General features: G+C 43.0%; 6 protein-coding genes across 12 annotated transcripts; 2 read left to right on the plus strand and 4 right to left on the minus strand.

Annotated features, from left to right (window-relative positions):
• The first annotated feature begins 308 nt into the window (after positions 1 to 308).
• On the plus strand, positions 309 to 58,146 carry LOC106568943 (homer protein homolog 3). Of its 2 annotated transcripts, XM_014139804.2 has the most exons (12): positions 309 to 621; positions 718 to 858; positions 1,219 to 1,267; positions 26,219 to 26,375; positions 27,672 to 27,803; positions 27,971 to 28,078; positions 30,475 to 30,483; positions 46,430 to 46,563; positions 47,292 to 47,448; positions 54,978 to 55,085; positions 55,441 to 55,521; positions 56,584 to 58,146. In XM_014139804.2, exons 3-12 carry the CDS (start codon positions 1,245 to 1,247, stop codon positions 56,767 to 56,769), a joined length of 1,095 nt encoding a protein of 364 aa, XP_013995279.1. In that variant the 5' UTR covers positions 309 to 621; positions 718 to 858; positions 1,219 to 1,244; the 3' UTR covers positions 56,770 to 58,146. The 2 variants fall into 2 exon arrangements, with proteins under 2 accessions (XP_013995279.1, XP_013995280.1); XM_014139805.2 differs by lacking the exon at positions 30,475 to 30,483.
• Positions 58,147 to 58,203: 57 nt separating this feature from the next.
• On the minus strand, positions 58,204 to 60,105 carry LOC100194659 (ubiquitin A-52 residue ribosomal protein fusion product 1like 2). Its single transcript, NM_001139743.1, has 5 exons — positions 60,093 to 60,105; positions 59,400 to 59,511; positions 58,950 to 59,036; positions 58,480 to 58,582; positions 58,204 to 58,355 (listed from the first exon to the last, which is right to left on the minus strand). The coding sequence occupies exons 2-5, from the start codon at positions 59,500 to 59,502 to the stop codon at positions 58,262 to 58,264; spliced, it is 387 nt and encodes a 128-aa protein (NP_001133215.1). The 5' UTR covers positions 59,503 to 59,511; positions 60,093 to 60,105; the 3' UTR covers positions 58,204 to 58,261.
• Positions 60,106 to 61,511: 1,406 nt separating this feature from the next.
• On the minus strand, positions 61,512 to 83,054 carry LOC106568942 (ceramide synthase 2). Of its 2 annotated transcripts, XM_014139801.2 has the most exons (12): positions 82,884 to 82,941; positions 81,733 to 81,887; positions 77,022 to 77,183; positions 76,000 to 76,117; positions 75,535 to 75,653; positions 73,493 to 73,550; positions 72,905 to 72,955; positions 68,293 to 68,385; positions 66,052 to 66,180; positions 63,352 to 63,461; positions 62,892 to 63,048; positions 61,512 to 62,799 (listed from the first exon to the last, which is right to left on the minus strand). In XM_014139801.2, the coding sequence occupies exons 3-12, from the start codon at positions 77,180 to 77,182 to the stop codon at positions 62,581 to 62,583; spliced, it is 1,215 nt and encodes a 404-aa protein (XP_013995276.2). In that variant the 5' UTR covers position 77,183; positions 81,733 to 81,887; positions 82,884 to 82,941; the 3' UTR covers positions 61,512 to 62,580. The 2 variants fall into 2 exon arrangements, with proteins under 2 accessions (XP_013995276.2, XP_013995278.2); XM_014139803.2 differs by lacking the exon at positions 81,733 to 81,887 and having other exon boundaries at positions 82,884 to 83,054.
• Positions 83,055 to 97,557: 14,503 nt separating this feature from the next.
• On the minus strand, positions 97,558 to 107,325 carry LOC106568941 (mitochondrial import inner membrane translocase subunit TIM44). The gene is made up of 13 exons (XM_014139800.2): positions 107,022 to 107,325; positions 103,916 to 104,020; positions 103,607 to 103,780; positions 103,239 to 103,319; positions 102,195 to 102,344; positions 101,759 to 101,892; positions 101,528 to 101,613; positions 101,144 to 101,236; positions 100,797 to 100,921; positions 100,442 to 100,492; positions 99,870 to 99,959; positions 99,570 to 99,680; positions 97,558 to 99,320 (listed from the first exon to the last, which is right to left on the minus strand). Exons 1-13 carry the CDS (start codon positions 107,049 to 107,051, stop codon positions 99,201 to 99,203), a joined length of 1,350 nt encoding a protein of 449 aa, XP_013995275.2. The 5' UTR covers positions 107,052 to 107,325; the 3' UTR covers positions 97,558 to 99,200.
• A 3,991-nt stretch (positions 107,326 to 111,316) lies between these two features.
• Positions 111,317 to 119,441, plus strand: LOC106568940 (ras-related protein Rab-11B). The gene is made up of 5 exons (XM_014139799.2): positions 111,317 to 111,561; positions 114,508 to 114,703; positions 118,327 to 118,520; positions 118,927 to 119,007; positions 119,154 to 119,441. The coding sequence occupies exons 1-5, from the start codon at positions 111,522 to 111,524 to the stop codon at positions 119,294 to 119,296; spliced, it is 654 nt and encodes a 217-aa protein (XP_013995274.2). The 5' UTR covers positions 111,317 to 111,521; the 3' UTR covers positions 119,297 to 119,441.
• Positions 119,442 to 119,866: 425 nt separating this feature from the next.
• Positions 119,867 to 130,891, minus strand: LOC106568939 (E3 ubiquitin-protein ligase MARCHF2). Of its 5 annotated transcripts, none has more exons than XM_014139798.2 (5): positions 130,622 to 130,891; positions 127,772 to 127,951; positions 122,000 to 122,195; positions 121,688 to 121,897; positions 119,867 to 120,584 (listed from the first exon to the last, which is right to left on the minus strand). In XM_014139798.2, exons 2-5 carry the CDS (start codon positions 127,945 to 127,947, stop codon positions 120,429 to 120,431), a joined length of 738 nt encoding a protein of 245 aa, XP_013995273.1. In that variant the 5' UTR covers positions 127,948 to 127,951; positions 130,622 to 130,891; the 3' UTR covers positions 119,867 to 120,428. The 5 variants fall into 5 exon arrangements, with proteins under 5 accessions (XP_013995273.1, XP_013995272.1, XP_013995270.1 ...); XM_014139797.2 differs by lacking the exon at positions 130,622 to 130,891 and adding an exon at positions 130,118 to 130,538 and having other exon boundaries at positions 127,772 to 128,029; XM_014139795.2 differs by lacking the exon at positions 130,622 to 130,891 and adding an exon at positions 130,118 to 130,538 and having other exon boundaries at positions 127,772 to 128,038.
• Between the last annotated feature and the right edge of the window lie 8,868 nt (positions 130,892 to 139,759).

Below are 139,759 nucleotides of genomic sequence, written 5' to 3' on the forward strand. Positions count from 1 at the left end.
CAAGGCCAATGAGTCTCAGGTTGAAAAAATTATGAATTGTATAATTTTTATTTTAGTCAACTTTGAAAATGGGTCACACAGTCCCCAACACCACACAAGGCTTAAGGAATTTGTTTTAATGTGAGATATGTGAAAATGAAATACTATATGACCGAAATTAGTGTTAAGTAGGCCATATTTATTTGCTAATGGTCAACAATTAAGTAGTTTACAGCACGAGTTTTGTCACTGTAAAATGAAATGGAATTTGTCCCACCACCAAACTGGAACCAGCAGGTGGTGGTATATAGACTGGTTGTGAACACAACTGTAGGAAATCGTTACCATGAAGCGCTGCACCGCGCGAGGTTCTTGACGGGATAAGAAATGTAACCAATAAAAAAGTAGCGATACTTTGCAGCCTACCAGTGCATAACACTGCATGCTTGCGACTCACATTGAGCGGTCAAGAGGAGTATAGCCTAGAGCAGAGTTTCGCGGGGCACTGCGCTACAACAAGGTTACTGAAGTACAGACAAAGAGAAGAAAATCTGAGAAATATACACATGATTGACCGCCCTGACTGTGGCAACTGATACACGTTGCTCCAGTTTAGTGATGGCATCGATGTCCAACGTTGTGGTAAGCCTTTTCAAGTGATGGGACAGAGCGCATAGAATTGTATTGACAGCTAATGTTCACCGTAGCCTATTTACAGTCAAGTCTTGCCCTTTGCAGTGAAATTCCGGTAGTAAATTGGGAAGCATCCGTATCCGGACACAGGAGAGGAAGGATTTCAGCGCCACTATTCTAAAACATAAAGGAGCCCATATTAGACCTGGATCAATACATCTCATTAATATTTTACAACGACATGAGGTGGGTGTTTCGAGTAACTATTCAACTCTCAATGACTTATTGCATTGGACGCTGCTAAATTTGCTATGAGAGAAAAGTTTAGGCTATGCTGCAGTCAGGACCATATTTCAATAGTCGGGACAATTCGTTTTAATATTGGTGTACACATACCTCGATCTATCAATTGAAAGGCTATTGATACGTAGACCGCACGGTTCACTTTTTTCCCCCGGTCATTATTATCTAGTCCAGTTGTCTGTTAATGTCAAAATATTTTTTGTTGTTGAAAACATAATCCTGATGTGCACACTTCAAGATCACGTTTCCACCCGAAACATTTTGTAACATGAATCAGTGTGTGTTAATTTCCTTCTTCCATAGAAAGAACACCTCTCCTGCTTAATAAGATGTATCCACACCATCGAGAAAGGTAAGTGTCTGTTATTTTGGATTTATGTTTTATACAGTGGTGATAACCTCTCCTGAACACCAACTCAATAGCCCCTGCTGTCTGTGTCGGTGGTGGTGTAATGACCACAAAGTACAAAGAGATCCATCCCAACAGTTGTCAGTAAAAGTATTGTCGTAATGACCTTGGGAGGCCTATGACTCTTACAGGACCTCTGCTTCAACAGGACAAGAGAGAGTCTTCTCTTGTCTTCTGGAGTAGTAGTCTAACAGTGCACGGATCTTTTGATCATTAAGCAAGTAGGTCAAATGGCTCTGGAATTACATTTCCAAGTTTTGGAGTGATGTTGATTTGCATCTGAGAATATCACACTAGATTCATTGTTTTATTGATGTTATATTGATAATAAGTGGTTTCACACTTGATTTACAAATTGAACCAGTTAGTGTTTGTGCTGTTTATCTCTTTATCTCATATTATGTTAGTGGTACTGCAGAGACCAGCACTACCTTATTTGAGCAGTACATTAATGTAATTGCTCTAAGGCCACTGTTGGGCTATTATTGCTGTACTTATTCAGGGAGAGAAGTACTCGCCCAGCACAGTATGCCCCAGAATCTCCTCTACAAAAGCGTCCATGTAAATTGTTCTGTTTACAGCGTGTAGAAGAATCAACTGTAATGTTATGCCAAGAAAGCGTTAGAACTGATAGTGTGAGTGGTACCGTTCTACAAAAAGAGAACATGAATTAAAGTAGTTGTTAATCATAATAGATATAGAAAAGTGTTGTTGTGGAATTTCCATCACCAGAATCTTGTTTTTCATTATCTGAAATCGGATTCTTGTCCCTCTCTCTATCCTGGTGGAATTCAGCTCACCTATTTAACAGCTGGAGTATATCTAATGAAACCAATCAATATTTTCAAACCGTGTGCAGAGTTCAAATTAGGGCCCCCTATAACAATTAAAATATAAATGTGAGCACCCCCCCAAAATTGTGACTGTATGTGTGTGTGTGTGCGCGCGACTGTGCGCATACTGTGTGTTTGTCTGTCCAGCATATGTACACACAGCATATGTACGCACATGCCACTAAGCCATGTCCATCTGTTTAACATGAAGGATCAATAGTGGATCCTGGAAAGAGATCCGTTATCCATTTAGCTCCAACAGAGAGACAGTCGTCTTGAACACTGAAACATCTGGGTTGCGCTGTGCCTGATACAAGCCCTCAGGTCTCTCGTAGCGCTACACCTCCTTGGCACTGGAGGAATGTGTGTGGAAGCTCCCTGGCGTCCCGGTGGCTCAGGCTCTGCAGGGTGATCTCATCACATTGGGGTGATCCCTGTGGAGCCGGGAGTCAGTAAAGTTGCTCCCTATGATAGTAGAGTCTTGAAGGAAAAACCCAACTGACTAAAAGACCAATCAGATGGATGGTGGGTGTAGCTCAGTCCCCATAGAGGATCATTTCTCATGCCTGGTCAAAGTTGGGCTAACAAACCTTCCCTAATTTCGGCACCAAACGCTCCATGACAATAACAATCTAACCCAGAATGTCAATCAATTGCATCATATGTGTACTAATAATTGGGAAGCTTCGGTGCCAACATGGTAGTCATTGAATTTCCACGTCTCAAAGTGAGATTGCCGTTTCTGTCTGACTCTGTTCCACGGCACTGCTCCCATCCCCTGCCTGGCCAACCCTCTGATCAGTGTCTGTCTGAGCCTGGGGTGACTGCCAGCCTTATAGAAGCTGGTTATTAAGCATGAGATCAGCTGACAAGAGTGGGATTACTGTGTGATGAGACAGAGAATTACAGCGCAGGGTTTTTATCAGGGAGCTTGCCAAACATGGTCCACAAGCCCATCGGGGTGTGTGTGTGTGTGTGTGTGTTAGAGAGGGGGAGAGAGAGTCTGTGTGTCTGCTTTGATGGTGGTAGTTGTTATTAGCAGTAGGGTTAATGTGAAGAAAAGTCTTGACGTGGAAAGTAATAACGCTGGCTAGCAACCAATAGTTGTCATTGTAAGCTAATTGTTTTTGTATACTTGGGATTCTTGAGGTTAGAATGTTAGGCCTACTCTAATTTACACCAGAACTCATGAGATTTAGAGATCCTGGCACATAGAATTAGAGCAAAGATTCAACACCCATTAACTTAAATCTGATCCTGTGTCTGCTTACCTTCATCACGAAGAGGTCAGACTAGAGTTAATTTGAATACAGTTTAGTGTGCACAGTGACCTGGTATTTGCCATGTCTTAAGTCATCCATAAATGATCTAGTTGATATTTGTGCTAGATTTATTTTACTTATAGCAATCATCAGCCAACGAAAAGGACAGGATCGTCACTACCATATGTTGTTGTAATAATGCACGCTAGTACTCATCCGATACACATTAAATCAGACACTTAAATCCATATCATGTTGTACATGTCAGTATGAGATTTAATGGGTACTTTATACCATCAACCCTCTAACTGCAGTGGAGTGTATGTCCTGCATAGTTTGTACAGCTTTGAATTGAATATGATGAGGGTGAAAAAGGCAAACTATCAATCTGTAGCTACGTGTCAAGGTATAATCCTTTTGACCTTATTACGTATGTAATCCAATGGCTTTTTGAATGAAATTTTAAAATTTTAATTTTTATAGCCTATACTCGTCTGCTCACATTTTACATTAGTCGTTAAACAGACACTCTTATCCAGAGCGACTTAGTGCATTCATCTTAAAATGGCTAGGTGTGTAACGTATACGCTGGGAGTCAGAAAGCAGGTGCAGAAGGTGAGTTTAATACTGAACAAATGCAAAAGAACAAACATGGGAAGCATACTGAACATGAGAGAGAACCTGACAACTGAGGGTTAAATAAAGGGGGAGTAATCAGGGTATTGATAAAGTCGAGGTGTGCCTAATGATGGTTGCCAGGTGTGCGTAATGATGGGTTGCCAGGACCGGTGTTTAGTAAACTGGCGACGTCAAGCGCCGGAGCGGGAGTAGACGTGACTGTACCCTCCCCCGACACCCGGCTCCTGCCGCAGGACAACACCAGCCAGGGGGACGGCCCCAAGGGCAAGGAGCGGGCTGGTCCAGACGGCGAGGGTGGAAGTCTCGGATGAAGTTGGGAACTAGAATGCCGTCCACCAGAACCCAACACCGCTCCTCTGGACCGTACCCCTCCCAGTCCACCAGGTACTGTAGCCGACCCCCACAACGTCGGGAGTCCAGGAGGGTTCTGATTGGATAGGCGGGGCTTCCCTCGATGTTCAGGTGTGGCGGAAGGGTGTTGTGGGGGACAGTATCAGCCAGGGTACCAGGAACTACTGGCTTGAGGAGGGAAACATGAAAAGATGGTGAGATCCAGTAGTCAGTGGGGAGCTGTAATCGGTATATTATCTCATTGACCCTCCGGAGGACTTTGAAAGGCCCCACAAACCGGGGTCTCAACTTCCGGTAGGGCAGGCGCAGCAGGAGGTTCCTGGTGGAGAGCCCTGTGGAGGAGTGACGAAGTGAGTTCTAGGCGTACTCCGCCCAGGGAAGGAACCGGGCCCACTCCCCCTGCCGGTCCTAACACGGACTCCTAAAGAACCTCCCCAGCTCCTGGTTGGTCCTCTCCACCTGCCCGTTGGACTGAGGCCGGTACCCCAGATGTGAGGTTGATCGTGACCCCCAGCTTCTCCATGAAGGCTCTCAGCGACCTGGAGATCGTTAGGAAGACCAGAGAGAAGGATAAAACGGGAGAATTTGGAGAATCCGTCCACAACAACCATAACAGTGGCGAAACCATCAGGGGAAGATCAGTAACAAAGTCTATGGACAGATGTGACCAAGGCCGCTGAGGCACTGGAAGGGGAAGTAGTTTCCCTGCTGGAGTGTGCTGGGGAGATTTGGATTGGGTACATATGGCGCATGAGTTGACATAGTGGGTGAAGTCGTGCGCCAAGGTGGCCACCAGTATCAAATTCAAATCAAATCAAATTTATTTTTATATAGCCCTTCGTACATCAGCTGATATTCTCAAAGTGCTGTACAGAAACCCAGCCTAAAACCCCAAACAGCAAGCAAAGCATGTGAAAGAAGCACGGTGGCTAGGAAAAACTCCCTAGGAAAAACTCCCTAGAAAGGCCAAAAACCTAGGAAGAAACCTAGAGAGGAACCAAGCTATGAGGGGTGGCCAGTCCTCTTCTGGCTGTGCAGGGTGGATATTATAACAGAACATGGTCAAAATGTAAAATGTTAAAATGTTCATAAATGACCAGCATGGTCAAATAATAATAATCATAGTAGTTGTCGAGGGTGCAACAAGCACGTCCGGTGAACAGGTCAGGGTTCCATAGCCGCAGGCAGAACAGTTGAAACTGGAGCAGCAGCACGGCCAGGTGGACTGGGGACAGCAAGGAGTCATCATACCAGGTAGTCCTGAGGCATGGTCCTAGGGCTCAGGTCCTCCGAGAGAAAGACAGAAAGAGAGAATTAGAGAGAGCATATTTAAATACACACAGGACACCGGATAAGACAAGAGAAATACTCCAGATGTAACAGACTGACCCTAGCCCCCGACACATAAACTACTGCAGCATAAATACTGGAGGCTGAGACAGGAGGGATCAGAAGACACTGTGGCCCCATCCGATGATACCCCGGACAGGGCCAAACAGGCAGGATATAACCCCACCCACTTTGCCAAAGCACAGCCCCCACACCACTAGAGGGATGTCTCCAACCACCAACTTACCGTCCTAAGACAAGGCCGAGTATAGCCCACAACGATCTCCGCCATGGCACAACCCAAGGGGGGGGCGCCAACCCAGACAGGAAGACCACGTCAGTGACTCAACCCACTCAAGTGACGCACCCCTCCCATGGACGGCCTGGAAGAACACCAGTAGGCCAGTGACTCAGCCTCTGTAAAAGGGTTAGAGGCAGAGAATCCCAGTGGAAAGAGGGGAACCGGCAAGGCAGAGACAGCAAGGGCGGTTCGTTGCTCCAGCCTTTCCGTTCACCTTCACACTCCTGGGCCAGACTATACTTAATCATAGGACCTACTGAAGAGATAAGTCTTCAGTAAAGACTTAAAGGTTGAGACTGAGTCTGCGTCTCTCACATTGGTAGGCAGACCATTCCATAAAAATGGAGCTCTATAGGAGAAAGCCCTACCTCCAGCCGTTTGCTTAGAAATTCTAGGGACAATTAGGAGGCCTGCGTCTTGTGACCGTAGCGTACGTGTAGGTATGTACGGCAGGACCAAATCGGAAAGATAGGTAGGAGCAAGCCCATGTAATGCTTTGTAGGTTAGCAGTAAAACCTTGAAATCAGCCCTTGCCTTAACAGGAAGCCAGTGTAGGGAGGCTAACACTGGAGTAATATGATCAAATTTTTTGGTTCTAGTCAGGATTCTAGCAGCCGTATTTAGCACTAACTGAAGTTTATTTAGTGCTTTATCCGGGTAGCCGGAAAGTAGAGCATTGCAGTAGTCCAGCCTAGAAGTAACAAAAGCATGGATTAATTTTTCTGCGTCATTTTTGGACAGAAAATTTCTGATTTTTGCAATGTTACGTAGATGGAAAAAAGCTGTCCTTGAAACAGTCTTGATATGTTCTTCAAAAGAGAGATCAGGGTCCAGAGTAACGCCGAGGTCCTTCACAGTTTTATTTGAGACGACTGTACAACCATCCAGATTAATTGTCAGATTCAACAGAAGATCTCTTTGTTTCTTGGGACCTAGAACAAGCATCTCTGTTTTGTCCGAGTTTAAAAGTAGAAAGTTTGCAGCCATCCACTTCTTTATGTCTGAAACACAGGCTTCTAGCGAGGGCAATTTTGGGGCTTCACCATGTTTCATTGAAATGTACAGCTGTGTGTCGTCCGCATAGCAGTGAAATTTAACATTATGTTTTCGAATGACATCCCCAAGAGGTAAAATATATAGTGAAAACAATAGTGGTCCTAAAACGGAACCTTGAGGAACACCGAAATTTACAATTGATTTGTCAGAGGACAAACCATTCACAGAGACAAACTGATATCTTTCCGACAGATAAGATCTAAACCAGGCCAGAACTTGTCCATGTAGACCAATTTGGGTTTCCAATCTCTCCAAAAGAATGTGGTGATCGATGGTATCAAAAGCGGCACTAAGATCTAGGAGCACGAGGACAGATGCAGAGCCTCGGTCTGACGTCATTAAAAGGTCATTTACCACCTTCACAAGTGCAGTCTCAGTGCTATGATGGGGTCTAAAACCAGACTGAAGCGTTTCGTATACATTGTTTGTCTTCAGGAAGGCAGTCAGTTGCTGTGCAACAGCTTTTTCTAAAATTTTGGAGAGGAATGGAAGATTCGATATAGGCCGATAGTTTTTTATAATTTCTGGATCAAGATTCGGCTTTTTCAAGAGAGGCTTTATTACTGCCACTTTTAGTGAGCTTGGTACACATCCGGTGGATAGAGAGCCGTTTATTATGTTCAACATAGGAGGGCCAAGCACAGGAAGCAGCTCTTTCAGTAGTTTAGTTGGAATAGGGTCCAGTATGCAGCTTGAGGGTTTGGAGGCCATGATTATTTTCATCATTGCGGCCAAGAGATATAGTACTAAAACACTTTAGTATCTCCCTTGATCCTAGGTCCTGGCAGAGTTGTGCAGACTCAGGACAATGGAGCTTTGGAGGAATACCCAGATTTAAAGAGGAGTCTGTAATTTGCTTTCTAATGATCATGATCTTTTCCTCAAAGAAGTTCATAAATTTATTACTGCTGAAGTGAAAGCCATCCTCCATTTGCGAAGGCTGCTTTTTAGTTAGCTTTGCGACAGTATCAAAAAGAAATTTCGGATTGTTCTTATTTTCCTCAATTAAGTTGGAAAAATAGGATGATCGAGCAGCAGTAAGGGCTCTTCGATACTGCACGGTACTGTCTTTCCAAGCTAGTCGGAAGACTTCCAGTTTGGTGTGGCGCCATTTCCGTTCCAATTTTCTGGAAGCTTGCTTCAGAGCTCGTGTATTTTCTGTATACCAGGGAGCTAGTTTCTTATGACAGATGTTTTTAGTTTTTAGGGGTGCAACTGCATCTAGGGTATTGCGCAAGGTTAAATTGAGTTCCTCGGTTAGGTGGTTAACTGATTTTTGTCCTCTGACGTCCTTGGGTAGGCAGAGGCAGTCTGGAAGGGCATCAAGGAATCTTTGGGTTGTCTGAGAATTTATAGCACGACTTTTAATGCTCCTTGGTTGGGGTCTGAGCAGATTATTTGTTGCAATTGCAAACGTAATAAAATGGTGGTCCGATAGTCCAGGATTATGAGGAAAAACATTTAGATCCACAACATTTATTCCATGGGACAAAACTAGGTCCAGAGTATGACTGTGGCAGTGAGTAGGTCCAGAGACATGTTGGACAAAACCCACTGAGTCGATGATGGCTCCGAAAGCCTTTTGGAGTGGGTCTGTGGACTTTTCCATGTGAATGTTAAAGTCACCAAAAATTAGAATATTATCTGCTATGACTACAAGATCCGATAGGAATTCAGGGAACTCAGTGAGGAACACTGCATATGGCCCAGGAGGCCTATAAACAGTAGCTATAAAAAGTGAGTGAGTAGGCTGCATAGATTTCATGACTAGAAGCTCAAAAGACGAAAACGTCATTGTTGTTTTTTTTTTTGTAAATTGAAATTTGCTATCGTAAATGTTAGCAACACCTCCGCCTTTGCCGGATGCACGGGGGTATGGTCACTAATGTAACCTGGGGGTGAGGCCTCATTTAACACAGTAAATTCATCAGGCTTAAGCCATGTTTCAGTCAGGCCAATCACATCAAGATTATTATCAGTGATTAGTTCATTGACTATAACTGCCTTGGAAGTGAGGGATCTAACATTAAGTAACCCAATTTTGAGATGTGAGGTATCACAATCTCTTTCAATAATGGCAGGAATGGAGGAGGTCTTTATACTAGTGAGATTGCTAAAGCGAACACCGCCATTTTTAATTTTGCCCAACCTAGATCGAGGCACAGACACGGTCTCAATGGGGAAAGCTGAGCTGACTACGCTGACTGTGCTAGTGGCAGACTCCACTAAGCTGGCAGGCTGGTAAAGCCTGCTGCCTGGCCTGCACCCTATTTCATTGTGGAGCTAGAGGAGTTAGAGCCCTGTCTATGTTCGTAGATAAGATGAGAGCACCCCTCCAGCTAGGATGGAGTCCGTCACTCCTCAACAGGCCAGGCTTGGTCCTGTTTGTGGGTGAGTCCCAGAAAGAGGGCCAATTATCTACAAATTCTATCTTTTGGGAGGGGCAGAAAACAGTTTTCAACCAGCGATTGAGTTGTGAGACTCTGCTGTAGAGCTCATCACTCCCCCCTAACTGGGAGGGGGCCAGAGACAATTAATCGATGCCGACACATCTTTCTAGCTGATTTACACGCTGAAGCTATGTTGCGCTTGGTGACCTCTGACTGTTTCATCCTAACATCGTTGGTGCCGACGTGGATAACAATATCTCTATACTCTCTACACTCGCCAGTTTTAGCTTTAGCCAGCACCGTCTTTAGATTAGCCTTAACGTCGGTAGCCCTGCCCCCTGGTAAACAGTGTATGATCGCTGGATGATTAGTTTTAAGTCTAATACTGCGGGTAATGGAGTCGCCAATGACTAGGGTTTTCAATTTGTCAGAGCTAATGGTGGGAGCCGTCGGCGTCTCAGACCCCACAACGGGAGGAGTAGAGACCAGAGAAGTCTCGGCCTCCGACTCCGACTCGCTTAATGGGGAGAACCGGTTGAAAGTTTCTGTCGGCTGAATAAGCGACACCGGTTGAGCATTCCTACAGCGTTTCCCTCCAGAAGCCATGAGAAAGATGTCCGGCTGCGGGGACCGTGCGAGGGGGTTTATACTAACGTTACTATCTGTACTTACTGGTGGCACAGACGCTGTTTCATCCTTTCCTACACTGAAATTACCCTTGCCTAACGATCGCGTCTGAAGCTGGGCTTGCAGCACAGCTATCCTTGCCGTAAGGCGATCGTTCTCCTGTATATTATAAGTACAACGACTGCAATTAGAAGGCATCATGTTAATGTTACTTAGCTTCGGCTGTTTGAAGTCCTGACGAACCATGTCCAGATAAAACCTCCGGGGTGAAAAAGTTGAATGGAAAAAGTAAAAATATACGGTAATGAAAAAGTAAAAAACCGTCAGGTATCAAAGTAAGATCGGCAACAAAAACGCACAGCAGCGTAAACAAGTCCTTCTCAGAGAGGGAATGGATGATGTTGCGGCTGATACCTGGGTGTCCAGTGGTGAGGGATGTATGTGCGTAGGTCAACAGCCGATCTCTCACCCCCGTGGGGACATAGATGCGTTCTGGAGGGCAGGTAGCAGGAGCAGGTATGAAGTTCAGGGAGGTGAGGGATGTATGTGCGTAGGTCAACAGCCGATCTCTCACCCCCGTGGGGACATAGATGCGTTCTGGAGGGCAGGTAGCAGGAGCAGGTATGAAGTTCAGGGAGGAGGCGAGGCCCTGGTCGATGAAGTTCCCAGCGGCACTGGAGTCCACTAGAGCTGTAGAGACAACACTTGAGGGACAGCCAGCCAGTGAAGTAGGCACCATAAAGGGTTTGGCGTAAAATTATGTTATTGGCATACTCAATCCTAATCTGGGAGACGGAAGGTCACGGGGCTGCCCTGGTTAGGGCGCACCGGACACCGCTGAAGCTGGTGCCCCTCCTGGTCGCAATAGGAAAAGAGCCCCAGCTGTCTCCGGTGACACCGCTCTGACACGGAGAGGTGTGTGGCCCCTACCTCCATGGGTTCAGGCTCTGCCTCAGGACAGCAAAAGGAGGGAGGGGAGTGGCGATGTGTACACCAACGCTCCCGAAGAAGGTTATCCAGACGGATGGCCATCAAGATGAGAGCGTCAAGGATATGTTGTCATCCCGACATGCCAACTCCGTCAGGACCTCCTTGCGCAGTCCACTGCTCATTCCATCGGCTGGAGGCTGCCACAGTCTGAAAGGTAAGGGCGTACTCCGCAGGAGTCTGGGCCCTCTGCCGGTGCTGGAAAAGTCACTCACCTCCCTCTCTGCCCTCTGGAGGATGGTCGAAGACCGCCCTGAAGAGAGCTGTCGTGTCTTTGGGGGTTCCATTAAACTGAAGATATGTTTATCAATTAGCTCCCTGTAATTATTATCACGCGATTAAACTGATTAATCGTTTAATTGTAATTAACTAGGAGATCGGGGCACCAAGGAGAATATTCAGATTACAAAGCTATAATTTTCCTAATATAACTTTCCTATACTATAATATTCTATTCTATTATAGTATAGGCCGATTATCTCCTAGTTTAAATGGTGTATTTACCTCTAGTCCAGTCTCATTCCAAACGTCGTAAATTGTTGTATCTGCACGAACCCAGTCTTTACTAAAATCATCCATACATCAATTGTCTTAAAATCATTTATTTACTACACTAAGTAATTAACAGAAAAACATACAAACAGTAATTATCATCACAAAGGATTGGTATATGAATGTGCCCTTGTGGGCTAAACAGGCAGGTCGGCCTGTTGAACAATGGATCATAAACGGTCAGGCTCAGAAGTTACACAGAGTTCATTAATATTAACAATTGACAATTGAAGGCTCACTCATTCGGGAACAATTGCAATCAATATATATTTACGCTCAGTGTGTCGTCGTTCTTTGTTGGAGAGTTCGGTTCTGTTGGGAAGTTTTGTCCGCGTTCTCTCTCTCTCTTTCTCTCGGTTAGAATGGATCTTTCAGAGCGACATTCATTAATGTCGTCATAGAATGGTGGTTTCGTTGGTCTTCGCGTTCGATGATATAATTTACTTAGCTGCAGACTAATAATTAATATCAAAGACTTGTTCTTATTCTGTCGGTATCAATAGTCTAAAAGTTAACCACGTGGTATGGTTCACTTTCAGTAGAGGAATTGGAAGGTAAAACCTATTAGCCAACGGAGTGTAGGCCTGGTCTGTGGAAATGTAAATCAGGGAGTGTTTTATAGCGCCCATCGAACAGGCTTGTCAAATGACGCCTGGTCCTGTATGTGTCCCTGGGGCGTGCCTATGACTGAGTTAGATTTGGTTACAGAAATACAATTCTATCACATTACATCAGTACATAGCATCTCAATGTTTACAAAAGCTTTATCCTTATTAATACATTCCATACACCCATATAATGCAAGTCTTAAACTGAGTCTATTATATAAACAGTTTTATGGTAATATGGCTATATTGTCTCTTCTGAGTATCACAAAATGGTACCAAGCGGATCAGTTCGTAGCTGGATTCTTCACCAATCTTCCATACCTTCTCCAGAACACAAAATGTCGCTTGGCTCTCCAATTCTATGAGTTGGAAGAATTTCCTGTGTCTCTCTATGGGCCATGTGGCCAGAGACTCTCCTGGAATTTTAGAGTTTTTACGACCCTTTATACACAGGGTGGATTGTGTGCAAAAGGGAGGGGTCAATTGTCCTCCCTGTACCAAAAGAGGCCAACGTCATGACATACCCCCCCTGGTGGTTTGGATCTTGTTTATCCTGCAAGTTACAAATCAACATAAAATCATGACCACGTGATGTCCCATTGGTAGATCATCGTTGCAGTCCTCTCTGGTGGTTGAACTTGGTAGGCTCTCTGAAAGCGGAGCCGTCCACCACAAGGATCGGCAGTTGATGTCCGGTTGGTGATCGCCGTTGCGGTCTCCTCAATTGGTGTACCTTGGTAGGTTCCCTGGAAGCTGTAAAGTACCCCAGGAAGGGCCAGGGGATGTCCTGGTTGGTGATCGCCGTTGCGGTCCCCTCCTCTGGTGGTTTACCTTGGTAGTCTCTCTGACAGCGGGCATGCCGCCACAAGGATAGGCTGTGGGTGTCCGGATTTGGGGTCGCCGTTCCGGACCCGTCGTCCAGACTGGAAGATCTGGGCAGTAACTTAGGCAGATGTTAACAACGCACACACACTCATGAAATATATATAATTACATTCATTCCCCAATGAGCGGCGTTGTGGCACTAAGTGATGGTTGTATGGGGACTTTGTTTATGGCTCTATCACTTCCTAAGTGTCAAAGGAACTGAACCGAAAAGGAATGAAAGCATAAACAAAACAAAAATATACAAAATATAGTTCACACAAAAAAAATCATCTAATTGGACTGTATTCTATATACGTCCAATGTTCTGGCAAAATGATTATCATGGCATTGTCTCTAATGCCATATCTAGGGTTTTCCTACTTGGTGTGTTGCTTAGGCGCTATCCTAAGTTGATAACTATATGATAAGTCTACAGCTGTAATGCACTAGTTTTGGGCAGTCTACAGGTATGACCTGCGGACTTCTGGGAAGAAAACTGGTGAGTGCTGTAGAGTCAAAGGCCTAGAAGTAAATGTTCAACTTTACTAAGGCTGGTATATTGCTTGGGCCCTTAAGTGGTCCTAGCATAAATCCTAATTGGATGTTCCGTTGTGCATGTGCGTTTATGCTTACACAAGCGCGCATGTCAAGGGAAGAAAACCAAGTATCCGGGTAGATTACAACTTGTTCAGAATGAGTCTGGTGTAGTCAGGTAATTTTCAGGTCAATGCCTGGAGGTCAGTCAGAATTGGTGTCAAGGGAGTCTGTAGTAGTTTTTCTACAAGTCACTGTCTTCCACTATTGTAGTGGCGATAGGTATGAAGTCTATTTCATAGCTATGTTATCCACGGAGGAGCTAACCTCACGACGGAAGTACTCTTTAAGTATTGGACCAGTCATACGTGGTGTGATCATGGTTCATGACTTCTAATAATTTTACTCCTGAATGGAGGGTCCTATTTATTAGTGACATGTGTGTTAACCATTGGAAGAGTGCACTGGAGATTCCCCTCCACGTGTTGCACTCTGAGTGACTCCTATGTCGCTGTTGTCAATGGTAATTTGATTGGTTAAGTCTCTAACCTTCTTACTGATTGTAGCTGGACTGACTGTTGCTAGTATTGGTACTCAAGGGGTCCAGTTGTCCTACCGATTTATTCTGAAATATTATCTACCGGAACACATGATTGGAGCATATTACTAGTTGTATTGTAGTTGAACCTACACATGGCAAGGAATGATTATTGTTGCCATTTGTTTTGGAGGTGGACAAGTCCATTGGACTTCCTTTACGACCAGTGTGGTACACCTCAGTACTATCTTAGACGTGTTCTAAGATAATCCCCGTCTAGGGGCCTGTCTGCTCCTCACTGTTCTCATAGGGGAGTTTACAACTAGATTGGATTTATGCTCTGGCGGCCTCGTACGGTGTTGTCCGTAGTCTCGACCCCCCCACCGGCCTCGATGAGGCTCATCATGGGTCTGGGCTACTATTCCCCCCCCTTTGTGTCTCGGGACCCCCCCACCAGCGGGTGGTGTTGGTGTCCGAGGCGCAAACGAAAAGGTCGGACCCTATGTACGAGTTGTCCGTGGCCGCGTTATTATGATAATGGCTGTAACCTTTCAACCAAATATCCTGGTGTTTGTGCTTCAACACCCTCAGTGGCTGTTGAGGTCTGTCAGTCACCACCGCGTCCGCGTGTGGCAACCTCTTCAGTACCTGCAAACTGAGACGAGGATATCGGTCTGTGATATCGCAAAGTGTTTCACCAGTGGGAGTCATCGGGTCAGTTGCTGGACTGACGCCATTAGTGTCATTGTAAGGGGTGACAGTCCCCAGCAAAGCAGAAGGTGTATCATCGGAAGTAGAGTGTACTCTGCGCATCAATGTTTTTCTTGCTGAGACGGCCGCAGTGCTTGCGGAAGTGTCCGAAGATCAAGAGAAGTTCATCTCAACTACCGTATTGCACAACTGCAAGGAGGAGGGAAGTTGCTCATTCACAGAGACAGCTGGCTCGAAATCATGAAAAGAATGGTCAATCAGATTGGCTGATGGAATGTGTCGAGATATCGTAATATCTCCTTGGATCGGATTCTGCACCAAGAGGTTTCTAAACGTCTTTTCCCAAAGGGGTGCTTTCGACAGATACCCCTCGTGAATGACTGCATTGCAGCTAGCGTTAGGGGAAGACAGTGTGGTCAGTGGAGAAGGCACTGTGGCCTGTGACCATACCTGGTTGGTTTTCCAATCCATCAATGGGAGTAACCGATCCATCAAGTCTGCTCCAAGTAGCAGGGTTACAGTTTCGAGGCTGGTAACATACACAGGGTGAACGAGCGATACGTCCTGGAAGTGTAGTTTCAGCATGACTCTCAATGTGAGAGGCGAGGTAGTCTGAGTGACCCCTCGCAGTTTAGTGTCGCATCGTTCCACTTTTAACCAACGTTTAGTTGGTTTCAAAGCCCTTTTGAGATCATCAAACAATGTTTGAGAGATGAGTGATATTGTCGCACCCGAATCAATTAGCGCATGACAAGCTAAGCAGTCCTCCAGGACTGTTTCCAGGTATGGCCGTTTAGATTCGTGGTTAGTGGACATATTCCCCACAAAGTGGAGTGGTCGTTCGCAACGACGTGATGTGCCATGTCTGTTCAAGATGGAAGCAGATTGACTTTTCCGATTTTGAGTGGGCTTGGCTTTAACGAAGCGTTTGACCTTTTTCTTCCAAACTTTTGTATCAGAGTCTATAGACAGAGCCCGGGGGCTTGTTTCTTGATCAAGCGGGCCCTGGATAGGGTCTTGAATGAGAGCGGGAAACATTTGAACTTTAACGTCCATGCAATGGGTGTTAATTCCTGCGGACCTGGTGTCCGGTAATTCCCCATCTAGTCCTTGTGACTTATCTTTTACCCTTTTATCAAATTGTTCTCGCTTAAGTTCTTCCCGTAGTGGGACTTCTGGAGAACATTGGTCTACGTTTTGATCGTCCTTCAACCCTTTGTTACCCTTGTGCTCTGACACTTTTTGTGGGTTGGGTGCAGGAACGTAGCGAACGGGTCGATTGTAGCGGTAGTCATGTTGATGGCTACGTACTTTACAGTTATTTCGACCGCGGAGGTTATTGGAATCATGGTTTCGTGGTAGAAACTGTTGTTGTGCGTCATCTCTCGACGCTCCAATACCTGATAATGCACCCTCTAACTGGAGTGACTGCTCCTGGTTAAACTTCAAAACCGAGTGGTCAGGGCTCTTAGCGTTGTGAACTTTTGATGCCTCAAAAGCTGTGCTTGCAAGCTCTCTGAGTTGTAAGATAGGCAAGCCAACGTGGGCTGCAGGGCCCAAGTAGGTAATGAAGGTGGGATACATGTTCGACAGAAACATTTGTTTGAATGGTAACAGCTCTTCCATTCCTGTTTCTGTGAGTAGGCCAAAGTAAGCTGAACGAAGCCTATGATAGAAAGCTTGTGGGTGTTCGTTTCGAGCTTGTTTGACGGTGTTAGCCAGTGAGCTATCGTGTTTGCGAGTCGCAGAACCACTGAATTCTAATTTCAAAGCTGTGGCAAGTTTAGCATAGTCATTTAGCACGTGTTGCTGTTGTAGACGAATGAACCTCGTCACGTGTCTATTCGACGTTCGCTTCAACAGGTAAACCCTGTCAGAACCCGTAGCGTTCGGGTAGCCACCCAACGCGTCCTCTATGTCAGCTAGGAACGTCTCAGTATTGTTTGGCTGACCTGGAACGGGGTCAAAGGTGGGGAAATTCTTGACGAGTTTGTCAAGGTATTCCGCGCCAAGCGGGCGGAGAGGGTTGGCTTCATCCTGTGGAGAGATTGGGGCCGAAAGGCCAAGAGAAGAAGACAAGCCTTGTTGTTGTTGGCCAAGAGGCGCCATATTACTCAGTGCCGAAGGGCCAAGAGGAGAAGACTGAGGGACACATGAGGGAGGCAAGGTCTGAAACCTATTGTCTTCACTCCTGTCAGTACAGGGCTCCGGTTGCTTGGATGGGAAGTCGCGCTGTAGAGCGTGACCATTCTGGATTTCCTCCAGATGGTACCTAAGGGTGGAATTCTGCTGCATTGCAGAGTCCACTTGAGCGCTTAGAGTACTGATTTTGGACACGTGAGTGTCACACCTGCTCCTTTCGGTCTCAAACTTATCTGTCATGGTTTGCAGATAGAGGTCTTGAATACGGAGCGAGAGATTCAGTGATGAGATGTCCTCTGCTTGCTTAGAAATCAATATTTCCAACCTCATCACCTGAGTTCTCTCATCATTCATTTGGTCAGCGACTTCAATAAGTTCTGCTGATTTATCATCCAACTTTGTCATTGTGTTCATTAACTGATCGTCTTTGGTCTGCAGCGCTTTGAGGAGCACCGTGTTATTTTGAGTAACATTCAACAAAACAGCATGCATGTTGTCAAGTTGAGCGCTCCTGTTTGTAGATAACTCTTCAGATTTATCTAGTTTGGCGTGGACATCATCGTATTTAGTTTTGGCTAAATCGAGTTGTTCCTGTAGCATATGATTTTGTTCCTGTAGAAAACGATTTTGTTGAAGAGCTTGTGCTTGTTCATCGTCATACGTTTTTGCAATTACATTTAATTGTTCAGTTTTCGAACGCAGTTCCATAGCTAGCAGAATTTTTCCCTTGTCTGCATTGGTCATTGGTTTCCCGGTTCTCTCCACCTGTCCCTTTATGTCTACCGTTACCTGCTCGTGCTTCAGCTGTGCACTGCGGTATTGGACAGATGGCAATCTCGGATGGCAAGACATCAGAGCTAGACTGGAGAGAACCTTTACGAGGCCTGCGCCCGATGGTTGATTTTGGAAAACATTGTTGTCTGCTTTTCCACTAATGGCATAATTAGGGTTGTTATCGCTGCTAAGGTCAGAGATCAATCCATTTACGGGTGGAGGTTCACTAATTAGCGGGCGAGTGGGGACCACCCCCTCTGATAGCCTGCACATTATTAGAACATTTGAAAGGAAAAATGTTTTTCCTAATTTTCCAAAATTTTGGAATGTGGAAAACTGCAAAGACGATTTTAATCTATTTATAGACGTTAATGAACCATCAGTACTGTACAGTACTGTGGAAGTTGAACGTGAATGAATTTGCCAAAGCAAATTGAATTAATCAATGCCAGTGATTAGTCCTACCTGGGTAGGCTATCTGGGTATTAAACTTGAATTACCTGAGAGGTTGCTTCATCCCGGTTAATATGCAAAGTTTAAGTTGTCTCATTTAATTGGAAGAACCTAGAAAGGTATGTTCGACAATTTAACTAAATAAATTGAATGAGACGATAATCCATACAATCTCCATTGATTGGATATCATAAGTGTAAACCGTAGTACAAATGTTGGGACCCTTCACCACTAGGGTACGCTCCTCCCTGGGGCTGAAGCCACATGGGATTCACCCCCGTCAGTAGTGGGTTTGGTGAATGTGCTTTGCTAAAGCAGATTTTACTGATTAATCTATTTATGATATATCAAACCTGTATAGGCTATCTGGGAATTAACTTTGAATTACCTGAGAGGTTGCTTCATCAAGGTTAATATGCAAAGTTTAAGTTGTCTCATTTAATTGGAAGAACCTAGAAAGATATGTTCGACAATTTAACTAAATAAATTGAATGAGACGATAATCCATACAATCTACATTGATTGGATATCATAAGTGTAAACCGTAGTTCAAATGTTGGGACCCTTCACCACTAGGGTACGCTCCTCCCTGGGGCTGAACGTCAGTAAAGGGGTTTTACTGACTGTGCCTTGCTAAAGCAGATTTTACTGATTAATCTATTTATGATATATCAAACCTGTATAGGCTATCTGGGAATTAACTTTCAATTAACCTGAGAGCATTGCTTCATCTAAGTTAAGTTTGGAAAAAGTTAATCATGTCTCATTGTAGACGCCCAATCAATTTTGGATATTATTTGAAAGATCCACTTGAAAAGGTAAATCTGGCAATTTCACTTGTTAGTTAAATTGAATGAGACGCCATATCCAGTCAATTGTGATTGTCTGGATATGTTACCGTGCTCCACGTTTGAATTTCCCCTAGAGATGTACTGGCAATTCTTCACCACCAGGGTGCAGAATGCTGAAATTAAACGGAAGTACAAAGGTCGGACTTCCGTCGCGCCAGCGGAGAAATTTTAAACGTGTTACGGTGGAGGGTAAAATGTTCCCTCTCTGTTAGCTTACCCGTAATGCTAAGCTATTGCTACTTGGTTCAGGAGTATCCTTCCAAGCACCAAAATAGGAAAGGGTGGGTTTTCTAGTGACGTCTCACCTTAACCCCATTCAGCATATTCTGCTAGCGTTTATGCTGACCGGAGCGACACGGTACTTAAATATCGATGTGCATACGGTCTGCCCACACTTTCTTAGTGTGGTAGGCAAATTATTCGGCTCGGTTTACCAGACAGTTAACTTCTAATCTTACTCTAGAAGTTAATATTGACCGACAGAAATAGTACCGTTTGGCCTAACGGACTAAATCTGGAATTTAATCCTCACTGCTATCGACTTAAGACCGGAGCTACTCTAAATAGCTTCTCTCAATGGAAAATGCACAATCACTTTGTTTACATAGCAGGCTGTTTGTACAATTCTGTTTGCACAATTGATATATAGAATTTCACAGCAAAGTCCAATTCTATCTTAGATTCCTCGCACGGGGGCTCCAATATGTCGTGTCTTTGGGGGTACCATTAAACTGAAGATATGTTTATCAATTAGCTCCCTGTAATTATTATCACGCGATTAAACTGATTAATCGTTTAATTGTAATTAACTAGGAGATCGGGGCACCAAGGAGAATATTCAGATTACAAAGCTATAATTTTCCTAATATAACTTTCCTATACTATAATATTCTATTCTATTATAGTATAGGCCGATTATCTCCTAGTTTAAATGGTGTATTTACCTCTAGTCCAGTCTCATTCCAAACGTCGTAAATTGTTGTATCTGCACGAACCCAGTCTTTACTAAAATCATCCATACATCAATTGTCTTAAAATCATTTATTTACTACACTAAGTAATTAACAGAAAAACATACAAACAGTAATTATCATCACAAAGGATTGGTATATGAATGTGCCCTTGTGGGCTAAACAGGCAGGTCGGCCTGTTGAACAATGGATCATAAACGGTCAGGCTCAGAAGTTACACAGAGTTCATTAATATTAACAATAGACAATTGAAGGCTCACTCATTCGGGAACAATTGCAATCAATATATATTTACGCTCAGTGTGTCGTCGTTCTTTGTTGGAGAGTTCGGTTCTGTTGGGAAGTTTTGTCCGCGTTCTCTCTCTCTCTCTCTCTCTCTCTTTCTCTCGGTTAGAATGGATCTTTCAGAGCGACATTCATTAATGTCGTCATAGAATGGTGGTTTCGTTGGTCTTCGCGTTCGATGATATAATTTACTTAGCTGCAGACTAATAATTAATATCAAAGACTTGTTCTTATTCTGTCGGTATCGATAGTCTAAAAGTTAACCACGTGGTATGGTTCACTTTCAGTAGAGGAATTGGAAGGTAAAACCTATTAGCCAACGGAGTGTAGGCCTGGTCTGTGGAAATGTAAATCAGGGGGTGTTTTATAGCGCCCATCGAACAGGCTTGTCAAATGACGCCTGGTCCTGTATGTGTCCCTGGGGCGTGCCTATGACTGAGTTAGATTTGGTTACAGAAATACAATTCTATCACATTACATCAGTACATAGCATCTCAATGTCTTACAAAAGCTTTATCCTTATTAATACATTCCATACACCCATATAATGCAAGTCTTAAACTGAGTCTATTATATAAACAGTTTTATGGTAATATGGCTATATTGTCTCTTCTGAGTATCACAAAATGGTACCAAGCAGATCAGTTCGTAGCTGGATTCTTCACCAATCTTCCATACCTTCTCCAGAACACAAAATGTCGCTTGGCTCTCCAATTCTATGAGTTGGAAGAATTTCCTGTGTCTCTCTATGGGCCATGTGGCCAGAGACTCTCCTGGAATTTTAGAGTTTTTACGACCCTTTACACACAGGGTGGATTGTGTGCAAAAGGGAGGGGTCAACTGTCCTCCCTGTACCAAAAGAGGCCAACGTCATGACAGAGCCATGAACCTCTCATAGGAACCCAGCTCTTACTCTCTCCCAGACGGCCATAGCCCACTTCAACGCCCGTCTGGTCAGCAGGGAAATTACCATGGCAACCTTGGACCTTTCGGTGGTGGGAGTTCTCGTCTGATAGGCGAAATAGAGGGAGCACTGGAGTAGGAAACCATGGCATTTTGATGGAGTACCGTCATATTTCTCTGGAAGGGACAGTTGGACATCATTGACCTGGGCGGAAAAATGGGTAGGGTGGGGGGCTGGCTCACTGTAACAACCCGTGGTAAGAGGCCCTCTGATAGGGGTATAGAGAACCTCGCTGGCGGTGTCGAGGCGGTAGAGAACGTACCCAGTTTTGCCAGCTGGTCATGGTGTTGATGGAGTAGATGACCTTGTTCGTTAACCATCTGGAAGAGTGTTGAATCTTCTGCGGCTTCCATATTGTGAGGTGTTATTCTGTACAGGTGCAGAAGGTGAGTTTAATACTGAATAGATACAAAGAACAAACATGGGAAGCGTACTGAACGTGAGAGAGAACCAATAACACCTAAGGACTGATGTCAACTGAGGGTTAAATAAAGAGGGAGTTGTCATGGTATTGATAAAGTCCAGGTGTGCCTAATGATGGGAAGCAGGTGTGCGTAATGATGGATTGCCAGAACCGGTGGTTAGTAAACCGGTGACGTCGAGCGCCGGAGTGGGAGAAGACGTGACAAGGTGAGACAACCCCATATCACAGTCATAAGTAAAAATAATTCCTCAAATTCAACGCTAGTAGGAAAAAACAAGTGCAGGTTTTTTTTGTTAGTGAGATACTCTTTGTTTGAAGAGGTAGCGTTTCAGACATTTTTGGAAGATGGGCAGGGATAAGTCGCTCTGGATAAGCTTCTTCCACCATTGGGGTACCAGGACAGAGAAGAGTTTTGACTGGGCTGAGTGGGAGCTGACCCCTGTAGGAGTAGGAGGGCCAAGAGACCTGAGGTGGCAGAACTGAGTGCTCGGGTTGGGGTGTAGGGTTTGAGCATAGCCTGAAGTTATGGACCAGGGTCTTGAAGTAGATGCAAGCTTAGAATGGAAGCCAGTGGAGTGTGCAGAGGAGCGGGGTGACATGGGATAACTTGGGAAGGATGTGGTGTCAGTTCAGCTAAACTGTGGGTATGGCAAAGTGAGGTGTACACCAAGCCGAGTGATTTGGTGTATAGAGAAAAGAGGAGAGGGCCTAGAAACGAGCCCTGGGGGACACCAATAGTGAGAGCATGGGGTGCAGACACAGATCCTCTCCACGTCACCTGGTAGGAGCGACCTGCCAGGTAGGATGCAATCCAGGAGTGTACAGAGCCTGAGACGTCTAGCCTTGAGATGGTGGAGAGGATGTGATGGTTCAGTGTTGATGGCAGCGGGTAGATCTAGGAGGATGAGAATAGAGGAGAGAGAGTCAGCTTTGGCAGAGCGGAGAGCCTCCGTAACACAGAGGAGAGTGGTCTCAGTTTAGTGAGCCGTCTTAAAACTTGTCTGGTTAGGGTCAAGAGGGTCGTGCTGAGAGAGAAAACTAGAGAGTTGGTCATAGACAGCAGGCTCAAGTGTTTTGGAAAGCATAGAAAGAAGGGATACTGGTCTGTAGTCAGAGGGGTCGAGTGTTGGTTTCTTGAGGAGGGAAGCGACTCTGGCCGTCTTGAGTCAATGGTCAGGGAGGAGGGAAGTGAAGAATGGGAGGTCTCCAGAGAAATGTATAGTAATAGAAAGCAGCTTTAGCAGGGCATACAGAGGAAGAGAAGGTAGAGTGGAGGGAGTGGAAGAATGATAGGTCCTCCGAAAATTAGTTTTCCTACATTTTTGCTTAGCTGCCCGCAGCCCTGTTCTGTGAGCTCGCAGTGAGTCACTCCGCCGTGCAGCAGGAGGGGAGGGCCGAGTCGGCCTGGAGGAAAGGGGATAGTGAGAGTCATAGGATTCTGAAGGGGAGGAGAGTACGGTCAGAGAAAGAATTGGGAAACAGGAAAGAAAATGATTTAGATGAGAAGAGAGTGATGGGAGAGAGAGGGCGAAGAATGTGATGGTGCATGCCCATCTAGGAAGGCTGAGTGAGCTAGGTCGGCTAAATAGGTAGGGTTGGAGGATGGGGTGAGGGGGGTTGCAAGGAGATTAGTAGGCGAACAGCCTCTAGTAAATGAGGTGAAGCGCATTGCCTGCCTTGTGAGTGGTAGGGGACTGGGAATGGGTGAGGTCTAAAGAGTAAAGTTGTGGAAAGAAATTGAGGTCAGGAGGTTGAAGTCGCCCAGTACAATGAGTGGTGAGCCATCGTCAGGAAATTAGTTTATCAAGGTGTCAAACACATTGAGGAACTCTCCAAGGGCACCAGAGGGGTATACTACAGTCGTGGCCAAAAGTTTTGAGAGTGACACAAATATTAATTTCCACAAAGTTTGCTGCTTCAGTGTCTTTAGATCATTTTTTTGTCAGATGTTACTATGGAATAGTGTCAAAGGCTTTTATTGACAATTACATGAAGTTGATGCAAAGAGTCAATATTTGCAGGGTTGACCCTTCTTTTTCAAGACCTTTGCAATCTGCCCTAGCATGCAGTCAATTAACTTCTGGGCCACATCCTGACTGATGGCAGCCCATTCTTGCATAATCAATGCTTGGAGTTTGTCAGAATTTGTGGGTTATTGTTTGTCCACCCGCCTCTTGAGGATTGACCACAAGTTCTCAATGGGATTAAGGTCTGGGGAGTTTCCTGGCCATGGACCCAAAATATCGGTGTTTTGTTCCCCGAGCCACTTAGTTATCACTTTTGCCTTAGGTCAAGGTGCTCCATCATGCTGGAAAAGGCATTGTTCGTCACCAAACTGTTCCTGGATGGTTGGGAGAAGTTGCTCTCGGAGGATGTGTTGGTACCATTCTTTATTCATGGCTGTGTTCTTAGGCAAAATTGTGAGTGAGCCCACTCCCTTGGCTGAGAAGCTACCCCACACATGAATGGTCTCAGGATGCTTTACTGGTTGCATGACACAGGACTGATGGTAGCGCTCACCTTGTCTTCTCCGGACATGCTTTTTTCCGGGTTGCCCCAAACAATCGGAAAGGGGATTCATCAGAGAAAATGACTTTGCCCCAGTCCTCAGCAGTCCAATCCCTGTACCTTTTGCAGAATATCAGTCTGTCCCTGATGTTTTTCCTGGAGAGAATTGGCTTCTTTGCTGCCCTTCTTGACACCAGGCCATACTCCAAAAGTCTTCGCCTCACTGTGCATGCAGATGCACTCACACCTGCCTGCCTGCTGCCATTCCTGAGCAAGCTCCGTACTGGTGGTGCCTCGATCCCGCAGCTGAATCAACTTTAGGAGACGGTCCTGGCGCTTGCTGGACTTTCTTGGGCGCCCTGAAGCCTTCTTCACAACAATTGAACCGCATTCCTTGAAGTTCTCAAAACTTTTGGCCACGACTGTACAAAGAAGATTCAATGAGTTAACCAGATAACTTTGATAAACAACTCGAAATAACTATTGATTTTCTGGTTCATTAAGAAATCTAAATGTATGTGTTTTTGGTGTTGAGTCAATTGGACCATGCCCATTTCTAGCTTATCTTTCTCAAAAAATCTAGTTTTAAATATTTTATGGAAGTTCGCAGGCTAATTTATTGATCCTGCTTTGTAGTATACCCCTCCTGTCGGTGATAGATAACAACAGCTTGAGTGGACAAGTGACAGTGGCAGCATGGAATTCAAATGAGGAGATGGACAGGTGAGAGAGGAGGGAAATAAAAAATCTCCACTTAGGAGAAATGAGTATCCCTTTGCCACCACCGCCACGACCAGATGCTCTTGGACTGAGAGAACACATAGTCAGATGACGAAGTAGCAGTGTTCTCTGAGATAATCTATGTTTCCGTCAAGGTCAAAAAGTGTGGGGACTGAAGGACAACAGGCTGAGACACACCGCTCAGCATTGATTGATGATTACCTAGCAGAGATAAAGAAAGATACCCCCTCCAAAAGACACACCCACCAATTATCACAAAGCTACTACTCAAATTGACCTGAAACCCATTCAAGTCAATGTTACAACCCTTCACAGCCACAAGTACTGAGCATGCAGCAGTTCAAACAGCAATGATTTAGTAGGCTACTTGGTAGAGGGACAACACTTAACTAGAATTGCCCAAGCCAGACTATACCAACAACAACAACTTATTGAAAAATAAAATATACTTAGGCTACTCTTGCAGAGATTAGTTGTCTTCCCAGGCTATAGATGAGGCGCAGCCTCTCCACTTTGTCTAATTGCATTGCACAGTAACTGCACTTTAACTCCCCCTCTGTGTACGATCTTTCCACTGCTGTCATTCAGATTTGGTTTGGTTTACATTTTCCGTGACACAGTTGCCAAACCAAACTTGAACACCAGTGGCATTGCTGCTTTGAAATATTTACCTCGTTTCTAGGATACCTAGCATGGTCACACTGGCAGGAGCAGGGGTTGGGAGGAGACTTGTGCAAAGGTTCTGAGCTTTTTAGTCAACGGTCTTGTGCCAACCACAACCACTGGCAAATGAGGATAGGACATAGAGAGCTGCCAGAAGGTGATGCCAACATCTGTAGCATTATGGCAGCCAGTCAAGTTTGGGAGCTATGCTCCATTATGGGAGGAATTGGAGGTTGCTTTTCCTCTGCGAAAGCACAAAGAAAATGCAGACATTTTCTTATTCATCAGAAAATGAACAGTAGGTCTTGATTAGAATATGAGGGTTGTCCGGAAACATGAGTTGTCAATTTGTTTAGTGAACTGTGTTAAACTGAGAAGAAAATAATTATTTAGAAAAATGTGTGAACCTTGGTCAAGTTGTCTTTTCATTAGTCTTCACATACTCTAATTTGCTTGGCCATGTTAAATAATATAAAATTATTGGCCAGGATTTGTCTTCACATGCTTAGCTCCATGTCTCCTCCTTGCCCCAGGGAGCAACCGATCTTCAGCGCCAGGGCCCATGTGTTCCAGATCGACCCAAACACCAAGAGGAACTGGATCCCCGCCAGTAAGCATGCCGTCACCGTCTCCTTCTTCTACGACGGCAACAGGAATGTGTACCGCATCATCAGCGTGGGCGGTACCAAGGTGAGCCAGGCAGCTGTGCTGTCCTGTACAGTTGTCCTGTACCGGCCAACAGTTAGAGTATGTGAACGTGTGGTCTTGTCGAAAGCTCTGATTTAGGGAAACATCCTTTTCGAGAGATGTTTTTAGGACATTGTGGGATGGTTGAAAATATGGTCTCCAGAGGTGCTTTCAGTTCACAATCATTTGCTTCTAGCCAAAAAAGCAATTTACAGTTTGACAAAGAGAGTAGATAAAGATGGGTCTGGTATGTGTAGCAGATCAGCATTAGCCTGTTTAAGATTGTGTTCACTCTTACTTTTGCCTGTACTCTTATTTATCCTTCCATCTCCAAAGACCTTGGTTGATCACGATGCTAAACATAAAATCAGTGGTTGTAGGCTTTTATTAATTTAAAAACAATTTAGCCATTGTTCAGTCAATAAGAACTGGAATGTGAACAGAAACTCAATGTCACCAAAAGCGCTCACAAGATCAAGGCACAGATTCCTCACAAGTTTTGAATTTAGATTCCCCAATGCTGCCCTGTAATTTATCTGATCTCCTCTTAACACCTCTGGTCTGACCCACAATCCCCACTCCCAGCAGACCCTGTGGTCAGCAACCTAATTCCACCTATCTGTTGTCTTGCAACGTGGTCATCTTTTGTACCATGTCATGTGAAACATGTTGCCCCTGACTCTTGTAATCGTTTCTTTAAAAAGCTCCTCTTCTTTAAGCTTCCCTTGCCCTCTGATTCTGGGGTTTTAAGTCAGTCATATTATAGTAATTCTGCAGCTGATGCAGAAGTTTATAAATGGGTCTGCTTAATGTGTTTTCCTCGTGACGTGAAACCAAATGGAGGGGCTGTAGCCACTTCTCCGCACTGCCTGACGCAATGTTTGTTAATCTGTTGAAAGGGTCGGCCAGTCAAATGCCATTTTGTTTGTTACGCCCTGAAAATAATGCAAGCCATGCACTCACAGTCCAATCTAAAAGATGGGCATGTCATGTTATCAGAATAAGCTCAAAAGACATATCCAAAGGAGATAACTGTTTACAGAGAAGATGTGTATAACCATCTGTTTGTACAATGGATTTGAAACGATCCATTTGGATATTATGAAAAGGCAAACGGATGCTTCCGTTATGATCCCAGATGTTTCACTTCTCTTCATTCAAAGTCCGAGAGAACAAGTCCTCACTTTGGCACAAACATGAACAATAATGTGGTGTATATGATAGTGTTTGATGTTCATCAGGTGAGGTGAGGGACTACTACTGCAGTAAGCAATGATGTCCTCCTCCCTCTATCCCCAGGCCATTATTAACTGCACCATTACGCCCAGCATGACGTTCACCAGGACCTCACAGAAGTTTGGCCAATGGGCGGACAGCAGGGCCAACACGGTCTACGGCCTGGGCTTCGCTACAGAGCAGCAGCTGCATCAGGTGAAGATCTTCTAACTTCACTTTACATAAGGATCTGGCGTCCCAGAATAATTCAGTTGTTGAATTATGGACAACTCATTTATCTTGTACGATGATCATTTTAGGTACATTATCCAACGCTTACTGCAATGTCAAACTAAATGCATTTCGCTCTTGTCCGTCCTCAGTTTTCTGAGCGGTTTAAGGAGGTGAAAGAGGCTGCCCGTCTTGCACGCGAAAAGTCCCAGGATAAGATGGAGTTGGCCAACACAGCCCTCAGCATTGCTGCCCCACAGGTGAGCTCAGACAGAATGCTTTTAAGAGAAAAGCCTCTGAGGAGGAACTTTTGAGTGTCTGTGGAACTCCTGCCGTACACATTGAGGTACTGCTATCTCCTGCAGGCTGCGAAAGAGAAAAAGCATGGGAAGGAAGGCGTAAGAAGGATGAGCTGGGTCACTTGTCTCTGAGGAAAGTGAGAGGAAATCTAGGGCGATGGTAAAATTATCCCATGCAGCCCAGTGCTCTGCCTGGCTGGTTATGTCTGCTCACCGCAGAAGCCTCTGAAATGATTTAATTGCATTGATCAATAGGCTATTTTGCTTATGGTGGTCACATGTTAACAAAATGTGTAATATACAGCAGGGCCTGGGACCCCTTTTGTGGTAGCAAATTCATCAGGGGACCCTTTCGTAATCAGAACACAACTTGAGTGAGATATAAAATGACATACAAGGAGTTTTACTATGACTTCAGCAGTGCATGGCCGGACGAACCAAGTCTCGGGAAGGAACATTTTAAAGGCCCGCCTCTTGGCATCGGAGAGAACATTTTTGCAGTTTTCAAGCACATTTCCTGTTATTCTATATCTTTTGTCGTGCGGCAGTTTTTTTAGTTGTTGCAGCTTTAAAGCTAATATCCTGCAATTCTACAAATGTTTCCATGTGTCAGAGAGAACTTTACCGTTTTAAAGCTTAAAGATGTAATCCGCAGTAGGGGGAAACAGCGCCACTAGCTGCTCCACCGGCTGCCTCACCACCGTTATTGTTTTTGTTGCAGAGCTGAGGAGCGTCGTGAAGCATGGTAAAAAAAAACATTGCACTACATATTGTGCTCTCCTATCGCACGTGCAGTGATGTCCAAGGGGAGTAACTTCTTTGTTGTAATATCGAAAAACGGATGTGTCAGTTTTACCATGAAGGATTCCAGCTTTAAATTACAGTGCATTTATCAAACAAATTTACATTTTGGGGGGGAGTACAATAAATATTGAGTTGAGAAATGTATAATTGGTGTGGAATACTGTGATTTAATAATATTACATTGTGTTGTATTTACACACTCTAAACTTATTCCATGGATCCATTGGCCAAAATTCATTTAATTTGTTGTTAGCAATATTCCTTAAAAAAAAAAAAAATATATATATATATATATATATATATATATATACACTTTTGACTGGTAATGTATGTGTGTATATATATATATATATATATATATATATATATATATATATATATATATATATATATATATATATATATTACCAGTCAAAAGTTTGGACACACCTACTCATTCCAGGATTTTTCTTTATTTTTACTATTTTCTACATTGTAGAATAATAGTGAAGACATGAACACCATGAAATAACACATATGGAATCATGTAGTAACCAAAAACAAAAAAAGTGATCAAAATATATTTTTAAACAAATCAAAATATATTTTATATTCTTTAAAGTACCCACCCTTTGCCTTGATGACAGTTTTACACACTTGGCATTCTCTCAACCAGTTTCATGAGGAATGCTTTTTTCAACAGTCTTGTAGGAGTTCCCACATATGCTGACCACTTTTTGGCTGCTTTTCCTACTCTCTGCGGTCCAACTCATCCTAAACCATCTCAGTTGGGTTGAGGTTGGGTGATTGTGGAAGCCAGGTCATCTGATGCAGCACTCCATCACTCTCCTTCTTGGTCAAATGGCCCTTACACAGCCTGGAGGTGTGTTGGGTCATTGTCCTGTTGAAAACAAATGATAATCCCACTAAGTGCAAACCAGATAGGATGGCGTATCGCTGCAGAATGCTGTGGTAGCCATGCTGGTTAAGTGTGCCTTGAATTCTAAATAAATCACAGACTGTGTCACCAGCAAAGCACCATCACACCTCCTCCATGCTTCATGGTGGAAACCACACATGCGGAGGTCATCTGTTCACATACTCTGCGTCTCACAAATACACAGCAGTTTGAGCTGTTCTTGCCATAATATGGACTTGGTCTTTTACCAAATAGGGCTATCTTCTGTATACCACCCCTACCTTGTCACAACACATTGGCTCAAACACATTAAGAAGGAAAGAAATTCCACAAATTAACTTTTAACAAGTCACACCTGTTCATTGAAATGCATTCCAGGTGAATACCTCATGAATCTAGCTGAGAGAATGCTAAGATTGTGCAAATCTGTCATCAAGGCAAAGGGTGGCTACTTTGAAAATGCTGAATAAGTTAAAGGGTATGAATACTTTTTGAAGGCACTGTATTTTTGTATCTTTTGAGATCTGGCTGCGGACCCACTGCAGTACCTTCATGGGAACCTCTGATATACAGTATGAGATGCCCTGATATACAGTATGTTGAATTGATATTGCTGTGTTCTTTATTCTCTTGCTATCGGACGACTTTTCTCCAGTTCTCACAGGTAGGTCTCGTGTGTTTGATTTCCAACCTTCACCATTCACGTCTAAAAAGGGCCAGTTTGGGTACCATTGTGCTATGACAAGACAGTAAATCAAACAGAAAATCTTGTCTTTATCTTCACGAGGTTGAGATACTCAGTTTGATGAACATTATAGGATAATAGTCACTCCTCAAACTGTTCTTGCTGCTGAAATTGATATCCTTTTAACCCAGCTAACAATTGTAGGGAGAGAGAACGTTCCTGTGATCTATTTAGAGAATCTATTTAGCATGTTTTAGAGTTAGGAGAGCATTCCCTTGATGTCAAATATACAATATTAATGTTCTAGACCCATCTCATGAGATGTTGTAAAAACATTCGCGTCCAGTTTTCTGAGGGTTAGGAGAATATTCCATCAACATCACACCAAACACACAGAACATGGTTGTTATGTTCTCAGAATATAATATATTATTGTTCTAGACATGTTTCATGGCAAGGTTGGAAGAAAATTCATGGGTCCAGTTTTCTAAGGGTTAGGAGAACATTCCATCAATGTCACATGAAACAAACACAGAACATGGTTGCCATTTTGCCAAAAATATAAACGCAACATGCAGTGATTTTACTGAGTTACAGTTCATATAAGGAAATCAGTCAATTGAAATAAGTTCATTAGGCCCTAATCTATGGATTTCACATGACTTTGCACAGGCCCACCCACTTTGGGTGCAAGGCTCACCCACTGGGGAGCAAGGCCCAGTCAATCAGAATACATTTTGCCCCACAAAAGGGTTTTATTATAGACAGAAATACTCCAGTTTCATCAGCTGTCCGGGTGGCTAGTCTCAGACAATCCCACAGGTGAAGAAGCTGAATGTGGAGGTCCTGGGCTGGTGTGTTCACATGTGGTCTGCAGTTGACGTGCTGCCAAATTATCTAAAACAATGTTGGAGGCGGCTTATGCTAGAGAAAGGAACATTCAATTCTCTGGCAACTGCTCTGGTGGACATTCATGCAGTCAACATGCCAATTGCACGCTCCCTCAAAACTTGAGACATCTGTGGCATTGTGTTGTGTGACAAAACGTCACATTTTAGTGGCCTTTTATTGTCCCCAGCACAAGGTGCACCTGTTTAATTAGTTTCTTGATATGCCACACCTGTCAGATGGATGGATTACCTTGGCAAAGGAGAAATACTCACAAACAGGGATGACATTTTTTGAGAGAGAATTTAAGCTTTTTGTTTGTATGGAACTTTCTGGGATCTTTAATTTCAGCTCATGAATCATGGGACTAACACTTTACATGTTGAATTTATATTTTTGTTCAGTATAAGTAGGACTGTTTAAATGATTAGAACATTTAATCAAGTTAATCGCAGGATTTGCTCAAATTCTAAATTTGCTCAAATTGAGCTGTAATTTAATAGTTCTTATACAAAAAGCACAAGAATATTTGATGTCTTGATTTTGTCTAAAATAACAGTAAGCAAAATCTGGCAAATTACTAAAGCACACTATCTTTAACCTCTGTAAACTTGTTTTGACAACGCATTGTTGTTTTTAGCTGTATATGTATTTTCAATGTTTTAAAAAAATGTGATGATTTGTGAAAAAAATTAATTGTGCCCTAAAATTACAAAAAGTAATTTTGGTCTTCGTGAATCTGCCTAAGGCATGCTGCAAGGAGGCATGAGGACTGCAGATGTGGCCAGGGCAATAAATTGCAATGTTCATACTGTGACACGCCTAAGACAGGGAGACAGGACGGACAGCTGATTGTCCTCGCAGTGGCAGACCACATGTAACAACACCTGCACAGGATCAGTACATCCGAACATCACACCTGCGGGACAGGTACGGATGGCAACAACAACTGCCCGAGTTACACCAGGAACGCACAATCCCTCCATCGGTGCTCAGACTGTCCGCAATAGGCTGAGAGAGGCTGGACTGAGGGCTTGTAGGCCTGTTGTAAGGCAGGTCATCACCAGACATCACCGGCAACAACGGGTGGGCACAAACCCACCGTCGCTGGACCAGACAGGACTGGGAAAAAGTGCTCTTCACTGACGAGTCGCAGTTTTGTCTCACCAGGGGTGATGGTCGGATTCGTGTTTATCGTCGAAGGAATGAGCGTTACACCGAGGCCTGTACTCTGGAGCGGGATCGATTTGGAGGTGGAGGGTCCGTCATGGTCTTGGGCGGTGTGTCACAGCATCATCGGACTGAGCTGGTTGTCATTGCAGGCAATCTCCACGCTGTGCGTTACAGGGAAGACATCCTCCTCCCTCATGTGGTACCCTTCTAGCAGGCTCATCCTGACATGGCCCTCTAGCATGACAATACCACCAGCCATACTGCTCGTTCTGTGTGTGATTTCGTGTAAGACAGGAATGTCCGTGTTCTGCCATGGCCAGCTAAGAGCCCGGATCTCAATCCCATTGAGTACGTCTGGGACCTGTTGGATCGGAGGGTGAGGGCTAGGGCCATTCCCCCCAGAAATGTCCGGGAACTTGGAAGTGCCTAGGTGGAAGAGTGGGGTAACATCTCACAGCAAGAACTGAGGAGAATAAGGAGGAAGAGATGCACTGCAGTACTTAATGCAGCTGGTGGCCTCACTAGATACTGACTGTTACTTTTGATTTTGACCCCCCCTTTTGTTCAGGGACACAATATTCAATTTCTGTTAGTCACATGTCTATGGAACTTGTTCAGTTTATGTCTCAGTTGTTGAATCTTATGTTCATACAAATATTTACACAAGTTTGCTGAAAATAAACCCATTTGACAGTGAGAGGACGTTTCTTTTTTTTTGCTGAGTTTAAATACATTTCCAGTCAAAAGTTTGGACACACCTACTCATTCAAGGGTTTTCAAAACTATGAAATAACACGTGGAATCATGTAGTAGCCATGTAGTAGCCACCCTTTGCCTTGATGACAGCTTTGCAAACTCTTGGCATTCTCTCAACCAGCTTCATGAGGTAGTCACTTGGAATGCATTTCAATTAACAGGTGTGCCTTGTTAAAAGTTAATTTGTACATTTCTTTCATTCTTAATGTGTTTGAGCCAATCAGTTGTGTTGTGACAAGGTAGGGGTGGTATACAGAAGATAGCCCTATTTGGTAAAAGACCCAAGTCCATATTATGGCAAGAACAGCTAAAATAAGCAAAGAAAAACGACAGTCCATCATTACTTTAAGACATGAAGGTCAGTCAATTCGGAAAATGTTAAGAACTTAAGAAGTTTCTTCAAGTGCAGTCGCAAAAACCATCAAGCACTATGATGAAGCTGGCTCTCATGAGGACCGCCACAGGAAAGGAAGACCCAGAGTTACCTCTGCTGCAGAGGATAAGTTCATTAGAGTTTACAAGCCTCAGAAATTGTAGCCTAAATAAATGCTTCACAGAGTTCAAGTAATAGACACATCTCAACATCAACTGTTCAGAGGAGACTACGTGAATCAGGCCTTCATGGTCGAATTGCTGCAAAGAAACCACAACTAAAGGACACCAATAAGAAGAAGAGATTTGCTTGGGCCAAGAAACACGAGCAAGGGACATTAAACCGGTGGAAATCTGTCCTTTGGTCTGATGAGTCCAAATTTGAGATTTTTGGTTCCAACCGCCGTGTCTTTGTGAGACGTAGAGTAGGTGAACGGATGATCTACGCATGTGTGGTTCCCACCATGAAGCATGGAGGAGGAGATGTGATGATGTGGGGATGATTTGCTGGTGACACTGTCTGTGATTTATTTAGAATTCAAGGCACACTTAACCAGCGTGGCTACCACAGCATTCTGCAGCAATACGCCATCCCATCTGGTTTGGGCTTAGTGGGACTATTATTTGTTTTTGAACAGGACAATGACCCAACACATCCAGGCTGTGTAAGGGCTATTTGACCAAGAAGGAGAGTGGTGGAGTGCTGCATCAGATGACCTGGCCTCCACAATCACCTGACCTCAACCCAATTGAGATGGTTTGGGATGAGTTGGACCGCAGAGTGAAGGAAAAGCAGCAAAAAAGTGCTCAGCATATGTGGGAACTCTTACAAGACTGTTGGAAAAGCATTCTAGGTTAAGCTTGTTGAGAGAATGCCAAGAGTGGGCAAAGCTGCCATCAAGGCAAAGGGTGCTACTTTGAAGAATCTAAAGTCAAAAATATATTTAGATTTGTTTAAAAAAAAATTGGGTTACTCTATTATTGTGTTATTTCATAGTTTTGATGTCTTCACTATTATTCTACAATGCAGAAAATAGTAAAAATAAAGAAAAGCCCTTGAATGAGTAGGTGTGTTCAAACTTTTGACTTGTACTATATATATTAGTGTGTGTGTGTGTGTGTGTGTGTGTGTGTTCTATACACGATTCATTGGAACATTGCAATGACATTCCTGTGTCCAAGAACTTTTAAAAACGATGATCCCCTGGAGGTTTTTGTCTAGTTCCTGGCTATTTCCGGGGACGTCCCTTAAGACATTTTTCGCCTGATGGTCCCAACGATATGTTCTACATTTTTTAAATAAAAATGTTTCATTACACAGCACCCCTTGTTACTGATGCCGAGCCCATCAAGGGCCTGATTAGTGAACCACTGATCCATTGGACGCTATTTGTCTGTTGGCAAGGTTAGGGGAACCCACACTGTTCTTTCAACTTACATATTTGACATTCATTATTACATTGTGAATGTATACAGTCATTATTACAGTCATTATTATGTCCCCACAACCTCTTGGTTCACAGCATTCCTTTGCACCCCAGTATCTCTACTTGCACAGTCATCTTCTGCACACCCTACCATTCCAGTGTTTAATTGCTATATTGTAATTACTTTGCCACCATGGCCTATTTATTGCCTTACCTCTCTTATTCTACCTCTACCTTGCACATTCTGTTTATAGATTTGTCTACTGTATTATTGATTGTATGTTTGTTTATCCCATGTGTAACTCTGTTGTTGTTGTATGTGTCAAACTGCTTTGCTTCATCTTGGCCAGGTCGCAGTTGCAAATGAGAACTTGTTCTCAACTAGCCTACCTGGTTAAATAAAGGTGAAATAAAAATGTAAAAAGTAAAGGATTCCGATCATCCAGCTACGCCACCATGTCTGTAACCAGGCTTCCATCTACCATGTCATGTGGATGAATTAACTGACGCATGAAAAAAGTCATGACCGGGCTGATGGAAACAGAAAATGTCAGTACAATTTCATAATTGTCGATAGACAATTTGTTCGTTCGACATGGTTTAACCATCATGTTCTAAACGTGGAGTCACGCGACATGTTGTGTGGTCCTCCCACTACGATTCAGGAACGCATGCCGTTTATTAGGCTGCAGATGAAATAAGTTATGTTGAACTTCACAGGGTGGTGAAAGTACACAGTTATGAGCTTGATGCTGCTTTCCAATAAATATCGAGGGTCTTATTCTGGTGACATGATCATCGATGCTTGGCTGAAGTTTGACAACTAAAAATAATCTTGCTCTTATCCATAATAGGCTAATCTTAATAGGCTAATCTTAATAGGCTAATCTTAATAGGCTAATCTTATCAGGCTAATCTTATCAGGCTAATCTTAGCTAATCTTGTATCTGCAAGCTGTTGGCTAGAGCGCACGTGTCCAGACCAGAGTGGGCACATTTACCATTAACGCAACAGTTTATCTGACAAAACTATCAGTAGCGGTGAAAATGTGATGGAAACACATTGAACTTTACATTTTTATTCGGTAGGTGAAAACGAAAGTGAAAAAGTACCTTTTTATGTGCATTACATCATCACACACTTCTTTATCTGCAACAAGTCAGTTTGGTGGAAACGCACCACTGGTGGGAAAATGCAAATGTTTTCTTTATGTCGATTTTTGAATATTTGCATGGAAATCTGTTACTAATTGGATAGAAACCTAGCTAATTACTGATTTCACCTGATTTGCTACACTTTGCACTTTGAAGTAAATCTCAGTTCTGTTAAAAGTACACTCAAGAATATATGTATTTTTTATCATAGTGATCAAGGACAATACATAGATTAGTGGTTCACCAATCAGGGCCTTGTTTGTCTTGGCAACAGTAACAAGGGGGGGGGGGGGGTTTATTTGGGAACATCAGGCAAAGTCCTAAAAACTTCTTTAGGGACGTCCCCGGAACAAGCTTGGAACTAGACAAAAACCTCCAGGGGATCATGACAGAACACCTGATCTTTTAAACGTTATTGGACACAATGTTTCCATGAAACATGTCTAGAACATTAATACTGTGTATGTTTAGGTGTGACGTTGATAGAATATTCTCCTAACCCTCAGAAAACAAGGCACATTAATATTCTTGCAACGTTCCATGAAACATGTCTATCACATTTAATATTGAATTTTCTGAGAACATCGTAACCACATTCTGGGTAAGTTCTGTTTGACATTAAAGGTCCAATGCAGCGTTTTTTATCTCTGTCAAATCATTTCTGGGTAACAATTAAGTACTTTACTGCGATTATTTTCAATTAAAATGGTTAAAAAAAAGAAACAAGCAAAGCTTCTTAGCAAAGGGCAATTTCTCAAGCAGGAATTTTGCTTAAAGTGTCTAAGAGTGATCTGAGTGGGGAGGGGAAAACTGAAAACGACCTGTTATTGGCAGAGCGGTTGGGAACCAACCGTGATGTCACAAGGAAGGCCAAAACGCCATCCCACCAAAACAGGCTGAAATTTCAGGCAGTCTTTTGAAACAGCTCTTACACTAAAAGGGCAGTATCATACTTTTCACAATTTCACATTATTTTGAACTTCATAGTGTGAATATATACACTGCTCAAAAAAATAAAGGGAACACTAAAATAACACATCCTAGATCTGAATGAATGAAATAATCTTATTAAATACTTGTTTCTTTACATAGTTGAATGTGCTGACAACAAAATCCCACAAAAATAATCAATTGAAATCCAATTTATCAACCCATGGAGGTCTGGATTTGGAGTCACACTCAAAATTTAAGTGGAAAACCACACTACAGGCTGATCCAACTTTGATGTAATGTCCTTAAAACAAGTCAAAATGAGTCTCAGTATTGTGTGTGGCCTCCACGTGCCTGTATGACCTCCCTACAATGCCTGGGCATGCTCCTGATGAGGTGGCGGATGGTCTCCTGAGGGATCTCCTCCCAGACCTGGACTAAAGCATCCGCCAACTCCTGGACAGTCTGTGGTGCAACGTGGCGTTGGTGGATGGAGCGAGACATGATGTCCCAGATGTGCTCAATTGGATTCCAGTCTGGGGAACGGGCAGGCCAGTCCATAGCATCAATGCCTTCCTCTTGCAGGAACTGCTGACACACTCCTGCCACATGAGGTCTAGCATTGTCTTGCATTAGGAGGAACCCAGGGCCAACCGCACCAGCATATGGTCTCACAAGGGGTCTGAGGATCTCATCTCAGTACCTAATGGCAGTCAGGCTACCTCTGGCAAGCACATGGAGGGCTGTGCGGCCCCCCAAAGAAATGCCACCCCACACCATGACTGACCCACCGCCAAACTGGTCATGCTGGAGGATGTTGCAGGCAGCAGAACGTTCTCCACGTCGTCTCCAGATTCTGTCACATCAGTCACATGTGCTCAGTGTGAACCTGCTTTCATCTGTGAAGAGCACAGGGCACCAGTGGCGAATTTGCCAATCTTGGTGTTCTCTGGTAAATGCCAAACGTCCTGCACGGTGTTGGGCTGTAAGCACAACCCCCACCTGTGGACGTCGGGCCCTCATACCACCCTCATGGAGTCTGTTTCTGACCGTTTGAGCAGACACATGCACATTTGTGGCCTGCTGGAGGTCATTTTGCAGGGCTCTGGCAGTGCTCCTCCTGCTCCTCCTTGCACAAAGGTGGAGGTAGCGGTCCTGCTGCTGGGTTGTTGCCCTCCTACGGCCTCCTCCACGTCTCCTGATGTACTGGCCTGTCTCCTGGTAGCGCCTCCATGCTCTGGACACTACGCTGACAGACACAGCAAACCTTCTTGCCACAGCTCGCATTGATGTGCCATCCTGGAAGAGCTGCACTACCTGAGCCACTTGTGTGGGTTGTAGACTCCGTCTCATGCTACCACTAGAGTGAAAGCACCGCCAGCATTCAAAAGTGACCAAAACATCAGCCAGGAAGCATAGGAACTGAGAAGTGGTCTGTGGTCACCACCTGCAGAACCACTCCTTTATTGGGGGTGTCTTGCTAATTGCCTATAATTTCCACCTGTTGTCTATTCCATTTGCACAACAGCATGTGAAATTTATTGTCAATCAGTGTTGCTTCCTAAGTGGACAGTTTGATTTCACAGAAGTGTGACTGACTTGGAGTTACATTGTGTTGTTTAAGTGTTCCCTTTATTTTTTTGAGCAGTGTATATACAGTACCAGTTAAAAGTTTGGATACACCTACTCATTCAAGGGTTTTTCTTTATTTGTACTATTTTCTACATTGTATAATAATGGTGACCTCGCTAGGCAGACCAAAACGCCATCCCACCAAAACAGGCAAAAATTTCAGGAAGTCTTTTCAAACTGCTGTCACACTAAATGGGCATTATCATTTTCACAATTTCAGTATTATTTCAACCTCATAGTGTGGACATGTATATAAAACACAGGAAAATCACGTTTTGGACTGCACTGGGCCTTTAAGGGAATGGTCTCAGACACAGTCCTTGCCCATCACTGAAACATTCCTATGAAAACGTTAGGTAATAACCTAATGAGACTTAAAGGAGAAGTTTTCTTTTTAACAACCAAATCTAAATTTTTCATGTAAATGGGATATTATAGAAGGGTCTAGACACCTTTTTGTGATTTCACTTGTTTTTGAGAAACTTACCCCAAACCGTAAATCACTTCCTCATCCTCGTTGTGCAGTATGGGGGCCCTGAAAAAACATGAACAAAGGCTCCAAAAACACCGATACATCCTTTTAGAAATGTCAAAGCACTCAGTGTTGTGATCCAGGTCTTTAGATATTGTACACATAAAATTGTGTCATTCCATTTTCTGCAGCGTTATATTCCTTTTTTTTGCGACTCGAACCGTTTCCCCTATCCAGCTGTCCCATTCTCATCTAGCCTGCTGCTATAGGTAACTGTCAAAATAAAGGAAACACCAACATAAAGAGTCTTAATAGGGTTGGGCCACCACGAGTCTACAGAACAGGTTCAATGCGCCTTGGCGTAGATTTTACGCCTGGAACTTCTTGTGTGGAAGCACCCCATGCTTTCAATATACTTTGTATCCCTCATTTACTCAAGTGTTTCCGTTATTTTTGGCAGCTACATGTCAAATGGACAGAGAGGTATCGCTCGAGTCGCAACAAAATGGAATATAACTTGCAGATAGGGTTCGGAACGACCTGCATCACTATATACTGAGAGCTTTGCCGTTTCTAAAAGGACGTATTTTAGTGTTTTTGGATCCTTTGTTGAGGTTCATTTTCAGGGCCCCCATACTACACAACAAGGATGAGGAAGTGATTTGCTGTTTGGGGTAAGTTTCTCAAAAACAAGTGAAATCACAAAAAAGGTGTCTGGTACCTTCTATAACATACCATTTACAAAAATGTAGATTCGGTTGTAAAAAAAGAACTTCTCGTTTAAGGGAACGTTATCTAAAGCTGTGGGAACGTTTGTTGTTAGCTGGTAATATCCTCTGGTGACCTCAGCCTCTCCGACACTCCTGTTGTGACAGAGGGCTACAGAGCCTGGGAAGATCCACAGTGTGGACTCTCAGAGGAAAAAAGGGGGTAGATGTAATTCACTTCCCATGGCAAACCTATAATGTAACAGGAAGTTAAGATAGGAGCAATGTAACTGAAAGGATGACGTATAAACCATGACGGGTAGGGAATATTTTGCTAAATAACGCTAGACTACATTGATATAATAATCATACTTTCCATCAAGGATGGTAAAGTCAGGACATTATATATGTAGCCTCAGCTAGAAAGAAAGTTGAAAAATAAACAAAAACATAGTGACTATAAATACTGTTCCCTGAATGAGAGAAAGGAGGTACAACACAGCTATGGGGAGTTTGTGGGTGCATAACGTTCAGAGGTAAACCCCTTGACATCAGATTGGATCTTTCAGGCGGCAAGCCCACAGATTCAAAATCACCAGCCACAGGTGCCAGAACTGTCCCTGCTCCTGGGACAACAGGTCGCTGCGCACCAGTAGTTGCCACGGGTCCTCGCCTAAAGGCGAATGATCTCTGCGAACCAAGGTCGTTTGGGCCAACGGGAGCCGTAAGGATCAACTACGCACCCTCCTAATCGTGGGCTGAATCAGTTCCACGGGGGAAATGCGTAAAGGAGGTTCCGAGGCCACTGGTGCGCAAGAGCATCCGTTCCCAATGGAGCATTCAGGTCCCTTATTGAGAAAAACAGCCAACAATGTGCGTTTTCTCACGATGCAGAAAGATCTGTCAGCCCTGCCCGGGGAGATGCATCACCCGGAGCGAGGGAAAGTGCGCTGCACTCCACAGCAGTAGGGAGCAAGCCAAGGATAAGAAGGTGCGAGACCGCACCCCTCCCTGTCTGTTGATGTATGCAACCACTGTCCCGCTGTCGGTCCTCACCAGCATATGCCGGCCTGCCAACAATTGGAGAAAGCACTTGAGTACTCTATCTACACTGTCAAAAGCTCCAGGTAAATGATGTGCACCGAGTTTTGCAACACTGTCCACAACCCCAGAATTGAACTGCCCTCGCACAGCGCACCCCGCCCTCGGGGAGATGCGTCTGTCTTTATCACCTTGCGGGATAAAACTGGACCCATGGAGGTCCCCAGCAACAACAGCCGTGGGTCCCTACTCTGAGCCAGCGCCCATAGGCATGATGGGGACACCCGGAGTGACCGGTTTAGGTGGCGCGATGCGTCCAAGCGGGTATCTATCACCTACCACTGGAGAGGTTGCATCAGCAACAGCCCGGGGAGAACCACGGCTATCATAGAAGCCGTCATCCATAATAGGCGCAGGCACTGTGTGTGACCTAGCTGAAATTGGGCCAAGCAAAATCGGAATCCGTCCTCCCTTTGCGTGGACAAGAACGCACGATTCTCAACTGAGTCTAACTTCGAGACCCAGAAATGGAATGCGAGATGGAGATAAACAGCTCTTCTCTTGATTCATTATGAGACTGAACATGGGAAACCAGCATGGATGTGTGTAACAGCACCGGCTACCTCGACTCTGCTACCATCAGCCCCAGGCACCACATAGGTGCCAAACCTGCTTTCACAAATTTGGTGAAAGTGTGAGGCGAGAGGGAACGCATGGAAGTGAGGACCAGAAACTCGCACGCTACAGCCTCGAAATGGAACCTCAAGGAACTTCGTGTGATATGGCCATATGAAAGTATGCGTCATTCAGGTTGATGGAGGTGAACCAATCGCCTGGGCGCACTGACTGTAATAACCAGCTGTTCCTGAGCATTCTGAATTTGTAGACTCTGAGGTGCTTGTTTAGGGCACACAGGTCTAAAATAGGACGTAGGAACCACTCTGACAACAACGTGTGGGATGCACTACTAATTGTAGCCTGTACCCCAATGTCACTGTTTGCATATTCCAGGGCAACACTGCACATGCGAGCTACTGGTCAAGACAGACAGCACGTCTCCCATAAAGTGTGGACTGTGGGAATATGGTTATTTTTTCTTGTCTTTTTTCATTTTCACCATTCTCAACAACTGTGTATCTGACTAGGGGGGGAAGGGACTCTTTTAATTCTGCTCCCATGTGGAGGACACGACACTCTTGACACCGTAGAACTTTGGGTAGAAACAATGTGTTTAAGTGCTGACGTTTGCCTGAAGCCCAGTCCACTCTGGGTTCCGGGGCTTAGCTTACCAGTGACGAACCCTGATTGGCCATTGTCACAGCAAACATCTGGGGAGGGGGGCAAGAGGGGAGGTGGCACGGGCTGGGGTCCCCAATCATCGCACACAGAGACGAGTACAAAGCTCTCCCTCGCCCTCCATTTGGTAAATCCGACCACAACTCTATCCTCCTGATTCCTGCTTACAAGCAAAAATTAAAGCAGGAAGCACCAGTGACTCGGTCTATAAAAAAAATGGTCAGATGAAGCCGATGCTAAACTACAGGACAGTTTTGCTATCACAGACTGGAACATGTTCCGGGATTCTTCTGATGACATTGAGGAATACACCACATCAGTCACTGGCTTTATCAATAAGTGCATTGAGGACGTCGTCCCCACAGTGACTGTACGTACTTACCCCAACCAGAAGCCATGGATTACAGGCAACATTCGCACTGAGCTAAAGGGTAGAGCTGCCGCTTTCAAGGTGCGGGACTCTAACCCGGAAGCTTACAAGAAATCCCGCTATGCCCTGCGACGAACCATCAAACAGGCAAAGCGTCAATACAGGGCTAAGATTGAATCATACTACACCGGCTCCGAGGCTCGTCGGATGTGGCAGGGCTCGCAAACTATTACAGACTACAAAGGGAAGCACAGCCGCGAGCTGCCCAGTGACACGAGCCTACCAGATGAGCTAAATCACTTCTATGCTTGCTTCGAGGCAAGCAACACTGAGGCATGCATGAGAGCATCAGCTGTTCCGGACGACTGTGTGATCACGCTCTCCGTAGCCGACGTGAGTAAGACCTTTAAACAGGTCAACATTCACAAGGCTGCGGGGCCAGATGGATTACCAGGACGTGTGCTCCGGGCATGTGCTGACCAACTGGCAGGTGTCTTCACTGACATTTTCAACATGTCCCTGATTGAGTCTGTAATACCAACATGCTTCAAGCAGACCACCATAGTCCCTGTGCCCAAGAACACAAAGGCAACCTGCTTAAATGACAACAGACCCGTAGCACTCACATCCGTAGCCATGAAGTGCTTTGAAAGGCTGGTAATTGCTCACATCAACACCATTTATCCCAGAAACCCTAGACCCACTCTAATTTGCATACCGCCCAAACAGATCCACAGATGATGCAATCTCTATTGCACTCCACACTGCCCTTTCCCACCTGGACAAAAGGAACACCTATGTGAGAATGCTATTCATTGACTACAGTTCAGCGTTCAACACCATAGTACCCTCAAAGCTCATCACTAAGCTAAGGAACCTGGGACTAAACACCTCCCTCTGCAACTGGATCCTGGACTTCCTGACGGGCCGCCCCCAGGTGGTGAGGGTAAGTAGCAACACATCTGCCACGCTGATCTTCAACACCGGAGCTCTTCAGGGGTGCGTGCTCAGTCCCCTCCTGTAATCCCTGTTCACCCACGACTGCATGGCCAGGCACAACTCCAACACCATCATTAAGTTTGCTGACAACACAACAGTGGTAGGCCAGATCACCGACAACGACGAGACAGCCTATGGGGAGGAGGTCAGAGACCTGGCCGGGTGGTGCCAGAATAACAACCTATCCCTCAACGTAACCAAGACTAAGGAGATAATTGTGGACTACAGGAAAAGGAGCACCGAGCACATCCCCATTCTCATCAACGGGGCTGTAGTGGAGCAGGTTGAGCTTCAAATTCCTTGGTGTCCACATCAACAACAAATTAGAATGGTCCAAACACACCAAGACAGTCATGAAGAGGGCACGATATAGCCTATTCCCCCTCAGGAAACGAAAAAGATTTGGCATGGGTCCTGAGATCCTGAAAAGGTTCTACAGCTGCAACATCGAGAGCATCCTGACCGGTTGCATCATTGCCTGGTACGGCAATTGCTCGGCCTCCGACCGCAAGGCACTTCAGAGGGTAGTGCGTACTGCCCAGTACATCACTGGGGCAAAGCTGCCTGCCATCCAGGACCTCTACACCAGGCGGTGTCAGAGGAAGGCCCTGAAAATTGTCAAAGACCCCAGCCACCCCAGTCATAGACTGTTCTCTCTACTACCGCATGGCAAGCGGTACCGGAGTGCCAAGTCTAGGACAAAAAGGCTTGTCAACAGTTTTTACCCCGTAAGCCATAAGACTCCTGAACAGGTAACCAAATGGTTACCTGGACTATTTGCATTGTGTGCCCTCCCTCCCCCCCGCTACTCCCTGTTTATCTTATATATATATAGTCACTTTAACTATACATTCATGTACATACTACCTCAATTGTCCCAACCAACCAGTGCTCCCGCACATTGGTTAACTGGGCTATCTGCATTGTGTCCCACCACCCGCCAACCCCTCTTTTTACTCTACTGCTACTCTCTGTTTATTATATATGCATAGTTACTTTAACCATATCTACATGTACATACTACCTCAATCAGCCCGACTAACCGGTGTCTGTATGTAGCCTTGCTACTCTTATTTTCAAATGTCTTTTTACTGTTGTTTTATTTCTTTACTTACCTACACACACACACACACACACATACCTTTGTTTCGCACTATTGGTTAGAGCCTGTAAGTATTTCACTGTAAGGTCTACACCTGTTGTATTCGGCGCACGTGACAAATAAACTTTGATTTGATTAGGTGCGTGGGGGCTGCACACATTAAAAATAGACCCAGAAGAAAAAATGATCGTGGAGGTTATCAGGCCCACCAGTCATAGTTACCGGTGACACAGCACCTTATATCCCAGCTTGAAAAGAGATAGAGCGCTGAAAAACAGACCCCATATGTGATTACAGACAGGGCGATTCCAATTTGAATCTAATTCCCAGGAACTAAACGTGTTGAGCAGGAGACCGACAGCTCAGTAATGTTGGATAATAGCATGACTGCCAATCGCCTACCGAGTCCATAACCTGTATCACTAAGCACCTCACTGTCACTAAGAACCGGTGAGCTACAGGGAGGAATTAGCAATGAATCCCAGTAATAAGCCACCCATGGGGGAGGGGTGCCCACTTGTGGACAGAGAGTGCCGTGATACTGTATAGCCCCACCTGAAGCCCACCCTTTTATGGGTACAGGAGCTCCAGCAATGGCCAAACTGTTGTCACTGTACCGTATGCAAGCCTACCTCAGCCATGCGACTACTTCTCAGTCTTGCTAAGCCAGTAGCCAGCTACCTTGCATTATCCCCGTGGGCTAGCACTTGCCAAGCCCACTGCCAGCACAGAGCTAACCAAAGAAAAATGTGTGATATCTTCCTTCGGTGTCGGGAATCTCTCTGATTGCAGCGCGGTCCATTTAGAATAACCAAGTCTAGATCGAGAGGTAAACAGTGTCTGATGGCAGACACAGGCGGCAGGGAGTGTCCACCGTCCCGTTCCTTCAAGTTGCCTCCCTTAGCGGGTAACAGAGCACACAGCAAGAATTCCACATGTTTGCCAAGGGAACCTGCATGCACCACGGACTAGGGGAACAGTGTCAGCCATGGGCAAGCCACTGTTACTGACACCGTCCTTTCTTCTCGCACACAAGCTGACCCGAGTGGGGGCAGTCGGAGCATGCACCGCGCCGAGACATACCAGACAACAAAACGTCAGTATAGCCTTCGTCGCTTTGGTTGCGTTAGCCATCGTAGTTAGCCAGGCTAAACAGGCAGAAGAATAACTAACAGAATCAGTACGAAACTCACAAACCCAGTTCCAAAGCTTTAACACACAACATCCAGAAGGATGATCATGCCCTCCTTAAGTGGAATAGTTAAGTTGGAGCAAAGTCTGATAGATTTTGCGTTCCCATGTTTATTTTAAAGAGTGCGTGAAATTGTTCTGCTCATCTCGTGGTGAAGAGAGGAAGAATTGAAGGAATGAATCCATGCCTTGGGTTTATCACCTGTGGAACGCGGAGCTACCGGTGAGGCACGGTGTTTATTGGCCTTGTCAGGCGTGATTCCAATGTTTTTCAGTAAAGGGTGCTAGCACGTGCAAACTCCCCATAGATGTGTTGTACTGAGTTGACCGACTGAAAGAGAACCAGCAGACACTGTACCCCTCAGGACTTTGGTATTGCTTTAAAGTGTATTGTTTATGTTGTGTTGTGTGTTAGGACCTCAGTGATGAGCTCCAGTCGCCGCCGGTGATGTGTGTGAACGGTCCCGAGGACAAGATGTTCCGAAGCCAAAGCGCAGACATCACACTGTCTTCTGAGAAGGAGCGCATTAAAAAGATGCTTTCTGAAGGGTAACCCACTTTTACACACTCTTGTCCTCAACGTTTCACTCAAGCCAGGGTTTGTTTCATTGTCTGAAAGTACACCGAATGTTTTGTGGAAATGTTCTTGGTCTCAAACCCGACTGTTCCATTTTAGAAGGTAAGATAATTGGTCTGGATCTCAAAGGTTCACACACAAAAACAGAGCTTTGGTAAAGAGGATTTTCCAGTTATTGCTTTAGTTCTGATGGCCTGTTTTGATTACGCTTTCCCCATTGAATAGAGCTGCTTATGGGACACATGGTCCAGACAAGAGCAATGGGGAGTGTGGCAAAGCTAATGTGCTGACTCACACAAAGAGAGAGAGAGAGAGAGAGAAGGTTGCATATTACCCTGCTATTCAGTCGCCCTTTCTACTCACTCTGCTTTTGTCCCTGTTGCCCATTACACTGTTGTACATTATCACTACACAAGGCAACTTTTATGGTTGCTATGGTGAGTTCTAACGATTGGATCATCTCTAGCTTTCTAATGGTAAAATTACATGGCATCTAAGGGCACAGGATCATGGAGCAGGAACATATTTAATGGACCAATTTCACTAATTTTACCCAAGAGTAGGTAAAGTACGGACACTCTTAGTTACCGAGCGTTATCATTAAGCCCTTCTCCACCATGTAGTGAATGTCCCCTCAAATCTGTTCCACTCCTGAGAGGGCAGAGGATGTTTGTCTGAGGTCTCGGACGATGTCTTCCAGGTCTATCTGCGAGATGAACCTGGAGGCAGAGCTCTTCACCCTGCAGGACAGTAACTCTAAGCTGGTGGCGGCGCTACATGAAGCAAACAATAACGTGGAGCAGTGGAAGAAGCAGCTAGTTGCCTACCAGGAGGAGACCGAGAGGCTACGAGACCAGGTGAGTGTTGTCACGTGAAAGATCCACCAGATTGCTTTACTTTCTTTGATCTAGAACTATGGACGCCATGTCAGATGGGTAAATACAATCACTTTTTGACAGCATCCCTTTTGATTCAAACAAAACGTTCCATACACGTTTGCCCATGGAAGAAGTGGTCAGAAAGTTACTTTTTGGACCTGAATGCCAAAACATTAAGGAGATCAAGGTGCTCAAAGTTGACCCATTTTGCATAACCGACCATATCATGTGTTCATCACTGGAAAAGATAAACGGTTGAGTTTGATATAATTTAAAAGCTTCTAAACATGTTGGTCAAACAATTTATAGTTTCTTAATTAAAAAAAATATATCTATATTATGTATTTTTTTTTAACCTTTTAACATCAATTATCTAAAAACGCATAAACTTCATATTAAAATATGTTATAGATTAGACCCTATTTTACATAATTTGTGTTTTTTGTGTTGTGCCCGCCATCGGTTGAGACACAACATGCTCTTGAATACATGATGGGTGCATTTCAATCATAGAAATAGGATGCATAGAATGGACCTATCCCTTCAGACCACTGCAATGTATCTGGTACACCATTTAAATGTACATTTGATTGATTGAAATTGTAACTTCTAATTACTACCACAATGGCCACCCACCATCGAATGTAAATTTAAATGGTCATGTGTAATCTATCTATATTCCCAGATATTCCCATTCAAGTCAACATTGAACATTCTGATGTCTGGACCTCCAACCATCTTCGTGGTACCATTTGAACATTTGTCAGCCAAACATGACACCCACCCTGTATTCAAGATCATGTTGTGTCTGATGGCAGGCAAAACACAAAAACCTCAGATAAAATAAGTAAAATAGGGTCTAAACTACAACATATGCAAATATGAAAAGAAACAATGTGCAAATATGTATGGAAGTTTTCGTTCAAATCGAAAGTGAGGTTGTCAAAAAGAGATTAAATTCAAATGGATTTACCCATATCCGTTCCCACAAATACTGAGTGGACCTAATCTCAGTGGAATCATGGGTAAATGTTAAAGTTCAATGTAATTATGCAAGTACATGCAACCGTTCAAGAAAACAGAATTGTGAAAAATACATTTGTCGAATGTAAAGATATGTTACATTTCCGGTTGTAGAATGTGAAGTACAATTAAATACATGACCATGATGAAGATTTTAAGTTATTTTCATGTGCTTAATACCTCACCTCACGTTCGCTCACACCATAATTATCTCCATGCTGTGACCTTGAGGTCACATTTTGATAGTTAAGGTCACATCTAATTATCAACGCCGGTGCTGTAAAATGCTGCATACAGAGTCAAGACAGAAGGCGGTGGGCCAGTGTAGCAGCAAAGCCTTACTCAAACATGAACAGGTGATGAGTCACCGCCGCTGATAATGACAGCGTTTGAAAGTCTCCGACATGCCCTTTCTCTGCCGGGGAGGTCATGTAAGTTTTGATTGGGTCATCGTTTTTCAGACAATGGGTTTTCGTTTTATGAAAGTCTTTGGAGAAAAGGGAAAGGACACGTCTGTTGGTAGCTCACTTTATCATCTTTTGACAACACTGGCCTTAAGAGGCTGCAGACCTTTTCCCTGAAGCTTTAATCAAGGTGTGTTGGTTGGTTTGGATTACGGGGCACCCCTTGCAGTATGTTAAACATGCTCTTTGCATGTTCTCACTATCCCACTTATGTTTCTAAGGCAGGGGTGTCAAACTAATTTTGCCTGCGGGCCACATTTGGTCTTCACTGAGGTCCGGAGGACTGCACTGAAATTTGTGTTATTAACTCAGCAAAAAAAGAAACGTCCTCACTGTCAACTGCGTTTATTTTTAGCAAACTTAACATGTGTAAATATTTGTATGAACATAACAAGATTCAACAACTGAGACATAAACTGAACAAGTTCCACAGACATGTGACTAACAGAAATTGAATAATGTGTCCCTGAACAAAGGGGGGGGGGGGGTCAAAATCAAAAGTAACAGTCAGTATCTGGTGTGGCCACCAGCTGCATTAAGTACTGCAGTGCATCTCCTCCTCATGGACTGCACCAGATTTGCTAGTTCTTGCTGTGAGATGTTACCCTACTCTTCCACCAAGGCACCTGTAAGTTCCCGGACATTTCTGGGGGGAATGGCTCTAGTCCTCACCCTCCAATCCAACAGGTCCCAGACGTGCTCAATGGGATTGAGATCCGGGCTCTTCGCTGGCCATGGCAGAACACTGACATTCCTGTCTTGCAGACATATCAGTGTGGATGACGGATCACCACCTCAAGCTGAACCTCGGCAAGACGGAGCTGCTCTTCCTCCCGGGGAAGGACTGCAAGTTCCATGATCTCGCCATCACGGTTGACAACTCCATCGTGTCCTCCTCCCAGAGTGCTAAGAGCCTTGGCGTGACCCTGGACAACACCCTGTCGTTCTCAGCTAACATCAAGGCGGTGACCCGATCCTGTAGCTTCATGCTCTACAACATTCGCAGAGTACGACCCTGCCTTACACAGGAAGCGGCGCAGGTCCTAATCCAGGCACTTGTCATCTCCCGTCTGGATTACTGCAACTCGCTGTTGGCTGGGCTCCCTGCCTGTGCCATTAAACCCCTACAACTCATCCAGAACGCCGCAGCCGTCTGGTGTTCAACCTTCCCAAGTTCTCGCATGTCACCCCGCTCCTCCGCACACTCCACTGGCTTCCAGTTGAAGCTCGCATCTGCTACAAGACCATGGCGCTTGCCTACGGAGCTGTGAGGGGAACGGCACCTCCGTACCTTCAGGCTCTGATCAGTCCCTTCACCCAAAGAAGGGCACTGCGTTCATCCACCTCTGGCCTGCTCGCCTCCCTACCTCTGCGGAAGCACAGTTCCCGCTGAGCCCAGTCACAACTGTTCGCTGCTCTGGCACCCCAATGGTGGAACAAGCTCCCTCACGACGCCAGGACAGCGGCGTCAATCACCACCTTCCGGAGACACCTGAAACCCCACCTCTTTAAGGAATACCTGGGATAGGATAACCCCCCCCAAAAAAAAAAAAATATATATAGATGTACTATTGTAAAGTGGTTGTTCCACTGGATATCATAAGGTGAATGCCCCAATTTCTAAGTCGCTCTGGATAAGAGCGTCTGCTAAATGATGTAAATGTAAATCACGCACAGAACGAGCAGTATGGCTGGTGGCATTGTCATACTGGAGGGTCATGTCAGGATGAGCCTGCAGGAAGGGTACCACATGAGGGAGGAGGATGTCTTCCCTGTAACGCACAGCGTTGAGATTGCCTGCAATGACAACAAGCTCAGACCGATGATGCTGTGACACACAGCCCCAGACCATGACAGACCCTCCACCTCCAAATCGATCCCTCTCCAGAGTACAGGCCTCGGTGTAACTCTCATTCCTTCGACGATAAATGAGAATCCGACCATCACCCCCGGTGAGACAAAACCGCGACTCGTCAGTGAAGAGCACTTTTTGCCAGTCCTGTCTGGTCCAGCGACGGTGGGTTTGTGCCCATAGGCGATGTTGTTGCCGGTGATGTCTGGTGAGGACCTGCCTTACAACAGGCCTACAAGCCCTCAGTCCAGCCTCTCTCAGCCTATTGCGGACAGTCTGAGCACTGAAGGAGGGATTGTGCGTTCCTGGTGTAACTCGGGCAGTTGTTGCCAACCTGTACCTGTCCGGCAGGTGTGATGTTCGGATGTACCAATCCTGTGCAAGTGTTGTTACACGTGGTCTGCCACTGCGAGGACGATCAGCTGTCCGTCCTGTAGCGCTGTCTTAGGCGTCTCACAGTACAGACATTGCAATTTATTGCCCTGGCCACATCTGCAGTGCTCATACCTCCTTGCAGCATGCCTAAGGCACGTTCACGCAGATGAGCAGGGACCCTGTCAGTAGAAAGGCCTCTTTAGTGTCCTAAGTTTAAGTGTGACCTTAATTGCTTAGCGTCTTTAAGCTGTTAGTGTCTTAACGACCGTTCCACAGGTGCATGTTCATTAATTGTTTATGGTTCATTGAACAAGCATGGGAAACAGTGTTTAAACCCTTTACAATGAAGATCTGTGAAGTTATTTGGATTTTTCCGAATTACCTTTGAAAGACAGGGTCTTGAAAAAGGGACGTTTCTTTTTTTGCTGAGTTTATTTCCTTGCCGTCCAAATTAGTAAACTTTCCTCTATCCATAGTTTGGGGAATTTTCTATGCTCCCTGACTATCCAGCTTTCATTTCTGTGATTGATAGCAACATGGAAAGAGTGAAGAGATTGTATAAATCTAGATCCAACATAGTTCCAATTTGGTTTTAGTCATTTCAAATGTAGACTGAGGTTGAACCACCCACAGACCGCATTGAAGTTTGACACGAGCTCTAAGGCAGGGTTTCCCAAACTCAGTCCTGCCCGATTCAATTAACCAACTCAAACTTTTTCTTATCAAGGACCCCCAAATAGTAAATCTCCCTACTAAGGTTTTTTGTTGTTGTAATATATATATTTTCACATATTTCCATGTGTAGACCTATAGGCTATAATATTCCTATAATGAGTAAATAATACAGGCTTCATACAGACATTGGTATGTCAAGTTCAAGGACTTTTTCAAGCACTTCATTGTAATATTCAAAGACCTCAATTATATATATTGTTATAGGCATAATACAACAACAACAAAAATCCTCCCAAAAAGTATGCGTTACCATTTGAATAAGAATGCATTTTATATATTTTATATACCTTTCTAATGACATTATGCATTCAAATGATTTATTTACGTTCTAAAATATGTCCGAATAATGTGGACATAGATTGGATGTATGAATGGTGATTTGAATACTGGTTGATGTTGCTGAAGCAAGCTCATTAATAAAGTCAATTTTTTATTTATTTTATTTTACCTTTATTTAACCAGGAAAGTCAGTTAAGAACAAGTTCTTATTTTCAATGCCGGCCTAGGAACAGTGGGTTAACTGCCTTGTTCAGGGGCAGAACGCCAGATTTTTACCTTGTCAGCTTGGGGATTCGATCTTGTAACCTTTCGGTTACTAGTCCAACGCTCTAACCACTAGGCTACCTGCCGCCCCGTTAATAAAGTCTATGTGGCGGTAGCAGTAATCTCACCTTCGCCATTGGAGATGTTGGGTCATTGTATCGTGTTTTTAAAACAAGCAAGTGACCAAAAATGAGATTCCTATTGTACTGTAACGCTACGTATGAAAAGTTGAAGCCAACATTTAATGTTGTTGTCCTCATAAGAACCCCACATGGTTTTACAACAACAACAACAGACCAGCACAGCATCCATCAACTGAACAGCAGGCAAAACCTGATCCTAAATGAAATCACTGCATAGAAAAAATATGATTGTCAGTGGCGGAGGATTAGGAGAAACAGAAATATAGATAATATCACACAACTCATGTTCTACAGGTAAGCTATAATAAAACCAATATTTAATTTAGCGAAAAATAATAGGACTGAATTTTTTTATTTTTAAATTTTTCCGTGGACCCCCCCTCCCAGTTTGTAAACCCCTGCTCTAAGGCATTATTAGTCTGATTGCAGAGAATCTCATCCATCTGTGGCTTGGAGTACACATGGATTCCCATTTTACCTCTCACCCCTGAGATATATTTGAGACATCATATAATACTGTTCTTAATGGATATTCTGTGACGACTAGACAAGTGGATGATGAGACATTCTCCAATGCATCATTGCTAGCTGGGTGCATTAAATGTAAAAGCTTTGTCAATTTTTTCCAGTTCTATGTCATCAATATAAGGTCTTTTCAGGGTCGCTGGCTGCTAAGTACTGAGTCACTTGGGAATTTGCTGGCTCCAAGCCTGTTGATGAAATTCTTTGGATTCATCAACCTTTGGATTCGACCACTTCAATGGTTTTAGTGGTGCAAGCTTATAATGTCTAGCCAGAGAACATTGATCTCCACAATTATTTTACCACTTCATGCAGTGTTTTACTGTACTGTGGATATACATCAATAGTCCCAGACGATTACGATCCTCCCCGTCTTTACATTAATCGTCCTCTAAAAAGGCAAGCCAGCCATGTCTAGTGGTCCAAGATCTCTCGCTTTCTTGATCTGAATTGGGCGGCCAGGTGGCTGAAAAATGGTTCACGTCTCCTGGGGGTGAAAGAGAGAGGGGTTTGTAGGACAGCGATATCCTACTTTCAATGCCCTAGTTAGGAGAAAAATGAAAAATCACCAGAGGGAGCTGGCAGCTATCTGCCCCCTCCCCCCACCCCCGCCCCCGCCATACACAGTTAAAAATAATCCAGCCTCTCTCAAGGCTCTCCAAGTGGCAGAGACCTTTTAGAGGTCTCCATTTTAGTTTAGCTCCTATTTTACAGGCTGAGTTAACACTGCAGTGAGGTTTCAATTCCCAGTTACCTGATAATGGTGGTGTCTCGGTCCTTGGCTTGCGCAATGAAGGCAGCAGCCTTGACCATGGTAAAGGGGGATCATGGGGATGTTGTATGCTGTGTGTATTATTGAGACCACAATATCTGATCCTCGCAGGAGGCGTTATGCCTTTGACTTTATCATCCAATGCGATATTTTTACTTTGTTACCTACTCTATACTATAGCTTTGTTACTTGCCAGTTTTTGCATTTGGGGCTTTGTACTGTTGTACATGTTTAGTGTGTATGACTTATTGTTTGGTTAGCAATAGATGCTGCTGTTTTGCATGTCTATGAACAGTATTTTTAGGGGGCACTGCTGTTACTTAATTGGGTTGAAGAGGGATAAGGGGGTTGGAGGGGTGTATCCTGCGGGAATTATCCAGGTTGAAAGATGGCAGGGTTCCTTACTTTTCCTGTATAACCAAGGACATTTTATCCACAGATGGGGGAAAGGGTTTTTGTATTTTCCTTTACCTGCAGTGTGGTAAAACACGGGTTGCTCTCAATAACCTGTAAATATCAGGATGTAGGATGGGACAAACCGAACAACTTCAATGACTAATTCCTCTAAACGGGGGGGCTCATTGTTAGATACTATATTTATTGAATGTTAAATGAATCCTATACATTAAAATGTCCAATTTGCGTGCAATACAATTAGCTTACATTTCAACCAAATAATGTTGCAGTAATGCTAATCTTATCTGTATCCACCAACAGAAACCATTACAGAACAATCTGAGATGGCGGGTGTCGAAATCCTCTTTCTTGTGCTTTTTGAGGTGGAACGACCCTAATAAAGAGAAAAGATTCTGAAGGATTTGAATGACCACCAGTGGGAATACAGAGGTTAAATGGCAGGGGCAAGCCGTAAAGACAAGGGATAATTCTTTTCTGGACTCAAGTATAGTACCATTCATGAGTGCAATCTATAAAGTGCCAACAAGAAAGTTGGACCCAGGGGTCCTGTCACACATGTCACAATAACATTCCCGCTCCCTGTAGAGATCTGACAGGAGCTGCAGTCTCAAGTCTATGATCATTTCCCCTGGTCGTGACTGAAACCTCTCGTCTTTTGGCAGGTGGCTGATCTGGAGGCACATGGCGGACACGGCCCTAGTGACATGCTCAAAGACGAGTTGACTCGTTCTCTGGAGGAACTGGAGGCCCTGCTCAAGGCTAAAGATGAGGTCAGGGGGGGCAAGATACACACAGGGTAAAAGGGAGGTATTGTAGGTACATTTATATGCCCTCCGGCAACAAGTGTAAGGCTGTGCTTCTCATGCTTATGGATGAGGGTAGGGGGAGCCGTTTCTAGATCAGACCAAGGCCGAAATTAGCTGGGTTTAAATGTTTTAAATGAGATTTTATACCATTTTATAGATGGAGAACATAGTCTTATCACAAAGATGGCAATTGAGATCAAATCAGTTGTGGTCTTTAAATGGAAGAAAGGCCAATGTGAACCTGTACCTTCCTTTGTTTTGTGTTGCTGATGGCAAAGGACCTTGGGCTAACTTGTGAATGATCATGTTTGTTTTCCAGGAAATCCACATTCTGCAGAACAAGAAAGAAGAATACCATGAGATGGAGCAAGAAAGAGAAGAGGCCATACATAGATTACAGGTAGACCTGCACACTGAAGAAGGCGCATTTGGTAAAACCTTGCATGATCAAGAACAAGAGACTGAAAAACAGTTTCTATCTCAAGGCCATCAGACTGTTAAATAGCCATTACTAGCCGGCTACCACCCGGTTACTCAACCCTGCACTTTAGAGGCTGCTGCCCTATGTACATAGACATGGAATCACTGGTTTAATAATGGAACACTAGTCACTTTAATAATGTGTACATACTGCTTTACTCATTTCATGTATATACTGTATTCTATTCTACTGTATTTTAGTCAGTGCCACTCTGACATTGCTCATCCTAATATTTACACTACCATTTAAAAGTTTGGGGTCATTTAGAAATGTCCTTGTTTTTGAAAGAAAAGCAAATTTTTTGTCCATTAAAATAACATGACATTGATCAGAAATACATTGTAGACATTGTTAATGTTGTAAATGACTATTGTAGCTGGAAACGGCTGATTTTTTTTATGGAATATCTACATAGGCGTACAGAGGCCCATTATCAGCAACCATCACTCCTGTGTTCCAATGGTACGTTGTGTTAGCTAATCCAAGTTTATCATTTTAAAAGGCTAATTGATCATTACAAAACCCTTTTGCAATTATGTTAGCACAGCTGAAAACTGTTGTGCTAATTAAAGAAGCAATAAAACTGCCCTTTAGACTAGTTGAGTATCTGGAGCATCAGCATTTGGGGGTTCGATTACAGGTTCAAAACAAAGAACTTTCTTCAAAAGTCAGTTACAACATTAACAATGTCTACACTGTATTTCTGATAAATGTTATTTTAATGGACAAGAAATGTGCTTTTCTTTCAAAAACAAGGACATTTCTTAGTGACCCCAAACTTTTGAACGGTAGTGTATATATTTCTTAATTCTATTCTTTTACTTTTAGATTTGTTTATTGTTGTGAATTGTTAGATACTACTGCACAGTTGGAGCTAGGAACACAAACATTTTGCTACACCCGCAATAACATCTGCTAAATATGTGACCAATACAATTTGATTTGAACAACAAGCAAGTAGGATGCTCTGTGGTTTCTCAGGAGATGGAGATGCGTAACCTGGAGCTGGAGCGGCGGGTGCAGAACGTGGAGCAGAACCTGTCCGCCTCCCTGGAGGAGCGGGACCGCACGGAGAGTGAAGTGCAGAGGGCCATCGAGATCCTGGACGTCAAGATCTTTGACCTGAATGACCTTCGGCAGAGCCTGGTCAAGCTCATTGACAAATAGTGTGAAAGAGAAGAGGATGGGTCTCTTAGGGATGGCCAATGCAAAGAGAGGAATTTGGAAAAGAGAACGAGCTGGTCCTCTCTTGCTATAAAGCACAACACCACTTCTGCTGTGGGAAGATGGCTGCTCTGGGTCCTTGCAGCAGCAGCAGCATCACTGTACAGCTTGTTAAGCGTAGGTTGTGGTGTTACCTAGGCAGTGTATCTGCTATGTCCGATGTTGTGCTGTAATTCATGTTGCTGTCTTAACATTCTAGGCAATGATCTAAATGCTAGACTGTTCATTTGAGATTAGGAATATTGTCAAGAATGAGATCATTAGGTGCTTGTAGATATAGTTTTCATACTTTTGAAATCAACTGATTTTATACAAAATTGGGAATGTAATGTTATAATGAGCAACATGGATTATCTGTTAATTGAGATTATATAAAAATGGTCTGGAGAGATCTTTCAATGCAACCAAACTATGTATTTGGAAAGAAGCAGTACACAATGCAGAAAATGGATTTTTTTTAAATGTGGTTGACAGCTATCACCTCATCCAATTAGAATACAACTCAAGATAATTGATATTGAAGAGGAAAATAAATTTGCCTAATTGACAAAATATTCACTTTCTTTATACATCTGAGCAAAGTGTCAGAGGCCGAAAGATATGCTGCCGCAGTGGAGTTGACGATTCATGTATCCAATAAAACGCATGCGTCAAAGAAGTGAGCGATCTGTAAACAATGAGTCACTGTACTGTTTGACACGTCAGCTGTCTCCGGGTTTGAGATGTAGATCTAGAACTTTATTGGTACCATGGCATGCTGGTAGTAGTGTGATAACAAGAGGTATGAAGCATGAGGGTATCTTGAATTCCTGTGAATGTTCCAACTATCTAAGAACCAAAGAGAGTTGAGTTCTCAAAGTAAGAGCTTTCGAAAGCTTGACTCAGCTTCTCCTGTGTTCATAGAATGTTAAATTAAAGCTTAGGTTAGGTAGATGATTTAGGCAATAAGAATTACATGCAATAAATCAATGTATAAATTAAGATTTGAGCAGTTGTCTCTAGCCAGATTGTCCAGTAGTGAGATTTAATTGTATCATTGACACTTGAATGAATTCATCTGATCTGTGGTTATTTCCCTCCAGCATCTACCAGTAATAGCAGTAGATGGGGCTTAATGTTTAGCTTAGAGACAATACTATATGCCTTATGTGAGTGGATGTACTTGCATTTACTGTTAAAGAATGCCTGATTTAATTGCAAGTTTAATTGCACATATGATATTTAAATCAAGGCACAAGTGGAGAAAAATGTTGCATTTTTAATGAGCCTTGTTCAAGGAAATTGTAAAAAAAATAAAAAATAAAGGACATGGAATAATCAGAAAATTTGCCCTGTTCTGTATAGTAAGTCAAAGTTTATGCAGCATGAATGACAGTCTTTTCCATTTCAATTTTTTTATTGAAAACATTGACAAAAGATCAAAGAGAACGCTAGTTTACTTCAGCTTCTTCTTGGGGCGCAGGTTGCTGGTGTGCCCACACTTTTTTTTGCGGCAGTTGACTGCACGGGGGTGAAGACGTGCATAGCATCTGAAATGCAGAGAGCACCAACATCAAATGATAAGACCCCAATCTCCACACAGACACGGATCAGTAGATGGCTGTAACTTGGTGTACATTTTATTTTGTCTTCAGTTAATGGAAGCAGACATACTTGCGGCAGATCATTTTGTCACAGTTGTATTTCTGTGCAAGCTGTCTCAGGGAAGGCTCGATGATACCTCCTCTCAGACGCAGGACGAGATGAAGAGTGGACTCTGGAAAGCAAAGTGGTGACACGTGAACAGAATTACACAGTATTCTTTATTTCATTGTATTTGAAATAAAAGATTGTCCACTGTTTTCCATGGAGTATCAAAGTGTTTCTAAAAGTTGGACATTTGAACTGACATTGTATTTATATAAACATTTCAATAATATAGGAGGCATTAAACCTGCTAATATGCGATTTGTGAATATTACAGCATGCATACCATTAGACAGAAGGTCCATATGTTCCCATGGACTATGAAGAGATGATATAAGCCTCAATGCCATGATTAGGGTAAACACTGAAGACTGAGCAATTGTCCGTCATGGTCTGAACAAACAGTATTATTGATAATTGAATTTGTCAAGTAGTACCTTTCTGAATGTTGTAGTCTGACAACGTGCGGCCATCCTCCAACTGTTTGCCGGCGAAGATGAGTCGCTGTTGGTCAGGAGGAATACCTGAAAGGGTAAGCAGCAAACATAAGTATGTTCGGCAGAAACCATCCACATGTACCTAAGTGAAGTAGTTGCCCGTCTACAAAGATCTAATGTGGATTTTATGTCCAACTAAGGAAGAAGGATTTAGAGAGGGAAAGCCTGGGTTCTCCAACCCTGGTTCTCTCCTGTTGGTTTTCCCTCCAACCCCAGTTGTAACTAAATTGATTCAGTTTTATCAACTAGTTAATCATTTGAGACGGGTGCGCTAGATTAGGATTGGAGTGAAAACCTACAGGACAGTAGCTCTCCAGGAACAGGGTTGAGAGCCCTGGGGTAAACTGATCCTAGATCTGGGCCAAGCAACGTTTGCTGAGATTGATTTACCTTCTTTGTCTTGAATCTTGGCCTTCACATTCTCGATAGTATCACTGGGTTCCACCTCAAGGGTGATGGTTTTACCCGTCAAGGTTTTCACAAAGATCTGCATATTTGATGGCTGTAGTAGAAACAAGGCGGGGGTTGCATTTATTAATTGACAGCAGTTGCTTGTTTCGTAAACATAGCTAGGCCAGTTTCCTAGAAAAATATGAATCCTAGTCCTGGACGAAAAAAAATGCATGCTCTAATGAGAATGTCTACTTAGCTTTATCATGTGTCTGTCTGGGAAAATCAGCAGGCTACTGGTTTCATAAATCTACTATTTCACGTTAGCTAGCTAATCAAAAACTGGCAATGAGTGTCAGCTTGGTCCGGGCTGTTTAGTTAATTGTCTGAATAACGTTACAGTAATTTATTTCACCAGTCACCCATCTGATAACTATTCCTAGATAACATGATTATCATGATTTAAATATTCGTAATGTGGCTGTTGGGTTTAGCTAATTTGGAAATGGCACACTGGGCCACGGGTGTTAGCAAGCTAGCAATCAACTAATGTTAGCCAACCACCTGTTCTCACACACCTTGGAGCTATCAGCCAGTCAGTTTCAGATATCTAGACACTTAACTGCTGATCCTCAACATATGTTCATAACAGGGGATATGTAGACGCTTTAGCTAGCTGGTTAAACAACTCACCGTCAAATACCACTGCTGGCTTCAGGAGAACAGAACATCAGGAACTTGAACGTTTTCTCCCTTCTAACACATCATGCACCGTTACCGCCATCTACTGGTCTGGAGGATTCTTGGCGCGTTGACCACCAGACATGATAGGATTGCAAATCGGGATGGCAGACCAGTGTTGCAAATCATGCCATGCTGGAAGATAATTGCCTTAATCAGTGTTCAAATGCCTCCCGGGCTTTGTCTTTTTCTATATATGTTGTCTTTGGAAAGCAATGCAGCAAGCAGATGTCATAGGTGTTGCAATGTCTCCCCTTTGCGGTTTCTATAAAATTGAACCTCACCAACAACAGAGCCAGAGCTCACTCATCTCAGTCACCTGGCAGGGCAGGTGGACGCTTGGCCGTGAGCCGTGGAAGCCGAGGCAGCTCAGGTAGTGCCGCAAGTTTCGCTTCTTCAGTCAAAAGTAAAATTGTGCTTCTTCAGTCGTACATACTACCAGTTCATCCAAATATACTCACGTTAGGTAGGCTAGTCAAAGGCACCCAGTTTGAAGACATTCTCCTTCTAAACCAGAGATTGGCTACCTTGGTGGGGGTGGAGGCCCCAAAAAATAGTTACTGCTGATGCATGATGCGCAACCAAATTTTCAAATTGCACCTTGCGTATTCTATTATACTATTCTAACTCTCGACAGTAAGTTGAGACCCCGAGTGAGTTCACCAAAAACAGTTGCCTGTAGCTCAGGACCTAAAGCAAGGATATGCATATTCTTGATACCATTTGAAAGGAAACACTTTGAAGTTTGTGGAAATGTTAAATGAATGTAGGAGAATATAACACATTAGATCTGGTAAAAGATAATACATTATATTTGAAATGTGAGGGAAAGGCCATAATGTATTATGCCAGCCCAGGTGCAATTTAGATTTTGGCCACTAGATGGCAGCAGTGTATGTGTAAAGTTTTAGACTGATCCAACGAACCATTGCATTTCTGTTCAAGATTTTGTATCAAGACTGCCCAAATGTGCCTAATTGGTTTATTAATACATTTTCAAGTTCATAACTGTGCACTCTCCTCAAACAATAGCATGATATTATTTCACTGTAATAGCTACTGGAAATTGGACAGTGCAGTTAGATTAACAAGAATGTAAGCTTTCTGCCAATATCAGATATGTCTATGTCCTGGGAAATGTTCTTGTTACTTACAACCTCATGCTAATCACATTAGCCTACGTTAGCTCAATCGTCCCGTGGGGGACCCACCGATCCTGTAGAGGTTTTTAAAACAGGTAGGCCTCGTCTGTGGGACCATACCAACAACACACACTTATCTCTAGTTCTGTGTCATGCAACAATTGATACATTGCATTTCACATGATTAAAAGTTTCAACCAAATGACAAAAGTCACTGAAGGTAGGCCTATACATTCCAAAATGATGAAGGTTTATTCACCATTTAGAGGACGCTATTAGGCCAAGCATTTGCTATGACACAATGACCTGCACCCCTCTGCCCAAAGGTAAATTGAGTAAATTCAATGCAAAAGATCATTAAATAATGAAAACTCAAAGTGTTAGCATAGCAGGACTACAGTGAATTAAATCATGTATTGTTCCAAAATCATACTTTTTACCAATGTCTTGGTAAAAAAAAGTCATACATTGGTCAAACGAAAAGAACACCAATCACACTCGGTCATACAACATTTTAGGACATGTAGAATCTAGGCTAGCTAGGCTAGCACACTATACTATCATTTTTTAAGTGTATTTTGTTGATCCATGCAAAACTAGTAAAATCTGTTTTTCTGCAATTGCATTACAGATGTTGTATAGCTCTATCATTTACAACAGTGTAGCCTACTCTAACCTCGGTTAACCCAGAACTAAAGTCTTGTGTAATTGGTCAGATGCTGGATTCTGGGTCCATACGTGTTAAGAGAAGAGATGTATCACTCACAAACTCATAACATATTGTACGAATTGGGTGACATAGTACACTATTGTGCACAATTTTAGGGGACCCGTTTTGGCTCTCGAGCACTACTTTCTAAATTACTGGCTGAAATTATACAAAAGCTCTGGAGCATCACAATAAGCCCACTATTATAAATCTTGACCATGAAATACAATTATATAGTTGAAAAATGACATGTTGAATTACAAAACAATTACATTTACAAAAACTGCACTCAAAACAATTCCTACAGAGATATCAAACCTTTTTGTGACAAACATTCAGTATACTGAAGCATGAATCTCTTAATTCAACAAATAATCTGTAGCCAAAATGTGAAAGCAAGTCTCTTTCATACACTTTCATACAGAGTTTTCCAGTCTTGAAAAGACTGAAATAGGCAGACCAATTGCTATCAAGTAGACTATGCGGAGAGAAATCGTGGCCAGATGGAGAAAAAGTACTCCATTCGAACTGGTCTAAAATGTAACTTAATTGTTGACAGAAAACAATCACCCTGTCTAGGTTCATAATTCTACCTCGCTTTGCGCATCTTGCTCACAATAGCAGCTCTGTGATTGGTCAGGTTTTTTAAGACAAAGCTTTTGCTCAGCATTTTCAGTTTGGAGTTCAGGGCATCTTTACTTCTCTCCCAACAACACTCCCCCTCTTCGTCTTTCTCCTCCCCCTCTCCCTTGTCGTCCTCCTCCTCTTCCAGCTCACTCTCTTCATCACTGCGTTCATCTTTATCCAGCTGAAGACACAAAAAGATACACATCATGAACACTCATGAAACATGTGATAGACTACTTGTTTCCTGGACATTTTGTGACCTCATATACTCACCTTGCCCAAGAATAGAAACTTGTTGGCCATACGTAGGATTAACACGGCCCAGAAGACATGAAGTGCTTGTAGCACCATCAGAAGAATGTTGAAAAAGTAGTAGCCAGCAAAGGGTTCAAAGACTTCCATTGACAACACAAGGGTTGTGTGGATTATTCTAGAAATCAGGGCAGGGAGGGGAAGAGGAAGCAAGTAATGCAATGATTAGAGTCAATATATCCCAGTTGTAAACCATTATATTCTAAGACATTTTATTCATTAAATTGTTGCTCCAACAAACATTGTTGTGGATTAGATGGCCAATAAAGTCGATTTGATACAATTAAGTAACCAATGAAAAGTAGTGTAACATTCACTATCAATACGAATAAATTCACAATTGCAGATAATGTTAATTGTATTATAATGTCATGAAAAAAAAACCATTTAGAACTAAGAGACACCACTGAGTTAGTCTTACTTGCTGGGAAACACCACCAGGCGAGTCACCAGGAAGACAGCAGCAAAAATGACAAACAGCGTGTCGCACGTCTTTCTCCAGCCCGTGCCATAGTTGAACATCTTGGCAGACTGTAAAAACAGTAAGATATTCTAAGATGGATCCATAATGCAAACAAATGCTAACATTGAAATATGTTTCTATTGGAATAAATTAGGTGATGAGGCTAGTATGTATGAATGTGCATACAATTCATTACACTTAGCTTTTGGTCTTTTGAATTCTCTCTCTATTGGTATTGAATGATAATTGACAGACTGGTTCACATTCCTGGCACTGCAGGTAAACCAAGGTCACACTAATGTCTGACTATGAATAAGAAGCCTCGTTTATACCTGGTGCTAACATGGGTCCTTTGTTCTGATCTTGTCTACATTCTTTAATTGTGCCCACATTTCCAGAAATGTGTCTACACGTGGTATTGAAACGTGTCCGTTATCCATCCACTGTGTCTGGATTGTGACCAGATTTCCTGGTCCCTTCCTTTATGCAAATTATTTCACAGCTATTCTTTCAAAATAATATTTACTTATTGTAAGATACATATTGATTTCACCAGTCAATGGAGCCACCTGTCAATAATTTTAGAGGGCGAAATAATTATGACTCACATGGTTTCTCTGTCCATATCTGTCTACACTTGTAAGATATCCAGACACAATGCATGTCTGACTCTCTCCAGGGGTGGTCAGGAAGATCTGATCACAATCAGATCACAATGTGTCTTTTGATGGTCTACACCTGTCTAAATACAGTTGAAGTCAGAAGTTTACATACATCTTAGCCAAATACATTTAAACTCAGTTTTTCACAACTCCTGACATTTAATCCTAGTAAAAATTCCCTGTCTTAGGTCAGTTAGGATCACCACTTTATTTTAAGAATGTGAAATGTCAGAATAATAGTAGAGAGAATGATTTATTTCAGCTTTTATTTCTTTCATCACATTCCCAGTGGGTCAGAAGTTTACATACACTCAATTTGTATTTGGTAGCATTGCCTTTAAATTGTTTAACTTGGGTCAAACGCTTCAGGTAGCCTTCCAGAAGCTTCCCACAATAAGTTGGGTGAATTTTGGCCCATTCCTCCTGACAGAGCTGGTGTAATTGAGTCAGGTTTGTAGGCCTCCTTGCTCACACACACTTTTTCAGTTCTGCACACAAATTTTCTATAGGATTGAAGTCAGGGCTTTGTGATTGCCACAACTTTGAAAGTATGTTTAGGGTCATTGTCCATTTGGAAGACCCATTTGCGACCAAGCTTTAACTTCCTGACTGATGTCTTGAGATGTTGCTTCAATATATCCACATAATTTTCCTGCCTCATGATGCCATCTATTTTGTGAAGTGCACCAGTGCCTCCTGCAGCAAAGCACCCCCACAACATGATGCTGCCACCCCCGTGCTTCACGGTTGGGATGGTGTTCTTCGGCTTGCAAGCATCCCCCTTTTTCCTCCACACTAATAGCGATGGTCATTATGGCCAAACAGTGCTATTTTTGTTTCATGAGACCAGAGGACATTTCTCCAAAAAATCTGATCTTTGTCCCCATGTGCAGTTGCAAACTGTAGTCTGGCTTTTTTATGGCGGTTTTGTGCAGTGGCTTCTCCCTTGCTGAGTGGCCATTCAGGTTATGTCGATATAGGACTCGTTTTACTGTGAATATAGATACTTTTGTACCTGTTTCCTCCAGCATCTTCACAAGGGCCTTTGCTGTTGTTCTGAGATTGACTTGCACTTTTCGCACCAAAGGACGTTCATCTCTAGGAGACAGAACACGTCACCTTCCTGAGCGGTATGACGGCTGTGTGGTCCCATGGTGTTTATACTTGCGTACTATAGTTTGTACAGATGAATGTGGTACCTTCAGGCATTTGGAAAATGCTCCCAAGGATGAACCAGACTTGTGGAGGTCTACAGTTTTTTATTCTGAGGTCTTGGCTGATTTCTTTTGATTTTCCCATAATGTCAAGCAAAGATGCACTGAATTTGAAGGTAGGCCTTGAAATACATACACAGGTACACCTCCAATTGACTTAAATTATGTCAATTAGCCTATCAGAAGCTTCTAAAGCCATGACATAATGTTCTGTAATTTTCCAAGCTATTTAAAGGCACAGTCAATTTAGTGTATGTAAACTTCTGATCCACTGGAATTGTGATACAGTGAATTATAAGTGAAATAATCTGTCTGTAAACAATTGTTGTAAAGATTACTTGTGTCATGCACAAAGTAGATGTCTTAACCGACTTGCCAAACTATAGTTTGTTAACAAGAAATTTGTGGAGTGGTTGAAAAACGAGTTTTAATGACTCCAACCTAAGTGTATGTAAACTTTCGACTTCAGTTCTATGTGGGCACAATCAGAATGTGGACAAGATCAGGACAAAGGACACAAATTAGAACCAGGAATAAACAGGGCCAGTGAGTCATAAGACATGCCATGCTAATTTGACCATTATGTTCCTCATTGAACCTCAATGACAAAAATAGTGAGACCAGTGGGGGAAAAAAAGAGACACATTTTCTCACCACGTCGGTAACCTGTTTAGGTGCAGTGCATTTCACCAGTCCCAAGTGAAATACATGATTTTGAATATCTTAGGATATACAGACTGATGTTTATGGGGAGATTGGCAGGGCTGTGATCCAGCTCTTACCTCTAGGAGGAAGTCAGAGGAGTCGTGTAGCAGCATCACCAGAGTACCTATCCGTACATAGTTGGAACAGTAGGAGAAACCAAGCAGGAAGATTGTGGCAATGTGGTGAATCACCTGCTCCTTGAAATCCTAGAAATGAGAGAGCTACAGTGCCTTGCGAAAGTATTCGGCCCCCTTGAACTTTTCGACCTTTTGCCACATTTCAGGCTTCAAACATAAAGATATAAAACTATAATTTTTGGTGAAGAATCAACAACAAGTGGAACACAATTATGAAGTGGAACGAAATTTATAGGATATTTCAAACTTTTTTAACAAATAAAAAACTGAAAAATTGGCTTTGCAAAATTATTCAGCCCCTTTACTTTCAGTGCAGCAAACTCTCTCCAGAAGTTCAGTGAGGATCTCTGAATGATCCAATGTTGACCTAAATGACTAATGATGATAAATAGAATCCACCTGTGTGTAATCAAGTCTCCGTATAAATGCACCTGCTCTGTGATAGTCTCAGAGGTCCATTTAAAGCGCAGAGAGCATCATGAAGAACAAGGAACACACCAGGCAGGTCCGAGATACTGTTGTGGAGAAGTTTAAAGCCGGATTTGGATACAAAAAGATTTCCCAAGCTTTAAACATCCCAAGGAGCACTGTGCAAGCGATAATATTGAAATGGTCAGCTCGTACAAGGTGAAGACTGATCAGAGATGCAGCCAAGAGGCCCATGATCACTCTGGATGAACTGCAGAGATCTACAGCTGAGGTGGGAGACTCTGTCCATAGGACAACAATCAGTCGTATACTGCACAAATCTGGCCTTTATGGAAGAGTGGCAAGAAGAAAGCCATTTCTTAAAGATATCCATAAAAAGTGTTGTTTAAAGTTTGCCACTTGCCACCTGGGAGACACACCAAACATGTGGAAGAAGGTGCTCTGGTCAGATGAAACCAAAATCGAACTTTTTGGCAACAATGCAAAACGTTATGTTTGGCGTAAAAGCAACACAGCTCATCACCCTGAACACACCATCCCCACTGTCAAACATGGTGGTGGCAGCATCATGGTTTGGGCCTGCTTTTCTTCAGCAGGGGCAGGGAAGATGGTTAAAATTTATGGGAAGATGGATGGAGCCAAATACAGGACCATTCTGGAAGAAAACCTGATGGAGTCTGCAAAAGACCTGAGAATGGGACGGAGATTTGTCTTCCAACAAGACAATGATCCAAAACATAAAGCAAAATCCACAATGGAATGGTTCACAAATAAACATATCCAGGTGTTAGAACGGCCAAGTCAAAGTCCAGACCTGAATCCAATCGAGAATCTGTGGAAAGAACTGAAAACTGCTGTTCACAAACGCTCTCCATCCAACCTCACTGAGCTCGAGCTGTTTTGCAAGGAGGAATGGGCAAAAATTTCAGTCTCTCGATGTGTAAAACTGATAGAGACATACCCCAAGCGACTTACAGCTGTAACAATTTGTAAGTCGCTCTGGATAAGAGCGTCTGCTAAATGACTTAAATGTAAATGTAATCGCAGCAAAAGGTGGCGCTACAAAGTATTAACTTAAGGGGGCTGAATAATTTTGCACGCCCAATTTTTCCGTTTTTTTATTTGTTAAAAAAGTTTGAAATATCCAATAAATTTCGTTCCACTTCATAATTGTGTCCCACTTGTTGTTGATTCTTCACAAAAAAATACAGTTTTATATCTTTATGTTTGAAGCCTGAAATGTGGCAAAAGGTCGAAAAGTTCAAGGGGGCCGAATACTTTCGCAAGGCACTGTAAGTAGAGTAATGTGATAGCTAATGTCAAAAGTATGACGTTATGTACTGTACATCCAAAAATGAAGAAACCTGTCTGGGGAATACCAAATGCTTTGCTTTAGAATACTATACCGTATGTGTTCAACGTGATTTCAATGACTAATCAGACCAGGGATTAAATCATTGAAAGACCCCGTTGACCCTTTATTTCTCTGTGGAAGAAATGTGAGCTTTGAAGTAGATTATCCATTCACCTGACAGGTCTTTAAGTCTATTATTAACCGTAGTACAAGTAACATGTACTGTACACTATCTTTAAATAGCAGAACAGCCAGTAGAGCTGATCATGTATGAAATATGAGGGAGCGCAGATAATGTCGCACCCTGATCCTTGCTCTTCTCTATTAGTACGTGTGATAAATAGGGTCTGCTTATTATCATGGAAGGAAGTGAGGAGTAGGCAGATGAAGGGACTTACTTTCCTCTTGACGTCCACAGAGACACAGAGAAGCAGGGAGAGGTAGAAGCCCAGCTCCAGCTGGTAGTACCAGAAGTGGGCCCTCTCAATTGGCTGCAGAGGATTTACACATCCTACATTACTCATCTCATAGGTATATAATGTATTCTATACCATCTACTGCATCTTGCCTACGCTGCACGGCCATCGCTCATCCATATGTACATATCCTTATTCATCCCTTTACATTTGTGTGTGTATAAGGTAGTTGTTGTGAATTTGTTAGATTACTTGTTAGATATTACTGCATTGTCGGAACTAGAAGCACAAGCATTTTTCTACACTTGCATTAACATCTGCTAACCATGTGTATGTGACCAATAAAATTGTATTTGATTTTATTTCAGGATAGGGAAACAGTGTTAGCCTACAGCATGACTATGATTGGGTGTAACATATGCACTTCCACTGGCTATGTACCGGTGCTGAATAACAAGGAAAATATACATTTTCATCTGCAAAAAACAAGATTTTAGAACCATAATAGAAAAGGTCTATACAGTAGTTGAATAAGCGCACTTGGGATTATACAGTTAAAGTGTGCAGAATGTTATTTTTGCTGATGACAATGAGCCATTGTTTTGAGCTAAGTGTTTTGAGCGGAATGTCTTTGTCCACCACCAAATGAATGGGGAAATGAATGAGTGGGAATTCCAAACCATAATGAACCATACTGTAGATCCTCAGACTTAGGTAGGGCCAGTGATGTTTTGTCCAATCACGACTATGCACCAAATACCAACACCTGGTTTTTGATTGCCAGTGATACAGTATGGACAGGATCTAACAGTAGTATGTCATATCATTGTTGGTATGAGGTTAAGCCTACAGTATGTAATGTACACTCAAGGGACAAAAACAGTACAGTACAGAAAAGTACAGTGCCTTCAGAAAGTATTCATACCCCTAAAACATTTTCCATATTTTGTTGTGTTACAACCTGAATTTAAAATGGAATGAATTTAGATTTTATGTCACTGGCCTACACACAGTACCCCATAACGTCAAAGTGGAATGATGGTTTTTGTCATTCTTTCTAATTAAGAACAAATTTAAAGCTGAAATGTCTGAAATCAATAAATATTCAACCCCTTTGTTATAGCAAGCCTAAATAAGTTCAGGAGTAAAAATGTACTTAAGTTGATACTTCAGGATTTTTTTTATCTACTTCCCCAGAGTCAGATGAACGTGTGGATACCATGTTTATGTCTCTGCGTGAAGTTTGAAAGAAGTTGCTAACTAGCGCTAGCCTTGGTTTCTCAAATGACTGCCTCGCCTGGTTCACTAACTACTTCTCAGACAGAGTTCAGTGTGTCAAATTGGAGGGCCTGTTGTCCGGACCTCTGGCAGTCTCTATGGGGGTGCCACAGGGTTCAATTCTCAGGCAGACTCTTTTCTCTGTATACATCAATGATGTCGCTCTTGCTGCTGGTGATTCTCTGATCCACCTCTATGCAAGCGACACCATTTTCTATACTTCTGGCCCTTCTATGGACACTGTGTTATCTAACCTCCAGACGAGCTTCAATGCCATACAACTCTCCTTCCATGGTCTCCAACTGCTCTTCAACCGATCTCTGCCCACACCTGCCCGCCCGTCCAGCATCACCACTCTGGACGGTTCTGACTTGTGGACAACTACATATACCTAGGTGTTTGGTTAGAGTGTAAACTCTCCTTCCAGACTCACATTAAGAATCTCCAATCCAAAATTAAATCTAGAATCGGCTTCCTATTTCGCAACAAAGCATCCTTCACTCATGCTGCAAAACATACCCTCGTAAAACTGACTATCCTACCAATCCTTGACTTCGGCGATGTCATTTACAAAATATACTCCAACACTCTACTCAGCAAATTGGATGCAGTCTATCACAATGCCATCCATTTTGTCACCAAAGCCCCATATACTACCCACCACTGTGACCTGTATGCTCTCGTTGGCTGGCCCTCGCTTCATACTCGTCGCCAAACCCACTGGCTCCAGGTCATCTATTTGTCTCTGCTAGGTAAAGCCCCGCCTTATCTCAGCTCACTGGTCACCATAGCAGCACCCACCCGTAGCATGCGCTCCAGCAGGTATATCTCACTGGTCACCCCCAGAGCCAATTCCTAGTTTGGCCGCCTCTCCTTCCAGTTCTCTGCTGCCAATGATGGAAGGAACTGCAAAAATCACTGAAGCTGGAGACTCATATCTCCCTCACTAACTTTAAGCACCATCTGTCAGAGCAGCTCACAGATCACTGCACCTGTACACAGCCCATCTGTAAATAGCCCATCCAACTACCTCATCCCCATACTGTTATTTATTTCATTTATTTTGCTCCTTTGCACCCCAGTATTGTCACGACTTCCGCCGAAGTCGGTCCCTCTCCTTGTTCGGGCGGCGTTCGGCGGTCGACGTCACTGGTCTTCTAGCCATCGACGATCCACCTTTCATTTTCCATTTGTTTTGTCTTTGTTTTCTACACACCTGGTTTCATTCCCCAATTACATGTTCATGTATTTAACCCTCTGTTTCCCCCATGTTTTTGTGCGTGATTGTTTCAATGTTCATTCGGAACGTTATGGCTGGTATTTCGACGGGTGCTGTTTCCACCCGTGCGTAATTGATTACCGTTTACTGTTGGTCAAGTGTATTGTTTCCTTGTGCCTTGATTTTGAGTAAGTACGTTGCTCACTCATTCTGCTCTCCTGCGCCTGACTTCATGCACCAGCTACACCCACCTTCTGACAAGTATCTCTACTTGCACACTCATCTTCTGCACATCTATCACTCCAGTGTTTAATTGCTATATTGTCATTATTTCGCCACTATGGCCTATTTATTGCCTTTACCTCCCTTATCCTACCTCATTTGCACTCACTGTGTGACTTTTTTGTTGTTGTTGACTTTTTCTATTGTGTTATTGACTGCATGTTTGTTTATTCCATGTGTAACTCTGTGTTGTTGTTTGTGTCACACTGCTTTGCTTTATCTTGGCCAGGTCGCAGTTGTAAATTAGAACTTGTTCTCAACTAGCCTACCTGGTTAAATAAAGGTGAAATAAAACAAAATAGTGCAATTACTAACTAGCATTAGCGCAATAACTGGGTATCTGCTAGCTATGGGTATCTGCTAGCTGCTAGGAGATACCCATAGACTTCCAGTCTTCCAGTCATTGCGCTAACGCTAGTTACCATTGACTCACAAAACTACCTCTAACTTACTTCATACTGGACACAGAGACATAAAAATGGTTTCCACAAGTTCATATGACTTTGGGGAAGTAGATAAAGGGCCCCATTGCCAACATCCCAAAGTGTCCCTTTAACAAGTCATATAATCATTTGCATGTACTCACTCTGTGTGCAATACTAGTGTTTAACATGATTTTTTAATGACTACCTCATCTCTGTACCCCAAACATACAATTAACTGTAAGGTCCCTCAGTCAAGCAGTGAATTTCAAACATAGATTCAACCACAAAGACCAGGGAGGTTTCCCAATACCTCGTAAAGAGGGGCACCTATTGGTTGATGGGTATAAATCAAAAAGCAGATATTGAATTTCCCTTTGAGCATGGTGAGGTTATTAATTACACTTTAGATGGTGTATCAATACACCAAGTCACTACAAAGATACAGGCGTCCTTCCTAACTCAGTTGCGGAGAGGAAGGAAACCGCTCAGGGATGTCACCATGAGGCCCGGTGACTTTAAAACAGTTACAGAGTTTAATGGCTGTGATAGGAGAAAACTGAGGATGGATCAACAACATTGTAGTTACTCCACAATACTAACCTAAATGACAGAGCGAAAAGAAGGAAGCCTGTACAGAATACAAATATTCCAAAAAATGCAATAAGGCAAAGTAAAACTGCAAAAAATGTATGTTTGGAGAAAATACAACACATCACTGAGTACCACTCTTCATATTTTCAAGCATGGTGGTGGCTGCATCATGTTATGGGTATGTTTATCATCGGCAAGGACTAGATACATTTTTAGGATAAAATCCTAGAGGAAAACCTGTTTCAGTCTACTTTCCAACAGATACTGGTAGACAAATTCACCTTTCAGCAGGACAATAACCTAGAACACAAGGCCAAATATACACTGGAGTTGCTTACCAAGACGACATTGAATGTTCCTGAGTGGCCTACAGTAGTTAGATTTTCAAGTCGCTTTAAGTGAAAACTATGGCAAGACTTGAAAATAGCTGTCCAGCATTAATCAACAACCAACTTATCAGAGCTTGAAGAATTTAAAAAAGAATGGGCAAATGTTGCACAATCCACGTGTGGAAAGCTCTTAGAGACTCACCCAGAAAGACTCACAGCTGTAATCGCTGCCAAAGGTGACTCTAACATGTATTGACTCTTCCACTTTGACATTAGAGTATTTTGTGTAGATCAGTAACAAAAAAATGCCAATTAAATTTGTAACACAACAAAATGTGGGAAAAGTCAAGGGGTGTGAATACTTTCTGAAGGCATATACATATTTGGGCTCTCTAAGTTAAAAGCTATAGGGTTATAAAGGAAGAGGGTATAGACATGGATTGAAGGGAAACCAGAATATGTGAGCTTACTTGTTGTGGATATCCTGTCCAGCATTCTCTCTGGTCCCAAAACCAGGATTTCTAAAGGGAAAGGAGGTCGAAATAAACAAGTTTCTCATGGAGATGAAGCCCATGTGACCTGAACAGACCTGGGTTCAAAAACTATTTAGGGTATTTCAATTACTTTCAAAGACATGTGGAAGTAAGTATTTTGATATTTTGTATTTGAAAACACAAGTAGTTATATATTTGTTTTATTTAAAAAATATATATAACATTTGATTTGATATTAGAATGTATTTCGAAATAGACTTGGAAAGTAATGGCGGTTATTTGAAAATACTCAAATACACAAATATTTAAATACGCCCATGCATTTGAACCAGGTCTGTTTGGTATTGAAATAATATATTTGGAAATAAGTATTTGAAAAAAAATTCAGATAGTCGGCTGTTTATTGGAAAGTAATTGAAAATACTTCCAACAGAAGTAGTTGATTCGGGCCACATGATTTGAAAATACTCAAATACAAATAAATAAGTATATAAATTACACATAATCAAATACACATGTATTTGAACGCAGGTCTGAAGGGTTGTGGTTCATACTAATACCCACATTGATCAAAGTTGCGAGTCCAGCTAGGAACGCTATGAGGTAGAAGAAAAACCTCCAACTGCAAAATGACACAGGTTTTAGTTACAATTTAAAGGGCAATTCCGCTACTTTTCAACCTCATATTCATCATATCCAGCACCAAACCAGTGTCTACATACAGTACCAGTCAAATATTTGGACACATCTACTCATTCAAGGGTTTTTCTTTATTTTGACTATTTTCTACATTGTAGAATAATAGTGAAGACATCAAAACTATGCAATAACACATATGGAATCATGTAGTAACCAAAAAAGTGTTAAACAAATAGAAATATATTTTAGATTCTTCAAGTAGCCACCCTTTGCCTTGATGACAGCTTTGCACACTCTTGGCATTCTCTTAACCAGCTTCATGGGGAATGCTTTTCCAACAGTCTTGAAGGAGTTCCCACATATGCTGCGCACTTGTCCGCTGCTTTTCCTTCACTCTGCTGTCCAACTCATCCCAAACCATCGCAATTGGGTTGAGGTCGGGTGATTGTGGAGGCCAGGTTATCTGATGCAGCACTCAATCACTCTCCTTGGTCAAATAGCCCTTACACAGCCTGGAGGTGTGTTTTGGGTCATTGTCCTGTTGAAAAACAAATGATAGTCCCACTAAGCGCAAACCAGATGGGATGTCGTATCGCAGCAGAATGCTGTGGTAGCCATGCTGGTTAAGTGTGCCTTGAATTCTAAATAAATCACAGACTGTGTCACCAGAAAAGCACCCCCAGACCATCACACCTCCTCCTCCATGCTTCACGGTGGGAACCACACATGCAGAGATCATCCGTTCACCTACTCTGCGTCTCACAAAGACACGGCGGTTGGTACCAAAAATCTCAAATTTGGACTCATCAGACCAAAGGACAGATTTCCACCGTTCTAATGTCCCTTGCTCATGTTTCTTGGCCCAAGCACGTCTCTTCTTCTAATTGGTCCTTTAGTAGTGGTTTATTTGCAGTAATTCGACCACAAAGGCCTGATTCACGCAGTCTCCTCTGAACAGTTGATGTTTAGATGTGTCTGTTACTTGAACTCTGGGAAGCATTTATTTGGGCTCCATTTTCTGAGGTGCAGTTAACTCTAATAAACTTATCCTCTGCAGCAGAGGTAACTCTGGGTCTTGCTTTCCTGTGGCGGTCCTCATGAGAGACAGTTTCATCATACGCTTGATGGTTTTTGTGACTGTACTTGAAGAAACTTTCGAAGTTCTTCACATTTTCCCGGATTTATGTCTTAAAGTAATGATGGACTGTCGTTTCTCTTTGCTTATTTGAGCTGTTCTTGCCATAATATGGACATATTTTTTTACCAAATAGGGCTATCTTCTGTATACCACCCCTACCATGTCACAACTCAACTGATTGGCTCAAACGCATTAAGAAGGAAAGAAATTCCACAAATTAACTTTCAATAAGGCATACCTGTTAATGGAAATGCATTCCAGGTAACTACCTCATGAAGCTGGTTTAGAATGCGAAGAGTGTGCAAAGCTGTCATCATGGCAAAGGGTGGCTACTTTGAAGAATCTTGAAAATAAAAGATATTTGTTTAAAACTTTTTGACTGGTAAAGTATGTGAAAACAGCGCGTTTCTATGATCTGTGGTTAAAAAAGATAAGAAAGTTCCTCACAGGGTAGGATTTAAAGTAATTAAACAGTGATTAAAAAAATATATTTTCTACAAAAGGTAAAAATTTGCTTTTTTCACATATGTAGACACTGGTATTGTGCTGGAGATAATGAAAATGATGTTGAAAAGTGGTGGAATTGCCCCTTAAAGTCTTACAACTAGAGCTGCATTGGCAACATGAAAATGGAATGACATCAAACATCATTGAATTTTTCAGTCCTTTTCCGGATAACCAGGTCTTCATTGTAAATAAACAAGAATTTGTTCTCAACTGACTGGTTAAATGAAGGTTAAATTAAATTATATTAAAAAAATTGGTCATACAAGTGAATGAAGCTAAATGAAAGGGCAAAAACCCTTTGCTTAGTAAAGACGGGACTTACCAAGCCTCGCAGAACCTCTTGGTGTAGCTGGGCCTGTCTTGGTTTCTGCGGTGACGGAACCAGGTCTCAATTTGTCTCTGGGTTTTGTCACATTGTGCCATTAGACTGATGATATCACTCTAAATATGAAGGTATATAGACAGAACATTACTACAGCTGTAAATATACTACAGCTCTCGCTAAAAGTCATTATTTAGTCGTCCAATATGTCCAAACCTATTTGTAATCTGTTATTATGCCAATGTAGTTACACAGTAACTTAATTCTGTGGTTATGCACCTGTATCAACATTTTCCAGGAACTCGTAGACCAGGATGCTTGTGCATTATCTATTTCACTATCATAGCAGGCATGTCCCCGTCACCCTTCCATTCCCACAGTGCAAACACTTCCAGCAGCTATGTTGACGTAAGAGACCAAGACCGGCATATATCATTATCAGAGTTTGATGTCTCTGACACTAACCTGAGATGGTTGTCGGTTTTGTTGGGTGTAGAATGATTCAAGCTTTGTGGAGGGAGCGACAGCCATGCGTAGTCTGTTCCTCAACCCCACACATCTGCCCAAAGGGGGAGCCACAACCCTAGCGGTGAGGAAAATATAAGAGCAAATGTTGATCTTCACAGCAAGAGGTCTAGTATTACTAATGACAATATGACAATAGGTGTGTTTCTATAGTTCTTTGATAATCTATACGTGATGTGTGTGTGTGTGTGTGTGTGTGTGTGTGTGTGTGTGTGTGTGTGTGTGTGTGTGTGTGTGTCTGTACTATACAGAATATCTGTGCTTGTCTTTTATTATTATTGTGTATCCTGTACGTATGACTAATAAAACTTTAACTTAAAACTTGTCTCTGTTTTGCTGTAATAACCTCTTTAAGCCATTTATTAGGCCAGAGAAAGCTAATGGGGATCAGTCGGGTTACCGGTGGAAACGGCTGCTGTAGCAACAGAGCCCACCCTCTCTCCACTCTACCTGCTGCTGCTCTCTCTTTCAGCAAAGTGCTGACACCTGCTCCCTCTACTATTCCCAACTGGCCTACGCTACCGCCAACAACACCCGCCAAAGCACCTGCAGGCATACAGGGCAGGGCAACCAACAATACAGCCTCCACCTATGCGGATTTCATTTCACTGCTACTGTTTGTTGTCGGGTGATGTTGCATGACAAGACTTCATCGAGAATTCAATCAAACCCGTGCTGCGGAACAGTCACACTGTGGAAAAATCATGCTATTCTTCAACTATAAAAATACTTGATGCCATTACTCAAATATTTTCACCCTTTCACTTGATTTTAGTAAAAGGGTGCAGTTTCACATTTCTGTACAATCAGATTGTTCCACTGTGTGAGTTGAATCTTCCCCTTTTTACATGTCACTGATTCATATTTCAGACACACATTCTTGTTGATTACTGGCCAAAGTATTGTTGCAAACGAAGATCGTATCCAAGATGTGGTCCATACAGTAGTTCCACAAAAGTTACCTGTCAAATAATAGACGGAGTACAATGAACCCTAGAGCCAGAGGCAAGGCGAACAGCAGGTCACGGGGTCGCGGACACTCCTGCATCTGCTCCATGTCTCTCCAGGTGATCCCAGGAGGCAGCCAGTACTCATGCCTCCACAGATCTGGCAGGAGGTCCATGCTGGATGAAGGTGTGAAGAGGGATAAGTGGTATAATGATATATAATTGATTTGAGTAGAATGTGTGAATCGTGGATGTCAGTCTAACAGTGTGACTATGCTCTGAATGCTTCTTAAATCAGATAACATTTTTGTGTCATCTTTACGATAATGTTGACGTAGCAGGTAATATGTGTAGTACTTGTGTAGAAATTGTACACCAGTAATGAATTGTAAAAGCCTGTTATATTAAATTAAGTGCCAAGATTCAGCCTTTTGACATGCACTCTTTGTGACTCCTAGGAAGAATTTTATCCGCATTAACCTCAAAATGTCTCCAAGTTTTCACCATCATTGTAAAGCCCTTGTTATTTTGTTGCTTTTGCAAAGTCATTTCTGAAGATTATTATTTATTACATGTGATTAGTGATTCAGTTATTATTTATTTAATGTGATTAGGGATTCAATTATTAATTATTTCATGTGATTAGTGATTCAATTGTCCCTCCCTTTTATACACAACAAGCTTCCATTCCCCCTGTCACAAGGGGATTTATGGCTGATTTAAGATGAAATCATCAATCCTGTTACTTTAATTGGCACCTAATAAGTACTTATCTTATAGGAAAACATGTATTTTATTAAGCTGAACATGTGCTCTTCATCACAGAATGTTAAAATTAGTTGAAATCAAACGTTTTTTACACTACCCAAAATTAACTAATTTCGTGGAGCGACCGAGGGAATAGGTGTCTGTTTTGCAGGCGTCATTGATTTAAAGGGGCAGTGCAGTTAAATCGTGATTTTTCCCCCAAAAATGATCAGACCGGATGTGGTTCTGGATTTTCGTTTCTGGATTTTTTTCATGCGCACGATCATCTGCATGCTTCCCCCTCCGCTCTGCACTTCCCCCTCCGAGTCCCTTCAGCTGCTGCTCCGCGCTCGCTCACTCCGTGACTCCGCTGTCGCTTGTTCGAACAAACGTAGTTCTTAGTCTGTTGTAACAGTAATCAAAGCAAACAGAAGCGCGACACAACAGGCAGTCTAGCGATTTCATGTTATTTTGTTCAGGAGGGGAGTTAGCCTGCATGCAGCTATTTAGGCAAACTATACACTGAGTACACCAAACATTAGGAACACCTTCCTAATACTGAGTTGCACGCACCCCCCCCCCCTTTTGCCCTCAGCCTCAATTCGTCATTCCATATGTGATATTTCATCGTTTTGATGTCTTCACTATTATTCTACAATGTAGAAAATAGAAACATTTAGAAAAACCCTTGAATGAGTAGGTGTGTCCAGACTTTTGACTGGTACTGTATATTTTGGGGGAATATTCATTGAAATCGCCACCAAGTTTTTTTTCTCCGCAGTTCAGAAACATTGGCTACATCATACGTCAATGTCGATCAAATTGGTTAAGGGTTCAGAAGAGGGTGAGTAAAGCAGAGTAAAAATAGAAACTTGAATGTGTGTGTAAAATAACACATTCGGATACTTACACAATGTTAAATTACTGTTGTTTCCACGTAATTTCAATGAAATGATGTTGAACCAACAAGGAATAGATCGATGTTGAATAACAGTGGGGGGAAAATTTGGTATTCAGCTTCTGCCTTTTAAAAAGTATATTTCTACACTGAGGTCGAAATGACACCCTGAAAATCTGACAATTATGATAATGTCCTTTTTGGGTAAGAGCTGTTAGAAAAAAAATCCTGTAATTTCAGCCTGCTCATGTGGGATGGCCCACATCATGACTTTTGGCCCACATCATGACGTCACAATGTGAACTGACTATAATAGACCAGTGCCATGTACTGTATAGAGAGTTGGGCCAATGCGGTTTCTGTCTGAATTTTCAGAGATCGCCACTTTCTCCTCCACAGCCAGTGCTAAGCGTGTGCTCTTTATTTCGGATAGTTTTCCAAACATATGAAGATGTCCAGTGAAAGCATATATGCAATTTGTTGACACCATAACACAGTACAGACTTGGATAGACATTGTCCCGAATGTCTGTTAAATTTGCTGCTCTGTTTTGCTTGTTTACAGTGGTTCAATTCATAGGGAATTGTCAGAGGCGCTCTCATATTATTACATCACCAACATTTTTAGAATAACATGGCAGCTGTTTTAAACCTGGCTGAACTCTCTCGCTATATATATATATATACAGTTGAAGTCGGAAGTTTACATACACCTTAGCCAAATACATTTAAACTCAGTTTTTCACAATTCCTGACATTTAATCCTAGTAAGAATTCCTTGTCTTAGGTCAGTTAGGATCACCACTTTATTTTAAGAATGTGAAATGTCAGAATAATAGTAGAGAGAACGATTTATTTCAGCTTTTATTTCTTTCATCACATTCCCAGTGGGTCAGAAGTTTACATACACTCAATTAGTATTTGGTAGCATTGCCTTTGAATTGTTTAACTTGGGTCAAACGTTTCAGGTAGCCTTCCACAAGCTTCCCACAATAAGTTGGGTGAATTTTGGCCCATTCCTCCTGACAGAGCTGGTGTAACTGAGTCAGGTTTGTAAGCTTCCTTGCTCACACACGCTTTTTCAGTTCGGCCCACAAATTTCCTATAGGTTTGAGGTCAGGGCTTTGTGATGGCCACTCCAATACCTTGACTTTGTTGTCCTTAAGCCATTTTGCCACAACTTTGGAAGTATGCTTGGGGTCATTGTCTGTTTGGAAGACCCATTTGCGACCAAGCTTTAACTTCCTGACTGATGTCTTGAGATGTTGCTTCAATATATCCACATCATTTTCCTGCCTCATGATGCCATCTATTTTTTTGTGTTTTCTCCGGCTTGCAAGCCTTCCCCTTTTTCCTCCAAACATAACGAGGATGTTGGTTTTGTTTGGTACGATCTCCAATTAGCGGCAGCTGGTTGTCGTTGTCTCTAATTGGAGGTCATATTTAAGCTGATGTTTGTCCCACTTGTTTTTGTGGGTGATTATATTTTGAGTGGTGTGTTTTCTCTCTGTGTCACGGTTTGTTGTTTTTGTTAGTTTAAGTATTTAGTGTATTGCATTGCTTTTCACGACTAAATAAAGATGTGGAACTACAAACACCCTGCATTTTGGTCCGATCCTTCAGACAGGCGTGACAAGACCAGAGGACATTTCTCCAAAAAGTAGGATCTTTGTCCCCATGTGCAGTTGCAAACCGTAGTCTGTTTTTGTTATGGCGGTTTTGGAGCAGTGGCTTCTTCCTTGCTGAGCGGCCTTTCAGGTTATGTCGATATAGGACTCGTTTTACTGCGAATATAGATACTTTTTACCTGTTTCCTCCAGCATCTTCACAAGGTTCTTTGTTGATGTTCTGGGATTTATTTGCACTTTTCGCACCAAAGTACGTTCATCTCTAGGAGACAGAACGTGTCTCCTTCCTGAGCGGTATGACGGCTGCGTGGTCCCATGGTGTTTATACTTGCGTACTATTGTTTGTACAGATGAATGTGGTACCTTCAGGCGTTTGGAAATTGCTCCCAAGGATGAACCAGACTTGTGGAGGTCTACCATTTTTTTTTTGAGGTCTTGGCTCATTTCTTTTTTTATTTTCCCATGATGTCAAGCAAAGAGACACTAAGTTTGAAGGTAGGCCTTGAAATACATCCTCAGGTACACCTCCAATTGACTCATTATGTAAATTACCCTATCAGAAGCTTCTAAAACCATGACATAATTTTCTCGAATTTTCCAAGCAGTTTAAAGGCACAGTCAACTTAGTATATGTAAACTTCTGACCCACTGGAATTGTGATACAGTGAATTTAAGTGAAATAATCTGTCTGTAAACAATTGTTGGAACAATTACTTGTGTCATGCACAAAGTAGATGTCTTAACTGGCTTGCCAAAACTATAGTTTGTTAACAAGAAATTTGTGGAGTGGTTGAAAAACGAGTTTTAATGACTCCAATCTAAGTGTATGTAAACTTCCAACTTAAACTGTATGACTCTGTAATAGACCAATGAGTGTTCATTTGGGTAAGGGGTGGGCTCAGACCATCATATCAGCCAATCAAGGATGTGTATGTAAATATCTTCACAATTGTTTCCTAATGCCCACATGATCAGACTGAGCATTTCAAGGGCCAAAGGAGGCCCAGGGAAATAAATGATTTAAAATATATATATATATATATATTTTGGAGTTATTTTCATTAAATAAGCACACACATTGATTTATTAGACATAGTGATGATTTAAAAATTAAATTAAAGACTACATGGGGGCTTTAATAATTAAAAACTCATAAGAATTGCTGAAAAGTTAGGCTACAGTGTGATGATGTTAATCAGGTGATCATGAGAAACAATAATTTGTGGGGGAAAAGTGTATAATTCAATTAATTAACGAGATCAATACATTTTGTTATTTTAATGGAAAGTCAAATAGGCAACGCTATTTCACCTGGTTGACCTATATCAAAATATATATTAATTACCTATCTTAACCTGTTGACTGTTGATTCTATATAAAGAACATACTATTTATATTGAGAACTAATAGTTTAGGTAAAAACGGTGCCAACAAGAACGGTTATAACGACCTACCTGTCAGAGCTTGGCTGGAGTAATAGAGGGTGCGTTGACAAATAAAAAGACGAATCACCAATTAATCCATCCAACAGCGAGTTTTCCCTCTTTTCTTTGTAAAACTCCGTCGGGGATCAATTGAAGATCCAACTGCGCTGTGCCCTTTGATTCCACTGATGCCAAAACAGCGTTTACGATGAAACAAAAGGGGTGTGTTCAGTGTGCGAAAGTTTGATGACACAATTTTTAAGCTCTACTGAGGAACGAAGACCAGAAGAAAAAACGGTAATGGTTATATGGCTCCATTATTTAAAGGTGCTCTGCTTAAATTCCTCTCCCTAACCACCAAGTGAAAAATGTGTCTATCTACCAGTAATTGAAATGTGACTGAAATTGACCATAGAGAATATTGATGGCTATATGCTTACAGTATAACTTGTTTGAGGATAGCACTTTGTCCATCCTTGAATCAAGGCCAAATGAAATGTCAGTGTGCTACTTGACCACTGTGTGACACAGAAGTTAAATTATTTAGTGCCTGTATGGAGTTCTTTTGTATTGTTCTGAGGCATGCATGAACTTTATCCTTTTAACATCAGCAGATGTCACAAAGTGCTATACAGAAACCCAGCCTAAAACCCCAAATGGGAAGCAATGCAGATGTAGAAGCACGGTGGCTAAGAAAAACTCCCTAGAAAGGCAGGAACGTAGGAAGAAACCTAGAGAGGCACCAGGCTCTGAGTCTTCAACACGCATGTAAATGAAACCTCTAAGCTAAGGAATTTGTTGTGAGGTCACAAGTTTAGTGATCTAATAAATATGTTATTTTGGAGAAGCAGGGACCATATAGGTCTCTGTCTCCAAACAACACAGGTTAAATTTGAATTTCTCCAATGATACTGGGAAATAACTAGTATCGTACGAATCATCCTGATCTTGTGAGCTTACATTCCGTTTTGCTACACCGAAAATGAGATCAGGATGGTTCGTACAAGGATAGGAGAAGACAGTCTTTCAGAACATTCATTTTTCAAACATGGCACTCAGTCACAACCTATTTACTTTGTTGATAACTTTCAGCAGTTAAAATTGAAAATGCCCTCCTAGAGCGTCAAAGTTTGTCCACTCTTCACCATGGAGCTTTTATTGGCATAGTCAAGCTTGCTTACCTTCACTTTGAAGAGGTCAAAAGAAACCAAGCCAACTTGAAGTATAGGTCTATGTTTGGTCAGCCACTCCTTGTGTGTACTCAAGTGGATCAGCAGTCAAGGAACTTAAATACAAGTTGTGCACACTGCCGCCCACCCTCCACACTTACTGCCAGCCAGCCAACCACACAGGCCGGTAAAATAGTTATGCTGGTGTGATAAGGAGCCAGATGACTGTCACTAGATGTAATCACTATTGTAACGCAGATGCCACAATCACTTTTCTTATGCTCGTGTACATGGATAGTACATCTGATTCATAATATTATGACAGTGAGCTGGCAAGATGATTCGGCTTGCTATAGGCTTATACACTGAACAAAAATATAAAGTGTTGGTCCCATGTTTCATGAGCTGAAATAAAAAAAATCCCTGAAATTTTCTATACACACAAAAAGCTTATTTCTCTCAGTTTGTGCACAAATGTGTTTACATCTCTGTTAGTGAGCATTTCTCCTTTGCCAAGATAATCCATCCATCTGAAAAGGGTGGCATATCAAAAAGATGATTTAAAAAGCATGATCATTACACAGGTGCACCTTGTGCTGGGGACAATAAAAGGCCGCTTTAAAATGTGCAGTTTTGTCTCACGTATGCACAGATGTCATAAGTTTTGAGGGAGCGTGCAATTCTCATGCTGACTGCAGGAATGTCCACCAGAGCTGTTGTCAGAGAATGTAATGTTCACTTCTCTCCTATAAGCCGCCTCCAATATCATTTTAGAGAATCTGGCAGTACGTCCAACCAGCCACACAACCGCAGACCACGTGTAACCAGGCCAGTCAAGGACCTCCGCATCTGGCTTCTTCACCTGTGGGATTGTCTGAGACCAGCCACCTGGACAGCTAATGAAACTGAAGAGTATTTCTATCTGTATTAAAGCCCTTTTGTGGGGAAAAACTCATTCTGATTGCCTGGGCCTGGCTCCCCAGTAGGTGCAGTCATGGGTGGGCCTGGGAGGGCATAGGCGCACCCACTTGGCAGCCAGGCCCACCCATGGCTACACCCCTGCCCAGTCATGTAAAATCCATAAATTAGGGCCTCATTTATTTCAATTGACTGATTTCCTTATATGAACTGTGACTCAGCAAAACCTTTGAAAATGTGGCATTGTTGCATTTGTTTTTGTTCAGTATAGATTCAAAGATGAAAACATATGGAGGATATGGTCTCTCAGAGTTGACGTGGGAATTAACAGCAGAGGGCGCTACATTGGTGGCAGAAGTTACCCCTATACAAAGACCTACCCTGAGAGCCACTACTTTATCCTCTATTCATCACTCTGGTAAAGTTACCGCAAATATGCTCTCTCTTTATGGGGAATACATACTGGGATATTTATTTTCTAAGCATGTCAACCATCCAAAATGTTCCGAGGTTACGGTTCAACACGTGATATTTCATGCAGTGTCAACGCATCGGTCCGTGGTAGGAATGAAGAGTCCCATTAGCTTTGTGCCTACCAGTTTACTACATTGTCAGAACCCACTGTGGCGCAATCTGCCTCGCTAATTGCTTGCCTAATGAGATGGGAGGTGTGGCTGTTATTCAGATCATCCTATTGGGCTCCCGTCAACTGGAAGCAATTCACATGCAATTTTAACTTGGTGATAACTCTTTGTCTTATTACAATAGCATCATTTCTGTCACTGATCACAGAGCATTCATTTCCATTGCTAAAGCTGTAATTGCAAAGGGCCAATGGATATGCCTTCACAGACGCCCATTGTTGACTGTTGTAGGTCACTCACTCACTAGGAGGTGGAATTGCAGGAGACATATTGGAATTACACTCCTGGAGGTTGCAGTGTGTACACCAATTTACCTGATGAAAGTAAGTTACAGCAATTGATAATAGTACTAGAAATGTAATGAGTGAGGGCCCAGAGTTTTTCCTGGTCAGTTCACATGGTCAGTGAAAACCTCCTGACCCTAGTCATTACATATGTTTACATGCCCATATAATCACGTCATGAATTCATGGATTTCTGTTTGTCTGCATTACCACAAAACAACACTGGTGATGACACAAGCTACGAAAGACTGGCACTAAATGGAGCTGTAAATACCCCAGATTACCAGATGAGGTCATTGGTTAGCAAAAATAGAAACGGCTACCAGCTCTGAACTCATTGTCCACCTCTAGCAATTGTCCTAATTTGAGGCAAGATGATAAGACAAGACTAATACTTGATACTAAAGCCTTGTTCACATTGGCAATTTGAAGTGACTCAAATCCTTTCTTTTTTTGCAAATCTGATTCGAATCTGTTCTTTTTCCTGCAGTCTGAACACCAGCAAGCACATGGAATCAGATATTTCAAACCACCTTCGTAAGTGGTTTGAAATCAGATACAAATCTTATTCCTGGCTATGCTGAACGGTCACATCGGATTTATTTTCCCTCAGGTGGCATAGCTTGTTGCTTGCTAGCTACTCTGTTGATAGTTTTGACAAGAACATGTGATAAGTAACTAGCTTGTTAATTAGTGAATGTGCTGTTCTGTGAAGGGAGTAGTACACAGCGTTGTACAAGATCTTCAGTTTCTTGGCAATTTCTCACATAGAATAGCCTTCATTTCTCAGAACAAGAATAGACGAGTTTCAGAAGGAAGTTCTTTGTTTCTGGCCATTTTGAGCCTGTAATCGAACCCACAAATGCTGATGCTCCAGATACTCAACTAGTCTAAAGAAGGCCAGTTTTATTGCTTCTTTAATCAGAACAACAGTTTTCAGCTGTGCTAACATAATTGCAAAAGGGTTTTCTAATGATCAATTAGCCTTTTACAATGATAAACTTGGATTAGCTAACACAACGTGCCATTGGAGCACAGGAGTGATGGTTGCTGATAATGGTCCTCTGTACACCTATGTAGATATTCCATTTTGAAAAATCAGCCAATTCCAGCTACAATAGTCATTTACAACATTAACAATGTCTACACTGTATTTCTGATCAATTTTATGTTATTTTAATGGAGAAAAAAATGTGCTTTTCTTTCAAAAACAAGAACATTTCTAAGTGACCCCAAACTTTTGAACGGTAGTGTATGTAAATGAGGTATTTCATTTTCAATAAATTTGCAAACATTTCTAAAAATATGTTTTCACTTTGTCATTATGGGGTATTGTGTGTACTGTGTCAACTTAATCCATTTTGAATTTAGGCTGTAACACAACAAAATGTGGAATAAGTCAAGTGGTATGAATACTTTCTGAAGACTCTGTACACGCTGCTGTAAGGACATGGATTTCTGAGCCTGTGGTAAAACCTTCTAGCGAGCCTGCAGAAACAAAAGTAGCTCAGAGAAAATGTCAAAGACTGAAAACAAGAAAGTGACATTCCAACAAAAGAAAAAGAGACATGTTCGCACGGCTACTATGTCTCTCACTTGCTAGAGGGACAGCCGGTGCGTATGGAGATTGATACAGGGGCAGCTGTATCTCTGGTGTAACACAGTCAACAAAAAGACAATGAAACACCTTCCAAATCAGCCAGCACACACATCATGTTAAAGACTTACACAGGTGAAACTGTTTCCGTGAGAGGCATCACTGATGTCACTGTTCAGTTAAATGGATAAACTGAAAAGCTGCCACTCTGTCGTGAAAGGGGACTATCTACCACTACTGGGACGTTTGTGGTTGGAGAAAATCACACTGGACAGGCCATCAGTGTGCGCACTAACACGTGGAGACAAGCCTACCTGCCATCTTAAAGAAACAAGGAGGAGTCTTTAATGGAGAGTTGGGTAGTATGAAAGACATTACAGTGAAGCTAGGCACTAAGCCAGACAGCAAACCAAAGTCTGAAAGCACGACCCGTACCTTATGCTATCAGACCAAAAGTCAAGGATGACTTGGACACTCTAGGAAAGAACAAAGTCACGGAGCCAGTCAACGTGGGTGAATGGGCAACACCCATCGTACCAGTCCTTAAGAAGGACGGTGGAATCAGGATATGTGGAGTCTCAGTGTTGTCCACTGAACAGTATCTGCTACAACACATCCACAATCTTTTCATGGGCTTAGCTGGAGGTAAAAGTTCAGCAAAATCGACCTCTACCAAGCTTACTTGCAGATGCACGTGAATGAAAAGTCAAAGTTCTTACCTGGGGTTACTGCATTACTACGGATGCTGTATTCCGAGGTTAGCAACGAGGGCTTTGTTGTTGTTAGCACACACCTATAGCATCAAGTACTGCAAGTCTGAGCTGCACTGCAATTCAGACTTTCCAGGTTACCGCTACCTGTGCTCAAGCTGGAGTCAAGCCAAGTGCACATCTTCTATTTCAGACAAGTGGAACACCAGTCACTTCAAAACACGCGCGGAGAAACATCAGAAATGACCCGGTATTATCTGATTGGATCGAAGCATTGAGGGGAAAGCGAATACATGTTCTTCATGCCAGCAACATTTTAAGCTAAGTGTTCCGATCTGTTGTGCATCAGCCTCATTGCTTAAACAAGTTTTTTGGGTGCTAGTGGTTGTATTCATTTGGGATATACCACATCCCACAACTTTCCCAGACCTTGTTTGGAATATTTCATATCTCACACAGAATAGGTCAGCTTTTGTACTATGGGGGATAGTAGATTGACTTTGGCAGCCTATGACTATATACTATCCCCCACAGTACAAAAGTTGACAGGCTAGTGCTTTTCCTGTTCATTAGGTCTACTCATCTTGTTGGCTGCCGAAAAGTAAATGCGGACAGTTCTTCCAATATGTGCCTCGAGAATTGGATAAGGACGCGCAATTGCGTACCCATGTATCTATCTTCACTTGTAGCCTGTGAGAAAGACCCAATCAGGTGATGGGCATTGGCTGATAAGAATTGAGCTATCTGAGAGAGCCATGTGAGTGAGAGGTGCTTTGGAGCATGCAGCCAGGAGAAGAGAATTATAACGATCATATTCAGCCTAAGGAAACAATGACCACTGGCCGCAAAAGGCATGGATTCTTTTAGGGGCATTACGGCCACACAAAGGGGATGCCGCTGGGAAATTCGAGACATTATCAAGTGCTTGTCAAATTGTGAATGAGAGACTGATGAAGTGTGTACAGCCTGCGCAAAAAAAACAAAGCAGAGCTCATGCCTTTCATGTTACTTTTTTCAAATGATCATTAGTCGTACCATGCAGTCTTACAAAACATTGCGATATGTTTAGATTTTATACATTGTATCACAACTAAAGTTGCATAAATAACTCTAAATTAAGCATATAGGAGGACCTGTTTCTTTGTTAACTGCTCAACACAGAATATTCACGTGGGCACTCCCTCAAATTGTTTGAAGAAAATATCCTTTCTGTTTTTTATTCAGCTATGTTCAATTATATTCTTCATAATATAAAAAATGCCACGAAATTCTAAGCACATTTACATTTACGTCATTTAGCAGACGCTCTTATCCAGAGCGACTTACAAATTGGTGCATTCACCTTACGATATCCAGTGGAACAACCACTTTACAATAGTACATCTATATCTTTTTGTTTGGGGGGGGGGTTAGAAGGATTACTTTATCCTATCCCAGGTATTCCTTAAAGAGGTGGGGTTTCAGGTGTCTCCGGAAGGTGGTGATTGACTCCGCTGTCCTGGCGTCGTGAGGGAGCTTGTTCCACCATTGGGGTGCCAGAGCAGCGAACAGTTTTGACTGGGCTGAGCGCGAACTGTGCTTCCGCAGAGGTAGGGAGGCGAGCAGGCCAGAGGTGGATGAACGCAGTGCCCTTCTTTGGGTGTAGGGACTGATCAGAGCCTGAAGGTACGGAGGTGCCGTTCCCCTCACAGCTCCGTAGGCAAGCACCATGGTCTTGTAGCAGATGCGAGCTTCAACTGGAAGCCAGTGGAGTGTGCGGAGGAGTGGGGTGACGTGAGAGAACTTGGGAAGGTTGAACACCAGACGGGCTGCTGCGTTCTGGATGAGTTGTAGGGGTTTAATGGCACAGGCAGGGAGCCCCGCCAGCAGCGAGTTGCAGTAATCCAGACGGGAGATGACAAGTGCCTGGATTAGGACCTGCGCCGCAGCGGAGAATGACAGGGTGTTGTCCAGGGTCATGCCAAGGCTCTTAGCACTCTGGGAGGAGGACACAACGGAGTTGTCAACCGTGATGGCGAGATCATGGAACGGGCAGTCCTTCCCCGGGAGGAAGAGCAGCTCCGTCTTGCCGAGGTTCAGCTTGAGGTGGTGATCCGTCATCCACACTGATATGTCTGCCAGACATGCAGAGATGCAATTCGCCACCTGGTTATCAGAAGGGGGAAAGGAGAAGATTAATTGTGTGTCGTCTGCATAGCAATGATAGGAGAGACCATGTGAGGATATGACAGAGCCAAGTGACTTGGTGTATAGCGAGAATAGGAGAGGGCCTAGAACCGAGCCCTGGGGGACACCAGTGGTGAGAGCACGTGGTGCGGAGACGGATTCTCGGCACGCCACCTGGTAGGATCGACCTGTCAGGTAGGACGCAATCCAAGAGTGAGCCGCGCCGGAGATGCCCAACTCGGAGAGGGTGGAGAGGAGGATCTGATGGTTCACAGTATCAAAGGCAGCAGATAGGTCTAGAAGGATGAGAGCAGAGGAGAGAGAGTTAGCTTTAGCAGTGCGGAGAGCCTCCGTGACACAGAGAAGAGCAGTCTCAGTTGAATGACCAGTCTTGAAACCTGACTGATTTGGATCAAGAAGGTCATTCTGAGAGAGATAGCAAGAGAACTGGCCAAGGACGGCACGCTCAAGAGTTTTGGAGAGAAAAGAAAGAAGGGATACTGGTCTGTAGTTGTTGACATCAGAGAGATTGAGTTAAGGTTTTTTGAGAAGGGGTGCAACTCTCGCTCTCTTGAAGACGGAAGGGACATAGCCAGTGGTCAAGAATGAGTTGATGAGCGAGGTGAGGTAGGGGAGGTAGGGGAGAAGGTCTCCGGAAATGGTCTGGAGAAGAGAGGAGGGGATAGGGTCAAGCGGGCAGGTTGTTGGGTGGCCGGCCGTCACAAGTCGCAAGATTTCATCTGGAGAGAGAGGGGAGAAAGAGGTCAAGCATAGGGTAGGGCAACGTGAGCAGGACCAGCGGTGTCGTTTGACCTAACAAACGAGGATCGAATGTCGTCAACCTTCTTTTCAAAATGGTTGACAAAAGGACTGGAGGGTAGCATAGGCTGAGATGAACTCTGCCTTGTTGGCCGCAGACCGGCAGTTCCAGAGGCTGCCGGAAACCTGGAACTCCATGTGGGTCGTGCGCGCTGGGACGACCACGTTAGAGTGGCAGCGGCCACGCTAATGCAAAGGATATTGGAATGAAAATTAACTAAACAACATGGGAAGCGAGAGCGCAGGGCCTCCCTCACTAACCATTCACTGAAACAGTCATATAACTTTTCCAACTTCCACTTTAGAAATATAATTGATGTAAACTACAGTGGTTCAATGTTTCCAGGAATAGGCTCAAACTTAGTTTATTCAGCTAGATAACTTGGTACAGTATTCTTCCGTGAAACCCACCCAGTGCACCGTGTCCTATGACGCCGTAGCTAACTAGCATGCTAGCATCCAATAACACACGGTTAGCAAACCTTATCCACTAAATTAACTAATGTAGCCCACAGCTATATGGCATAGCCAGATCAGGGCCTAACATAAGTACAACTCAGAGTATGCTAACCTAAGAACACAAAGGAGACGTCAACAGGAGAGTTAAGTCAAACGTTTTGAAGGACAGAGCTTTCAATCCGGGAGAAACTGCCTAAGCTAGGAACTACCTCAAAGGACCAAAGTGGGTTCCTGCTGCAGTCATTGCTCAGACTGGTCCTGTGTCCTACACTGTTCAGACTGCAGAGGACATTTAAAAAAAATGTATTTCACCTTTATTTGACAAGGCAAGTCAGTTAAGAACAAATTCTTATTTACAATGACGGCCTACAGACATCATCTGGAAAAGCACACAGATCAGTTACTGTTGAGTAAAGCAACACCGACAAAATCAACAGTCAGTCATGAGTGGTCGAGAACTGTTACTAGGTGAATAATATGGACAATTTAAGTAGGAGGGGGAAGAGATGTGGTGTATTGGAGCTGTGCCGCAGAGTATCATGGGGGTTGTAATGTTGTAGACCTTGTATGTCTCAGATATATGGTTAAACTGACTCCTATCTCCTGTCTCATCATTATTGAATTTCTATAAAGACGCGGTTATAAAACCCATGACACTTCTAACCCCTTTTAAACATTGTGTGTTTGAGCTAGACTTCTGTAACACCGTATTTGTCTATTTATTCTTCATCCGTTGGTACCAACCATTAGTCTGTGTGACCGGGCTGAGCTAGCCCGGAAGGGGAAGGGCCTTTTTTTATTTTTTACAAAAATGGGAGAACTATTAAAGCTACAAACTATTAAAAGCTATCTACGAAAAGCTGAGACTCAAGAACATGCACATGTAACATGTTTTTTCAGTGACAACTGCAGTATTTCAATCATCTTGATGGAGCAGTGTGGATAAAGGTTAAATTTGGAGTACAGTGGCCTATACCATCCCTGCGTTGAGGTACATTTTCCGACCCATAGCTCGTGCCGCCTCCACGGTGTCTTTATCCAACCATGATTGCGTTCCGACCCTAGTGCAGCTCAGTGTAAACAAGCCGTAAAGGTAGGGTCGGAATCTTCTGGCAAGACTGCATCCAATCAATCAATCTGGATACAATGAACAGAACCTATCAGGACCATGGACAGCAGCTACATAGTGAGAGAGCCGTGGAAGGCACTTGCCAAGAGCAAAACATCCCCATTGACAGAATCAATCTGTCATCTGTTCTCCCTATGAGCTATTTTTACATGTCCTACTGCACAGCACAGAATGCACCTAGTAGTGTGTCTCTTCTAATACTGAGGTCATAGTCTGGTAGCGCGTGAAAGACATTTAGCTGCAAGGACTTTGCTCTTGACTTTTCTGTTGGTGCACTTAATCTCCTTTCAGCTCCACTACGGTTCAGTGTGCCGTTCAAAGGCTGGATCAGGGCCACAAAGGATCACAGTCCAGATGTTTATAAAAAAGGATCAGTGTACTCTACTCAAAAGTAAAGTTCTGTGAACAACTCCGGTAGTCCATATTAAAGTGTTTAACCTTTTTGTTTGTGGGTATTCACTGAAATGCATCTACTTTGTATTTCCTGTGTGTGTGTGTGCCTGTGTCCTCAGGCGTCGGAGAGAGATCAGTGAGAGAAAAGAGTAGAGGGGAAAGGAGGACGGAGGAGTAGCACTGATGGCCTGAGCCATTTATCACAGGAGACAGCAGTGGAATAGGCTCCCCTGTTATTGGCCATGTGTGTGTTGTTTAAAACTTTATCAGCCTCAATGGCCAAATCCAAACAATGTGTGTTAGTTTTACAGATGAAAAACAAAAACAATGTGCTTACACACACACACACACACACACGTGTGCTACATTACAATTATATGTAGTTATTATCAGTGCCGATTTTAGCATGTAAATCTTGGTGGAGCAAAAAAAAAAGTGGGATGCATGCTAGCAAAGCCACTACACAACACTAAACAATACATTAATTGCACTATAACAGCGTCAAACGGTGCCCACAAACTGCTAGGGCCTACATAAAGCTGTCCTTACAGAAGTTCCAACACCTTACCACTGCTACACCTGGCTTTCAGCGGAGCCTTGTCTGGTTGCGAAACAGTTAATTCAGCCTCATTTACTGCCTTTTAAAAAAACATATCTGATATGGCTGACTTGCTTAAACAAATGTGGTTTCTACTGACAATTGAGATGTACAAACTATGGCATAAGGGGACGACAAGCGGATAAGAGGCAATCTGTAATTTCGATTAAGACAATGAGCGAACGATGACAGACGTAGTCAATAACTATTTGTTCAGCACTTTTGAAATGTACAGCAACATAATTCAAAACAAGGGCTGTTCTTACAGTGTACTCCCTGTACAACAAGTCAGAACTGTAGGATAAATAAAGGGGGCATATAAACAGACAATGAAAGCTCTTACAATATTATATGATTACATTTATTTTAAACAGATTATAAGCTACATGTGCACCACCAAGTTAGAACAGTAGGCGAGAGGTGAAAATAGACCACATTATTAGGGTGAGGCCAATTGAACGCTATAACACTATTTGACGCATTAAATACGTTTTTTAATTTGACACGTCAAATAACATTATAGAATGTTGTGTGTGTCTAATTTGCACGTGCAAGCCAAGCGCCACCACTACTATCAGTAGCTGTACAGAAGCAGTACAAAAAAAGTTTGCAAACAAGCACACACCGGCCACGAACGATGTGTTAACAATACCGCGTTGGTGAAAATAGACCAAATTATTAGGGTGAGGTACATGGGCTACTAACAGCTTACTACACAACATACACATAGTATTACTTTCTTAGCATCAGTATAGTTATCTCCCTGGAGTATTATGTGGGCACATTTTGTCATCTAACTTTGTCATCAAAGTCTGGCATTCTCTGGATTTATGGTGGGAACTCGATGAAAAAAAATACCACTCCATTGAATAGCAGGCTAACGTTAGTGGTTGCTTTGCAATGCTTGCAGTTAGCCACTGATTCCTTCCAAATGACTCATTGTTGAATTTGCGATTTTCAATTTATGTAATCTTTGTCCAATGAGCACCGATTCATTTTATCTTTAATTTCTCTTCATATGACAAGAATTAAAAGGATTTGCCAGTAGATTGTCGACTTGATTCATGACGATGACTGCTAGCTAATGATGTTGACACGATCAGTCCAATCAAAGCTACTGTAGATATAACGTGATTTGCCGTAATTTTATCTGTGGACAACAACCTTGAGCCGTCTTGGAAGGGCACTTGTAATAACTCTATGGCAGGACCCAATGGGTTGAAATTTTGGATGTCTACCCTTAATAAGGACTTAAACTTGCCAATGACGTACTGTCCCCATGAGTGAGAGAACACTGAGCCAATCATGGCGCAATGCTCCTATTTTCTGCTGGCTGCCACTCCACCACAGAAAGCACTGAGCTAGGCTGAAACACCTGCATTTTGGAGCTGCCTTACTCAAGAAAACAAAAGAGACCAGCTTTATTAACCTTCTGATATAAATAAACAAATAAACCTTCTGATATATTTTTACATTGTTTGCAAACTGATGTGACACGTACAGTGAGGGAAAAAAGTATTTGATCCCCTGCTGATTTTGTATGTTTGCCCACTGACAGAGAAATGATCAGTTTATAATTTTAATGGTAGGTTTATTTGAACAGTGAGAGACTGAATAACAAAAAATCCAGAAATACACATGTCAAAACTGTTATAAACTCATTTAAATGAGGGAAATAAGTATTTGACCCCTCTGCAAAACATGACTTAGTACTTGGTGGCAAAACCCTTGTTGGCAATCACAGAGGTCAGACGTTTCTTGTAGTTGGCCACCAGGTTTGCACACATCTCAGGAGGGATTTTGTCCCACTCCTCTTTGCAGATCTTCTCCAAGTCATTAAGGTTTCAAGGCTGACGTTTGGCAACTCGAACCTTCAGCTCCCTCCACAGATTTTCTATGGGATTAAGGTCTGGAGACTGGCTAGGCCACTCCAGGAACTTAATGTACTTCTTCTTGAGCCACTCCTTTGTTGCCTTGGCTGTGTGTTTTGGGTCATTGTCATGCTGGACTACCCATCCACGACCCATTTTCAATGCCCTAGCTGAGGGAAGGAGGTTCTCACCCAAGATTTGACGGTACATGGCCCCGTCCATCGTCCCTTTGATGCGGTGAAGTTGTCCTGTCCCCTTAGCAGAAAAACACCCCCAAAGCATAATGTTTCCACCTCCATGTTTGACGGTGGGGATGGTGTTCTTGGGGTCATAGGCAGCATTCCTCCTTGAGTTGATGCCAAAGAGCTCCATTTTGGTGTCCTCTGACCACAACACTTTCACCCAGTTGTCCTCTGAATCATTCAGATGTTCATTGGCAAACTTCAGACAGGCATGTATATGTGCTTTCTTGAGCAGGGGGACCTTGCGGGCGCTGCAGGATTTCAGTCCTTCACGGCGTAGTGTGTTACCAATTGTTTTCTTGGTGACTATGGTCCCAGCTGCCTTGAGATCATTGACAATATCCTCCCGTGTAGTTCTGGGCTGATTCCTCACCGTTCTCATAATCATTGCAACTCCATGAGGTGAGATCTTGCATGGAGTCCCAGGCCAGGGGAGATTGACAGTTCTTTTGTGTTTCTTCCATTTGAGAATAATCGCACCAACTGTCACCTTCTCACTAAGCTGCTTGGCGATGGTCTTATAGCCCATTTCAGCCTTGTGTAGGTCTATAATCTTGTCCCTGACATCCTTGGAGAGCTCTTTGGTCTTGGCCATGGTGGAGAGTTTGGAATCTGATTGATTGCTTCTGTGGACAGGTGTCTTTTATACAGGTAACAAGCTGAGATTAGGAGCACACTCTTAAAGGGAGTGCTCCTAATCTCAGCTCGTTACCTGTATAAAAGACACCTGGGAGCCAGAAATCTTTCTGATTCAGAGGGGGTCAAATACTTATTTCCCTCATTAAAATGCAAATCAATTTATAACATTTTTGACATGCGTTTATCTGGATTTTTTGTTGTTGTTATTCTGTCTCTCACTATTCAAATAAACCTACCATTAAAATGATAGACTGATCATTTCTTTGTCAGTGGGCAGATGTACAAAATCAGCAGGGGATCAAATACTTTTTTCCCCTCACTGTATTAATGCCAAAATAATATGCAAAACAGGCAAGCCCAACAGGCTCTGCCCCACCTGCCCTGAATTTTTATTTTACCTTTATTTAACTAGCAAGTCAGTTAAGAACAAATTCTTATTTTCAATGACGGCCTAGGAACAGTGGGTTAACTGCCTTGTTCAGGGGAAGAACGAAATTTTTACCTAGTCAGCTCAGGGATTCGATCTTGCAACCTTTCGGTTACTAGTCCAACGCTCTAACCACTAGGCTACCTGCCGAATGACAGTCGCCGCTGGTTATTATACCACTAAAGACTTATGTTGGCGAATGACAGAAAAAAAACAGGAACAAAGCTTCAGTATCATACAGCATTCTTTATTCATGGCAAAAAATAAAAATTGGTGATACAATAGACATTTCCTTTGGTCGACACAAATGGATGGATGTAAACAAAAGTGACTCTCTCAGGATTGAATCATAACCTGAGAGTTCCACAAATCTCCAATCAACATACATTATTTGCCAGAGTTGAGCACGAGTATCTCAAGTTAGGATTCAGCCCAGCGTGAACAGGGTAATTTTTCCCAAAAGAACCCTGTTCTTAGATATACTGTAGAGTATGAGGTTTCTTCCAATACAAGAGCCGATCTCTTTCTTCAACTTCCAGTAAGCTTTGAGTTCAGAGACTTGTCCCGAAGCCATTCCTGCATTGTCTTGGCTGTGTGCTTAGGGTTGTTGTCCTGTTGGAAGGTGAACCTTAGGACCTCAGACTGGGGCGGAGATCTCTGGAGCAGGTTTTCATCAAGGATCTCTCTGTACTTTGCTCCATTACTGACTATTCTCAGTCCCTGCCGCTGAAAAACATCCCCACAGCATGATTCTGCCACCACCATGGCAAGCTTCACTGTAGGGATGGTGCAAGGTTTCCTCCGTACATGACGCTTGGCATTCAAGCCAAACAGTTAAATCTTGGTTTCATCAGACCAGATAATCTTGTTTCTCATGGTCAGTCTTTACGTGCCTTTTGGCAAACTCCAAGTGGGCTGTCATTTGCCTTTTATTGAGGAGTGGCTTCCATCTGGCCACTCTACCATAAAGGCTTGATTGGTGGAGTGCTGCAGAGATGGCTGTCCTTCTGGAAGGTTCTTCCATCTCCACAGAGGAACTCTGGAGCTCTGTCAGAGTGACCATCGGGTTCTTGATCACCTCCCTGACCAAGGCCATTCTCTCCCTATTGCTCAGTTTGGCCAGGCGGCTAGCTCAGATGAGTCTTGGTGGTTCCAAACTTCTTCCATTTAAGAATGATGGAGGCCACTGTTCTTGGGGACCTTCAATGCTGCAGAAATGTTTTGGTACCCTTCCCCAGATCTGTGCCTTGACACAATCCTGTCTCAGCGCTCTACGGACAATTCCTTCAACCTCTCGGATTAGTTTTTGCTTTAACATGCACTCAACTGTGGGAAGGTCTGTGCCTTCCCAAATTGTTGTCCAATCAATTGAATTTACCACAGGTGGACTCTAATCAAGTTGTAGAAACATCAAGGATGATCAAAGGAAACAGGATGCACCTGCTCTCAATTTCGAGTCTCATAGCGGAGTCTGAATACTTATGTAAATAAGGTATTTTCGTTTTTAATTTTTTATAAATGTGCAAACATTTCTAAAAACCTGTTTTCGCTTTGTCATTATGGAGTATTGTGTAGATTGACGAGGATTTGTATGTATTTAATCCATTTTAGAATAAGGCTGTAACGTAACAAAATGTGGAAAAAGTCTAGGGGTCTGAATATTTTCCGAAGGCACTGTGTGTGTGTGTGTGTGTGTGTATGTATATATATATATATTCAGTTTCTCTTCTGTTAGAAACTGACCTTCTGTCAACACAGTCATGGTCCAAGTAAAATGTTCCCATAAAAACTCCAGGTTTATATCCTTTAATCTAGAGGTCACAATATTAAACCATATTTTTGTTAGAATGATGGTCCTTGTTTTGATGAATAATCGATCTCAGAGCATTAGATTTACATCTATATAGACGGCTGAAATATGATTATGCCCGTTGTCATGAGACTACACATTTCCCCATGCTAGAACCAACTCTGAATGTAACACTCAAATCAGTTGGCTACAACACCTCCTGAAATATTACTTTCTGTTATTGACGCTTTGTTACCAGTATTCCAGTTTCCTGATGTGAAAATCTTGTAATGCAGTCAAAAAATAAAGTGTAATTTTAAAATCTAAAAACAGCCATAAACATGCATTACAGTCATCTCTCGTACAGTACCATATACGTACATCTGGAAGGACTGAGAACATTAGTGCAATGTCAATGAGGTTCAGCTGAAAAAGTAGCTGCCTTACGACAAGCCTGACTGTGGTCCCACCCTAGCTTTCAATGAAGCAGTTTGACATATTTTACAGTTAGTCTGAATTGCCATGAATATTTGGACACATAACACAATGGATCTTTAAACATACATAGATATCCTATTTATCTTTATAGTTTTTTGCCTTTCTGTAAAAAGCATAAATATCACTATTCAAACAAATGTCCTTGTTTTTGAAAGAAAAGCAAATGTTTTGTCCATTAAAACGTCAAATTGATCAGAAATACAGTGTAGACATTGTTAATGACTATTGTAACTAGAAACGCCTGATTTTTTAAAAATGGAATATCTACATAGGCGTACAGAGGCCTATTATCAGCAACCATCCCTCCTGTGGTCCAATGGCACGTTGTGTTAGCTAATCATTTACATTTTAGTCATTTAGCAGACGCTCTTATCCAGAGCGACTTACAGTAGTGAGTGCATACATTTCATACATTTTTTCCCGTACTGGTCCCCCGTGGGAATCGAACCCACAACCCTGGCGTTGCAAACACCATGCTCTACCAACTGAGCCACACGGGACCACAAGTCCAAGTTTATAATTTTAAAAGGCTAATTAATCATTAGAAAACCCTTTTGCAATTATGTTAACACAGCTGAAAACTGTTCTGATTAAAGAAGCAATAAAACTGGCCTTCTTTAGACTAGTTGAGTATCTGAAGCATCAGCATTTGTGGGTTCGATTACAGGCTCAAAATGGCCAGAAACAAAGAACTTCCTTCTGAAACTCGTCAGTCTATTCTTGTTCTGAGAAATGAAGGCTATTCCATGCAAGAAATTGCCAAGAAACTGAAGATCTCGTACAACGCTGTGTACTACTCCCTTCACAGAACAACGCAAACTTGCTCTAACCAGAATAAAAAGATGAGTGGGAGGCCCCGGTGCACAACTGAAAACAAACTGTCCTTTCACTTCGTGTCCATATACACTCTATTTCGTTCCAAGACCACACACACACAAGTAGAAGATCCCATCTGCGTCCTAAGGACTAACCACAAGCACACCACTCTAGTACGCATCTGGAAAGTGACATGCCGCCACGTCCTCTTGACATACAGTGTGGCTCCTGGATATGTGTGATGTTGCGGTGTACACTGGCTTGTGTGTGTAGATCCTGGACGTGTGTGTGTGTGTCCCGGGAGCGTCCCTTTGTCTGGTCCCTCATCTCTCAAAGAGCCTGCTCGGTGCTGGAGGCAGACATGTCCAGTAGTCTCCAGGCCGCGTCGGGGTTGAGCTCCTCCTGGTCACGACACAGAGCCCACACGTACATCATCCTCAACACCTTCTCCTGGGGGGAGGGAAGATGAAAAACAGGGTTAGGAGAGAAGGAAAGGTGGGAACAACAAGACATATCACCAGCAGTCAAGGAAAAAGGGCAACAGTTAGAAAAATGGGATAGAAGAAACAGAGTTAGAAACAGGGTTAGGGAAGTAGAACAAAAGATACCATCAAAGGCAGGAGAGAGAACGGTTTAGGGGCAAAGTGACCCGGACAAAATCTGCCAGGATAGAGAGAACCCTTTTAGGAGGTAACTCACCGGATCTCCTTCCACCAGGTCTCCCTTGGGACTACGAATCACCATGACCACCTGGGCCTGGAAGGTGATGATCAACACGGGGCCTTGATCCATGAGCTTCCCCATCGCCAACTGAGAGACAGAGATGAAAGAGTAACTGAATTAATAAATGAGAGAGAGAGAAGAGAAATGATATAACAGAGATATATAAAAATGTATGTTAAACCTGTAAAAATGACTAAATCAGCATGCTTCCAAAACGTTGGTGACTTGTACAGGACATTGCCCGGTTGGGCCTGAGAGACACAGTCATGTACTTACATCTATGTTGTCTATATCTAGGACCTTGGACTGGAACGTTAGACCCAGGGCCCTGGCCTGTTGGATGGGGTGGGCCAGCTGACTGTATGTCTGAGGACGGAGAGAGAGGAGGGTTAAAACACATTCACAAGACATCAACCACACAGGTTACGCCTAGCAGTTAAAGCTTCGGACTAGTAACCGAAAGGTTGCAAGATGGAATCCCCCGAGCTGACAAGGTAAAAATCTGTCTTTCTGCCCCTGAACAAGGCAGTTAACCCACTGTTCCTAGGCTGTCATTGAAAATAAGAATTTGTTCTTAACTGACTTGCCTAGTTAAATAAAAAAGGTAAAATTCGTTTTTTTTTTAAATAAAAAACATGCAGGACCACCTCTGAAGGAAGAAAGCTATTTGGAACAAGAACTTTTAAGAGGTTCCTTTCATTCGAAAAGTACGTGACCTGCTAAGAAAAACGAACACAAAATTTCTCCGACAAACGGAAGAACAAAGTAAACCCTTTTTGTACAGACATCAATACAAGTGGAAAGGGGGAAAGGAAAAGAAAGCATGCTGTCTGTATGAAAGTACTCACGGCTTCATAGCACCAGTCTTTCAGCATCTCGAGCTCCCCGCGGATCATAGCCTGCAGCAGACAGAAGGACAAAGGTGCGTTCAAGGACATTAGTATGGAGAGAAAATAAAGTATGAAATGTAAGTCGCTCTGGATGCATGTAAATGAAGTTACTTTACATAGATATTTAGCATGCAGCATCTATATGTTTGAAGCATCTATTCAACTCTAGTGGCCTATAGATTGCACTAGTGTTACGCATTTCAAAAGTTAAAAGTAGCTAAAAGTACCCATGTATTATTACAATTGAAAATAACAAAACATTGATCTACAAAAATGCTTAAAAAGTGTGAAAGGAAGTGTTCGGGCCCCTTACCTCTAGGATGTTGGGGATGATGTCCTTCTCGCACTGTTTGAGAAAGGAGTCCTTGTCGAAGCTGGGATCTGCCTTTAAGATCTCCGTCAGCACCTGAGACATCTCCGTGGTAGAGAAGAGACCACCTGCCAACCAAATAAACAAGGATTTAATGGCAAAATAGTGGAAACCTATGTAGTCCTACCATCTATCAGAACTTACGAAAGAAAAGAGGATAGTCACCTTGTGGCCATTGACATACCAGACAATATAACAGAGAAACGAATGAATACACCCATTAAACCCCTCGGACTGATAGGATTTTTCAACAGACAGAATAATTTTTTTTTAAAGGAGAGGTTGTTTACCTAGTAGATCGGTGACTCTGTCGGTCACGGCTCGAGATGCTCTGGCAAGAGCGTTGTCACTCTCGTCATACTTCATTTTCATCTCAAAGAACCCTGAGGAGAGGGGGGAAGCAACGTAAGAAATACCGAGCTGAAAACATCCCAAAGACTTCCAAGACTCTGGGACCATCCACAGAACATCGAATAAGATACAACGTCATAGAAAATGTTTCTTGATCAGGAAAAATCCCATTTCTGATCGACTTGACATTGAGGTATTACCTTGCTCATGAATATAGTGCCACCAGCTGACAGGCCAGTGAAGTGCACTCAGCCATAAAATGTGACCTATGATTACATCACTCATGTAACTATCTCTGATGAAACACAATAACATTATCTTACTGTTGAAAACCACGTTGTTGTCTTTAAAGTCCTTCCACTGTGTGTACCACTTAGAATCCTTGTGCAGCACAACACCCACGTCCTCTCTAGAAATCAAAACAGATTGGTTACATCAATAGGTTGTATTTCCTAATAGTTTCAAGCATGGCTGAATGGACACCCATAGCATTGTCAGTGAATGGAAAAACGTATCTGTTATAACTATGTCATGGCTATGAACAAGGGACATACTCGTTGGCCTCAAACACTCGGTTGTCGCTCTCCCGTCCCTTGGCGGAGAATTCCCTCCTCTTCCTGAGTTGAGAAGGAGCCCTATAAGTTCCATCGTCCACCACATCAATCCCTCTCTTCACTGACTCCAACCCCTGTACACACAAAGAGGGGAACAGATGAGATCAGTTAAATGATTCAATAGAATCCATGACTTTTTACACCATTTTCAGCCTCGAGTTAATGCTTCAATGTCCTTCAACAGCTGGTATTTACCCAAAACAACTGGTAACACCTTCTACATTCTGGTGCTTAATGATCAGTAATAACCATGTAACCAAGTCAATACTTAAGCAGCAGCTGGTTTAAAGGCAGACCAAGAACTAAAAAGAATAAAGCATTAACACATTTCCTTCAATGGAGAGGTGGGTTGCTTGTTTTAATGTCAGTCTCTGACCTGTGAGATGGCCCTGAAGGCGCTGGTCGCTCCCAGCTTCTCTCCCCCCTTGGACACAGACTCAACCGAGTGCCTGGCAGTCTTGGCTGCCTCCTTCACCCCCTCCTTGATTTTCTTCCCCAGGTCTGTACGGGTCACCTCCTCAAGGCCCTGGACAAACACAGACAATAGAATGACTTTAGAGTTGAGGCATTATCATGGATGTGAGAAAGACTTCAGAAAGAGTTGCGGTGAGCTACTTTAAAACATAGCTACAGATTTGTAATGGGCTAATTTGACTCTCCATTAATCGTTACAGGACAGTACTGTTTTACTGTAGCACTGCGAATTTTCGACCAACCTTAACTTGGCGATACTATCTTCGTTCTCGATTTGGCCAAACATGCATCTTATATAATGTCTGTGTCCAGTTGCAGGTGGTTCGTTTTGAATTTAGAAAATGCGTCAAAGCAATCCAACAATGTCTATTTCAAATCATCTCTCAATGATTGAGACTGGTGGGTCCACCCCAAAGTGCCGCATGTCATGAAGACACTCAACTGTCTCGAGCAATGAGAAAAGATTTGAAACAGAGAAGATGGTGGGGTAAACATTTTTGGGTTACTTCATGGAGCAAAAAAAGTATATTTATTTTAATAAAAATAAAATAAACCACCTGCAACTGGACACGGACATTTTAGGAGATACGTGTTCGGACGAATCGAGAACAAAGATAGTATCGCCAAGTTAAGGTTGGTCGTAAATGATCTGCGCTAAGCAAAACAGTACCTATCCTCTAACTAACGGGTAATGGAGAATCACATTAGCCCGTGTAGCCCGTTACTATAAACAGTATGTTATAATTGTATTTCTGGGTTGGCACTAAGATAGAAGTTTAACTCAAACTATAAACTCATGCAATTATATTAAGGAATATACAAATATAGATAAACCCCATTGATAAGATATAAAGGAGTTGAAATATTTGCACTTAGGCCTAATACTAACTTCTGATGTCAATGACTTTTCTTCTATAAATCATTTGAATGAGTGAAAATGACTCACCTCCTTCACAGTTTCAGACAGAGTCCCAAAGGTCTTCTTGAACACCTCAGAGGTCTTAACGGTTTCAGACTCAATGGTTTTCTGGGGGAAATAAAGAATTGAGCTTGATGAGTGTCCTTGATTACAAGTATGTGTTTGTAACACAGTTAAAAAAAATTATCCATTTGTCACCAACCTCGGTCCTGGACAGCAACAGCGTGTGCAGGCTTTTGTTTCAGCCCAGCACTGACACAACCTTTTGAACTTATTGTCAAGACCTTCACTAGTTGAAGGTTAGTGATAGGCTGGCGAAGAAATGTCTGCACAACCAAGGTTGGTACAACTGCCTTAAAGGGACATCACATTCCAAAATAAAAATGTAAGCTTACAAATTTCCTCCGAGCCTGTTGCAGGGCATCCGACTCCTCTAGCCTCTTGGCCTCCTCTCTGAACTTCTTGATGTTCTCCTTCATCTCCTTGTCCTTCCCAAACTCCTGCCTCAGGTTCTCCACAAACTCCCCGAAAAAGCCTTTACGACTAGGTCGTTCTGATGCATACCGCACCTGGGAGAAAGAGGGCACAATTATGAGTGAATGACAGATACCATGTTAAGAGTTTGTGTGTTAGCTAACGCTAGTTAGCTACCGCCAGATCGATCATTATTTGAAGGTCAATGATGATAATGCTTTGGTCTTTACCTGCACAGGGACAGCCGGAGACCCACATATCCTGTAGGCATCTCCTCTGTTGAATGAGGAGACGGCAGCACGGGATGGCAGGAGCAGAAGACGTCTTCCGACCAGCTAAAGAGAAGAACAACATAGGCCAGGGATGGGCAACTTTGATGGGGGTGGGAGCCACAAAAAATCGGAACTCATCATGAGGAGCCAGGATCTGCGTACCCCGTGGGTCTGCGTACCCACATCCATACACACCCCCAAAACATTAGTGGCCCCGCTCTTGACAGCAGAGAAAATATTTTTACATTTTAGAGTTAATTTCGAGCATTTGTACACATTTTGCCATGAGGTGTAGAGAAGATGTTGAGTTTTTTTTAATATCATGCCTGAGTGAGACTGACTACCGAAATCAGTGGGGCCCCCAGGTAAATCAACCATAACAAGTTTAGACAGCTGGCTGCAAAACTAATTTAGCAACCTAAAAAAATTATACCTCGCAGCAGTAAATTGAGACCCAGTCTGATTTCCAACAAAATATTCCTACTGAAACTATGACAAGACATTCCTACTGACGCTATGACAAGACACTCCTACTGACGCTATGACAAGACACTCCTACTGAAGCTATGACAAGACACTCCTACTGAAGCTATGACAAGACACTCCTACTGAAGCTATGACAAGACACTCCTACTGAAGCTATGACAAGACACTCCTACTGAAGCTATGACAAGACACTCCTATTGGGCTCCCGAGTGGCGCAGCGGTCTAAGGCACTGCATCTCGGCCCACTACAGTCCCTGGTTCGAATCCAGGCCGTGACTGAGAGTCCCATAGGGCGGTGTTGTGCAGAAAATCTCCCCCCCCCTTCGCGTTCTTCATTGCTGCGACTTGCTTGCTAGATGAGATTTCTGCTCTTCACTCAGTTTAGCCTACATTTGTCTGCAGTTTTCGGTTTGGCTATTTGTTTCAAGTGTATGTGGCAAACCACCCCTTCAGCCCGGGCAAGATGCCGCCCGTACCTAAATCCGCTACTGATTTGTATTTGTCTATAAATATTTATCTTTGCCAAAATTCGTCCTCTCCAATGTCTTATTCGACTAGTATTTTTTAATGTCTACCCACAAAATTAAGGAAATTAGAAAGGGGGGGGTTCAGGCTTGGGGGAGATTTTCGGCACAACAGCCGCACACAATTGGCCCAGCAACCTCGGTTTGGCCGGAGTAGGCCGTCATTGTAAATAATAATATGTTCTTAACTGACTTGACTAGTTAAATAACCTGTTATGGCTAGGGGGCAGTATTTTCACGGCTGGATAAAAAACGTACCCGATTTAATCTGATTATTACTCCTGCCCAGAAACTAGAATATGCATATAATTATTAGCTTTGGATAGAAAACACTCCAAAGTTTCTAAAACTGTTTGAATGGTGTCTGTGAGTATAACAGAACTCATTTGGCAAAAACCTGAGAAGATTCTGTACAGGAAGTACCCTGTCTGACCATTTCTTGGCCTTCTTTGTCATCTCTATCCATTACAAAGGATCTCTGCTGTTACGTGACACTTCCTACGGCTCCAATGGGCTCTCAGAGCCCGGGAAAAAGCTGAATGACGTAATTCAAAGCCCTGGCTGAAACACATTATCGCGTTTGTCAAGTGGCCGATCAGGGGAGAGTGGGCTTAGGCGCGTGCACTGGCCGCCCCCGTCTTTCAGTTTTTCCCTCTATTTACCAAAAAGCAGATTCCCGGTCAGAATATTATCGCTTTTTTACGAGAAAAATGGCATAAAAATTGATTTTAAACAGCGGTTGACATGCTTCGAAGTACGGTAATGAAATATTTAGAAATCTTTTGTCACGAAATGCGCCATGCGCACGACCCTTATTTACCATTCGGATAGTGTCTAGAACGCACAAACAAAACGCCGCTATTTGGATATAACTATGGATTATTTTGGACCAAACCAACATTTGTTATTGAAGTAGAAGTCCTGGGAGTGCATTCTGACGAAGAACATCAAAGGTAATCAAACTTTTCTAATAGTAAATCTGATTTTGGTGAGTGCTAAACTTGGTCGGTGTCTAAATAGCTAGCCCTGTGATGCCGGGCTATCTACTGAGAATATTGTAAAATGTGCTTTCACCGAAAAGCTATTTTAAAATCGGACATATCGAGTGCATAGAGGAGTTCTGTATCTATAATTCTTAAAATAATTGTTATGTTTTTTGTGAACGTTTATCGTGAGTAATTTAGTAAATTCACCGGAGGTTTGCGGGGTGTATGCTAGTTCTGAACGTCACATGCTAATGTAAAAAAGCTGGTTTTTGATATAAATATGAACTTGATTGAACAAAACATGCATGCATTGTATAACATAATGTCCTAGGGTTGTCATCTGATGAAGATCATCAAAGGTTAGTGCTGCATTTAGCTGTGGTTTTGTTTTTTGTGACATTATATGGTAGCTTGAAAAATGGGTAGTCTGATTATTTCTGGCTGGGTACTCTGCTGACATAATCTAATGTTTTGCTTTCGCTGTAAAGCCTTTTTGAAATCGGACAGTGTGGTTAGATTAACGAGAGTCTTGTCTTTAAAATGCTGTAAAATAGTCATATGTTTGAAAAATGGAAGTTTTCGGATTTTAGAGGAATTTGTATTTCGCGCCACGCCCATCATTGGATATTGGAGCAGGTGTTCCGCTAGCGGAACATCTAGATGTAAGAGGATAAAGGTTCAATTTAAAAAAGCATTCCCATTAAAGGTATTACAAAACATGCTCTAACTGTCCTGGCTATGGTGAGCTATTATTTACAGACATGTTTGATGTACGAATTATTTCCGCCAAGCAGACGAACTGACCAGTTATGTACAATATTAATAGGCTATGAAGAATGCTTGACATGTTTAGCTATCTCGCTAGCTAGCATATGTTCACGAACGAACACCGACTGGCCCATTCATTCATAACTGTCTTCAGAAGATATAACGTTTTCACGAAATAACGTAAAATGAGTGTTCCTCTTAAACGTTAAATATAGAGCCCTAAAACTATTTCGTCAACATCCACTCTTCAGCAGTGCAAGCCAGGGGGAGAAATGTGAAAACGAATGTACATAATCTCACCTCATAACACCGACACACGGAAGCTGCCATCTTGATCTTGAATAATGACGCACGTGACGTGACCACGTGTAACTCCGCTGAGGTTTTCACTAGTTACCAAAACCACAGTCAAAATTGGTGGTATCATAAACATTTATGAAAACAAAAAATAGGTCTTAGTTTAAGGTTCGTGTTAGGCATACGGTTAGCAGTGTGGTTAGGGTTAACATCAGATTTTAAGAATATAAATTGTAGAAATGGGCAAGGTTTAGCCATAATTTCGACTGTGGCCGTGGTAACTCGGGACGATCCTCCGCTATAGAGACATTAGAGCAAGGGAGAAAGTAGGATATAGGAATCCCATCGGCAATGAATGCAAGCAAGCAAGTTCAACGACTCACACAACTGACTGTCGACCAATCGCGTTCACGTTGTCATGCTGCGTCACGGAGTTGCTAAGCTAATCATCACGCAATCCTTTCTCGGGGTATGAATCGAGAAACCTGCCTATTTTCCTCGAAAGTACGCAATGTCATCATTCCAAAGCTATACGATATTACAGAGAACAAGTTAATTATCTCACATCTTGGAAAATATTTGTAATGTCGTAGTTCTTGTTGACGAAAATGCATGCTACTGTTGGGTTTTTGAGGTTGCGCCCAATTCACTCCTTGAAGGAGCGCTCTCCTTATCACAATATCGCCCAATTGAAGACGCATGGGCAACGTACACAATAGGTCTTAAAACGAATCCAATGGAGTTCCCCATCTTCTCAAAAGTATCCGTGCAAAACAATTAAAAGTCAAGTAGAACGAAAACACACAAGACATAGAAATAAGAAAAACAAGAGAAAGTAAGTAAGCTATATACAGGGTCAGTTCCAGAGTCAGGGCCAATACCATATAGAACAACGTGCAGGAATACTGGAGTGATAGAGGTAGATATGTATAGGGGTAGGGTGACTAGGCATCAGGATGTATGATAAACAGAGTAGCAGCAGCATATATGATGATTGTATGTGAGTGTGTGTGTGTCCGTGCATGTAACGTCAGTATGAATGTGTGTGTGTGTTATGTGTGTGAGCAAATTAATTGTGAGTGTGTGTGAGTGTGCATAGTCAGTGGAAAAGTAAAATAGAAGTGTCAATGCAGATTAGCCATTAAAAAAAATATTAGCAGCCTTACGGATTGGGGATAGAAGCTGTTCAGGAGCCCGTTGGTGTCAGACTTGTTGCTCCTCTTGCCATGCGGAAGCAGAGAGAGCATTGGCTTGGGAGGCTGAAGTCTAACAATTTTCCAGGCCTTCCTTTCTCACCACCTGATACACAGGTCCTGGATGGCAGGGAGCTCAGCCCCAGTGATGTCCTCAACTGTCTGCAACACCCTCTGTAGCACCATGTGATCAAGGGCGGTGCAGTTGCCATACCAAGCAGTGATACAGCCAGTCAAGATGCTCTCAATGGTGCAACTGTAGAACTTTTAGAGGATTTGAGGGCCCATGCCAAATCTTTTCAACCTCCTCTTCACGACTGTTTGCATGTGTGTGGACCATTTTAAGTCCTTAGTAATTTGAACACCAAGGAACTTGAAGCCCTCGACCCGCTCCACTCCTTGGTCTTACTGACATTGTCAGCAACTTGAAAATGGTGTTGGAGTTGTGCGTGGCCACGCAGTCATGGGTGAACAGAGTACAGGAGCAGACATAGCACACACCCCTGTGGGGCATGTGTATTGAGGGTCAGTGTGGCGGAGGTGATGTTGTCTACCCTCACCACCTGGGGTCGGCCCGTCTGGAAGTCCAGGATCCAGTTGCAGAGGGAGGTGTTCAGTCCCAGGATCACAAGCTTGGTGATGAGCTTGGAGAGGACTATGGTGTTGAACGCTGAGCTGTAGTCAATGAACAGCATTCTCACATAGGTATTTCTCTTATCTAGGTGGGTGAGGGCAGTGTGGAGTGCAATTGAGATTGCGTTGTCTATGGATCTGTTGGGGCTGTATGTGAATTGGAGTGGATCCAGGGTGGCTGGGAGGGTGGTTTTGAGGTGAGCCATGACCAGCGTTTCAAAGCATTCCATGGCTACAGATGTGAGTGCTACAGTACGGGGTGATAGTCATTTACATTTACATTTACATTTAAGTCATTTAGCAGACGCTCTTATCCAGAGCGACTTACAAAATGGTGCATTCACCTTATGATATCCAGTGGAACAACCACTTTACAATAGTGCATCTAAATCTTTTAAGGGGGGGGGGGTTAGAAGGATTACTTTATCCTATCCTAGGTATTCCTTAAAGAGGTGGGGTTTCAGGTGTCTCCGGAAGGTGGTGATTGACTCCGCTGTTCTGGCGTCGTGAGGGAGCTTGTTCCACCATTGGGGTGCCAGAGCAGCGAACAGTTTTGACTGGGCTGAGCGGGAAATGTGCTTCCTCAGAGGTAGGGGGGCCAGCAGGCCAGTGGTGGATGAACGCATTGCCCTTGTTTGGGTGTAGGGCCTGATCAGAGCCTGAAGGTATGGAGGTGCCGTTCCCTTCACAGCTCCGTAGGCAATCACCATGGTCTTGTAGCGGATGCGAGCTCCAACTGGAAGCCAGTGGAGAGAGCGGAGGAGCGGGGTGACGTGAGAGAACTTGGGAAGGTTGAACACCAGACGGGCTGCGGCGTTCTGGATGAGTTGTAGGGGTTTAATGGCACAGGCAGGGAGCCCGTGACAGGTTACCTTGGTGTTTTTGGGCACAGGGTCTATGGTGGTCTGCTTGAAACATGTAGGTATTACAGATTGGGTCAGGGAGAGGTTGAAAATGTCAGTGATGACACTTTCCAGCTGGTCAGCACATGCTCTGAGTGTGCGTCTTGGCAATCCTTCTGGCCCTGCAGCCTTGTGAATGTTAATTTGTTTAAAGGTCTTACATCGGCTACGGAGAGCATGATCACACAGATGTGAGTGCTACAGGGCGGTAGTGATTGTGACAGGTAGCGTTAGAGTTCTTGAGAACAGGAATGATGGTGGTGGTCAGCTTGAGACGTGGGGATTACAGACTGGGACAAGGAAAGGTTGAAAAGGATCGTGAATATGCCTGACAGCTGTTCTGCGCATGCTCTGAGAACGCGCCCTGGAATGCCGTTCGGCCCCGCAGCCTTACGAGTGTTGACCTGATTAAAAACCTTACTCATGTGACGTCGGCTTCGTGAGCGATATTAACCCAGTCTCCTGGGTCCGCGGGGGCCCTCATGCATGGCTCTGTATTGTTTTTGTTCGAAGCGTGCATAAAATGTATTGAGTTTGTCTTTGTCTTCCTTTGTCGATCATAAGAAATGAAAGCAGAAACATCAACCCTTACCAAACCCTGACCCTTTTAAATTTGAACTTCAATGGGGTAGGGATGTCCCAAGGATGCTGGATAGCAAAGACCTTTCTGACTCATCAAATGGGCAGAGACTAATTTGAGGAAGTGGGTGTGTCTGCCTCTGCAATCAAGGGCCTCCCCAGCATCAGTACAGAGACATTTCTAGACAGAAGGTTGTTCCAAGATATCTCTTTGGCATAGACTTCTATGCTAAAAATCTATTTTAATTTGTATGCTTTATGTCACATGGGGGCTATAATGAAATTCAGAATAGCACTTCAAATGTGGACCTGTCCTACCTTTACCTGGATAACATTGCAGGCATTGCATTGTATGCGTTTATGCATGATATTATGTATAATGCTCAGCGCTTACTATATATGCAATGTACGTTGTAATGACCATGGCAGAGAATGTGGTAATGACATTGTAATAGCAGTCTGCAATACCTCACCTCTCAGCCTGACTTGCTCTTGATTGTGATTGCCACTATAAGCTTCATGAGAGAGACTATACTTTAATATTATTAATAAGTAATAAATATGTATTTGTTTTCAATTGATGTAAGTATTAAGATTCGTTCATGTTCATGAGACAGCTGTAACACTTTAGTTGACGGTCTGTACCTTCCAACCTGTGCTTGGTTAGAAGACCTGCTGAAAATGAAAATACATTGCAGATGCTCATAGTATACCTACATTTATTGACTAATATTAATAATAATTTATGTATGAGACAATGCTTTGCAGACAGGTTAGGTTTATAAGCAGACCAAGTAGGCTACAGTGAAGAAATGCAGTAGCAGGGATCCGCCATCAGCACAACGGCCCACTGCCAATTTAGGACATGAACTATATGTATGAAGCAGTTAACGTGTGATAAGCAAACTGAGCATCCAACACACCTTCAATTGCTCACAGGAAGCATAGGTTGTGCTTTGTTTCCTATTAGTACCACAGACAGCAGCGGCACCGTGTGGAAGGCATGGAAACAGGGACTCCTCCCCTTCTGCAGATTTCGAGGAGACGCTCTTCCAGCGGTCAGCCTGTTTGACAGGCAGCATTGGCGCGTTGTCTTTGAAATGTATGTCATTTTCTCCTGTACATACAGGTAATTCAGAGACAAACTATTTTACTAATTATTTTCCGGAAGAAGCGTTGGAGCGGCCTCGTCTAGAATGGGGAACAGAGACGATGAATACGACTTCTTGTTCAAAGGTACATGTTGATAACTGCAGCCCCCCGTTGATAGCACCTTCAATAATTATGTGATTGTTTAATTCTTAAGACAAATCAGACATCAGCCTTTTGAACGAATCATAACAAATAGTTTGGAGGAATGGTTTTGAAAGAAACATTGTATCAGTCTCTGGTGGAAAACGTTTGCTACTATGGCTACATAAATGCTGTCATTGTAACATTGTAACAACGCCCGCAGTTATATCTGTAAGTAAGATGCAACACCCTATCTGCGTTGCCTCTTTGACTTGATCAACTTTGATAAACCCATAAAATAGTTACTATTTGTAAATCAATTACTGACAAGAAGTCTGTTTTCCATTTTATGTTTGAAAGAGCTATATGAAGTTAAATTTTTTGTAGTTAATTGTAGCCTGTTGGCCCATATGCAAATGTTGCATTTATGTAGGCTTAGACCTACTGTAATTGTGGATGTTTGTGTTCAGCTGACAGTGAAATGTTTTGACATACGCTATATATAGAAAAGTATGTGGACACCTCTTCAAATTAGTGGATTAGGCTATTTCAGCCACACCCGTTGCTGAACAGGTGTATAAAATCGAGCACACACCCATGCAATCTCCATAGACAAACATTGGCAATAGATGTCTTCTTACTGAAGAGCTCAGTGGACTTTCAATGTGGCACCGTCATAGAAAGGTGGCATCTTAACAACTCAGACGTGAAATTTCTGCCCTACTAGAGCTGCCCCGGTCAACTGTAAGTGCTGTTATTGTGAAGTGGAAACGTCTAGGAGCAGCAACGGCTCAGCTGCGAAGTGGTAGAACACACAAGCTCACAGAACGGGACCACTGAAGTGCGTAGGGCGTTAAAATCGTCTGTCCTCGGTTGCAACACTCACTACCGAGTTCGAAACTGCCCCTAGAAGCAACGTCAGCACAATAACTGTTCGTCGGGAACTTCATGAAATGGGTTTCCATGGCCGAGCAGCCACACGCAAGCCTAAGATCACCATGTGCAATGCCAAGCATCGGCTGGAGTGGTGTAAAGCTCGCCGCCATTGGACTCTGGAAACGCATTCTCTGAAGTGATGAATCTGGAAGTCCGACGGACGAATCTGGCGGATGCCAGGAGAATGCAACCTGTATGAATGCATAGTGCCAACTGTAAAGTTTGGTGGAGGAGGAATAATGATCTGGGGTTGTTTTTCATGGTTTGGGTTAGGTCCCTTAGTTCCAGTGAAGGGAAATCTTAACTCTACAGCATACAATGACATTCTAGACGATTCTATGCTTCCAACTTTGTGGCAACAGTTTGGGAAGGTCTTTTCCTGTTTCAGCGTGACAATGACCCCGTTGTATAAAGCGAGGTCCAAACAGAAATGGTTTGTCGAGATCGATGTGGAAGAACTTGACTGGCCTGCACAGAGCCCTGATTTCAAGCCCATCAAACACCTTTGGGATGAATTGGAACACCGACTGCGAGCCAGGCCTTATCGCCCAAAATCAGTGCCTGACTACTGCTCGTGGCTGAATGGAAGCAAATCCCCACAGCAATGTTCCAACATCTAGTGGAAAATCTACCCAGAAGAATAATGTTTGTTATAGCAGCAAAGGGGAGACCAACTCCATATTAATGCCCATGACTTTGGAATGAGATGTTCGACAAGCAGGTGTCCACATACTCTTGGTCATGTAGTGTATCATGTGAGCATTTAAGACACAACAGATTTTTTAAAGCACTGGTTGTTGGGGTGGGATTAGCATGGGGTGTGGGGGGTCTGTGGGTGGCTATTGATCCTTTTTTGGGATTCCTCAAAAAAATATAAGTTCTAGGGAGGGGCTGTACAGTCATTGCTTTTGTCCAATCACAATGCAACTTAGGTTTTGGGTTACACAGCTAAGAGGTGAAAAGGACAATGCTTGTGGAATGTACAGTGCATAGCAGAGGCTTGGGCTTCATGCTGTTGCTTGCTTCTCCTGTTCGATGGTGCAATCAATTAGCTTAATTTCTGAGATCAAATTATATTTCAACAAAATAATGTTTCAGGAAAGCTAATCTTATCTGTTTCTAACTACAGAAACAATTTCAGAACAATCAAAGATGGTGGGTGACATGGCTTGCTGAAATTATATCGAATGACCCTGCAGTTTGCCACTGACACTCCATATAGAGGTCTATTTATGATGTGACACAGAGTATTCTCTGTGGACTAGACATCTGAGAATGAAGGGTTCTGCTCTTCCTCCCTCGCCATAATTTAGAAACCCGGTTGAAAACAGGAAACCAAAGTGTCCCACAACTGTCAATTCAGGTTTGATGGAGCATGTTATCAGCTTCCTGCAGCAGCAGTGTGATGCCACACGGCCAAAGTTCACCTTGATTTCCTGTACTGAGAGAAATAAAAAAGGACTCCACCTCAACAGCCCCATTCTGACTGCCAGGCCTACTCCTGACATCTCAGCTAAATATAATAGGCTGTTTCTGTCAGCCTCTGATTTTATCATTGAGCTCAGTGCTTCTCAACAGTGATCATGGGGTCCTACTGTAAACATGTTGGATATCACTCCAACTGTGCATCAACTATTATGTCTCCTTGATTAATTAAGGGCAACCGATTAACCAAAAGATCCATCAGTGCATAGAAATATTGACAGAGATATACAGACACATGCCACTTCAAAATGGGTCGATTTCAGCCATCCACTTATTCAATATTGTCAATGGGAGTGAAGGATTGAAAAATGAAAACCTGCATTATGTAACGCGGTCGTAGGTGGGTGGGCCGTGTTACATATGGTGAAGAATGCAAACATCCAAGTTCTAGCCCAGGATCCTGGATACTAGTACATCTGTGAAATACCTGTTGACTAGGCTACCTCATCTGACGTTAGGCTAAATACATTTCAGCCAGTGTGTTTTATCTCAGTCTCTCCATATCTCTCTCTGTTTCTTTATCAACAGTTGTGTTAATTGGGGACTCGGGCGTCGGAAAGAGTAATTTGCTCTCTCGGTTCACACGGAATGAGTTCAACCTTGAGAGTAAGAGCACCATCGGGGTGGAGTTTGCCACCCGCAGCATCCAGGTGGATGGGAAGACGATAAAGGCCCAGATATGGGACACGGCTGGACAGGAACGTTACAGAGCCATCACCTCCGCGTAAGTCGTGTGGGATCCCGCAAGATGGCCTGTTGAGGCCTCTTGAAAATGAAATGATAGTCAGCAAGGATCACAGAAAAGAGTAATCAAAATCAAATAAATGTTTATTTGTCACATGTGCCGAATACAACAGGTGTAGGTAGACCTTACAGTGAAATGCTTACTTACGAACCCCTAACAAACAATGCAGTTTAAAAAAATACGGATAAGAATAAGAAATAAAAGTAACAAGTAATTAAAGAGCAGCAGCAAAATAACAATAGCGAGGCTATATACAGGGGGGTACCGGAACAGAGTCAATGTGTGGGGCACTGGTTAGTTGAGGTAATATGTACATGAAGGTAGAGTTATTAAAGTGACTATGCATAGATGATAACAACAGAAAGTAGCAGCGGTGTACAAGAGGGGGGCATTGCAAATAGTCTGGATAGCCATTTGATTAGGTGTTTAGGAGTCTTATGGCTTGGGGGGGTAGAAGCTGTTTAGAAGCCTCTTGGACCTAGACTTGGCGCTCTGGTACTGATTGCCGTGCGGTAGCGAGAGAGAAAAGTCTATGACTAGGGTGGCTGGAGTCTTTGACAATTTTTAGGGCTTTCTTCTGACCCCGCCTGGTATAGAGGTCCTGGATGGTAGGAAGCTTGGCCCCAGTGATGTACTGGGCCGTTCGCACTACCCTCTGTAGTGCCTTGCGGTCGGAGGCCGAGCAGTTGCCATACCAGGCAGTGATGCAACCAGTCAGGATGCTCTTGATGGTGCAGCTGTAGAACCTTTTGAGGATCTGAGGACCCATGCCAAATCTTTTCAGTCTCCTGAGGGAGAATAGGTTTTATCGTGCCCTCTTCACGACCGTCTTGGTGTGCTTGGACCATGTAAGTTTGTTGGTGATGTGGACACCAAGGAACTTGAAGCTCTCAACCTGCTCCACTGCAGCCCCGTTTATGAGAATGGGGGCGTGCTCGATCCTCCTTTGTCTTGATCACGTTGAGGGAGAGGTTGTTGTCCTGGCACCACACGGCCAGGTCTCTGACCTCCTCCCTATAGGCTGTCTCGTCGTTGTCGGTGATCAGGCCTACCTACTACCGTTGTGTCATCGGCAAACTTAATGAGGGTGTTAGAGTCGTGCCTGGCTGTGCAGTCGTGAGTGAACAGGGAGTACAGGAGGAGACTGAGCACGCACCCCTGAGGGGCCCCGTGTTGAGGACCAGCGTGGCGGACGTGTTGTTACCTACCCTTACCACCCGGGGGTGGCCCATCAGGAAGTCCAAGATCTAGTTGCAGAGGGAGGTGTTTAGTCCCAGGGTCCTTAGCTTATTGATGAGCTTTGAGGGCACTATGTAGAGTTGTAGTCAATGAATAGCATTCTCACATAGGTGTTCCTTTTGTCCAGGTGGGAAAGGGCAGTGTGGAGTGCAATAGTGATTGCATCACCTGTGGATCTGTTGGGGCGGTATGCAAATTGGAGTGGGTCTAGAGTTCCTGGGATAATGGTGTTGATGTGAGCCATGACCAGCCTGTCAAAGCATTTCATGGCTACAGACATGAGTGCTACAGGTCAGTAGTCATTTAGGCAGTCTACCTTAGTGTTCTTGGGCACAGGCACTATGGTGGTCTGCTTAAAACATGTTGGTATTACACTCCGACAGGGAGAGGTTGAAAATGTCAGTGAAGACACTTGCCAGTTGGTCAGCGCATGCTCGCAGTACACATCCTGGTAATCCATCTGGCCCTGCGGCCTTGTGAATGTTGACTTGTTTAAAAGGTCTTACATCGGCTGCGGAGAACGTGATCACACAGTCTTTCGGAACAGCTGGTGCTCTCATGCATGTTTCAGTGTTATTTGCGTTGAAGCGAGCATAGAACTAGTTTAGCTTGTCTGGTAGGCTCGTGTCACTGGGCAGCTCTCGGCTGTGCTTCCCTTTGTAGTCTGTAATGGTTTGCAAGCCCTGCCACATCCAACAAGTGTCAGAGCTGGTGTAGTACGATTCAATCTTAGTCCTGTATTGAGGCTTTGCCTGTTGGATGGTTCGTCGCCGGGCATAGCGGGATTTCTTATAAGCTTTCGGGTTAGAGTCCCGCTCCTTGAAAGCTCTAGCCTTTAGCTCAGTGCAGATGTTGCCTGTAATCCATGGCTTCTGGTTGGGGTATGTATGCATGGTCACAGTGGGGACGACATCATCGATGCTCTTATTGATAAAGCCAATGACTGATGTGGTGTACTCATCGGAGGAATCCTGGAACATTTTCCAGTCTGTGCTAGCAAAACAATCCTGTAGCTTAGCATCTGCTTCATCTGACCACTTTATTGGATCTAGTCACTGGTGCTTCCTGCTTTAATTTTTGCTTGTAAGCAGGAATCAGGAGGATAGAATTATGGTCAGATTTGCCAAATGGAGGGCGAAGGAGAGCTTTGTATGTGTCTCTGTGTGTGGAGTACAGGTGGTCCAGAGTTTTCTTTCCCTCTGGTTGCACGTTTAACAGGCTGATAGAAATTTGCATTAAAGTCCCTGGCTACGTGGAGTGCCGCCTCTGGGTGAGCGTTTTCTTGTTTGCTTATGGCGGAATACAGCTCATTCAATGCTGTCTTAGTGCCAGCCTCAGTCTGTGGTGGTATGTAAACAGCTACGAAAAATACAGATGCAAACTCTCTAGGTAGATAGTGTGGTCTACAGCTTATCATGAGATACTCTACCTCAGGCGAGCAATAGCTTGAGACTTCCTTAGATATCGTGCACCAGCTGTTATTTACAAAAACAAAAATACATAGCCCACCACCCCTTGTCTTACCAGACGCCGCTGTTCTATCCTGCCCGTGCAGCATATAACCAGCCAGCTGTATGTTGATAGTGTCGTCGTTCAGCCACGACTCAGTGAAGCATAAGATATTACAGTTTTTAATGTCCCGTTGGTAGTTTAATGTTCCGCGTAGGTCATCTATTTTACAGTCCAAAGATTGCATGTTTGCTAGCAGAATGGAAGGAAGTAGGGGTTTATTGGATCATCTACAAATTCTCAGAAGGCAGCCCGCCCTCTGGCCCCTTTTTCTCTGCCTCCTCTTAACGGAAATCATGGGGATCTGGGCCTGTTCCCGAGAAAGCAGTATATCGTTCGTGTCAGGCTCGTCAGACTCGTTAAAGGAAAAAAAAGGATTCTGTCAGTCCGTGGTGAGTAATCGCAGTCCTGATGTCCAGAAGTTATTTTCGGTCATAAGAGACGGTAGCGGCAACATTGTGTACAAAATAAGTAACAAAAATAAGTTACAAACAATGCAAATAAACAATTATAAAACAACACAATCGTTGGGGGCACGTAAAACGTCTGCTTTCTTCTCCGGCGCCATTTATGTATAATGTAGTTGTCTCAAATCATAGTCTCAGAGAGGTAAAAGGTGATTCAAATAAATCAACTGCTCAAGTCCTTGATTAGTTGAATCAAGTGTTTTTGTGCTGGGTTGAAGTGTGGAACATAAACCTGCATACCCTATAGCTCTCCGAGATCGGGTTTGTTGAGCACTAGCCGATTACTAGCCTCATCATCAATCAGTGCCTGACTTGGAGCCTCACTTGGGACCCATACATTGTTGTCTGTTTGTGCATTGAGATTGATACGCAGTCTCTTTCCTACAGCTATTACAGAGGGGCAGTGGGTGCTCTCCTAGTGTATGACATCGCCAAGCACTTGACCTATGAAAATGTGGAGCGCTGGTTGAAGGAACTGAGGGATCATGCCGACAACAACATCGTCATCATGCTGGCAGGCAACAAGAGCGACCTGCGCCATCTCAGGGCCGTGCCCACGGACGAGGCCCAGACTTTTGCAGGTACTTGCATCTTTTGGCAGAGGAAACATAGCCTGGTCCCAGATCTAGTTGTGCCGTCTTGCTAACTCCTATGGTCATTGTCATGGCATCTAGGACCAGGCTCAGGGGTATAAGGGCTTGTTGGGACAATCTTGGAAGAGTCTCCTCTTTATATTTTGTGGTCCTAAGTGACCACTGAAGAGATGGATAGTGTGAAAGTGAAATGAGAGCAACACCATATAGTTGCTTTCACCTATCTGGAACTTTTAGTGGTCATAATCAGTGGTCATCACAAGGGAAGAGAGGACAATATAGTATTGGGACATAGCAGCATATTGAGTGAGCCTCAATGTGTAGTTCAGAAGGATTCTGTCCTGGAACAATTTCTTGATGCGTGACTCACTTTGCCTTTTCTTTAACCCTGCAGAGAAAAACACTCTATCCTTTATTGAAACTTCAGCCTTGGATTCAACAAATGTAGAGGAAGCTTTCAAAAACATCCTTACAGGTACAGTACAAGAGCAAAGCTAATTGCTTTGACATTTCCCAACTTTTTTTTTTAGACACCTGCAGATTAAGTAGACTAGAGAATAGGAAAGAAATCCTCTTTGAAGTATTGAGATGAACCACAACAGTCTAGTCTACTCTCCGCAGAAATCTATCGCATCGTATCGCAGAAGCAGATCGCTGAGCGGTCTGCCCATGACGAGTCCCCTGGAAATAATGTGGTGGACATAAGTGTTCCACCCACCACAGACCAGAAAGGGAACAAACTGCAGTGCTGCCAGAACCTGTAACCCACGACGACCATCACCATCCCTTTCTGTCATCTCAAAGTGTCTTTCTTTATTTTGTGTAATATATAATATTTGGTTTTTGATAGCTTGTTCACTCACATTATGCCATGAAATTCAATTTTACAATACAAGTAGAAAGGATCTCTTTCATGGTACCTGTTTACTTTTTACTCCTTCAGTACCTTCTGGACCTGCAAGGAGAGTAATCCCATAAATATCCACTAGGTGGTGGTATGGAGTGGGGGTCTCCTACATATATACATACATCCTTTTTTTTTTTTTTTTTTTTGCATTTAAATAGGCAAGTCAGTTAAGAAGAAATTCTTATTTACAATGACGGCCAAACCTGGGCGACGCTGGGACAATTGTGCACCGCCCTATGGGACTCCCAATCACAGCCGGAAGCGATACAGCCTGGATTTGAACCAGGGACTGTAGTGACACATCTTGCACTGAGATGCAGTGCCTTAGACCCCTGCGCCATGCGGGAGCTAGATTGTTACCGATCTAATACTCCTGTATAAGTAGCACGAAGAGTTTCAGCACACATTACATTTTACACATGCAAGCCATTGTACGGTGACAAGAGTCCCTTATATTTTATTCCACAATGACCCAGCTTACTCAAAGGAGTGCAACAGGAAGACTAAAATTACATCAAATACTTTTGCATACATTGACTGACACCAAAGCCCACTCTCTCTCTCCCCTCCCCCCAACTTCTACCAGCTTCAAAAGGCCAAAGATTTTAAAAACAGAGAACATCATATTTGGACTTGGTCATTCTGAGTGAGTAAATTCATCAGTCTATTTGATGGCAGTTGTCCAAAAAAAGCTAAATACATTGTGAAGGAGGGGGGGGGTAGTATGTTTCAGATCTACTGTATTAACATGCTGCATCAGCTGTATCCCGCTATTGGCCGTGACCTTACGTTCCAGTCCAGTGTTCATAATCCGGCGATGACATCAGTGACACGTCCTTCTACGAGTCCAAAATCAAAATGGTTACAGTTCATATCTGGGCTCAAGTGCTTCAAAAATGAATATGGAAAAAGAATCCCCCAGAATGGTCCTTAAGCGCAGAAGTTCGAGTTATATAAAACACTATTTGCGAGAACACGTCGCTCGTTGCTCATACGATGGTCTCGTCAGTCATTTTCTTGGTTGACTTCGTCGGCACGGAATGTTGGGTGGAGTGCGCTCCTTTTATGTCAGGCATTAGCAGGCGCACTTTCTGATTGGTCCTCCTCCACTCTGAGTATAACTGACAGTGATAGCGGAACGATACCTGAGGGGCACGGAGACAGACGTCAATGAAAATAGACATTTGATAGGACCTGAAATTCTCTGAATAATATATGGTTGCTATTGCAGGCCCGCACAACCAGGTATAAATTCCATTTCAATTCAGAGAGCAAACTCATTTCCAATTCTTCCTAATTGAAAAGCAGTGAAGATAATTGGAATTTCAGTGTTCTTCCTGAATTAATTGGAATTTCAGTGTTCTTCCTGAATTGACTGGAATTAAAATGGAATTGACCCCAACCCTGTGCAAATCACGACGTGAAACATATTGCATGACATTTGGTCTACAAAATGGTTCCGCTTCAGTTGCTGATTTTGTAACTATTGTAAGTATTGTTTCAGAGTACAGTAGTCTTTCTAGAGTAGAGACAAAAGATTGTTGCAGACAAAAAAATATTTCTGTTGGCACATTACTTGTCTCTCCTGAATATAAAATGGGAAGGGCACAGAATTCCACAGACAAGAAAAAAAAATCTAACACAAATGTCTTATTCGTCTTACAAAATGTACTAATAGCTATTGTAAAGCACATATTTATACTGCAAAAAAAAATGCTGCCAATTAACAAAGGTGGTGTAAAGTGTGTGATAAGGTGTGTGTGTTCTGTGTGACCATGGTACTTACCTACAGAACAGCAAGAAAAACTGCCCGTCCCTACCTTCAGACTACGCTCAAACACTACACCCCAACCCAAGCACGCCGTTCTGCCACCTCAGGCCTCTTTGCCCTTCCACCCCTATGGGAGGGCAGCTCCCGCTCAGCCCAAGCTCTTCTCTGTCCTGGCACCCCAATGGTGGAACCAGCTGCTCCCTGAAACTAGGACAGAGTCCCTGCCCATCTTCCAAAAACATCTGAAACCATAACTCTTCAAAGTTCTATATATATATATATATATCTCATAAAAGAACACTTAACCGGCACTTGCCTCAACGTTGAGGGAAAAATGTAATTTCTATGCCTGTGATGTGGTTGTCCCACCTAGCTATCTCAAGATGAATGCACTAACTGTAAGTCACTCTGGATAGGAGTGCCTGACAAATGACTAAAATGTCATGTGTATCTGGTCTGTGTGTGGGGTCTAGTTACCAGTGTCCAGAGGATGTAGATGGTGAAGAGGGCGATGGTAAGAGCAATGAGTCCCACAGCCTCCAGCCGGCTGTTGAGGGTCAGGTGGTCCTGGGCTCCCCTCAGACACAGCCAGCCTGAGATGGCCGCCAGTGGGGTGATGAGCAGGAAGCAGGCCATGTCACACAGCAGCGTGCGCTTCTCACTGCGAGGCCCCGGATCCCGCAACCACTGGGAGGATGCAAGGAAAGGTCCACTACTATTACAGTCTTTTCCCCCATCATTACTATGGTGATTGAGGACTCTCACAGACACACAGTGCCAATGTTGTACCTGTGTGAGGGGTTGGGGTCGCCGTTCAACAGTGAACTCTGTGTGGCAGAGCTCACAGTAACTGGTGTTGGAGGACGACAGCCACTTCTCCAGGCAGCTCTTGTGCACCTTACCCAGGGTCCCTGTGCAGTCGCAAGGGGAGAGCAACGTCTCACCACCGGCCCCCTCGTGGCAGATCCGACACATGCCTTCATTACTGGACAAATAGGGGAGACAAATTGTGCCTAGTGACCACTCATTTCAAAACACACTACACATAATATACTTAAGCAATAAATGCCCGAGGAGGTGTGGTATATGGTCAATATACCATGGCTAAGGGCTGTTAATATACACAACAACGCAGAGTACCTGGAAACAGCCCTTAGCTGTGGTATAATTGGCCATATATCACAAACCCCCGAGGTGCCTTATTGCTATTATAAGCTGGTTACCAACATAAATCAGTAAAAATAAATGTTTTGTCATACCCATGGTATACAGTCTGATATACTGATTGGCTGACAGCCATGGCATTCAGGGCTAGAACCACCCAGTTTATAATGTACATATAAAGTGGAGACATTTACTTAATATACAAAATTCATTTATCAGATATGCTAAATATGAGATGACTTAGTATATTGATAATTAGGCCATATACAACCAGTCAAAAGTTGACACCTACTCATTCAAGGGTTTTTCTTTATTTTTACTACATTGCAGAATAAAAGTGAATACATGACAACTATCAAATAACACATACGGAATCATTTAGTAACCAAAAAAAAGTGTTATAAAAAAATATTTTGATTTGTTTATTTGAGATTCAAAGTAGCCACCCTTTGCCTTGATGACACCTTTGCACACTCATGGAATTCTCTCAACCAATTTCATGGGGTAGACACCTGGAATGCATTTCTATTAACAGGTGTGTCTTTTTAAAAGTTAATTTGTGGAATTTCTTTCCTTCTTAATGTGTTCGAGCCAATCAGTTGTGTTATGACAAGGTAGGGGTGGTATACTAATCCAGGCACTTGTCATCTCCCGTCTGGATTACTGCAACTCGCTGTTGGCTGGGCTCCCTGCCTGTGCCATTAAACCCCTACAACTCATCCAGAACGCCGCAGCCCGTCTGGTGTTCAACCTTCCCAAGTTCTCTCACGTCACCCCGCTCCTCCGCTCTCTCCACTGGCTTCCAGTTGAAGCTCGCATCCGCTACAAGACCATGGTGATTGCCTACGGAGCTGTGAAGGGAACGGTACCTCCATACCTTCAGGCTCTGATCAGGCCCTACACCCAAACAAGGGCACTGCGTTCATCCACCACTGGCCTGCTGGCCCCCCTACCTCTGAGGAAGCACAGTTCCCGCTCAGCCCAGTCAAAACTGTTCGCTGCTCTGGCACCCCAATGGTGGAACAAGCTCCCTCACGACGCCAGGACAGCGGAGTCAATCACCACCTTCCGGAGACACCTGAAACCCCACCTCTTTAAGGAATACCTAGGATAGGATAAAGTAATCCTTCTAACCCCCCCCTTAAAAGATTTAGATGCACTATTGTAAAGTGGTTGTTCCACTGGATATCATAAGGTGAATGCACCATTTTGTAAGTCGCTCTGGATAAGAGCGTCTGCTAAATGACTTAAATGTAAATGTATACAGAAGATGGTCTTTACCAAATAGGGCTAAGTCCATATTATGGCAAGAACAGCTCATATAAGCAAAGAGAAATGACAGTCCCTCATTACTTTAAGACATGAAGGTCAGTCAATCTGGAAAATGTGAAGAACTTTGAAAGATTCTTCAAGTGCAGTCGCAAAAACAATCAAGCGCTATGATGAAACTGTCTCATGGGGACCGTCACAGGAAAGGAAGACCCAGAGTTACCTCTGCTGCAGATGATAAGTTCATTCAGATGATAAGTTCATACTGCCTCAGAAATTGCAGCCCAAATAAACACTTCATAGCTTTCAAGTAACAGACAAACATCAACTGTTCAGAGAAGACTGCGTGAATCAGGCCTTCATGGTCAAATTACTGCAAAGAAACCACTACTAAAAGGACACCAATAAGAAGAAGAGACTTGCTTGGGCCAAGAAACACGAGCAATGGACATTAGACCTGTGGAAAACTGTCCTTTGGTGTGATTAGTCCAAATTTCAGATTTTTGGTTCCAAACGTCATGTCTTTGTGAGACGCAGAGTAGGTTAGCAGATGATCTCCGCATGTGTGGTTCCCATCGTGAAGCATGGAGGAGGTGTGATGGTGGGGGTGTTATGCTGGTGACATGGTCAGTGATTTATTTAGAATTCAATGCACACTTAACCAGCATGGCTACCACAGCATTCTGCAGCGATACGCCATCCCATTTGGTTTGAGCTTAGTGGTACTATCATTTGTTTTTCAACAGGACAATGACCCAACACACCTCCAGGCTGTGTAAGGGCTATTTGACCAAGAAGACGAGTGATTGAGTGCTGCATCAGATGATCTTGCCTCCACAATCACCCGACCTCAACACAATTGAGATGGTCCAAGTCATTCCAAACCACAGAGTGAAGGAAAAGCAGCGGACAAGTGCTCAGCATGTGGGAACTCCTTCAAGACTGTTGGAAAAGCATTCCAGGTGAAGCTGGTTGAGAGAATTCCAAGAGTGTGAAAAGCTGTCATGAAGGCAAAGGGTGGATACTTTGAAGAATCGAAAATATATTTAGATTTGTTTAACATTTTTTTGGTTACTACATGATTCCATATGTGTTTTTTCATTGTTTTGATGTCTTCACTAATATTCTACAATGTAGAATATAGTAAAAATAAAGAAAAACCCTAGAATGAGTAGGTGTCCAAACTTTTGACTGGTACTGTGTGTGTGTGTGTTATATATATATATATATATTCGTTGAAGCCGGAAGTTTACATACACTTAGGTTGGCGTCATTAAAACTCGTTTTTCAACCACTCCACAAATTTCTTGTTAACAAACTATAGTTTTGGCAAGTCGGTTAGGACATCTACTTTGTGCATGACAAGTCATTTTTCCAACAATTGTTTACAGACAGATTGTTTCACTTATAATTCACTGTATCACAATTCCAGTGGGTCAGAAGTTTACATACACTAAGTTGACTATGCCTTTAAACAGCTTGGAAAATTCTAGAAAATTATGTCATGGCTTTAGAAGATTCTGATAGGCTAATTGACATCATTTGAGTCTGTGGATGTCTTTCAAGGCCTACCTTCAAACTCAGTGCCTCTTTTCTTGACATCATGGGAAAATCAATAGAAAAATCAGCCAAGACCTCAGAAAAAAAAAATTGGACACCACCAGAAATCTGGTTCATCCTTGGGAGCAATTCCCAAGCGCCTGAAGGTACCACATTCATCTGTACAAACAATAGTACGCAAGTATAAACACCATGGGACCACGCAGCTGTCATACTGCTCAGGAAGGAGATGCGTTCTGTCTCCTAGAGATGAACGTACTTTGGTGCGAGAAGCGCAAATCAATCCCAGAACAACAGCAACGGACCTTGTGAAGTTGCTGGAGGAAACAGGTAAAAAGTACCTATATCCACAGTAAAACGAGTCCTATAATGACATAACCTGAAAGGCCGCTCAACAAGGAAGAAGCCACTGCTCCAAAACCGCCATAAAAAAACAGACTACGGTTTGCAACTGCACATGGGGACAAAGATCGTACTTTTTGGAGAAATGTCCTCTGGTCTGATGAAACAAAAATAGAAATGTTTGGCCATAATGACCATCGTTATGTTTGGAGGAAAAAGGGGGAGGCTTGCAAGCCGGACCACACACAAAAAAATAGATGGCAAAATAGAGGCAGGGAAATTATGTGGATATATTGAAGCAACATCTCAAGACATCAGTCAGGAAGTTAAAGCTTGGTCGCAAATGGGTCTTCCAAATGGACAATGGTCCCAAGCATACTTCCAAAGTTGTGGCAAAATGGCTTAAGGACAACAAAGTCAAGGTATTGGAGTGGCCATCACAAAGCCCTGACTTCAAACCTATAGAAAATTTGTGGGCAGAACTGAAAAAGCTTGTGCGAGCAAGGAGGCCTACAAACCTGACTCAGTTACACCAGCTCTGTCAGGAGGAATGGGCCAACATTCACCCAACTTATTGTGGGAAGCTAGTGGAAGGCTACCCGAAACGTTTGACCCAAGTTAAACAATTTAAAGGCAATGCTACTGTTCGGATTTTCGTTATTTAGCCCTCCGAAAAGGCTCACCAGGAAGCACACAATGTCATGACTCGTGTTTTGTCCTTAATTTTATTTTAAATCAAATGACCACAGGTCATAAACCTGAAATACAACAAACAAGTAATGACAATATATTATTCAGATATATTATTTAGTATATTATTCAAGTAATATAATAATAATAATAATAATAATAATGTAAATAATAAATCAAATAAGCCTGCAACACCATCAAAGATGTGGCGAATCTGGCTTAAAACAGCACCGACTACGTCACCCAGAATGCGCAGCGCCAGAGGAGCATGCGCACAGTGACTCTGCCGTCACAGGTTGCTATGGACGCTGTCACAGGACACATAACCCATGCCACCACATGCCTCGTCCAAAGGATTTACACACAAACGCAACATAATGCGGCATTCCACCAGGGATCACCGAACCAAACCACCGCTATCACCACCGCCACCAGAAACCAGCAGAGTGCTCCGAACAATCAGCACAATGCAAATGGCTGATAATAATAGCCTAATGCTATATAGCATCTGGGTCGCTGAGCTACCGCACCCAGCGAGCTACAAGTTACTCCCGGCCAACTAACACCGACACAGTGAGGTAAACGTTCAGTGCACAAACATATAAGTGACTTAAACATCAATGCTAGACTGAGTAGTTCGCAGTTACATACCAACGGGCTGTGTACTCCTGATGATTGTCTGCGGTGAAGTGATTACCAGGTGCTGTAATTTAAATCTCTAGTGAAGCTACGCATGCGCACATAACGTAACATATTTGAGCATCTAAGAAACTTAAAGAAATCACTCGTTCCCCATTTAATTGAACACATCAGACCCATTTGCTTCTCTTTTATCTATTTATACATATATTTTTTTCTTTTCCTGAGTGAGCTAGAAATCTCAACAGCTACCAAATACTAATTGAGTGTATGTAAACTTCTGACCCACTGGAAATGTGATGAAAGAAATATAAGCTGAAAAATCACTCTCTCTACTATTATTCTGACATTTCACATTCTTAAAATAAAGCGGTGATCCTAACTGACCTAAGACAGGGAATTATTACTAGGATTAAATGTCAGGAATTGTGAAAAACTGAGTTTAAATGTATTTGGCTAAGGTGTATGTAAACTTCCAACTTCAACTGTGTATTTGTCCATTGTTAATCTCCAACGAAGAAATTGTGTACATATCAGATCACCCTCTGCATGGTCGGTAACAACCAAATTCATCCAGTATTCCGAGGAAATGGAATGAGAGCCTGTGACGTGACTTCCGCTTTTGGCGACACTCCATCTTAACTTCCTCCTCCACATTAACTGGATTGGTTCAACAGTGCAGAAGAGAACCTCCAACAGTTAATTGTTTTCTTGTCAGGACAAGAAAGAAAGAAATGCTACTATTTTATGCCTGCTATGTTAGGTTAATGTCAGAAGCAAAGGGACTGTCTCAGGAAGCCATACATACACAGAAAAGGGGATACCTAGTCAGTTGTACAACTGACGGCATTCAACTAAAATGTGTCTGAGTAGAACCCTCTCGAGGAACCACCTTACCTCTGTGAGCCCACAGCTTTGACAACAGTGGAGAGTGAGCGACCATCTTTGGCCGTAACCTTGGCGACGTACTGGGCCTGGCAAGCATCTGGCTCCTCTACCACCTTGGGCAGGTCGGCGCTGCCTGAGTAGTCACACAGGGAGCCAGGCAGGTGGCAGCAACCTGATGTAGTCATGGTTCTGTTGGTGGTGGTGAAATGCCAGAGGAGCCAGCAGTCAAGGAGTCAGTCACACACCTCTCCTCCCACTGTTGGGAAACTGTTTGGACTGCGTGACAATGTTATAACGTAGCATTGTTACAACAACTCTTTGCAGTGTCAAAACCCGGAATTGTCATAGATAACTTCATGTAACAAAGAGAATTTGAATCTATTAACGGGGGCATTCTTTAAAATCATACACCATTTTGACAAGTACAGTACCAGTCAAAAGTTGACACCTACTCATTCAAGGCTTTCTTTATTTTTATTATTTTCTACATTGTAGAATAGTTTTGGTGTCTTCACTAGGAAATTACACACATGGACTCATGTAGCAACCAAAACAAAGTGTTAAACAAATCAACATATGTTTTATATTCTTCAAAGTACTCACCTTTGCCATAATGACAGCTTTGCACACTCTTGGCATTCTCAACCAGCTTCATGAGGTAGTCACCTGGAATGCATTTCAATTAACAGGTGTGCCTTGTTAAAAGTTAATTTGGGTAATTTCTTTCCTTCTTAATCCGTTTGAGCCAATCAGTTGTGTTGTGACAAGGTAGGGGTGGTATATAGAAGATGGTCTTTCACCAAATGGGACTAAGTCCATATTATGGCAAGAACAGCTCAAATATGCAAAGAGAAATAACAGTCCATCATTCCTTTAAGACATGAATGTCAGTCAATCCGGAAAATGTTAAGTGCAGTCGTAAAAAAACATCAAGCACTATGATGAAGCTGGCTCTCATGAAGAGCGCCACAGGAAGGAAGAGCCACAGGTACATGAGCCACAGGTACCTCTGCTGCAGAGGTTAAGTTCAATAGAGTTAACTGCACCACAGAAATTGCAGCCCAAATAAATGCGTCACAAATTTCAAGTAACAGACATCTCAACATCAACTGTTCAGAGGAGACCGCATGAATCAGGCCTTCATGGTCAAACTGCTGCAAAGAAACCACTAAACAAGGACACCAATAAGAAGAGACGTGCTTGGGCCAAGAAATATGAGCAATGGACATTAGACCGGTGGAAATCTGTCCTTTGGTCTGATGAGTCCAAATGTAAGATTTTTGGTTCCAACCGCCGTGTCTTTGTGAGACGCAGAGTAGGTGAATGGATGATCTCTGCATGTGTAGTTCCCATTGTGAAGCATGGAGGAGGTGTGATGGTGGGGGTGCTTTGCTGGCGACACCGTCTGTGATTTATTTAGAATTCAAGACAGACTTACGTGAACCAGCATGGCTACTACAGCATTCTGCAGCGATACGCCATCCCATCTGGTTTGCTCTTAGTGGGACTATCATTTGTTTCTCAACAAGACAATGACCCAAAACACATCTCCAGGTTGTGTAAGGGGTATTTGACCAAGAAGGAGAGTGATGGAGTACTGCATCAGATGACCTGGCCTCCACAATCACCAAAATCAACCCAATTGAGATGGTTTGGGATGAGTTGGGCCGCAGAGTAATGGAAAAGCAGCCAGCAAGTACTCAGCATATGTGGGAACTCCTTCAAGACTGTTGGAAAAGCATTCCTCATGAAGCTGGTTGAGAGAATGCCAAGTGCAAAGCCATCATCAAGGAAAAGCGTGGCTACTTTTAATGATCTAAAATATTTAACACTTTTTTGCTTACTACATGATTCCATGCGTGTTATTTCATATGTAGAATATAGTAAAAATAAATAAAAATCCTTGAATGAGTAGATGTGTCAACTTTTGACTGGTACTGTATGTGGTGGGGAATCGATGGCATGTTTACTATGTCATGCATCTCACGTCACAGCCGTACTATTTACGAATGAGCTTGTAACAATGTTACATTGTACCATCAACATACAATTTTAACAGGCTGTCAGTTATAGACAAAGCTTGGTTCCAATGAATCAATAAATAACCAACAGACACAGCCAGGCAGGGGAAAAGATAACGTTAGCTAGTTAAGACATTCATGTTTTCACATCCTCTAAACGCTAGAAAGCTAGCTAACGTTAGCTAGCCAACTGTTCAGTGATCGACATTTCCACTAAAGTTAGCAACCAAGCTAGGTAGATAAATACAATACAGTGAAAATATATTAAGGTGAGCATTTAGCTTAGCTAAAAATATGTATTTTTAAACAGCCTAAACAACAAGTGATAACTTACCGTAGTCACCAGCAAGCTCTCCCTGGCCTTAGTTAGCTATTTAGCTAGCTAGCTGTATGAGATGACATTGACATTTAGCCAAAACGATGGTTCGGGAAGAATACAAAAGACGACGACAAGCCGTGTATCTGCTCCATTGTTGGCCGGATCATTTACTTGTTTGGAGCAGTCTCCTCACAGAAATGGTGTATCTTCCCCGGATTTGGGACAGCTAGCTTGTTAACATTTTTACACTGCCTGGCTGGCTAACATCTATCAGCTGTGCACTGCTGTATCATTATGGTCCAAGCTATCCGGGATCCTTGGGACGTCCCTATCTATCAAAGATTGATATAAGTAACAGACATCTCAGATAGACCATCGCCCGACGTTTCCAACGTGAGCAAATTAAATCCTAATGGACATAACAAACAAGGAGGTGGGCAGAGCCAAGCACGAGCTAGTGAGATCCTATTGGCGCGTGCTAAGCATTTATTTGCATATTTCCGTTAGGGAACGCCTTACCTGTGAAGTGCGCGTCGCCCTTGCGTTCCTTTTAAACAACACTTTTTTTTTTTTTACAAGTTTGGCAAAGGGTAAAGTCTACAAAACTTAGTCCACTATGTTTGTTACAGATCGTAGTTTTGGAAACAGAAAACTGTATGGATTAGATTGTTGGATCAAATGTTAATCGATTAGAAATGACCAAAAAGTTGGCCAAAATCCATCTCGCTACATCTTCTCCCCTTCCGGCAACTGGACTTCTTCTCCTCACCATATTTGAAAGTGAATGGATACGCCAACCAGATGCTTCACATTTATACATCCGGTGAAATATCTGGCACGTTGCTCTATCTGCGTCTCTTCTTCTTCTTCTTCTTCTTCTTCTTCTTCTTCTTAATTTTTTGTTATTCTTATTTGGTCTTTAAATCGCGGTTGGCCTGAGGTGCATTACCGCCACCAACTGGACAGGATTGTAAATTCATTACACATTGTAAAAAATAGATACAAATAAAATAAAAACACTTTCGACTAACATTCAAAACCCTCTACCCCATCCCACTACTTTGACCCTGTCTGCTCCTACATCGTGCCAACGGCCTGAAGTCAAATCTAATACACCCAAGTACTTCTTTACATCTGCCACAACATATATTTTCTGTGATTTACATTCCATTTCTGCAGTACAGTTAATAACCATTGCTATGAATGGCCTATCCCTCTGTGTTGGCACAGATTTACTACTCACAGGGATCCTCTCAGGATCCCTCGCCCTTGACCCATCCTCCTCTACTTTCTTCACTGCCTCAGCATGACACCTTCTGCACTACTCTGACCCTGGCCACCTCAACCTGCCTCTCTTGCACTGGACTTTTTCGATCCCCAGCAAAATGGGCACCCCTATATTTGGCACACACAACATTTTTTGCCATAGGTTGTAGAGAAATGTTTGCAGTTTTTAATATGATATCTGAGAGAGGCTGACTAACAAAATCACTGTCCGCTAATTCGACCATGATAACAAATTTAGATAGCTGGCCACTAAACTAACATATCAATAAAAAAAAGGTTAGCTGACATGGGATAATTGACTGACTATCAGTGACTGACATAAGAGAAAAACTGGTGATGCACAACCAAAATTGCACTTTGTGTATTTTACTATTCTAACTCGCAACAGTAAGCTGAAACCCCTCGTGGGGAATTGATCCAAGGTTCTTCAAAAGAGAGTATGTGGCCCGCGGGCCGCCAGTTGCCCCTCCCTGACATACAGTTATGCCGAACTTATGACTAACAACAACAAAACTGCTTTCTGGATTCGTCTTCTGCTCCCATCACAAGCACAGGAAGTGCAGCCACGAGCTGCTATTTAAAGAAAGTCCACTAGAGGGAGGAAACCATTTTTATGTGGTCCATGACAAAGAAAATTAAAAAGATTTCTTGGTGCTTTCAAGACACCTGGGAATTCTGAAATAAGGAAGGACAATTCATGACATCAGTGATCTTCAGGAGTTCAAGACATGGATGACCATTCAAAATTATTTTCCCAGTCGTCTTGAACACACTGAAGTCGGAAGTCAGAAATGTCCAAGTTCCAGTTGTTTTGAACCCGTCATCTAGCAAAGTTAGAAATCCTTTGTCAACGGCTTTGTTGCTGTCATGCACGTCCCCTCATTGCATCATGCATTTGTTAGGCCGCGTTCAAGTGCTAGTCGGAACTAGGAAACTCGGAAATGTCAGATTTGCTAACTGGTTGTAGTTATACACGTGCCGCATTCAACCAATTTCCAAGTCGGAAATTTCGGAGTTTCCTAGTTCCAACTATCACTTGAACGTGGCATTAGGTTACACATATGACGCATATGATGTAATCTGGTCAACAAATACATAATTTGAAGGTGAATGTTACTAAGGGTGAACGACTCCAGGATTTTTGGAGTGGACTCTCCACCACTAATATGTGACAGCACTTCAGATGTCGGTAGTTCATTACGGACTCAGTCAGTCTGCCACTTCAGCCAGGAAAGAACACCAGCACAGACTTCGTGTGGTCAAGTCAGACAGTAACAGATGCTAGCTTATCAATGAATGAGGTAAGTTTATGAAGGCCCCTGCTACTTCACCAGCGGCATTGCCCATCAATGTGTTCCCTCGCAAGTTAAAAGACTGGCAGAGGCTAAGCAAAGAAAACGCTCTCCAGTTTTAACTTTGCCCGCTTGCAAACTGTTGACACCGGAGTTTTCTAGATTTTTGATAAACTGTTTGCTGTTCCCTGTTAACGTTCTGCTAACTGGGCACTTTGAAGATGAACCCCTACAAGGATGTCAAAGAAAATGCATGATATTAGTGGTGGCAGGGGCCCACTTAGTGATTTGGAGGTCCCAGGCAGAGGTCAGTCTGAGCCCCACCGATGTCTATGTCTATCGGAGCCAGCTTTTAGGTGAACGAAACAGAATGAAAAGGCAAACTGAAGAGAGTTGAAATGCCCTTCATTAGTAGGTCTTGGCATCACCTCATAGAAAAGGGGTAGGCAATCATTTTGGCTTGAGGGCCACTTCGGGATTTCAATGCACAGATTTGTTCCAGATCGATTTGTTTGTCAAAAGCAGTTTGTGGGCAAGAAAAAAGCTTGTTATTTAAAAATATAGGCTAGTACAGTCCATTATCATTTCTACACACTTTCTATTTGGTTTTAGTTAGGGCTGGACTGATTCTGGGATAATACCTATATCTGATATTTTATTTGCAATATCGACCAATTGATCATTGTTTTAATTTTAGGTCATTTTTAACCATTTTAGCACAGATACAAACAGCAACCAAACATCTATGTTCACAAGACTAATAGGAAAATATGCCAAATGAGTTGAACATAGAAAAGGTGCAACAATCTTTTTTTCTATTCAAAAGTGAGTAAATTGCATCAGAAAAGTATTGGAAAGTTGGTGAGAAAAAAAAGATCTGCACAGTTTTCAATTGTCATTTTGTCATGGTCCCTTCAAATGTGTCCTGTGAAGCTTGTGAGCATCGTAAAGGGGAATAGGGAGATACGTGTTCCTGAGAGTCTTAGCTTGCAGGGATGGGGTCATAATAACTAATCGTCCCCCAACATTTCAAAAGCTAGAGCAACATTTGGGGGAAGAAATCAGAAACCGCTCCATTTGTCACAACCAGAGATGGTCATAGCCACTAAATAGCGCACGCTATGTATTATTATCATATATTATTAAACCAAATGATGCCAACTTCACAAGGCACCTGATGATGTGAAGCCCCAGGGAATTGTCTGTTGCCGAATGATAAGTCCGCCACCGTGTGGTGGGACTGGGACTATAGGCTACATTCTTTAAAACATTTCTGTTAAAACCTGAAAATGCATTCATATTTAATTGTGGAAATAAGAAATCTGTTTATCTTCAGATTATTTCATTCTGAAAATGTCTGACTACATTGTGAAGATCGAGGGAGATGGTCCCAAGGAGCCTAAAGTATGTGGACACCTGATCGTTGAACATCTCATTCCAAAATCATGGGCAATAATATGGAGTTGGTCCCTTCGTTGCTGTTATAACATCCTCCACTCCTCTGGGAAGGCTTTCCACTAGATGTGGGAACATTGTTGCAGGGACTTGCTTCCATTCAGCCACAAGACCATTCGTGAGGTTGGGCACTGATGTTGGGCGATTAGGCCTGGCTCACAGTCGGCATTCCAATTCATCCCAAAGGTGTTCGATGGGGTTGAGGTTAGGGTTCTGTGCAGGCCAGTCAAGTTCTTCCACACATATCTCAACAACCCATTTCTGTATGGACCTCGCTTTGTGCATGGGGCATTGTCATGCTGAAACAGGAAAGGGCCTTCCCCAAACTGTTGCCACAAAGTTGGAAGCACAGAATCGTCTAGAATGTCATTGTATGCTGTAGCATTAAGATTTCGCTTCACTGGAACTAAGGGGCCAACCCCAAACCATGAAAAACAGCCTCAGACCATTATTCCTCCTCCACCAAACTTTACAGTTGGTACTATGCGTTTGGGCAGGTAGCGTTCTCGTGGCATCCGCCAATCCCAGATTCGTCTGTCGGACTGCCAGTCCAGATAATGCATTTCTACTGCTCCAGGTTCCAATGGCGGCGAGCTTTACACCACTCCAGGCAATGCTTGGCATTGCGCATGGTGATCTTAGGCTTGTGTGCGGCTGGTCAGTCATGGAAGCCCATTTCATGAATTTCCTGACGAACAGTTCTTGTGCTGACGTTGCTTCCAGAGGCAGTTTGGAACTCAGTAGGTTGCTTTGCAACCGAGGTCAGACAATTTTTACACACTTCAGCACTCAGCGGTCCCGTTCTGTGAGCTTGTGAGGCCTACCACTTCGCGGCTGAGCCGTTGCTGCTCCGAGACGTTTCTATGTCACAATAACATCACTTACCGTTGACCGGGGCAGCTCTAGCAGGCCAGAAATTTGATGAACTGACTTGTTGGAAAGGTGGCTTTCTATGACGGTGCCACATTGAAAGTCACTGAGCTCTTCAGTAAGGCCATTCTATTGCCAATGTTTGTCTATGGGGATTGCATGGCTGTAGATAGACAGAGCTAGAAACTGACACTGAAAAACCAAAACCCAACTGTTGTCCTGCCGGTGACAGATCTGTCCTATGTTGGAGCAATGGAAGACACAGTGATAAATTACTATTGAAATTGTCAAAGAAAGTTAGAGCAAGATTCTTCTAATCTTCTGGGTCTAGTTAAAAGCATAAGATAGAATACCAACCTATAATCTACAATAGGCTATCTACAGGTAACTGACAAAATAAAGGAAACACCAACATAGTGTCTTAATAGGGCATTGGGCCACCAATGGTGTAAAATTGCGCAACTAAAACATCCTCAGCAAAAATATCCAAATTTATTACAGATTTCTTGAGTTCTGGGGATTTTGAGGAAGTGAAATAGACTTCCGCATCTGCTTTGTGTCATGGGGGACAAACATCACCAACAAAACGTGGAATTGGTCAGGAAACACACCTCCAAGACTGAAATCTTGTTTTTCTAATGAGCAACAAACAAATGTGCCAAACGGTGTGTTCAGTGGCTTTTTTGTCACGATTCTCTAAGACAGAACCCAGAAGCAGACCAGGACAAGGTGAGTAAAGTGAAGGTGAGTATTTATTGGTAGTCTTGATGTGTAATTTGAGTGATCCAGGAGACGGAGCGGCAGTGGAGGTGAGTTGATGAGAGTAAATGGGTTGATCCAATGCAGTCACTGTATCCACCGACGGCCAGGCAAGGGAGTTGAATGTTCCGGGAGAATGACTGTAGACAGAGTAAACGGGAGTGAGTAACCAGTAACAAGCACAAAACAACAGAACTAGCTCAGGAAACATGAGGCTGATACGCTGGCACAACATACTGTTCGTTGCTAACGATCCGGCAGCAAATGGATGTCAGCTCAGGGTTTAAGAAGAGGTGAAGATCAGGACCAGGTGTGCAGAAGGTTGATGAGATGCAGGTGCGGGTAATAAATAGATCTCCCGCCTAACCTCGTTGCCTGGCAACCAGACAGGTGTGTTCAGGAACCTTAGACAACACTCAAACAAAAACAGTAATCTCAGGCAGAAACAGACTCAGGAAGCGGGATTCCTGACATTTTTAAATGTGAGAGTTGAAAACAAGTCCTAGATTTATGAAAGTTATCTGTATAAACCCAATGTTTTTGTACATTGTCTATTGTGGATCCATTACTGTTCTGTTGACACACATGGGGCCAGCAGCTAAGGGCATCGTACTCGATATTGACTTCACTTCATTCACCTTAGACAGGATATCCTTCCCAAGTACTCATCAGGAGGAGAAGGATAGAGTATTGGACATGGACACTGTGAAATCAGCCCCATTCCGGGTGGAAATCAGCCCCATTCCGAAGAGGAGTATTGCAATAGTGTATGGTCGCCCACCACCTGTCAGTCAAAATTATAAGTTAATTTTGTTTGACTGATTCTGTGACAGCCTATGTTATGCTCCCGAGTGATGCAGCGATCTAAGGCACTGCATCTCAGTGCTAGAGCCGTCACTACAGACCCTGGTTCGATTCCAGGCTGTATCACAACCGGCCGTGATTGGGAGTCCCATAGGGTGGCGCACAATTGGCCCAGCGTCGTCTGGGCTTGGGTTTGGCAGGGGTAGGTTGTCATTGTAAATAAGAATTTGTTCTTAACTGACTTTCCTAGTTAAATAAAGGTCAATTTCATTCTCATTCTTGCAAGAGTTGAAAACAGGTAATAAACAGGTATATGACAGTCACAGCGCATTATCCACAATGTTTTTACATTTGTGTTTTTTCATTAATGAATGCTTATGAGTACCTTCATGTGTATGCAAAATATTGCTTTTCTCAGATTTTTTATTAATAGATTTTTGCTTTATTAAATGTGTTTAGTTGAAAAATGGTAAGTTCATTGCTTTACAAATACATCATATGCATTTAGACAGCATGGTTACACGTGACAACGGTCAATTATCATGCTGAAACATGAGGTGATGGCGGTGGATGAATGGCATGACAATGGGCCTCAGGATCTTGTCACGGTATCTCTGTGCATTCAAATTGCCATTGACAAAATACAAATTGTGTTCATTGTCTGTAGCTTATGCCTGCCTTATACCATAACCCTACCGCCACCATGGGGCATTATCAGCAAACTGCTCGCCCAGACGACTCCATACACTATGTCTGCCATCTGCCCAGTACAATTGAAACCGGGATTCATCAGTGAAGACCACACTTCTCCAGCGTGCCAGTGGCCATCGGAGGTGAACATTTGCCCATTGAAGTCGGTTACGACGCCGAACTGCAGCCAGGTCAAGACCCTGGTGAGGACGACGAGCATGCAGATGCGCTTCCCTGAGACGGTTTCTGACAGTTTGTGCAGAAAGTCTTCAGTTGTGCAAACCCACAGTTTCATCAACTGTCTGGGTGGCTCGTCTCAGATGATCCCGCAGGTGAAGAAGCAGGATGTGGAGGTCCTGGGCTGGCATGGTTACATGTGGTCTGCGGTTGTGAGGACGGTTGGACCTACTGCAAAATTCTTAAAAATGACGTTAGAGGCGGCTTATGATAGAGAATTTAACATTAAATTCAGCTCTGGTGGACATTCCTGCAGTCAGCATGCCAATTGCATGCTCCCTCAAAACTTTAGACATCTGTTGCATTGTGTTGTGTGACAAAACTGCACATTTTAGAGTGGCATTTTATTTTCCCAAGCACAGGGTGCACCTGTGTAATAATCATGCTGTTTAATCAGCTTCTTGATATTGCACACCTGTCAGGTGGATGGATGATCTTCGCAAAGATAAATGCTCACTAACAGGTATGTAAACAAATTTGTGCACAATATTTGAGAGAAATAAGCTTTGTGTGCATATTATGGAACATTTCTGGTATCTTTTAGTGGAGCTCATGAAACATGGGACCAACACTTTACATGTTGCGTTTATATTTTTGTTCAGTGTGTGTCATTCACAACATTTGAACGGGAGCTCTAATCCTATCAAATCAGAAGATGCATCTCCTTGAAACATTGATATTTTGTTGCGTTGACAACCAAACACAATTCAATATCAGTAAATATCATTACATTTAAAATCAACCATAGCTTGAAACCCTAATCCTATTGTATTGTCTATTTTTTGTCGAATTCTGGGTTGAATTGAAACCATAGCTGTTGATGACGTTGCAAATGATATATAGGCCTAAACAGCATCATTAATGATATATGAATGATAAAGTATAGTCACATTTCATTTGCTCTGTTTAACCTACCCTTTGGAATGACTTCGATAGCAACAGTTAATCTATTTCGTTTTTAAGTGGAGATCTTTCAACAATCATTCTCACGATAGCACATTGATAGTAGTCAGTGACAAATATAATAGCAAACCTGTGCTTGATTAAAACCCTGAATGGGAGACCTAAGGATAGCTGTTGATAGATATATTCTGCAGTAGGTGCTGCCCAGCCTATTGTTTTTTTTCTGATAGTGGATATACCGTCAAAGATCTGATGTTGTTTAAAAGTTACAAATTCAACATATTTTATACAAGGTTTGTCTATGTTGAAATTTGGTTACCATGATGACATAATCCTGTGGTTGAAATTTCACCCTCAAAACAACAGTTTACGTTGAGGACGTTCTTTCAAATCGAATGCATTTTCCACGTAGATTACACGTCACAATAAGATGTCAAAGTACGTTGAAACAACATTGATTCAACCAGTTTGTGCCCAGTGGGAGACTACTTACTTTGCTTTCAAAAGCATACAGTTAGTGCTGTGCATGATCATGAGGCGTATTTGCTATCATCTATTTTCTAACACCACATTCTTTGATCACAGCATTCTGCACTACTCCAACACCAGAGAACACACCAAGACAAGAGGACCATCTTGCCTCCTAATCCACAAAGAGGAAGGAGAGGCTCAAGAAGAGTTCCTTTTTTCACTGTCATAATCATCAATCATTTCAACTCAGTCCTACTGACATTTGCTGCTGTCACTGATTTGGCAATAATAGTTTTTTTTTAATCAACCAGTCTTTTCAACTCTTTTAAAACTGACACCTCAATACTCTCCTTTCACATATTAATTTCCTCCACGAAGCTTCCAAAGATCTGTCTCAACAAAAAGGTAAGTAGATCTCGTTCCTCTTCAGACCATCCAGGGTGAGACCAATAAGGATCCCCCGGGTGACCTTCAGGCCATCCAGGGTGAGACATACAACATACAGGTTGTGCTATGCATGATCAGTATTATCTATATTTGCTATTATCTATTTATCTACATTATTTTGTTCAGTATCCTACACCACTTCACCATCACCAGAAGAAGAACTTGCCTCCTGATCACCAATGAGGAAGGAGAGGCCCATGAAGCGTCCTTTCACTTCCTTCAATAAACTGTAATTTCCCCATTCATGAGTCCTTAAGTGAAAATTTTATAAAAAAAACTAAAAGTAGACTGATGAGATCAACAAACAAGAAAATGATTGGGCATTCTAAGTTCAAAGAAATCCTTCATGGCATTCTATGAGTTTCACTTCAGTGGTTGAGTTCCAGACAGACTGTAGACCTTGTTGCCAAGGCTGTAAATCCTATTGTAGTCTTTTCTCCCC

This window comes from Salmo salar, chromosome ssa14 (assembly GCF_905237065.1).
Source record: "Salmo salar chromosome ssa14, Ssal_v3.1, whole genome shotgun sequence".
NCBI lineage: Eukaryota > Metazoa > Chordata > Actinopteri > Salmoniformes > Salmonidae > Salmo > Salmo salar.

Coding starts and splice junctions, on each gene's coding strand:
- LOC106568940 (XM_014139799.2), top strand. CDS start 111,522: ATGGGGAACAGAGACGATGAATACGACTTCTTGTTCAAAG. Junction 114,704..118,326: donor TACAGAGCCATCACCTCCGC/GTAAGTCGTGTG, acceptor TCTTTCCTACAG/CTATTACAGAGGGGCAGTGG. Junction 119,008..119,153: donor TTTCAAAAACATCCTTACAG/GTACAGTACAAG, acceptor TACTCTCCGCAG/AAATCTATCGCATCGTATCG.
- LOC100194659 (NM_001139743.1), bottom strand. CDS start 59,502: ATGCAGATCTTTGTGAAAACCTTGACGGGTAAAACCATCACCCTTGAG. Junction 58,583..58,949: donor AGACTACAACATTCAGAAAG/GTACTACTTGAC, acceptor TTTGCTTTCCAG/AGTCCACTCTTCATCTCGTC. Junction 58,356..58,479: donor GACAAAATGATCTGCCGCAA/GTATGTCTGCTT, acceptor TCTGCATTTCAG/ATGCTATGCACGTCTTCACC.
- LOC106568941 (XM_014139800.2), bottom strand. CDS start 107,051: ATGGCAGCTTCCGTGTGTCGGTGTTATGAG. Junction 103,320..103,606: donor AACAGGCTCGGAGGAAATTT/GTAAGCTTACAT, acceptor TATTTCCCCCAG/AAAACCATTGAGTCTGAAAC. Junction 99,321..99,569: donor ACCTGGTGGAAGGAGATCCG/GTGAGTTACCTC, acceptor CCCTCCCCCCAG/GAGAAGGTGTTGAGGATGAT.
- LOC106568942 (XM_014139803.2), bottom strand. CDS start 77,182: ATGGACCTCCTGCCAGATCTGTGGAGGCATGAGTACTGGCTGCCTCCT. Junction 63,462..66,051: donor CCTCTGACTTCCTCCTAGAG/GTAAGAGCTGGA, acceptor CTGTTTTTACAG/TCTGCCAAGATGTTCAACTA. Junction 62,800..62,891: donor AGTTTCTATTCTTGGGCAAG/GTGAGTATATGA, acceptor TTGTGTCTTCAG/CTGGATAAAGATGAACGCAG.
- LOC106568939 (XM_014139794.2), bottom strand. CDS start 127,859: ATGCTTGCCAGGCCCAGTACGTCGCCAAGGTTACGGCCAAAGATGGTC. Junction 121,898..121,999: donor GACCCCAACCCCTCACACAG/GTACAACATTGG, acceptor GCATCCTCCCAG/TGGTTGCGGGATCCGGGGCC. Junction 120,585..121,687: donor TCTACATCCTCTGGACACTG/GTAACTAGACCC, acceptor CGTGCCCCTCAG/GTATCGTTCCGCTATCACTG.
- LOC106568943 (XM_014139804.2), top strand. CDS start 1,245: ATGTATCCACACCATCGAGAAAG. Junction 1,268..26,218: donor TATCCACACCATCGAGAAAG/GTAAGTGTCTGT, acceptor TCCTTGCCCCAG/GGAGCAACCGATCTTCAGCG. Junction 55,086..55,440: donor TGCTCAAGGCTAAAGATGAG/GTCAGGGGGGGC, acceptor TTTGTTTTCCAG/GAAATCCACATTCTGCAGAA.